This window comes from Rhinolophus ferrumequinum, chromosome 21 (genome assembly GCF_004115265.2).
Source record: "Rhinolophus ferrumequinum isolate MPI-CBG mRhiFer1 chromosome 21, mRhiFer1_v1.p, whole genome shotgun sequence".
Classification (NCBI taxonomy): Eukaryota; Metazoa; Chordata; class Mammalia; order Chiroptera; family Rhinolophidae; genus Rhinolophus; species Rhinolophus ferrumequinum.
The window spans coordinates 33,087,739-33,227,684 of NC_046304.1; the positions used below are offsets into that span (position 1 = coordinate 33,087,739).

Here is a 139,946-nt window from a genome sequence, read left to right on the forward strand (position 1 = left end):
TAAAGGAGCTAAGGCAGATAACATTGGTGGCACGTGCCTGGCTCACAGCTATTACTATACTACATTATGCTACCACATAGGCACTGGTGGTGGCAGAACCAATTAGAAAAGCCCAGGAAATGTTGTTGAGTAAAAAACACAGGGATGCTTATCCAAAGGTTAGTAATGATAATTTCTGGGTAGTAGAATTTTTCTTTCTTCTATATGGTTGAAAAAGAGAAAAAAGCATTATTTTTGAGCAGGAAAAAAAAAGAAAAACCCTTTGTTAAACAATATTACAAGTCACACCAAGAGTTATTAAAGCATTCATACCCTTTGACCTATCTCTTGGGAACCAACCTGAGGAAACATCTCAAATGAAGGAAGAAGCAGTAGCCATAAAAATAGGCACTGCAGAATTATTTATAATAGAGAAAAATGGGGAACCACTTAATGTGACTTACATGAGGGTAGTACTTATTAAATCAATCACTGATTGGAACATTGTGCAACAATTAAAATGAAAAAGATGATGACCATGTAACAACATGGAAAAATGTTTATGGCAGAATGAGAAGCAAAAAAGGCAGAATGCAAAATTAGATCTGTGCCAGCAGCACAACTGGGCAAAAATCCTGCATGCATTTGGACGAGAACTAGAAGGGAACATGGACAAATAAAAAGTTTAATTTGTTGGGGCCACTGATTATGGGTGATTTATTTCTTCTTCATTTAGAATTCTCTTTCTAAAATGTTGTTTGTGTGATTTACAAAAAAGAAAAAAAAGGCTTTAAAAATCCCTGCAGGAAAAAAAAAGGGGAGAAAGGAAAGAAAGACAGAAGGGAGATTTGGGATTCTCCCAGAAGTGGGGGGGGTCTGGATAAGAGAACTTCAGTGGCAACACACTGGCAAACTCTTGCAGTTTGGTCTTCTATGTGGGTGGCCCCAGAGGTTGTCGCCTTTGCTCTCTGACTTGAGTGATCAGATGGACAAAGTAGATGCCAGAGTTAGGGAGGCAGTAGATTGGCTGATGATAAAGCTGGGGTTAAGAGTGCCTTCAGATTGGAATCATCTGGAAAAATGGATCATGCTTGCTACTGTCAAGATTATAGAGAAATGGGGGCCGGCCCGGTGGCTCAGGCGGTTAGAGCTCCGTGTTCCTAACTCCGAAGGCTGCCGGTTCAATTCCCACATGGGCCAGTGGGCTCTCAACCACAAGGTTGCCAGTTCAACTCCTGGAGTCGCGCAAGGGATGGTGGGCAGCGCCCCCTGCAACTAGCAACTAGCAACGGCAACTGGACCTGGAGCTGAGCTGCGCCCTCCACAACTAAGACTGAAAGGACAACTTGAAGCTGAACCACACCCTCCACAACTAAGATTGAAAGGAGAACAACCTGACTTGGAAAAAAGTCCTGGAAGTACACACTGTTCCCCAATAAAGTCCTGTTCCTCTTCCCCAATAAAATCTTAAAAAAAAAAAAAAAAAAAAGATTACAGAGAAATGAGCACTAGTAACCTGGCAAGAGCATCAACGAGGCAGGCTTCCTGGAGGGCAGTTGGGCATTGTGTATCCAAACAAAGGATGTGAGTATCCTCAGTCAGCAATCCCATTTCTTGGGATTTATTCTAAACCTAAGGAAATAAGCCAGCGAGCACATAAAAATATTTATAAAAGATGTTCATCATAGAGTTTGTAAAAATCAGAATTAAACCCTCAGTTTCACCAAAAAGGAATCAGTCGCGTAAATTTTGCCATAACCAGGCAGTGGTGTACTATGAGGCTACACTAACAAACAAGGATGTACATATCAATTTGACATGAAAGGATGCCCACCACATTAGCTAGAACAAGAAGCCTCCAAAGAAAGATGTCTATTATCTCATTTTTTGTAAGATTGTGTATCTAAATACGTTCCTTTGTATCCAAGAACTTTTTGCTCCGATACACACCAGGATCGTTAACAGTGACTCATCCTTGAATGGTGGGATTACAAACTGGATCAGTCAGTGGAGTCTCAATTATGCTGCACTACTAAACAACCCGAAAATCTACGGTTTGTAACAATGAACACGAATGTCACACTCCTGCTCAAGTCACTGTGGTTGGCTGCTCCTCTGCCCACCTTCTTCTTCAGTCTAGGACCCACGCTGATGACACGATCTCTCTGTGAACACTGCAGGTCTCTTTGGCAGAGAGGGGAGACGGTGGACCACCCACTGGCTCTTCCAGTCAGTGTGAGCAAGTCTCACGGTCCTTCCCAGGTTTAAGAGGGCAGGGGCGGGGCACTCAAGGAAGGGTGGTAAACATTCTGAACAGTAATGCAACTGACCACACAAGTCATTTCATCCTTGCCTTAGTCTGTTCGGGCTGCTGTAACAAAAATACCATAGGCTGGGTGGCTTAGACAACAAATATTTATTTCTCACAGTCCTGGAGGCTGGGAAGTCCAAGTTCACGGTGCCAGCAGATTTGGTATCTGGTGAGAGGCTGCTTCCTGGCTGAGAGACGTCTGTCTTCCCTCCAAGTCCTCACGTGGTGGAAGGGTAGAGGGAGCTCCCTGAGGTCTCTTTTCGTAGGGCACTAATGCCATTCATGAGGGCTCCATCCTCATGACCTAATCACCCCCAAAAGCCCCACCTTGTGGATGAGGTTTCCACATATAAATTCTGGGGGGCACAAACATTCAGTCTGTAGCAATCCTATTATTTAAGGTCCTTTTCTTTGCAGAATGCAGGTCTGTCCCAGGAAGTGGATGGTGTCAGGGATGAGAGACACATGGGTTCTCACTGTCCGAGCCTCTTCTGGAGGGAAAATATAGACACCAAATCCGAGCTACCCAGCACCAGGCCAAAATGGCAGCTTCAAGCCTGAGGCAGAGAGGGGAGAGAGAGGTCAGGATTTTGCCTAATTTAAGAGATAGGTCAATTGACCTGGACCCACTGTAAGTATAATATGATGATGTAACAGACAGTTCTGGATGTTCAGAAGTGTTATACCAGCTCTGCTTCTTACTATTTATATGACTAGAGTCCAGTTAGAGGGCCTATTTGAACATCCCTGTATGTAACATGGAAATTATAATAGCTGCCCTGCCTACTTCATACTATTTGGTGGGGGTGGGGGTGGGGGACTCAGTCATAGGGCTTGATAATCGTCAGTGGTCTTGCACTCAGAAGGTTGGTCCTTCATGCTGTAACCACACACCCACACGTATTACATTTCCCCCAACTCCTCTCATCACCAAAGTAGCTTGTTCCCCCCTTTTAATTGTGTTCATGTGCTTCTCAGTAGGGCAGGTGAAAAATGACAATAAAAGTCTCACTATGAAGAAGCCCTTTGATAGATGAGCCATGGAAGGCCTAGACGCAGAGTGAAGGACCCCACTCCAGTTGGTCACGTCTGGAAGTAGCTGTGTCCCCATCGTTCCTCCTGACCCTAGCCTCCCAGGATGGAAGGCAGGCGATGACAGGGCTTCCCAAACTGGCCTGATTATTACAGCCATTTAGGAAGCATTTAAAAACTAGATTCCTGGGCTCTGCCTCCGGGAGATTCTGATTCACCTGAGGAGGGTGGGACCAGGCTGAGTCACAGAAGCTGATCCATGCCACCCCCACTTGGCCCTGGCTCCTGTCCAGGCTGTCTGCACAGGCCTCGTGAGGTGCCCCAGCAGGGAGGGCCTGGGCATCTCAGGTGGCACGAGCCCGGGCTGCTGGGAGAAACCTGAGTGGGCCCAGATTATCTGATGGTGCACCTGCTCCGGCCCCGTGCTCACTTCTTGAATATCAAGATCAGGAAGAGGCTCTCCCAGGCAGCACCGGTCACCCTGCAAACTGCCCTAGGGCCACAGGAGGTGGTAAGGAAAACGTGTTCCCCCTTTCTGCTCCCAGCCTCAGAACCAAACGCGCTGCAGGCTTCTACCGTCCGCCTGCACACCCTCACCGATAACCCTGAAATTTATCTCTTTACACATCTATCAACATGACAATGAGTTCCTCGAGGGCTGGAACAGGTCTTATTCCTCTCTGTGTGCCCGGCACAGAGCCTGGCACACCAGTAGTGCTTGCTAAATATTTCATGAATAAATGAGAGGTAGTAACACTTACCACGTTACCACAGGGTCACAGAAGGACTGATATTCACACCCACTAGTCACACGGGAAATGCACGTGCTCACCTCTGAGGGGTGGAGAACCCCATCGTTAGTCACCCAGCTAGCTAGAGGCTGAGCTTGGCATGCCCCGATTTGCAGCAGTACTGAATTACTTTTGGCATCACAGGACCCTTTGATTTGAAAATTTATGAAGCCTCCTCACAGCGAAACGCCTTTCTCTCACACACATATATACACGCACCCTGCATGTGATTTCTAGATTAAGAGTATCGGCCCTTCAAAAAGGGAAAGCTCCTTTTATATGGATGTTCAATTAATGAATATAGATGGAAAAATAAAGTCAGAAATTAATATTCTGCAATCGTCAGTCTAATCACTGATTCAGGCAAGGATCACTGATGGATGCTCAATCATTCGGTAAGTATTTGTCAGGGAACAGGAAGAAATCTCAGCTTAGACTTAGCCGCTTGCCCCCAAATCAGGATTCCGCAATCCAGGAAGGAGCCTGGACAGAGGACAGCACCATAGTCAAGGCAGGCTCCAGATGGTCTTATTAGGCTATTTAAATAAAACCAGGTCACCATTTCTGCAAGTAAAACGCCAGGGGAGAATTACCAGGCTTTGGGGGCTTTTCTGTATTCATCTCCTCTCCCCTTTCCCTGCTTGCTCCCCTCACCTTCACTCTCTCAAGGGAAAGGCTGAAGAGAAGAAGGGACTGGGAGAGAGGACTCGGCAGGGGTCTGTGAGGCTCCTGACAACCCAAACATATCCTGGTTGCCAAAAGAGAAGGGGCAAGGCTCGCTCTGATCTTTCCCACTGTTCTCAGAGTCCAGCTGTACTGGATATACACATGGGTCCATCAGCATTCTCCATCCCTTCTATGTCCTCTCCTGTATTACAGGGGCTGGAAGCCTGAGAGCTAGATTCCTTAGAATCTCTTGCCAGCCTAGATTTGCTTTAGAGGCCACTAGTGAGAGGCACTCACAGAAACCACTACTCCTTCTCTGGCAGTGGTGGGTACACTTGATGCCAGTTCCGAGGCCAGAAAGATCCTCCCGTTCACCTCACTAGCTGGTCTCCTGGGGATGCTATAATGACCAGGGCTGAAATGGCTCCTGCCAGGGGAGATGTCTGCAGTGTCAGCCCAGCCCCCAAGCCCACCTGGCACAGTGTCCCTCTGATACAGCAGCATCTGGTCATCCTTCTGGCACAGGGGAGAGGGCTCTCTGCTGCCAGACCTCTTGGAGTAGAGGTAGAAGGGTCAGCAACAGAGAGTCCAGCACAGCCAGACCCTCCCAGGAACAACGAAGACCCCTGCAAAACAAGAGGTCTGGATGCGACTGCCTCGTCTCACCATTTTCAATGCCCACCCTCCACCAGTGTCACCCAGAACCCACAGGCCCCTCCTTATTGGTCTTTCTCACTTCTCCTGGGTATGTGATCTATAGTCAGGGATCCGGAGGGCTCCTAACCACCCCCCACCCCCAACACACCTGTGATCCAGCCGCAACAGGCCCTGCTCCAACAATGTGTCCACCTCCTTGCTTGCTCCAAACACGTCCCAAAGGGTCAACTGGGGCTCAAACTGCTGCCAGTGCTGGGGAGACCGGAAGGGTCAGAGGCGCAGGGGCCACAGGGTGGATAGCTGCTGGGGCTCTTCTGGGCCATGTGTCTGGGGGTGTGGTGAGGGAGGGTTCACTCCAACGCAAGGATTTTAGCAACTAGGCCCAGGCCAGTAGGTCAGCAGGGAGGTAAGTACCTTCACTCCTATTCCATGTTCAAGTAAAAACCCAGTTCCCAGCCACGCCGGGTCTCCCTCCAATCCTTCTCCCAACCTCTCCCAGACTCAGCCAGGGCTTTATGGCCCTGACTTCATCCAGAGCAATTTTAAGTTTGATCGACCATCTATTGCATTTCCTACCTGCGCTTTCAGTGCTGCTTAAAAACATTTGAAAACCCTTAATCTAGTCTATTCCCTACAGCTGAGAAAACTGGAGTTCAGAGAGGTGAAAGGATGTGTGCCCAAGGTTGCAGTAGAATAGGGACGAGAGCCCAGGTTTCTGCAGTCCAAGTCTAGGGTTCTCACCCTTGCACCACAGTGCCCATCAGGTCTCGGCTGGATTAAAGCCCAACCTCCAGCTGCCAGCCCCAGAGGAATGGGAGGGATGTGTGTAAAGAAGGAGGAGTGAGGGAGACCGAAAATGCTGCTGCACAGCTGAGAAGTAGGAAGCAGTGTGCCACAGCCGCTGGACCCCTTACCTGGTGAGTGATCCCCACGTCTGTGCGTAGCCCCATAGCCAAAACTTCCTCCAGCCTAAAAGGAAAACCGTCAAAGGGTCTTAGAGAGGAGACCTGGCTTCTCCCAGTCTTTAAACCCTATGCTGGGATGCGTGTATGGGGGGCTAATGAGGATTGTGCACTAGGGGGGCAGAACAGGGCAGGAAATAAAGAGGTGAACATGGTGGTGGTTCTGGGGGTGCAAGGGAACCCCGGGTAAAGAGCCCTATGCCCTCAGATGCTCACAGCTCCAGCTTGCCCAGGGGGGTGCGCTTCCGGGTGCCATGACCATACAGCATCACCTCCTTCATCCAGATGTCAGGCTCCAGGGTCTGGATCCGAGCTTCCCGAACTTGGCCCCCGGCCCCCTGGGGCACAAATCGCCCATGGGCCCCTGACAACATCAATAACCACCCCCACTTTCATAGCAGCTAACATTCAGTGCTTGCCTGATGTTAACTCAGTGGTTCTCAAAGTGTGGTCCCTGGACCAACAGCCGAATTTCTCAGGCCCTACACCCAATCTGTCCAATCAGAAATTCTGGCGTTGGGGCCCAGGAATCTGAGTTTTCACAAGCCCTCCAGGTAATTCTGATGCACGCTAGAGACTGAGAACCACAGGGCCAGGCACTGTATCAAGCACCTTAAAATACACGCAATGGCTCTGAAGCATCCTTTTTTGGGCCACACTTTACATATGAGGAAACAGAGGCTTAGAGGTTAACAAGTGGCCCAGGATCACACAGCCATGATATTCCATTCCTGAATTATCTGTTCTATGGTTTACAGGGGACTCACCAGGCCCAATGCCAAGGTACTGACCGCATTGCCAGTAAGTCCAATTGTGGGTACTAAGCGCCCCCTGTGGGGAGGGAGGGTACAGTCAGTGCAGAGCAAAGAGGGTAGCCCCGTTTCTGTTCAGGTAAGAGGCACCTGGTTAGACTGTCCCACCTCCTCAGGCCTCAGAGCACCCAGCAGAGACCCTTCTCCCCACAGGATCACATTTCCCAGGTCATGCCCCAGCTTGCCCACTCTGCACTTTCTGTCACCAGCCCTAGGACTTACATTCCGGGCGAAGTTGGAGACCTCATACTGGCGGAAGCCAGCCTGCCCAAGCACTGCCCGTCCCTCCTGGTACATCTCAGCAGCGAGCTCAGGATCAGGGGCAGGAAGGACACCCTGTTGCACCTGGGTGAAGAGGGTAGTGCCCCGCTCCAGGGACAACTGGTAGAGGGAGACGTGATCGTCACAGTGGCGCAGCAGTTCCTTGAGCTGCCTGAGCCACGGCCCCACCTGCTGTGTCGGCAGCCCCAGCATCAGGTCCACAGATACACGCCCGGGAAAGAGGCGCCGCGCCTCTGCCAGTGTCTGCAGAGCATCACGGGCGGAGTGTGTCCGCCCCAGCAGCTGGAGCTCAGTGTCATCCAGGGACTGGGGAGAGAGGGTCCAGTGTAAGTGCACAGGCCAGCTCAGAGGGAAACAAAAACACCTGACGTTACTGGAGACACAGATACAGGCAAAAATGCAGAACAAGGCAGGGAGCTGGAAGGCAGATAGTCAAGCCAGTACCAAGAGTATCATTCCCGGAAGGGTCACTATGTGCCAAGCATTTTTATGTAATAGCTACTTCATTCTTATAAACCTCCAACATTGGCTCCATTTTACAGATGAGAAAACTGACGTTCAGAGATGCTAAGTAACTTGTCCAACGTCATACAATGGCAAAGTCAGACCTGGAATTTAGGACTATCTGACTCCAAAGCCAAGAGTCTTTTTACATTTCACTTTTTATTTTGAAGTATTTCAAACCTATAGAAAAGGTGAAAGAAAAATTCAATACACACCTTCATCTAGATTCACCAAGTAACATTTTGCCACATTTTCTCAGTCTCTCCATAAATATGCTCACATATATCATTAGGTTGAATCATTTGAGAGTAAGTCAAGACCAGCACTGTCCAAAACAACTTTCGGTGATGATGAAAATGTTCTATATCTGCACTGTCCAATACAGTAGGTACTAACCACGTGTGGCTATTCAAATTTTAAAACAATTAAATTGAAATAATCACATCCCAATTGTTTAATGGCATGTGGTCAGTGCAGATATAGAACAATTTTAGTAGACTATCGTAGCCACTGGCGACATGCTAGTGTGCATTTGCAAAGTGGTTATTTAAATTTAAGTAACTTAAACATTGTACCCTTTTACCTCTAAATACTTAACTGTGTATTTCCTAAGGACAAGGACATTTTTCTTACATAACCACAATCCAATTACAGAGTTCAGGAAATGTAACACTGATACAATGCCATTATTGACTACACAGTCATAGTCAAATTTGGTCAACAGTCCCAATAATGTTTACTGTAGTAATTTCCTCTTCCGGCCCCAATCCAGGATCCAATCAGGGGTCACACATTGCACTCAGCTATCATTGTCTCTTTAGTCTCCTTTAGTCTAGATCCTTAGTCTTTCTTTGTCTTTCATGACACTGACATTTTTGAAGACTACAAGCCAGTTGTGTTTCAAAATGTGTCTTTAATGAATAAGGTCTAGAAATCTGCTGTACGTCACGTACTTATAGTTAACAATACTGTCTGCACACTAAAAAAATCGCTAGATCTCATGTTATCTGTTCTCACCACACACACACAGTCTCTTAATTTAGGTTTTCCTGAGGGTTTTTCACACTTAGATTCAAGATATGTATGCACTTGGGGCTGGAATATCTCAAAAATGAAGGCTTCCTGTCTCCAGCCTCTCCAGTCACAAGGAATGACTCACAGCTTCCCTAAAACATGCACGGCTCTTCCACGTCCTCTGTCTTTTCCCCTCACACCTGGTGACCTCTTCCTCCTCATTAAACATTACCGCTCCAGGAAGAAATCCACGATTTCATCAGACTAAGATGCCCTGAAGTCTATATTCCGAAAGCCTTTTGTAAAGACCCCCTTTAACATGCTGCAATGATCTGACCACCTATTTGCCTCTTCCTGTGTCTCCAATCGTGTAACAAATCTTTTTTGAGCATCTGTTATGTGCCAGGCCCAAAGGTGGGTGCTTGGAATAATGTGATGAACAAAAAGGCATGCATGATCCCTGCCCCATAGATTAGTGCTCCAGCACAGAAGCAAACAATGACATAGTTACCGAAGTGTCATGATACACTTTTTAGTACCTACTGGGCCCTAGCACACAGAAGGAGCTCAGTAAATGTTTGCCCAATAAATGAATGTGACCAGAGGAGAGACACCACTGAAGGGCTGGGTGCTCAGGGATGGGGTGGGTAAGGTGGGTTACCTGGAGGCCAATGGACAACCTGTTGACTCCTGCTGCCCCGAATGCTGACAGCCTGGAGCCTGGGGCTGAAGTGGGGTTGGCCTCCAACGTGACTTCACAGTCTGCAGGCAGGTGGGTTGCTTGGGCCACTGCCTCCAGGATAGCAGCCACAGTGTGGGGGCTGGCTAGACTGGGGGTGCCCCCACCAAAGAACACAGACTCCACCCTGGCGAAAGAGGATGGAGAAGATGAGACCTGGGGGAGCACTCTGGGATGCCTGCACCTGTCCTATCCACTCCCCAAAGATCCACTTCCAGCCTCCAGTACCCACCGCCGCACCCCGCTGAGCCGCAGCAGTGTTTGCGCCTCAGTCACCAGGCAGCTCCGCAAGGCAGCCTCCTCCACACCACGCGGGATGTACTTGTTGAAGTTGCAGTAACTGCAGCGCTTCTCGCAGTAGGGCCACTGGGGGCAAGGGGAGTATAAACGGGACGAGAGGTGACCCCGGGCTGTCCTGACCAGTTCCAGGGTACAGTCGCACACCTCTCCCTGTCCATTCCAGGTCCATCTACAGTGGCTACGCCATCTAAGCCACACAACTCCCCAAGGCAGGTCGGACTAGGATTATTATGTCCATTCCACTAAGACAAAACAGGTTCAGAAGGGAAATAACATGGTCAAGGTCACCGAGCTGGTGACCCAGACATTTCCCGGCCAGGGAACCGGGTCTCATCCAAGATCTCGTCCGGGGACCGGGAAAGTCGGCAGGTGGGCTCACGCGTGACCAGTCATACGTGAGTCCCGGCCCGCGCAGTCAAGCCGGGCTCAGAGCTCTGCCTCCCCCTTCCCACTCACGTGGACGTAAAGCGCCGCGCGCTGGTTCCCGGGCTCAGGACTCCGGGATCTTCCAGCACCTTCCGCTCGGCGGCGCCTCTGGGCCACTTTGGCCGCTGCCGCCCAGGCGCGGGCCCGGAACCCCGGGAGTGCCATGGCGCGTCCTGCAGCCGGTCGCCCGGTGAGCGGGGCAGGATCGGAGCCCGAGACGCGCCCACAGGGCACAGCGTGCGCACAGTCGGACCGGTGGGCTGCCCGGGCGGAAGGAAGAGGGGCTGCGTGACCCAGTGCCACGTCCAACGAGGCGCGGAAAGAACCCGAGGCTTCGGGACTGCGGCGCCACCTGCCGGGCACCGATGCGCTCACCGCAGCCGCCTGCCCTTGGTTTCCTTGGAGGCCTGGAGATGGTTGTGCCGCGAGCTGCCCGCCTTTTGGCACCCTGTCCGGGGGAAGAGTCCCCTGACCCATCCAGGAATTCTTAATTCGTTCAGTGAATGCTTTCACATTTTATGTGCCTGCACAGAGCTGGGCGCTGGGGAAATCCAGATGCATAGGACTAGGTCACAGTATAAGGTGTATAAGATAGGAAGGAGGCAAACCAACAAAAGGAAACAGCCAATAGATATTAATTCAGCACCTGCTGGATACCAGGCCAGTAGGCTCTGTGATGTGGAGCAATCTTTTACAAGGGCGGTGGAATCAGTATGGGAGGAGAGGGCACTTAGGCTGAATGTTGAAGCAGCAGAAAACCCCAGGGAAAGCCTCTTGGCCTGGAGACTAGGAGGTCATCTCCTGGATCAGGCCAACCCTTCCCCTCACCCCCCCACACATCTGCTGGGAGGAGAGTCAGGGATGGTGTCTGCGGTAGGACACAGGATTCAGGGCCAGGGCTAGGAAAGCAGGCACCTAAACTGTCCCATGAAGTGGAAAGATCATGGGCTTTGGAGTCAGGCAGCTGGGTTCTAATTCCAGCTGTGTGACCCTTAGGCAAAACACCAAACTTCCCTGAGTTTCATTTCATCATTTGTGAAATGGGGCTCATGTCTCCTTGACAGTTGTTGGGAAGGTTTCAAGAGAATGTGTATCTGAAAGCACCTAGCATAATGCCTGGCACTCAGAGTATCCTAATCTTATGTTCAGTTTTCTAAAAAGTAAAGAGGACGCCACTGCTGCTGGGGGCAGACACATTGGGAGGTAAGGATTGCAAGCAGGAGAAGCTGTTTTCATTTCTTGGGTTAAGCTACAGCCTACTTTATCTGGCTCTGCCCATCGGGGAAGCCCATGTTCATCAATGAAAAAAAATATATATAAAAATTGGGTTGGTTGGGGAGGGGATGAAGGAAGTAGGGAGATGAGGGATGACGGCTAAAGAGTATAGAGTTTCTGTTTAAGGAGATGAAAATGGGTTTTTTTTGTATTGTTTTTATGAGGGCAAACTAGGGTTCTTTTTTATTCAAGGGGATGACATAGATACAATGAAAATGTTTTAAGTTGACTGAATGATGGTGGCATACATCTGCGTATATACTAAAAGCCAATGAATTGTACACGTAAATGGGTGAATTAGATGATATGTGAGTTATATTCGATAAAGCTCTTATAAATAAGAATACTTCTTGCTGGACTAATCTGGTGATGAGGTAAAAAAAAGTGAGTGTAGTCTGTAAAAAGTCTGGTGACAATGTGAAAAAGAAATGAGTATAGTCTTAAAACTCCTCACTCAATCCCTCTGGTATCTCAAAGGGATTGAGTGAGGAGTAAATTAATTAGATGATGCTAGCTAACACCGAAATGCTTAGCACCATTGTTGACAAGGAATAAGAGGTCTGAAAGTGCTAGTTTCCCTTTTGTGTCTTCCCTTCTCCATCCCATAGTAGCTGCCAAGACAGCAAGCCAGCAAGGGACCAGCCAAAGAAAACAGAGAAGTTCTTTATGCCAAATCACAAAGACAGACTGGGCAATGTGGGGGAAGGGCAGGGAGGGCCTGGGAGGTTCCCCCTCCTCTTTATTCACAGGTTTAGATGTCGTTCCATCTGCTCTCGAAGTTTGTATTTCTGGATCTAGAGGAAAGGAAAGAGAAAGGAATGAGAGCCAGGCTTGGGACCTCTGTCAGCTAGGGTGACCAACCGTCTTGGTTTGCCCGGGACTGAGGAAGTTCTTAGGATAAAGCTGGGAAAGTTTGGGGCAAACTAGGATGAATTGACCAGTTGGTCACCCTACTGCCAGATTCTTACCCATCACTAAGGGTGGCATAGGTAGGGCCACCTGGCCTTCTGCACCTGGACCCCAAGCTACCCTACCCTTCCCTAGTCTCCTCCACCTTGCATACCTTTCCTGAGATGGTGAGGGGGTAGTTGGTGACAAACACGACATATCGGGGAATCTTGAAGTGGGAGATCTGCGGACCAGAGTGAGATACAACATGAGGCTGGGTGGGCATCATATGGCTGGGGGAGGGAACAGTGGGCCGAGTGGTTGGCTGGGAGAGGGGTTTGAAAAACAGAGGCCTATCAGTTTGGGGTGAGTTGAGGCTCCTACCTTCCCTTTGCAGAAAGCCTTGATTTCCTCAGGTGTGGTCTCTTCCCCCTTCTTCAGCCGAATGCAGGCACAAACTTCCTCCCCCATCCGCTCGTCCTTCACTCCCACCACCTTCCAGAGTCACAGATAGATATCAAACATCACCATCCCCATCCATGTTTCCTGCTCATCTGGGCTTACCCGGACGGGGTGCCTCACCTGCACTTCTTGCACTTGCGGGTGCGTGTGAAAGAAGTCCTCAAGTTCTGCGGGGTAAATATTCTCACCACCCCGGATGATCATATCCGTGGAGCGGCCCACAATTTTGCAGAAGCCCTGCTCATCCATCATGGCGATGTCTCTGGAAGGAAAGGCTAGGAATGGCCTCTCGCCTCTGCCTCAGCTGGCCCGCTCACTCACTCATTCATCAAACATTTATTGAGCATCTACTATGTGTCTTGCACTGCTCTAAACTCTGGAGGATACAGCATGAATAAGATATTTCCTGGAACTTACGGTCTAGTGTGGGAGGCAGACAAACACAAAGCAACACTTATAACATTCTCTGTCTCTCAACATATCTATACATATGCTTTCCATGGCTGGCTTCTTTTCTCATTCAGGTCTCAGCTCAAACATTTCCACCTCAAGAGGGCGCTGACCATCCAGTCTAAGAAAAGATCCCCTCCCTATGACAGTCACTTTCTCTCCTCTGATCTTATTTCATTTCCTTCACTTTATCAATGTCTGAAATAATCTTGTTTGTATCTGTCTCCGTGCACCAGACATGTGGGAAGTAAGAGTAGGATCCTTCTCATCTTGCTTTCCACCGGACCATCGGTATCTAGAATAGTGGCACATCGCAGGTGCATAAGAACGTGTTGAATTAACAAATCAGTGACGGAATCTTGGCTCCAATTTTGCAGACACTGGTGTAGTGCTCTGTCCGAGCTCTCTCATCAGTACCGCATTGGATCCTTCCACGAGCTCTGTGCACTGACTATAATCATCCCCATTTTACACATTGTGGAAATTAAGTCTCTATGATATGAAGGGGCCATCCTGACACACATGTTCTCCCTCTTCTAGTTTAATGCTCCCCACTCAGCCTCAGGACCCCCAGCCTCCCCTCAGCAGCCAAAACCTCTGCCCTGCCCTGTCCTCTCACCCTGTCCGATACCACTTGTCCTGTCCAATTACTTCCTTAGTCTTCTGGGGCTCATTCCAGTAGCCCAGCATGACACAGTACCCTCGGATCCACAGCTCTCCGGGTGTATTCAGCTCTGCCAGTTTCCCCGTCTCCATGTTCATGATCTGGGCCTGAGACAGGGTAGCTTCAGGCTGGTGCCTCCCATGCTCTCACGTCAGGATGGGGGCCCTCAGGAACGGAGGGAACTTTGCCTTTTCTCCCCGCAATAATGAGGCCCCCTGGCTCTGCCCATTGCGATCCAGGGAAGGGAGACAACAGTCAGAGTGGCCCCATCACCAGACACCTGAGTTGGGCGTGCAAAAATAGGTGCGGCCCAGATCAGGGGTGCTGAGGCAGACTGGACAGGAGCTGCCACTGAGAAGGAGGCCTGTGGAAGGCCAGGCCGGCTGAAGAATTATAAACTGTGCAGAAGAAAAGGGAGTGTCTTCTTACTTCCCATTAAGCAGCAAATAGAGAAGCCAAAGAGGGTGGCGTGGCAGGGCCATGTGAACAGGAGAGGCAGCAGAGAGGCAGAGTCTGAAAGCCCAATGGAGAAATGAGCCACAGCAAACATGCAAGGAAGGCTTAGCTTCTATGTGCCTCAGTGTCTGCATCTGTGAAATGGGGAGAACTGCGCTGGCCCCTCTCTATCTCACAGGTGGGCATCCCACAGAGAGTGGCAGCGAGGCTGTCTGACACATGAGAGGGGGCTAATGTCACCACACACTCACTCCAGGGAGGAGGGCAAGAAAGATCCACACCAGGGTGGTGTCTGGCCCCAAGGGAAGCGCAAGGGCACAAAGGGGCAGGGGAAACTAGGTACAGGCTGGCATAAAGCACCAGTGCTGGAGCCGAAAAGGAGTGAGAGATGATCTGGGTCAGCCATGAAGTGCAAGGAATACCCACCCCAAAGGACAGGCTGCTTGGGAAATTCAGTGTTTATACTAAGCAAAAAGAGGAACTCTGCTGAAGTGAGGGTGGGGGGCCTATGGGAGAGAAAGAGCTCTGTAGGAAAAATCTCTGTGCTTTGACTCCTTTTTGAGGCTGTCCTGGCTGCCCTGAAACAGACAGTGGGGCTTGGCAAAAACACACCTCAGACAGGAAGGGAGGCTGCGGAGAAGTTCAGCTGGCTACTGCTCATGGCTGCTTCTCAGCTCTTCCTCTCAGGCCTCAGTCCACAGAGAAAGCCCCAGGCCAGGCCCAGAGCAGACTCTACTGTGGGGAAGGGTGGGATTCTCTGTGGGAGGGAGGTGGGACCTGGGAGTCGTAGTGTGGGGCTCACCTCTGTGTGAGGCACAATTCTGCCCACACTTTCTGCCTTCTGCTCCACAGTGTCCTCAGGAAAGTTCATGAAGGTCACAGGACTGTTCTCTGTCGTTCCATAAGCAACCTAGAGGGTCCAGAAAGGATGTTTGGAGGGAGCTGGGGGACTGCAGAGGGATGGGGTGAGCTACCCTGAGGGAATGGAAGGAACTCAGGGGAAAGCGGAAGGCAACTGAAAGGTGGGGAAAGAGGCACAGGTGTTAGAGATCAGGGGTCAGGAGCGGAGGTGCTGGGACATTGTGCCAACTAACTCAACTAACAGGGGCCCCAGATACGAAATAAAAGTAAGAGCAGAGCCTCTTCTAACCAGGGCTCTCTCAGTCTCTGTTTCCCTGGAGCAGCCACATCCCTCAGCCTGGGGCTCCCGGTGTTACCCACGCTCATACTTCTCTCTCCCATCTCCAAGCTGCCTTAGCCCCCCCCCCACTTCCTGATTTCACGCCACAACATCCCCTGCCCCTCCCTTCCAAGCCCAAGGTCCCATAAATTTGATGAGAAAGCCAGCCTGCCTTGGCCCAGCTGGGAGCCACACAGACACAACCCCCCACCCCCACCCCTACCCTGCCTCATCCACCAAAACTTGGGACAAATGCCTGGCCTTGGGATGGGGGCCCCCCAAGCTTTGGAGAGTTTCCTGTGAATTTTATTTCCATCAAAATAAAAATACAGCCAAAGCAAGGATTTTAAAAGCCCGTGGCACCCCCTGTCCCCCCTCCCCACTTCTAGTGGTTGGAACATCCTGAGCTACAGAAAACCAGAAACCAGTCTTAGGGGAGCCTAAGTACCATGAGGGAACATTCTAGGCCAAGTATGACCCTCATCTAGAGGCAATGGGGTGAAAGGGGCTTAGGAGAGGGGCAGGCCTCCACATCTGAGCACTAAGTGAGGGGAGAGGGACTAGCCACTCTGTATTCTAGGTCCCTTCCAATCATCAAAGACACCAGAACTTTGTCCACCATATTCCCCTCCTTCCCTCCCTGCCACCAATTTCCTCTGTGTCAGCTGGCATAGCTCAGGCACAATTGGGGTCTGACGAGACCTGGGGTCCAGTTCGTCCTCTACCCCCCAGCACAGATAACATTCCCGGCCAGGCAGCCCAGAGCGGAGACCCTAACTGCCCATCCTCCGCTTTCCACAGGAATCCAGACACAGTAGCTGGCAAATGGACACAGAGACCTGGTGGGCTGGGGCAGGGCTGCCCACAGGACCTGAGCTGTCCAGGGCTGGTCCCTTGTAGTCAGGACCCGGGCCCCCTCACCCGCCCTCACAGTCCTGGGGCCACTGCCCAGGTGTGTGGCCTCTGCCAAGTACATCTTGGCGCCACTCTGGCCGCCACCCTGAGAGACCCCTTAGGGGCAGGTCCTGACCACTGAGGGTGGTAATGAGGGGATGGGATATTTTAGGGAGATTAAAGGGGTGTGTGAGGGGGGGAAGGTGGGACTGTGCCTGTTCAGTTGCCCCGACTGTGCTTGTGGTCTTCAGGTGTGTTTGCAAGTGCTGTGGGTCACTCCCCACACACACCCCCACACACACTTTTCTGGTTAGTCTTCAGCCATGGAAAAAGGGGAGAGTGGATAGGGTGGGGTAGGAGCGCCCATCTCCTTGGGGCTGGCTGACTGTCTAGCCAGAAGGGGGAGCCCGACGCCAGGGCGGCTCGGCTCGCACGCTCCGCCGGCGCCGCACAAGAGCCCCATTAAAGCGCCGCCGGCTGGCCGACCGCGGCGAGACTCGCGTCCGGCTGTCCGGCCCCGCTTCCTCCCTCCCCGGGTCCAGGGCACCGGGCCCAGTGTATTATGGGGGGGGGGGGGGAGGCGGCATGGAGGCTCGAACTTGAGCAAACAAATACGTTCATGGAACGCCTCTCTCCCTGCGGCATAATCTCAGGACTCTAGACAGCCCCCCCCCAAAAAAAAAGTTAAAAAGGCATGGAGAAAGGAGCTAGGAGGTCTGGAGACAAGCAGGATCTGAGGGCAGGGGATGAGGTCGCGGGCCACAGTCCCTGCCCCGCGCAGTCACCAGCTGGAGGAGGGGCCCCCTCCCCTCCCGGTGGAGGGCGGGGGCCCATCTCCGGGCGGGAGGGAGTTAAGCCCGGTGGCCTCGATGCTCCACGTAGGAGCTGGCTTTGGCTGCCAGTTGTGGTCAGGGCCACCGTATAAATAGGGCGGGAGACCCGAGCGCCGAGGACTTCCCGCTGCCCTCACCCTGCAGTCGTCGCTGCCGCTGCCCCCAGCCCGGCCCCAGGCATCCTGGCCATGGCCCGCCAGATGCTCTTGCTCAGCCTCGGCCTCCTGGCCGGCCTGCTGCCGACGCTGGCCGCCTGCCCCCATAACTGCCACTGCCACGGCGATCTGCAGCACGTCATCTGCGACAAGGTGGGGCTGCAGAAGATCCCCAAGGTGTCAGAGAAGACCAAACTGCTCAACCTGCAGCGGAACAACTTCCCGGTGCTGGCTGCCAACTCATTTCGGGCCATGCCGAACCTCGTGTCCCTGCACCTGCAGCACTGTCAGATCCGCGAGGTGGCCTCCGGCGCCTTCCGTGGCCTTAAGCAGCTCATCTACCTGTACCTGTCCCACAACGACATCCGCGTGCTGCGCGCAGGTGCCTTTGACGACCTGACTGAGCTCACCTACCTCTATCTGGACCACAACAAGGTGACTGAGCTGCCCCGGGGGCTGCTCTCCCCACTGGTCAACCTCTTCATCCTGCAGCTCAACAACAACAAGATCCGTGAGCTGCGCGCCGGCGCCTTCCAAGGCGCCAAGGACCTGCGCTGGCTCTACCTGTCGGAGAACGCGCTCAGCTCCCTGCAGCCCGGCGCTCTGGACGATGTGGAGAACCTCGCCAAGTTCCACCTAGACAGGAACCAGCTGTCCAGCTACCCCTCGGCAGCTCTGAGCAAGCTGCGGGTGGTGGAGGAGCTGAAGCTGTCCCACAACCCCCTGAAGAGCATTCCCGACAATGCCTTCCAGTCTTTCGGAAGGTACCTGGAGACCCTCTGGCTGGACAACACCAACATGGAGAAGGTGAGGTCCTGGCTGCAGAGCTCTGCCCTGGCTCCTTCTCAGCCTGGAGGCCCAGGGATCCAGGGCCACAGCTGGGCACCATTCTGTCTCCCCTAAAATTGCCTCTGTCTCTCTGGCTATCTCCAAGGTGATGAGCTCTGCCCATCTTGTCACATCCCCACTCTAATCTCTGACCTTCTGCCCCTGTCCTTAGTCTCAGCCACTGCCCTCCTACCATTCCTATTTATAAACAGAGTTGGGGCTGTCCGGGCCCCACCAATGGCCCCTAGGAGGCATATCCAGTGCTCCCAAACCCCCTGCTGTGGGCGGCAGCCACCTCTTCCTGTTGGGCCTCTGCTGTTTTTTCCCCTGTCTCCAGTAAACCTACCACCCCATAAAGGAAGGTTTGTTTATTGAAGAGCGTTCCAGAGGAGCTGGGTGAATCAGGCCCACAAAGAGACCCTGTTCCTGGAGGGGGGCGTGCATGTCTGCTCTGGTGGCGTTGGGGGCTGGGGAGTGAGGGGGGAGCAAATGCCTGAGGAAGATCTCCCCCATGTCCCCCAGAGGCCCTGGCAGATGCCCCCTCCTCAGTCCATACACACATTCCACTGCATTCTTGGGTCTATTTCAACTGAGGGACCAGAGGCTCCCCCAGATTGCAGGCATGGTACCCATGAGCTCTGTGAAGGGGCAAAGGCAAGAGCCGCACACTATTGTCAACCTTTGGCACAGGTCCCAGGTGTCTCCCCACAGGGAAGACTGGCTGTGCCTCACTGTCCACCAGACCACTGACTACTCTTTGCCCACCCCAGTCACCCAGACCCATCTCCTGGCTGCAACCTCTTTCAGTCCTTCCTCCCTGTGATGCCCAGCACCTGGCCAGGGGGGGCTGCCTTGGGTCCGGGTGGAATCTCTCCTTGGGGCTAGAAAAATCTCTCTGGTACGGGGACTTCAGCCAGGAGGTTTGGGCAGAGATCAGGGCAAGGTGGGGGAGATGGTCATCAGAGCAATCCGGTTACCAGAGAACTTCACAGCCCACCCTGGCCATAAGCATGGAGACGAGGGCAGAATCCTACCTGGAAGGCAGCCAGCCTTTGTCTGCATGGATGGAGCCTGCCCACGCCTGCCCTTCTTCAGCCCGGCCCCATGATAGCTTAAGTCAGAATCCCCTGTGTTCCACCAGTGCCAGAGCAGCCCTTCAGTGGGCAGCAGAGCAGGGCAGCAGGGGCTGATTTGGGGTAGGGGAGGCCAGGCAGAATCTGTGACACCTGAGCCAAGAGTGGGCACCAATAGAACGTTTCCTCTGGAGCCGTCCAACCTGGAGGCTCCACCAAGGAGGCTCCACAAATAGCTTCTGGCAGGCAGTGAGGGAGCAGCAAGGACAGAGCTGGGGGATGTCCCAGGACCCTGGGGTTGTGGGGAGCCTGGGCCCACTGCCCATCCCACCAAACACTAACCAGCTTCACCATGTGCCAGCTTGGGCCTCTGGGGCCAAACTCTGGCTGCCTCCCCAGTCACGGTGCTTGTGCAGGGAGTATGGTGCCAGGGGCAGAGGAGCTGGGTGTGGTCCTACAGCTACTGTTCACTCCCTAGTATGACCCTGGGCAAGGGACTTAACTCCCCTCCCCCATCTGCATATTGGAAATAACACCAGCTATCTCAAAAGGTGGTCGTATGGATTAAATCATTGGAGACAACTTAGTCATGCTGTGACACTCCTCAAGGTACCACTGCTTATGTCTAGGGAAGAACCCTGCCCCTCTGGGCCCATAGAGCTGCGAGAGGCTGGACACTAGGGTTGGGGTGCTCACTCATGCCCACCTTGCCCCCAGTTCTCCGACGATGCCTTCCTGGGTGTGACCACGCTGAAACACGTCCATCTGGAGAACAACCGCCTGAACCAGCTGCCCTCCAACTTCCCCTTTGACAACCTGGAAACACTCACTCTCACCAACAACCCCTGGAAGTGTACCTGCCAGCTCCGGGGCCTCCGGAGGTGAGAGTACCCCCATGCCACCTCCCGAACCCACCTTCCTGTGACGCAGTGAAGACACCGCCCTGCAGTAAGACTTCCTGGGCATAGGTCCTAGATCTGCTACCTAATAGGTGTAGGACTTTGCAAAGTTCCCACGTTTGTGAAATGAAGATGACAATTGTAGACTATCCTGGAGCCAAGTCAATCCTGGCCTCGTGGCTCCTTGTCCCTTCTCCCAGCTTTCCCACGTCTCTTCCCCAACCCCAGCATCTCTCTGTCTCTTCAGGTGGCTGGAAGCCAAGACTTCCCGTCCTGATGCAACTTGTGCCTCACCCGCCAAGTTCAAGGGCCAGCACATCCGTGACACAGATGCCCTCCGCAGCTGCAAGTTCCCCACTAAGAGGTCCAAGAAAGCTGGCCGCCATTAAACAGGTGGGTGCAGGGCAGGCAGGTCCCCCATTCTCCTCTCTGGAGATTCTGGCAAGTGAACAGAGTGTCCCAGGGTACTGCTAGCATGTAGATCTTCCAGTTTTGCAGGGAGAGGAAGGGAGGGCTGGGGCTCCCTTCTAAAGGGGAAAACAATACTGCCCAGGCCTCTCACCATTCTCTCTCAGCATCATTTGGGTTTTTGGAGTCCTGACACTGATTCTTGCCTTACTGCAGGTCCTGACCCAGCTGGTCCTGGTGACTGGCCTCTGCCTTCTGCCGGAGAAACTACTGACCTTCCCACCTATGACCCCCACCTTCTTTCACAGCCTCTGCTGATGCACAGAGCTGTCCACACCTAGACACGTCCTGGCAGGGCGATTTGGGCACTCCAGCACCAACCCAGGTCCACTTGATGGAGAGGGCTCCATCACACCTGGCCCCTCTGCCTGGCTCCTCTCAGAAAAGCTGTTGCCAAGACCCCTAAGTCCTTCAGAACCAGAACTGGGTGGTCATCAGGATGGCCACCCTTCCAGAATCCTCCTTCCCTCTGCTTCTCTTTCCCTGCCATTTGGAAACAAACAGCAGATCCTTGCCCCACCCCTTGTGTCAAGAAAGGGTCTTAAGCCCGTACCCCACTCTGCCAGCTCCCATCAGCCAGGACGCTCTAACAGGACATCGGTGCTTTGCCGCGTATCCCCCCACCTGCATTTCCTCCCCAGATTTCTATAAATATATGTATGTATAATATTTACTCCCCGTTCCTTATCTCCATGACTTGACAGCTGCTGATGAGGTCAGATTGCATTTTCTCCCATCTGCTTGCTGGAAGGAGGGTGGGCCTAGAGGGTCATCCCTGTTCCCATCCACCGGTTCCCAGTCCGAGGCCTGGCCTGCGTCCCGTCCACAGCCCTAGCCCCAGCTACCACTCACCACCATTTCCTTCATGTTCAGCTTGTTGATGATGGCTCGGATCAGCTCTGGGGGTGCCGGGGACCCGGCAATCACACCTGAATCAGAGAGAGGGCTGACACAATCCCCCCCTTCTCCAGGCCCAGTGGACCCCTTTTGCCTGCAGCTCTTTCTAGGGAAGAACATTCATTTCTCTCGCCTGGTCCTGGACCTGTTCCTATACCTGGCAGCTGGCCTTGGGCTGGTGTCCTGGAATGTTTGGGATTTGCCTCCCTCCCACCCATATTTTTACAGTGACCTTCTTGCCCCCTACATAAAGGATTGGGTGTACACCGAGCTCACCCCGGCCAATCCTGGCTTGGCCACCCTTGGCCCCATCTTACCTCCACACAGGGTTGAGACGTCGTAATTGAAGAAGTCTGGCTGGTTCAAAATATCCACAAACATTGTGGGGGTGCCATACAGGAAGATGCCTCTGTATAAGAGGGGTAGCATCTCAGAATCAGGCTTGGAAGTGGAAGGGAACTCCCGCTTCTCAGCCACCCCACCTTGAACCTGCAGTAAGGGCCAAGGCCGCAACTGTGGGGAACAGGCGGGAGAAACTCTTTGGAGGAGGAGCTAGTGCCGTCCTTGGATCCCTCACTACCCTTTCCATTTCTCTTGGCTGGAGAGAGGAGACATCTTGGCGAGGGGTCAGGGCCCAGGAGTGAGGACTAGGAGAGTCTCATGAGCCTGCGGGTAGCTGCTCACTGATGCCCACCTCTCTCTGCTGACAGCCTCCAGCGCCTTCTTGCCATCAAAGATCGGAGAGGACAGGATGAGGGTGACACCGTGCATCATGCTTACCATTGTGCCCCCCACAGAACCCAGGCAGTGGTACAGGGGAGTGGGCAGGATTATCCGCAATTGTTCTGGCGTCTAGAGATGGAGGCAGGAGGCTGGGTCTATCCTGGAGCCAGAAGCCCCCGAAGCTAGTTCCTCTAGCCAGCAGGGGAAGCCCAGCAAGCCCGCCTCCCCACGCCTGCAGGGTGCCAGTAAGCCTGGGCCAGCACCTCCTTACCTTCAGGTGCAGTTTCAGGCGCTCCCCTATCATATTGGAATTGTTGACAATGTTGTAGTGGGAAAGGGTGGCCCCCTTGGGCCTGCCTGTCGTCCCCTGATAAGACAAGCAGGTGACACTTGGCTGCTTTCTTCCCATTTCCTTCCTGGCCTGGGCCTCTGCATGGAAGAGCACTGGACTGGGAGTCAGGAGACTGGGACTGTTGCCCAGATCCATTCATTCAATACGTATTCATAAAGGTTTACCACGTGCCTGCACAGTGCCAGGTGTTAGGATCCAGAAATATGGAAGATGAGTTCTGTCTTCATTCCACTCAGGAAGTGGCTGAGAGAACTCTGTGGCCCAGCAGCAGATACCCTTTCTGGGCCTCAATTTCCCTATCTGCTAAAGAGGGGGCAGGCTCTACTAGCTCTGACCAGTGGTGACACAGTACATCTGCCCCTGTGCTGGGGACAAGAAGGCCAGCGGATGGGGACACGTGACAAGGACACCAGTTGCTAATGGTTACCAGGGCAGACAGGACAGCTAGGGCCAGTCCCAGGAGAAGAGTGTTTGTACTCCCCACTTCCTGTGTCCTCATTCTCAGGGAAGTGTCACAGGGGCAGGCAGGGGTCAGCTTGACAGCCTGGGCTTAGGGCCTGGAGACCTCTGCCCTACCGAGGTGAACTGGATGTTGATGGCGTCATGGCAGGACAGGAACTGCTGAGTGTATCGGAGCTGGGCCAGATGCTGCTCTGTGCTGCCAGCCGCCACCACGTCATCAAGGAGCAGTGTCCCCGGCAGAGGGGTGTCCACCGAGATGACTGTGGTCAGCTCTGGGAGCCTGGGGGTCGGGATGATGGGGAGAGTCAGGGGCTGAGGGGGCCGGGATGCCGCACGATGGACCCTTCCCAACCTAGGACATCCCCACCTTTGACTCTTCAATGCCCCCGGCTGGGCCTTCTCCACCTCTGGACAGATTTGCTTCAGGATGTTGTAGTATTGCTGGGTCTTGAATTGCTCCGGGAAAACGAGGGCTTTGCAGCCCACCTGTGGAGGGGACCCCCTTCCACAGTCAGCAGGAAGCCCCCAGGCTGATGATCTTGCAGAGCCCACTTAATAGTTGCTCTCTCTCATACGCACACACCACTACTCTGACACACACGTGACCCTCCCTCTAACACACACACACCAGCTCACTCACACTGCCTCTGTGATGAATGCATGCACCACCCCCAACACATACACCAGCCTTGTGTCTGCCCAACTACCCCCTCCTCCTGCCCACCCACAGCCTAAACAATGACACACTCTGGGTATTACCCACCTCTACACGCCCTCCCCACCCCATCAGCTCTCTGTGACAACTGGAAGACCCCTGTGCCAGGCACCCACCTGGCCCCACCCCCGGAATGAGTCCTACCTTCTTGAGGGCATACTCCAGCTCTGTAGCCTGGTAGGCTGGGTTCACAGACACCTGATAGAGACAGCAAGGCTACGTCAGTGTCCTGGGCAGACCCTGTCCTCATCACCCCTCCACCCTCAGGAGGCACAGAAACAGTGTAGACAGAGGCAGCACCCTGCCCCTCCAGGCCTCCTTGGTGGCTTCAGGTGAAAATATTACCTGGTCTGAAACCAGCCAGACACGGGTTTCATTCTGGGGCTAAGGGGCCAAGTGGATTCCCCTGAATGATGCAAACCCCCCCGCCATGCCCACATACCCAACTGTGCCAGGCAAGCCCCTCCTCTCCTCACCAGAATGATGCCCGCTTGGGCTGTGGCCAGCTGCATGAGCACCCATGCGTAGGAGTTGGGCCCCCACATGCCCAGCCGGTCACCCTTGCAGAGGCCAATACTCAGGAGCCCAGATGCAGCTTTGTCCACCTGGTATAAACATACAGGGCACAAGGGGTAAGCTATGGGCAAGCAGGAAGGGGTTATGATGCCTATGTCAGCCCTTGGTCCAGGGGTTCACACCAGAACCATCTGGGAACAAGTGACAGGCCTCAGGAGATCTGGAGTGGGGCTTGGAATATGCAGAGTTAACAAGTGCCCGAGGAGTGACTGATGCAGGAGGCATCCGGGCCACCTCTGCCTCAGCCCTGCCCCCATCTCTGACATCCCCTGGGGTTCTCTGGCAGCCCCATCACCCTGCTCCACAGTCAGGTGCTGCCCTTGTGGCTCCACCCAGCCAGGACAGCCTGGGGGCTAGCACCTGCCCACGCTGAGGGGTCAAGGTCAGAACCCACCTCCTCCTTGAGCTGGGCAAAGGTCAACCTGACATTTTCATGGAGGATGACCAAAGCCTCTCGGTCCGGGAACTTCTGTGCTGTGGCATCCAGGCAACGCCCAACGGTCTTGTTGATAAGACGCAATTTGGTGCAGCCCTGGACATAGCTGAGGCCTCCGATGGGCAGGGTGGCGGTGCGTTCTACCTCTTTGGAACTGTAGAGAGAGTCACCAAGGTCTCAGCTGCATCAAGGCAGGCCTCCCTGGCCTACCCAGCTAGGAGGCAGGCTGCCTGCAATGTGTTAGGGAGCACTCCAGAAACTGTCGGAACCATGGCCATGGAACATAGGAGCTGCTTCATTCACCCTTGGGAAATCCAAACTTGGAAGCTGACTTCTTGTCGTCAGAGAGAAGATTCTTTTCCCCAGCCTACTCCTGAGTTTCCCCTCAGTGCCACTGGCCTGGAGCTTTGGTGCAAAAACACTGGAAAGGGAAACTGAGGCAAATCATGGTGCTTTGACTAAGCAGAGAGGTGGCCTAGGAGGGCTAGAAACGGCCTCATCCTACATACTGCACCATCCTGATAAAAAAAAAAAAAACCTGAGTAATTGTCAAAACCCACAGAATAGTCCAACACAAAAACTAAACCTTAATGTATACTATGGGCTATAGTCAATAATAATGTATCACTATCAGTGCACTAATTGTAACAAATGTACCACACTGATGCAAGATATTAATAATAGAGGAAACTGTGTCTGGGGTGGGATGGGTATATGGAAATCTATGTACCACCTGCTCAGTTATTCTGTAACCCTACGGTTATTCTGTAACTCTAAAACTGTACCAAAAAAGTTAAGTCTATTATTTAAAAAAGGAAAACCAAAAAAGGCGTCCAGAAGTCCAGGTAGCACACGCTAAAATTGGCATGTTCTCACTTGACCGCTCTGGGTAACAGCTGCTGGCTCCCAGCCAGGTCTAGGTGGGAGCGTAACAGGTCTCAGACCCTGTTTGCATCAGAAAGGGCATGCTCCAGGTTCCAGCCCTCCAGGCCACCTCCAGACCACCATTGGGGGGTGTGGGCCCTGAGGACTCAGTGCTCCTAGCGACTCAGTGTGCTGCAGCTGCTGTGCGAAAAGACCATGCCTATCTTTTGTTGATTGATCACTTAGGGCTTGTGTGGTAGAGTTTCTGGGAAGAACATGGTATGCAGGGCAGGGTGGGGAGCAAATTTGGGTTTCCCTGTAAATGGGAGAGGAGACGACTGCCATCTCACCGGTGGGTGTGGCACAATGTGGGCTGATTGGGAGGTGGCCCTGATTTGACTTGGGAGGTGGCCCTGATTTGACTCGGAAGCTGGAGCTGGGGAGCCCAGCATGAATCACATGGGGTGGGGACTGACTGCTGAAGCTCTATGGGGAGCAAGCAAGCACTAGGCTGGGGTTGGGGATCTGAGGTCTCATCCCAGGTGTGCTGCTGGCTGGGTGGGTGACTGCTGCAGACACCGTTGTTGTCCCATATTACATCTCCTCAGTGCATCTCTGGTTTCAGCTGCTGGGACAATTCCCTGGGGGGTCTGTCTGCTCAGGGACTTCCTCAAGCCTCCCCTTCTGCAGCTGGACAGTTCTGGTTGGCAGCTGTTCCTTCTCAGAGGTCCAAGTGGGTAAAACCCGGTTGCCTGGGGCAACAACTTCAATAATACAATCCATATTGGCTTCTCTTCCTGTCTTCTCTTCCCACTCCCTCACTTCTGCTTCCTAGGATCACAAATAAACCACCTGCACCCAAGTCCTTATTCTTGGGGAATCCAACTTAAGACACAGGATTTATCCTCTTTGGGGTCAGCTTCTCCACCTATAAAGTGTGGGGACTACATGAGTGGTTATTCTCAAGGGAATGTAATCTAAATTACCTGGACAATCTTCTCCAAGGGTTGTGGTGAGCCACCTAAGCCAGGTGGTTCCTGCAGGTGTGCTGGACAGAAAACAGCCAAGAATCACAGCTCTAAGTTTCTGTGAACTCCCACTCCCTACTGTCCACAGGTTGACAAACCTAAAGAACTGCTGAAGTGGTTCTCAGTGGTCGCCATGACACCCCTCAAGAGAGACTGTGTGCCCTAAATCCCTACCTCACAGGCATACTGTAGAAGGAGAGGAAAAGAGTGAAGAAATAAAATGGAGTCACACTAGTCAAGCTGCTAAATTACTAAAATCAAGTAGGCTAAGGAATGAGGAAATGATTCTATTCTTGCTTTAACTAGCCCAGGAACTTAAACTTTTGAACTTGTCAGTTGTGCACCAATGCCTAGAGATAGATGGATTCTATTACTTATATTATATTATATTATATTATATTATATTATATTATATTATATTATATTATATTATTTATATCATATCATATTTAAATACTATAGATAACCCTCTGGGGGAAAAGAAATAGCCGAACTCCACTTGTGACAATATGGATGAACCTGAAGGACATTATACTAAGTGAAATGAGGCAGGCACAGAAAGACAGTTATTGCATGATCTTACTTATATGTGGAATCTTAAAACATTAATTATTAATTAATGCCAGTTTGCGTTGGGTTTCTGTTGCTTATAACTAATGAATCCTAACTATACCTACGTTTTCCACATTCAGTGGCTAACCAGTGTCCTTGAACGCCTAGCAGGCCACCTCCACCTCCCACAGCCCAGCATCTGGATTAGGAGGCAGCAAAAAGCAAATCTCAGCCAGCTTAATGGTTTTGTTGTCAACAAAACATTAAAGGCGGGGGGTTCTGCCTCACAACAGTCATCCTCCTTCTCACAATGACCCAGAGTCCTATTTGGTTTGGAACATTGTTTTCTCCTCATTCACTATGGTTTTCGGAATAGATAGTGGCCTCTTGGAAAGTCTAGTTGGTAAATCAACAGGATGATTTACATGCCCCCCCAAAAAAAAATCCAGTTCGATTGTCATGTATATTATCTCTTTCATCTCTGATAGGTGCTGTGACAGAGACCCCCCCCCCAATAGCCCTTTCTTTCTGAATAATACATTCTCAAATGTTTAGCTGGCCACGTGGAATAGAGACCACATTTTCAAGCTTCCCCAGCAGGTGACTTGGCCCAACGGTGAAGTTCTGGCCAATGGGATTTAAAGAGAGGTACTGTGTACAACTTCTGAGAAGAATCCTCAAAGGAAAGTGCATCTTCTCTTTTCTTCTGGCCAGCTGGAATGCTGCCTGTGACAGGAAAAGAATGACAGCTATCTTGGACTACCTGGTGAGCTTGGACACCACAGAGCAGCAAGACAGAAGGGGGCTGGAGCCTGACAGCAGGATGCACCGTGACTCCTACAGACTGGCTGTCTTTCAGAAAAGGAAACTCCCATCTCCTTTAAGCCGTGGGGAGAGTGGGTTCTCTGATACACACTACAGTAATTGTAAAAAACACAGGACTCAAACAGACATTTTTTCCAAAGAAGATATATACAAATGGCCAGCAAGTGTGTGAAACGCAAACTAAAACCACAACGAGATGCCCTATACACCCACTAGGAAGGCTATCAACAAAAAAAAGACAAAAAAAAATAATAATAAATAACAAGTGTTGGCTAGCATGTGGAGAAATTGGAATCCTTGTGCATTACTGGACGGAATGTAAAACAGTGCAGCCACTATAGAAAACAGTTTGGAGGTTCTCCAAAATGTTAAACATAAAATAACCACATGACCCAGCAGTTTCACTCCTAGGTATTTACTCAAAAGAACTGAAAACAGGTGTTCAAACCAAGACTTGCCCACAAAGTTCCTAGCAGTACTATTCACAATAGCCAAAGGTATAAACAACCCAAATATTTGGCAATGGATGAGTGGATAAAGCAAATGTGGAATACCCATACAGCAGAATGTTATTTGGCCCTAAAAAGGGACAAAGTGTCGCTGAGGATGTGAGGAAAAGGAACTCTCATACACTGCCGGTGGAAATATAAATTGGTGCAGCCTCTAATATTTTCATACCAAAAAATAGTATGGGGTTTCCTCAAAAAGAACTCAAATAGCTAAAGTAAATATTTAGTGAAGCCTCAGCCACTTGCACGGTTATTGTAAAACACAAGGCCTCAGGTGGAACTGAAGCTATATAAATCAGCCATGTCCGGCTGTGAGGCAACTGGAGACAAAACACAGCCAAAAAATTTTAAATAGAGCTACCCTATGACCCAGCAATTTCTCTCCTGGGTATCTCCCCGAAAAATTTGAGAATACTTATTTGTAAAGATATATGTCCCCTTATGTTCATTATGGCATTATTCACAATAGCCAAGCTATAGAAACAATCTAAGTGTCCTTCCACCAATGATTGGATAAACATGATGTGGTACAAATACACAATGGAATACTACTCAGCCATAACAAGGATGAAATATTGCCATTTGTGACCACATGGGTAGATCTTGAGAATATCATGTTAAGTGAAATAAGTCAGATGGAAAAGGACAAAAACCATATGATTTCACTCACATGTGGGATATAAAACAAAAAGCAGCAAATGAACAAACAAAAGATTCGTAGACACGGACAACAGTATGGTGGTTACCAGAGGGGGAAAGGGATGGGGAAGGATGAAGAGGGAAAGGGGGTCAAAATATATGGTGACAAAAGGAGACTAGACTTTGGGTGGTGAGCACACAATGCAATATACAGATGATGTATTAGTGTTGCACACCTGAAACTTACATAATGTTCTTAACCAATGCTTCAAATAAATTTAATTTAAAAAAGAAATCATTTCCATTTTGAATGTGGAAGGATTTTCCTCTCTGAGAATTTCAGTGGGTATATAATTTATGTGCCTTCCGTACAGTTCATAAAATACTACAACTATTGGCTTAACCAATCCATTTCATACATGGATGGACGTTCTGCAGGTTCAAGAGCACAGAGCAGCTCATGATACTTTGCTCATTGTTTAGAATGCAGCTGGAAAACTGTTCTAGCAGGAAACTAAAATCCACCTGACAACTATTTACAATGTCACTTCCAAGAATGTCTATAGAGACTTTTAATGACAAGTCAGAAATGTATTGATTCTGATTTATGAAAAAGATGGGTACTCTCAATGGGGATGGGCAGAGATCGGTAAATACCCTGCCAGGTATGTGAACTGAAGGGAGAAGAATCATTGAGCAGCTTCTCTGTGATGTTGTCATGCAGGTTTTCGCTAGCAAATTGTTCAGGTACTTACTCCTGTCTTACAAATGGAAAAAAGTGAGACTGAGAAATTAAGTGACTTGTCCAAATGCCACAATAAAAGCTGATTAAAACAGCCTCATCGATTGGATCACAAACAGCTTTCCAGTAAAACAGACCAAGTGATCTTGACATATGGAATACAGTAATGACCAAATCTGCCACAAAGTCACAAAAAATAGAAGACAAATGGCCAGTAAGCATAGGAAAAGATGTCCATGTCCCAAATCAAAGCAAAACAGCCACAAGGCGTTTGTTCCCCAAGAGATCAGCATAAATGGAAAGTTCTGACATTATGATGTTTGCAACTTATTTTCAAATGGTGGCAAAAAGTGTGTGTGTGTGTGTGTGTGTGTGTGTGTGTGTGTGTGTGTGTGTTTGCAGAGAGAGAGGGTGGAGGCAGAGGGAGAGACCTACTCTCTGATCCTTTAGTAGCTGATATTTCAAACTTAATCTTTTTGGTTATTCATTTGGATTGTTATACCACTGGGTCCAAAAAGCTGTTATTCCAAAACTCATATATAGGTTGAATTACTTTTCCCCCCCCCTTTCTTCTGCCCACCCCCCCACTCTGGTTCAAGCCGTTGTTTCTCAGTCTAGTGTGTAGACTACAGCTCCCTGGCCCCTGCTGGTATTATGAGCCTTGCGCGCCCCCCGGCTGAGGCGGTTGGTTGGCCATTCACAGCAGCTCAGGGCAGCTCGCCAGCTGCCAGCCGCTAACGGTGGCTGCCGACCATTCATGCCGGCCACCGGCCGCTCCTGGCAGCACCCGGCAGCCCACAGCAGCCCAGCTCCAGGGAGAGCTGTTGGTCACAATCTTAGCTGTGGTGCAACTCACTGGCCCAGGTGGGAATCAAACCGGTGACCTTGGTGTTAGGAGCACAGCGCTCCAACCACCTGAGCCACCGGGTTGGCTGAAAAGTAATTCAATCTGTCTGATACTGTAATAAATAAAAAGTCACTAGGAGGAAAATATAACAAATCAGTAATTCTCTGCCCAAACCAAAGATTGCTGTTTCTCTAGAGGAGTTCACATTTAGTTTCAAAATTCCATAATAGGTATTCTTGTCAAAGACTGTTCATAGGCAAAACTGAACAGCAGTTTCAGCTAAATGAGAGTTCATCCTTGCCGCCGGAGCCGGTCTGTGCTGTCCTTGGCTTCATGTAATCAATAAGAGAGCTCATCTCCATAAGGATGGGGAGTACTCAGCAGAGAGCACACAGATTATAACGCTGCCCTCAATATTCCCTAAATAAAGCTCCCCAACCACAAAAGATCAGTCATTTCATCATAAAAACAAGAACAGTTGATAATACAGAATGTTGGCAATTATGTGGGGAAATAGGCCAGAGTGTAAATCAGTATAAGATTTTTAGAGAACATTAAGTATAGAAGCCAGGAAGCCTATGAAGCTGATGCTTCAGGACCCCTTGCCTCCCCCTACTGCTGGGAGTTCATGGGAATTGGAGAGGGGAGGCTGACTGCAAATCAGGAAGTATTTATAGGTCAGCTTTTCTGGCAAATTGCCTAAAAAGCTCTTATAAGAAAATAACCTGAATCTTCAAGGCCCAGCAATTTGTCACAAATTCTTTTCTTATTCTAAAGTAATACTCAATTTGCACTAAATTTGGTGTTTGTAATTTTGAGTTCTTTTTATAAAGAGGGCACCCCAAATTGTGTAAGCTTCAGAACCCCAAATCTGGATCTCCTCTGATTTAGTAGTATCTATTAACATTTGAATATGCATGCCCTTTGCTCAGCAATCCTACTTTTAGGGAATCTATCCAAAAAATACAAAACACTAGCAAATGCCTAAAGGTAGGAATAAGCACATTAATTGATGCTTAGCAAAGAAATGGAGGAAAAACTATTTCTATAAGTAGGGATTAGATAACTAAATGATAAGACATCTACACAATGGAACACTAGGCCATTAATCAAACTGAAGACACTATATATTTAATGATATGGAAAATGTCTTACATTTTAGGTGAAAAAGCACATTTCTGAATAATATGAGCTGACATTTATTGGTGAATCCTCATGCCAGCTCTCTTCTAAACACTCCACACACATGATCTCCTGTGATTTTCATAACAACTCTCTGACCAAGAAATGTACCCATTTTACAGATGAGGGAATGAGGCTCGAAGAAATGCAGGTAAGCAGCCAAGATGGGATCCAAACCCAGGACTGTCTTGTTTCCAAGACCTTAATACAAGAACTTTGTAGAGCCTTACAGCTTAAAAAGGGCTTCCATGTGTATCTCATACGATCCTCACATCAGTTCTGGACAATCTATAAAAAGGATTATTTCTTTCTATGGATGAAGAAGCAAGAGGTTCATTTTCTTAATGTTCCAACTCTGGTGGGTGGCAACCCTGGACCCCTTCTATGTGTCCCGCTCTTTACACTTCAGCCCATCCACAGCCTCCCCTGGGGGCCTTGTGGGGGTTAAAGCAGCAAACCTGAGGCTGATGGGTGCCTCTGAGTGCCACAGGCCTGTGGATAACCACCCCCACTTGGTATCCCACCTCTCAGCCTTCAAGCACATGCTGGCCCTTTTCCATGATTTACCTCTGGTAACTGATTCATACTCTTCACTGCCTCTGACCTTATTGTCCTGTTCTCACGGCTCCATCTCACCTCTCCTGGAACTAACCGTAATGACTTTGTGCCTTAACTGCACAGCCGCCTGGTTACGTTAATCTGGGAAGCCTTCTGCCCCAGTGTCAGTCCTGCCCAGTGCAGCTTGGCCTTCCAGCAGGAGATGGACAGAAAATATAGGCTGGCTGGTTCAGGGGATCTTATGTGCAATAGCTGTGGTATTCTGTGACATTCCAGGGATGATGACTAACTTCCAGGCTAGAGGCCTCTGTGGGCACCAAGGATCATACAATCCAGCCAGGGTCAGGCAGAGACCAGGCAGAGCTGGGCCCTGGAGGAGCCATGGGAGACATGGACAATCAGAAAACCTAAGCAAACAGGTCTGCAGGATCTACTTGGGGTAGAAGCTGCTTGTTTTGTCTCCTATTACATTTTTGCTGGGTGGAGGTGCTTAGGGCTGGGCCCAAAGGCTTGTGGGTAGCTTCTGTCCCTGCTGGAGGCTGGAATTACCCCACGTCCTGGGCAAGGTCACTTCATCCTTTTAGAAGCTAGCAGGAAGGGAGGGTGACTAGATGTGAGTGGCCTATGGAACTGCAGTAATATGCCCCAGGCTGAGGCTGACCACTTCTTCCTGGGCAAGGTGCCATGCCAGCCACCAGCAAAAAGTCTTTAGACACAAAATTTAAAGCAATAGCCTGCTTTGTTCCAAGTCTTGGACTGGCCTCTGCCCCTCCCCCCAGAGGCATATGATGCCAGGCTGGCCCCTAAGCCCTAAGAAAAACATAAATCAACAAAGCGAAAAGACAAGTAACTGCCTGGGTTTACTAATTTCGTTTTATATATAAGAGACAAAGGATTAGCATTCAGCCTGTATTTTAGGAAGAAAACAACAACAACAACAAACAGTAATCAGTAAGGACAAGAAACCTAACACAATAAGTGGGCAAAAAATATGAACAGGATATTCAAAGAAGACGTTTCAAAAGATGCCCAATCTCACTGGTAATCAGGGAAAAGTAAGTTCAAACCACAATGAGATATTCTTTCCCCCACCAGAGTGGCAAACACTTTAATGTCCAGCAATACTAAGTATCGGTGAAGATGTGAGGAAATGACAACTCTTGGTTGTTACGGGTGGTCACAATAACACAATCTCTCCAGGGCAATTTCTAGAGAAGCTGAAAATGTCAACTCTTTACCAGTACACAGCAACTGCACTGGTAGAGACATAGTCATGCAATAGACTATAGACATCAGGTAAAGAGAATAATCTAGATCTATAGGCGTCAACATAAATAGATTTCAAAAACATACTGTTGAGTGAAAAAGAAACATACTATGATACAATTTTTGCTAAAATTATAATATATCAGTATTATTTCTGGATACAAAAAATAGGCAAACTAAGTGCTTGACATGATTCTAAGTGCTTTACAAATGATAGACTATACTGTTTATGGATTCAAAAATATATTAAAAGCAAAACAAAGTACTCTGACACAGCACACATTAAATTTATGATAGTGGCTCTCTGGTGAAGGATGGATTGAAGGAGAATTATAAAAGGAACTTCAGCTTGATCGCTAATACCTAATTTCTTCTATTTATAATTTTCTGTAACAAGTCTGATCATATTTTCATTTGAAGTGGTAAGTATACAGGTGTTTTGTTATTTTTTAATAACAAATTAAATTTTAAATTTGTTACATTTTTTTCTCATATGAAATTTTTAAGAAGAAAAATACAAGAGGCTTGGTGGTCTCCTAAGAAAGGTACCTAAAACATTTAAAAGATGGAGTAACTTCCTGGCATGGACAAAAGGAGACCCACAGGACCTGTCCTGTGAAGGGACAGGACAAGACTAACATTTATGCAATGAAGAAGAGCCCCAATCTGTCCACAAAGGTCACGTGCTGCTGTCAGGCAAGCCTCAGGCCTCAGCCAACACACTGACTCTTATGAAACAACACAGTCCCAGCTAAATGTGCCAGTTCATCTTCTAGCTCATGGCAGACTACAGGTAGGCTCTCCTCTTCCCTCTCCCTCGCATGTCACCCTAATGTTCATTACCCAGTACACCATTCTTCCAGCGCATTCTACCACTCACTGACCTGTGGGGCCGCATCCTCTCAGGGGCAGGGGGCTGCTTTCCCTAAGCTGCACAAAGACCTGAGGCTGGTGGTTGACGTGTGAGTGACATGGAAGTAGAGATGGCAGATGTTTTAAAATAGTTGCAAACCACATATCTGACAACGGACTGGCATCTAGAATACATAAAGAATTCTGAAAACTCGACAGTAAGAAAACCAAACCATCCAACTAGAAAATGGACAAAAGACATGAAGAGAATTCCACTGAAAAGGAAGAACAGATGGCAAATAAGTACATGAAAAGATATTCAACGTCATTAACCATTAGGGAAATGCATATTGAAACCATAGTAAGAGATCACTATACACCTATCATAATGTCAGAAACAATAAATAGCAACGAAACCAAACGCTGGCAAGGATGTTGATCACTTATACGTTGTTGGTTAGAACGTAAAACGGTAGAGTCATTCTGGAAAACAGGCAGTTTCTCAAAAAACAAAATGTGCAACTACCATATGAATTTGCAATTGCACTTCTGGGCAATCATCCCAAAGAAATAATGAATTCTGTTCCCAGAGAAACAAAGACTTTATGTTTACACAAAAACCTACACACACAAGCTTATATCCGCCTCATTTGAAAAGAACTGGAAACAACCCAAATATCCTTCAGTGGGTTAAACCATCTATTCATCCATATCAAGGAATACTGTTTAGCAATAAAAAGAAAGGAACTATTGATACACAAAACAAACTGGATGAATCTCCAGAGAATTATGCTAAGTGAAAAAAAAAATCCCAAAAGGTTGCATACTATGATTCCATTAACATACGTCTTGAAATGACAAAACCATAAAAATGGAGACCAGATAACAGACTGTTAGAGGTTTAGGAGGGAGTAGAAATGGCCAAAAGTGGGTGTGGCTATAAAAGAAAAATCAGAAGGATCCCTGTGATGGAAATGTTCTGTTATCTTGTACTCCAGTTACTATTAGGGGAAACTGGATTAAGGGTATATGGGATGTTTCTATTATTTCTTACAACTGCATGGACATGTTCATATCTCAAAATAAAGAGTTTCACTTTAACAATAAGTCCTTAGATTATATGACATTTGAGATCACAAGGTGTAACTGGACTGCCCGGTTCAGTGGGCCCAGAAGCTACAGTGTCCCCACCATTCTCTGCTGGGTTAGCCTCTTGGCACATTTGTAAGAACTATTCTGGGGCCCCCACTTCTCAACTTGCCTTCTTGCTGCCATGCCCAAGAGGTGAAATATTGGGCATATAAGACCATGTCCTTTCCCCCATGGTTGTCAAGGAAAGCTAAACTGGATAATGTATAATAAATACTTTCATGAATTTTTGTCAGCGTTAATGGGTCGCTCCTCCCAAAAGCATCGCTTGGGCAAAAGAAGCCAGACACAAGTGTATGTGAACTCTGACAATTAAGTTTGTGAACTTGTTGCAACGATGTTGCTAACCTTTTTTGATATCAGAGGGATTATTCATTATGAATTTGCACCAACTGGACAAACAGTTAACCAAGTTCACTATTTGGAAGTGCTGAAAAGGCTGCGTGAAAAAGTTAGACGACCTGAACTTTTCGCCAATAATTCATGGCTCTTGCATCACGGCAACGCACCAGCTCACACAGCACTGTCTGTGAGGGAGTTTTTAGCCAGTAAACAAATAACTGTATTGGAACACCCTCCCTACTCACCTGATCTGACCCCCAAAGACTTCTTTCTTTACCCAAAGATAAAGGAAATATTGAAAGGAAGACATTTTGATGACATTCGGGACATCAAGGGTAATACGATGACAACTCTGATGGCCATTCCAGAAAAAGAGTTCCCAAATTGCTTTGAAGGGTGGACTGTAAGAGACTGTTAGCATGTGAACTGCTATCTTCAGGTCAGGGTTAACAGCCCCTAGCCTGAAACAACATAATTATAAAATTCCAGGATGTGGGCAGTTGCAGCATGGAGACTAGAAGTCCTGTAGCTTATCTTATACTCCTGGTCTCCTTGTCCTGTAGTAAATCTTATACTCTTTGAAACTATGTAAGTCCTGTAAGTTTATCTTGTACTCTCAGAAGCTATGGAAGGCCTTGAAAATGCTATATAACCCCTTGGCTTTAAGTGTTTGGGGTCCTTGTTAAAAACCCGCTGCGTCGGGCAGAGACTGGGACCCCAGCCGGCTGGTAATAAACCTCGCTGTGTGACTTGCATTATTGTGCGGGTTCTCTGTCTGTCTGAGGGGGACAATTCCGGACCTTAACAGGACTAGGTGCTGGCATCAGTGCATAGCTTCCCAAGGGGAGTACTTCAAAGGTGACCATAGTGATATTCGGCATTGAGGTATGTAGCACTTTTTCTAGGATGAGTTCGCAAATTTGATTGTCTGACTTCGTATACTCTAAGATTTAAGAATAGGCAAAATTAACCCACAGAAATTAGAAATCAGAACAGTGGTAGCCTCTGGTTGGAGAAGGGAATTGACTGGAAAGGGGCATGAAAAAAATTTCTAGAGCTACGCTGTCTATATGGTAGCCATTAGTCACATGTTGCTGTGGAACCCTTGAAATGTAGCTCGTCTGAATTGAAGTGTTCTGTAAGTGCTAAATACATATGATTTGGAAGATTTTATGAAAAAAATAGTGTAAAATATCTCATTAGCAATTTTTAAAAGACTGATTACATGCTGAAATGATATTTTGGCTATACTAAGATAAAGAAAATATATCATTAAAAGTAATGTCACACTGGGGAGATCACTTTGTAAGTTATATAAATGTATAACCACTAGGCTGTACAACTGAAACTAATATAACATTGAATAATTAAAAAACTAATTAATAAAATAATAAAATAATTTTAAAAATTAATGTCGCCTATTTCTTATTACTTTTTAAATACGGCTGCTAGAAATCTTAAAATTACATATGTGGCTCACATTATATTTCTATTGAATTTAGAGTGATAGACAAGGTCTACATCTTGGGGTGCCGAGTAATAGGTGTATACATTTATTAAAATTCATCGAACTGTTCATTAAGATTCATGCATTTTACTGTATTTAATTAAACCATAAAGCCCCGTGATCTTTTCACCACCCAACACATCTTCCCTGAATGTGTCTACAGTCTGCAAAGGTACAGACTACAAAGAACTCCCAAGTAGTAAGAGCCACCTTTAGCAAGGTATTCCACACTGGTGGAAGCTTCCATTTTTAGCATCATGAACAAAACCACTGGTATATCTGTGTTTGTGCTTATATAGAGAAAGTATGCAGGAAATTATTAAGTCCAGTAAACCCAAGAACACAGAGGACATTTCTGAAAGACTGAAATATTTGGGGCGGGGACACATTCATGCAGGGTTTCCTTTGGGCCACTTGTATGGGGCCCCAGGGAAAGAACACAGGGGTCAGGTGTGGGGGCTGATTTAGGACACTCAGTCCTTGATGGGATCACTAAGGTACATATAAGGTCTGGATCTTATCTGTGTGGGTCAAAACCCGTGATATTTTCTGTTCACTTGCAGAGGACTGGAGAGAGTCACAGAGTAACACTTCATATAAGTATCAAGGCTTCATACTTCAGCCACAGCCCTCTTGGATGCAGGGATCAGGTACAAAGTCCAGCCTCCTTAGGAATCACAGAATGTCTACAGAAATGTAGAGTGCTTCTTGTCCAAGTGGCCTATTTTACAAAGAAACCAAGGTCCAGAGAAGTTGAGTGACTTGCTTCATGCCATACTGAGTTAGAAGTGGCAGGACTGGGACTTGCTTTCCTGTCATCTGACTCCCAAACTGAGAAACACGAGCATGCCAACGAGGTTCAAAAAACATGCTTTGTAAGCTAGAAACACAGCTTGTTTATTTCTGACGGGAGGGGCACCTGGCAGGATTGTTGGTACCTGTCATTTATTAGCAGGATGCTCCGCTAGCAAGGCCTACTCAAGAGATGAAATAATATTCTATACTTTGGTTTGTTCAGCACATGATCAGAAAAAAAAAAAAAAATAGAAAGAAAAGAAAGAAAAAAAAATCAGCCCTTAATCCCAACATTCAGATAAACACAGGCCTGCCAACACATTCCAAGTAGCCCTACCTTTGTTTAGGCAGTTGCCCCCGCCTCCTCCCTTCCCCCACCCAGAGCCGTCTCCTTCCTCCTCTCCAGACAAGGTGATTAAAATGTGGACCTTGGAATCATTGTAGAAACCTGCAAATCATTGTTACACAAGCACTATCTGTATAATAGCTCATCACTGCGATGGGTTAAAGATCCCCTTGGTGCCAGGCTGTGGGTTAAGAATTTTCTTATGTGACCTCATTTAACCCTCACTACAGCACTACACTTGAGCAAAGTCAAGTTCAACTGCAGTCCCAAAGCTACTAAAAAGTGGTTCATTTGAATCCGGATCTGTCTGACTCTAAAGTTTCTGGCTGTAGATTGAATAAAGAAAGTAATTTTGGGGAGGTTAGGGAGGCTTCATACCCAGGATTCAAAACTGTTCAAGCACAAGCAAGATTTCATACAAGTCTATAGGCTTGATACTTCAAACTAAAATACAGCCCTGTGGTTGGAAAGTTCAGGCCTCTTTAGGAAGCCTTCCCTAATCCCATTTCCACCAATCAGATTCTCCCCTGCTTTGATTGACATCCTCCATGGCACAGTACCCTTCCTGCCTTGAATCGGTGGTCCACCGTCTTCCCCTGCAGATCCTTTTTAGGCAAAGAACTCAGTGAAAATAAGTTCATTCATCTTTGTATCCCCTACTGCATCTTCCCTAGTAGATTGCATACCTACCTTGCGCAAGGCAAGAAAGGATAACTAAAACCAATGTGTACCATTCACTGACTAAAATGTTCAAGTTTATATGTTCTATTGTTGTAATTAGACTGGAGGTTCCCCAGTGTTGAGTAGGGACATCATTACCAAATCACTTACTAATCATCTTTGTGGAATCATAAGAAGAGGCTATTTTTTGGTAACTATTACGGTTTCCACCCAAAACACTTCCTGGCTTAATACAATCCCCTCATATAGAGACAGCATTTTATAGTTTCCGATACTGGTCCCACCTAATGACAGCCATCTCCTTGGAGGGTGGCCCATGAAGACCACTTACCCGTCTGCCCCAGCCATTAGCATTGAGTCGCTGGAGCCCCAGCTCTCAGCATCACACCCAATTCTGAGGGACCTAAGCCACTGTTCTTTCTTACCCAGCTCCAAGAGCTCCCAACACGCCAGATGGATATAGCTATATAGCAGGTAGCTCCAGGCCAGCTTTAGAGATCTGGAGAAGCATGCTCATCTCAGGTTTATCAAGGAATCAGTATTGGATTGCTCCTTCCAAGGTTCCTTGAAGCCCCAGGCTAATCCATCGGCCTCCCTTGGGAAAGGGATATGTGGACAAAGGGAAGGAGTTGGTGGTTCAGATCTGGAGAGCAATAGACAGCTTCTTATTTCCTTCTGGGGGAAAAGGCTCTGGACAGCCCTGACTTTGATGGAGAAGGGAGTGTCCAGCAGATTCAAGTACTGGCCAGGAGAGAGAACCAGGTACAAGAAAGAGGCCACTGAGGAGGAGATCCTCTCCTACCTTCAGATCAGTTGGAATTCCTATCCAGAAACCATTTGAAAGTTCTCAGGGACAAGCTCTGCTCCAAGGGAAAGGCTAAGAAGAGTAAGCCTTTGCCAAGTAGGAAGCATTAACGACAACTGACCAGGGTCAGAGGTTAGGTAATGTGCCCAAGGTTATACAGCAAGTAGGTGGAGGGCCAAGGTTGTTGTAACCACAGCAGTCTGGCTTCAAAGTTCTTGTTCTTCCCTAACAGGCAAAACTGGGGATCTGATAAGTAACAAGCCTGGGGGATTGGGCAGCAGAAAAGTTGGGGACCAGATCAGGAAGAGCAAAGGACAGAAGTTGAGGAGCTTTGCACACTATTTGACTTGGAACACTGAGTCATGATTGCCTTGATTTATCTTTGCCGCCACTAGACTGCAAGTTTCTGGAGGACAGGGTCCTATGGTTTCCGTAACCACAGCTCCATATGCTTGATATGACATATGTGCTCAGGAATGTCTGTTGAATGCTTGAGACTTCTTGAGGGTTTCTGAAGAGGAAAGGAGGAGTAGAAGGGATAGGAAGGAATGAGGCCAAATGCTCAGGAGATCTTCTCTCTCTGGAAAAATAGTTCTTTTCATGACATAGAGTCAGAATTTCTCTGAGGCCTGGTATCCCTACCCTGAGGTTGCAGGCCTGTAGCAGGAGGGTGACCTGTTTTGTTTACACACGCAAAAAGTCAAAGGTCAGGAATGTTACCATGTGGCCAGAGGTGGCTTGATCAAGAAGCACGTACATTTTTGTGATTAACTTTCCTTACAGCCCTCACAGTCTAAGAAGGTACCCAGGAGTCCCGAGGTGGGGCCTGGAGCCTAGCGGGGAGTGATGGCAGAGCTTGCCTAGGGAAGCACTGGGAGATATTGAGGGACACAGCTATAATAGAAGAGAACCCAGGTCACTTCCCCAGAATGCCATCTACTGACCTGCCTTGAGGCCCGAAAATTAGGCACAGTGATCTTAAAGCAAGTTAAAACATTGCGATCTTGAAGTTCTAGCCAAAAGAGGAGTTTGCATCTCCCTCCATTTTTTTTTTTTTAAACCAAATAGTTCTCTCAGATGAGAAACCTCTTTAAGCTCCTCCTCCCTCTTCCATGCCCAGGCGCATACCCCATCTGGCGCCCTAAACCAGGTCCTGATACCAGACTTTGTACCTGGCCCAGCTGGTGGCTGGGGAGGCTCAGTGGTGCCCAGGCCTCCCCCCTGCTGGGCGCTAAAGATAACCACCACCACTGATGACCTCAGGGAGGGCCCAGCTCTGCTTAACACACTATCACATTTGCAATCACAGGATGGCAACATTCCTTATTATACTGCTATAGAGGCAGCAGGGCTACTGGGAACAGGAATCCTCCACCTGCCAGTCCCCATCTCTCCCTTTGCACTGAGGACAGAAGAAAACAGCCAAAACAGGCCTAGTAGGTAGCAAGGAACAAAAGCAGCATTTGTCAACAGCTAATGAGGAGAGGGGAGACTACTGAGTTTAGTGGTCTGGGGTGGGGAAGACTGGGCTGAAGATCCCCAAGTTTATCCCTGAAGGGGGTTCAGCTCATAGGCAGTGTCCTGGGGACAGAGACCAGGCCTGGCCCCTGGCCCTCCCCTTCAGGCTAGACTGCTAAAGGCCCACACTTCATAGCCGTCTGCATGCCCACGAATGTAAGAATATAGGGTCTCTGACCAGAATCCAGAGTCAGTGCAGGGCCACTGCAAGCCACCAGCCGAGCCCCCATCTGCGCTGCGTAGGCCAGAATTTCCTGTTGCCTAGATGCTAGATGCGGGGTACCTACTCCCCCGAGCGCCATCCAGAGGTTAAGCAGCTGCCGGCCTCCCAGCCCGAATGGGATCGGCCCCCAGCGCAACTCTGCAGGACCTTTCCGGAGGACCGGCCCGCCCCCTCTCTTTCCCGGGCCCGGTACCTGAGGGGACGGACGCCCTGCAACCTCGCTTCCAGCCAACCCGGAGAGAGGACGGCGCGGGCCCCTAGCACCCCCGGACTCCCGGCGGAAAGCCTCGCGAAACGCAGCATCCGGATGCAGACAGCCATGGCTCACTATGCCGGTGTCCCAGACGGAGGAAACTTTTAAAGTAAGCCGAGGCGGGGCGAGCGCGAAGCAGGCGGAGACGCGGGGAGGGTCGCCTCTGCCTATGGGGTGCGGAGGAGTTGGTCCGGCGGGGCGGGGCGAGGTGTGGAGTGGAGGAAGAGACTCCGCGCGGGGCCACATTCCCCTGCGGCCCGCCTCCTCCCACTCTCGAAGAATTGCCCTGGTTTCCCTCTGGAACTGAGGTCCGCGGCCGTAGCCCAAGGCAGGTCTCCCTCCCAACTACCAAGGACCTGGTTTTTGGGGCGCAAGAACTTGTTGATTTCGTAGAGGAGAACCAGCGAGGCGTAAATGCGGGGTGGGTGGTGAGGCCTGGATGGGTCTATTCCCCTTGGACGGTTTAGCCCGCGGGTCACGTGCTGTCGCCTCCCCTCCCTTCCAGGGTTGAGAGCCAGAGACCAAGGGAGCCGGCGCAAAGTGCCTGTCCCCAAGGCAAGCCAGCTGGGGTATAGGGCCCGCCGGGACTGGAGAGGACGCCGGGACAAAGAGTGCTGGGGGTGAGCGAGTCCCCGCCGAGGCCAGATGTCAGCTTCAGAAGGGAGGACAGTTAGTACCCTCATCTCCCACGAGGCAGCCACCCATCCCTCCCCCAGGGCCGTTGCCGTCACTCGCCCGCCTGTACAGTAAGGTGCCCTCAAGGATTGCAATTGGTGTCTCCCAGTCCCTCATCTGTTTGCCCCAGCACAGTTCCTGTGAGCTGTCCCAGGTGTAAATGGAAAACAATCTCACTCTCTTTCCAGCCCCTCTTTATGGTACCTTGAGGCCCGGGTGTGGCTGGCTACAGGACAGAGAGAAAGTGACAGCTCATCTCTGGTCCTGTCTGGGAAAGGTGGCACTGGGCACCAGAGTGGCACATGTGCCAGGTCCACACTGTCTTGAGCCTTGACCCTTCCTCCAGAGAAGGAGGAGAGCAATGGGGGAAAGTTCCTGGCAGGGTGACCTCCCTTCTCATGACCCAGAGGCAGTGATGAAAGCTGGGCCAGACAGGAGGAGCAGCTAAGAGTGGAGCCTGGCCTGAGAGGACTTTTGCCCTTATCTGGGAACTTTGGCTCTATTGAGGTCATGAGGAGACTATGCAGCTCTTCTTCATGATCTTGAGAGTGACCTCAGATCCCCCTGAAACCCTGGCTCCTGGGGAGGGTCTCCACACTTCAAATTGTGTAGGGATGGGGCAGGAAGGAAGACAGAGGAGCAGATAGATTATGAGGAGCTAGGCTTGCAAGGGCACACCTTCTTGATGAGACTAACTCACTGACTGATAGCCCAGCCCATGCATGTGGAGCACTGGCAAGTAACGCACTTCTAGGCTGTCAGCCTGACAGCCTGCCAGGTAGGCTCTGCCTCTAGCTTGTGGGGTGACCCTGGGTAAGTCGTTGCCCATCTCTGGGCCTGTGAAGTGAAAGATGAATACAGATCTGGGAGTCCCTTCCACTTTCCTTGCTAGTTTGAGGGTCAGTCCTGGGGGAAGAGAGTGATGAATTCCTCCTTGACTTTGCTCTAGCTTTGGCTTTCCACATACTGGATTTTCATGCCTTCCCAGACACCTGTGCCATGGAATCACAACTGCCAGTTTTATGATACCTTCCTCAAGCCTGATTTTTCAAGGATGTTATCTCTGGCCCCCTGCAAGGAAAATTACCCTGCAAGGAAAAGGCATGCCTTGGTATGTGTCTCTTTTTTTAATGGATGAAGAAACTGACATCCAGAGAGGTTCAGCTGCTTGCCCAAGGTCAATGTGGACACGGTGAGCACAGGCCAAGTCTCTGCCCATACTTGTTTTGTGGCTTTAGATAAGTCTTGGAGCTTCTCCAGCCTTAGTTCTCATCTTTAAGGTGGGATAAATAATACCAGCCTCCTGCAGAGCGTTGGGGTAAGTGATACGGGAGAGCTCCCTCACCACAAAAGTTTTAAGCCTCCCTCACTATAGAAATTTTTATTTTATTTTATTTTTTTGATTAAAGAAATTTTAAGTCTCCTTTTTCCTAGTTTCTTAGCTCCTTAGCCCCGGGCTTTGATTACTCTTCTAATCAGTTCTGAGTCCTAGGCTAAAGATTTCTCCTAGCCTGAATCTCAGGATGTTTCTCACCCCTGCCTCAGATAACTACTTAAAAGCCTGTTGTGGGGACAGAGCCAGGAGTGCAGTTTCCAGGCTCTCGCCCTCATATGGAAATGTGCTCACTCGGGTAATAAATGGCCATCGACTGTGATTGGATGGCTATCAGCTGTAACCAGTGAGCCATTGGCCACTAATATAACAGCTGTGGCTACACTAGCAGAAAATGGGGGCTAGCGAGAAGACGGTGGCTGAGCTAGCAAGCGCGGATTGCAGTTAGGACGGCGAGCGCGGGTTGCGGATTGCAGAGATGTGGACAGCAGGTTGCAGACAGTGTGGCTCCTGCTTCCTGTGTCTCCAACCCAGCTGCCAGAGAGACTATAGTGGTATGACTCCCCTACCTATGGCTCCGTGGGTGTTCCTTTTTGACTTCACCATATCCTGTGTTCTTATGTGAGGAGCGGGAGCTGAGACCCCGAAGGCTGCCCCGAATGACACCTGGGACTTCCCAACATCCCCCAAGCCATTCCGGACCTAACTCTTGGCCATCCCAGAAATCAAATAGGTTTTAACATTCCCCCAGGCCAGTATACTTGTTGATTGTAATCACTGAAGTCTGATGTTCTTTCCAACCCATTCTGGGCCCAGCTCTGGGACAGTTGACGCCACCTAAATAACTTGAATGGCCACAGGCTCTATAGCGCTGACAGATTTATTAATTAAAATCTATTTTCCCTCATTTAGGGGCTTTGGGGATGCAGAGGATACCCCAACAAGATTGCCAGTCCCAACCAAAGAAGCCAACATGGTCTTCCAGGTAGGTCCCGAGACCCTGTCCTCTCATCTGAGATCAGATAGGGCAAGAGTTCCGTGAATCCCCCAATAGGTAGGGACAGCTCGACACCCCTGCCCAGCAGGAAGCAGATACAGAAGAAAAGACCTCTGTCCCTCAACTTCCCATAGACACTTTATGAGGATCACATCTCTCAAGGGAATAAACAAGGCAGGCAGTTAGAGATAGGCATCTGGTCTCTACATTACCACCCAGAAGACTTCCCCTCTCTGTCTGAAACTTCCCTTTTCCGTTGTAAACAAATGGGTACAAGATACCCAACTAGATCAAACCGGCCACTCAAACCTGCGCAGTTCAAAAAAAGATGAGGTAATAGTCTCTTGTGAATCACAGGTTTCAATCAGGTGGTCCCACGATGGAAAGGAACAGCCCATTTGAGAGAAAAATATAAAAACCCCCAAGGCCTCATTAGTTGGCGCCCTTGAGCCACTCTCTACTATTCAGGTCCATATTTCTTTGAAGTGTACTATCTCTTCTAATAAACTACTCTTTCACCACTTTATTTCTGTGTCTCATTTCCTGGACATTGTGCCGAGAAGGAGAAGGTCTCACTCTCCAGTAACATAAGGGTGTGGCACAGAACTGGTACTTGACCAGTTTTCAGTGATTGTGAGTTTTTTTCTCCATCCTCTCCTTCCTCCTGTGTTGAGGACTTCCTCTGTGTTAGGTGTTGCAAACCTTTTTTAGGAGGAGGAATTATTTTCCATCTCTGCAAAACCTTGAGAGTCCTAGTAGGCACTGGTTCCGTGGAAGGGGAAGAGGATTGGGAGAAGGGATAGTGAAGATACCTGATGTGGAAGTCTCTGAGCCTGGGTATTGGATCATGTTCACCAGAATACTTGGGTCATTTTGAGGGAGTACTGAACAGGGCACGTGGGCCATCCAGGCCCTTCAACTTTCCTCCCTCTTCCTTCAACCAGCCCAGTTCCTCATAACTCCCTAAGGGGCTTTCTGCCTGCACCGAGCCTGTCTGCTGTGTGCTACATGTGACTCACATGGTTTATGGTCCCTATGATTTTGCTCATGCCATTGGCTACCCAGAGAAAGCATTTAGTCCCTCCCCTTTGCCAATATCCTCATCTGTGCTTCAAAACGGGCTCAAACTATAAACACCACTTAATTGATTTTTAAAATTCTTAGTATCAACTTATGAAAAGCGTTCAGAAGACTTAATCGCAGTTCGGAAACAATGTAAATGCTATGAACCTGGCGGTGGTTGAGAGGTAAAGGGGAGGAGATGGGGAGTAGAGGAAAATATTCTTGCTTTGTAAATCAAGGTGTCAAGAGATTCTGTCTACCAATTATAGAACATGAATTAAAGGAGTAAGTTTTTTAAAGTTACAAAGGCAACCAGTATATCTACAAAATAACAATAAAACTATTTAGAAGGACTTGGGGAAGAGAGATGAGAGTACAAATCCTTACCTATCAAACAGAAAATCAAGAAATGGCTGAATAAGTATTTGTTTAGAGGTAAATAACAGAAGAATATATAAAATGGAAATGGTTAAAATAGTTCAAAATGTTTCCTTTTGGACTTGAATAGACATTTTTTAAAGAAGACATGAATGGTCAATAAGCACAGGAAAAGATGCTCTATCACTAGTCACTAGGGAAATGCAAATCCAAAGCACAGTGAGATACCACCTTATACCCATTAGGATGGCTATTATCAAAAAAAAACAAACACTGGGCGCCCGGATGGCTCAGTTGGTTAGAGTGCGAGCTCTCAACAACAAGATTACTGGTTCAATTCCCTGGCTCAGCTGGTTAGCGAGTCTTAATAACAAGGTTGCTGGTTCAATTCCCACATGGGATGGTGGGCAGCGGCCCCTGAAACTAAAGATTGAAAACGGCAACTGGACTTGGAGCTGAGCTGCGCCCTCCACAACTAGATTGAAGAACAATGACTTGGAGCTGATGGGCACTGGAGAAACACACTGTTCCCCAATATTCCCCAATTAAAAAAAAAAAGAAAAGAAAAAACAAACAAAAAACAAAACAAATATTCATGAAGATGTAGAGAAATTGGAACCCTGGAGAAACACACTGTTCCCCAATATTCCCCAATTAAAAATAAATAAATAAATCCAAGAAAAACCAAACAAAAAACAGAAAACAAATGTTCATGAGGATGTAGAGAAATTGGAACCCTGGAGAAACACACTGTTTTCCAATATTCCCCAATTAAAAATAAATTAATTAATTTAAAAAAGAAAAAAACAAACAAACAAAAAACAAAACAAATATTCATGAGGATGTAGAGAAACTAGAACACTTGTGCACTTTTGGCAGGAATGTAAAATGGTGCAGCTGCTGTGAAAAATGGTATAGCAGTTCCTTAAAAAATTAAAAACAGAAATGAAAAATCATGATTCAGCAATTCCACTTTTGGGTATGTACACAAAAAAATTGAAACTAGGGACTCAAGCAGACATTTGTACACCAATTTTCGTAGCAGCATTATTCACAACAGCCAAAAGCAGAAACAACCCAGATGTTCATCAATAGATGAATAAACAAAATATGGTACTGTGTTTCCCTGAAAATAAGACCTAACCGGACAATCAGCTCTAATCCGTCTTTCTAATCTCTAATCCATCTAATATTATTATATTATACCAGGTCTTATATTAATTTTTGCATTAGAGCTGACTGTCTGGCTAGGTCTTATTTTCAGGGAAACATGGTATATACATACAATAGAATATTACTCAGCCTTATAAAGGAAGGAAATTCTGACACATGCTACAACAGGAATGAATCTTAAAGACAATAAGCTAAAGTGAAATAAGCCAGACACAAAAGAACAAATATTGTATGATTTCACTTATATGAGGCCCCTAAAGTAGTCAAATTCATAAAGACAGGAAGTAGAACGGTGGTCGCCAGGGGCTAGGCAGTGGAGGAATGGGGGAGTTGTATGTATATGGAGTTTTAGTTTGGGAAGATGAAAGTTCTGGAAATGGATGGTTGCACGACAATGTGAATGTACTTCATGCCACTGAACTGTACCCCTAAAAATTGTTAAAATGATAACTTTTATTTATGTCTCTTTTACCACATATAAAGAAAAAGATTCTTTTTAGAGCATGGGACTAAGAGGAGAGGTGGATCAGAGAACTGATGCTTTTTGTTAGAAAGCATTTATCTTGTACTATTTTCCTAAGACAGTGTACATGCTTTACCTTAATAAATTTTTTATTAACAGGTCAAGGGAGGCACCCTGACTAGCGTCGTTGATCATGTACAGGGACCAGTGTGTTTCGTGAGGTTTTCACTGTAAAACAGTGAGTGCAAAGGGGTTACATAGGCCTGCAGTCAGCCTCCAAGTCAGGTCTGGGAAGAATCCAGCTCTGCTGCTTTTTCTGTCAGTGACCTTGAGCAAATATCTTCTCTCTGATGTAATTTTCATAACTCTCTGTTGAAATCAACTATTTCCAAGTAGTATATGAAAAATGTTCCTTTTAAAGAATTTTCTTCCCTGTGTGAGAAGGGATCTGTCTAATAAGAAATGCAGCAATCATGAGGAGAGGTGGGAAAAAAGGAGACTGCTGGCAACCCCATAAAAAAGAGAGGAGAGGAGGATGAGAAAGGGAGTTTTTTAATTTTGAAAGAAGAGATGACCGTGACTTGGAACGTAATACGTATACTTTGCCAATTAGCTCCAATACCAAAACAAAACAAAACAGAGCAGAACAAACAAAACAAAAGAGTAGCCAATACCCCCACCCCCCAAAAAACCCCAAAGCTGTTAAAAATTCTTCTAAAAGTGGATGTTTCTGATTTTCAAACTGAAGTGAAAATAAGGAACTTGTTCTCAACTTCTGTGTAGAGTAAAATTATTTGATCACAGCTAATAATTGATGGCAGACACAGGAAGATGTAATCTAAAATGATTGGTATTTTCTTGCTGCCCCAAATTAAAAAACTAAGTAAGCTGCCATCCCAGCAGCTGCCAAAAGTTGTGAAAGCCTTGCTTTTATAAGAGAGTGTAGGGCAAAAATCGCTCTTTGGATGATGTCATTTTTAAGTTTTTGAGTCAAAATTAAAAGATAGTCAACTGTGAAGTCTTGGATAAGGACCCAGTGTCTTGGTAAATTAGACCAAATCTAATTTATTTTCCTGTCCTCATACATTTGGTTCAACAGACATTCATTGAGTGCTCACTTGACAGCAGGCGCAAAGCTGGGTGCTCAGGTCGTATGAATGAGATAGAAAGTCTGCCTTCCGGAAGCTCACTGTCTAGTGGAGAACCCCAACCCTGAGACTGATGATGGCATGCGGTGTGGCCAGTGCTGTAGGAGATGGTACACAGGCACCTTCCCGGCATGTCACAGGTCTCTTAGAGGTCTGAGCCAAGTCCTGAGAAATGAGCAGTGTATTAGTTTCCTACTACCACTGGAATAAATCACACAAATTTAGTGGCTTAAAACAGCAGTTTATTCTCTTACAGTTCTGAAGTCTGAAGTGAGTCTTGTGGGACTAAAATCAAAATATTGGCAGGTCTGGTTCCTTGTCGAGGCTCCCTGGGAAGAAGGTGTCCTTCTCTCTTCCAGCTCTAGTTTTCCTTGGCTTGTGGCCCCAGCACTCTCATCTCTGCCTTCATGGTCACATCGCCTCCTCCTCGTCTATGTCCAATCTCCCTCTGCCTTTCTCATAAGGATATTTGTGATTTCATTTAGGGCCCTCCTGGATAATCTTCTCCATTAATCCTTAATTTAATCACACGCTAAATTATTCAACCACTCCCCTTTTGATGGATTTGACTTTAAATGCACTATTAATTATACATTAAGGACTTGTATACATTTGTATCTGTTTCCAGACTCTCTTTGTTGTTCCATTGATACCTGCCTAAGACAATGCTAAACTGTTTTGGGTTTTATTGTAAGGTCTAACATCTAGTTGGGCAGAACGCTTGTAGCAATTTTTTTTTCAATTTCATGAAGTATTCTTGGCAATTCTTGTACATTTATTAATTAGATTTTCTATATGAATTAGATTTTTCACTCTGATATGCATTTTAAGATCATTTTTACCTAGTTCTAAAAACAAAATAGAAATCTTTGGGGGATTTCTAGGTGCAATTGCTTTAAATTTGAAATTTACTTTGGGAGGGCTGATTTACAGGAACATGATCTGGCTGCATGTGTAAATTTAAAGGAATCCATGTAAATAAGTAAATTACATAAAAAGATCATTTGCATTAAAAACTGCCTTGATGGCTCCAATCTTCAAGGGCTATCTGAGTCTGTCTTTATTTCAATCTACCTCTCTGGCTGTGACGACAAAAAACATTAACCCTTCCTAGCTACTCTTAGAAAGGTTGTTGACGCATGCTGCATAGTGCTATTTGGCTCCTTCTTATATGTGTCTCTCTGTGGGGCCTTGACACACTTTCCCATTTTATTATCCCCATTCCACAGAGGGAGAAACAAGTTAGGAGAGGTGGAAGGACTTGCCAGGATTGCATTGGAGTTAGCAGTCACAGTGTTGGCCTGACGCCCAAGAAGCAGCTGTGTCTTGTTTTTGTCCGGATCTTTGGCTTCTCAAGGGCTGTGGTACTTGTGTTATCTTTTGCAGCTCTCCAAAGAACCTCAACATCCAAGCACAAGATGGCATGTGATTTGGGGGCTGCAGCACAGTGCCAGTCTATCATTCCCAAGGAAAAAGCTGCCCATAAATGACAGGCTCCACTTTCTCATGAAGCCGTGGGTTTCCAGCCTTAGGAGTTTCAAAAATCTTTCTCAAAGTGAACAGCTGCTGTCAATTCCTCTCTCTGCTGTCCTGCTTCCCCGGGCTGTATCTCTGCCTGTCTGCACCTGACCCGTTCTTCAAAGCCCAACTTAAATGCCACCTCCTCTGTGGAGCCTTTTCTGATTTCTTCTTTCTTCCTAGGCTCCTCCTCCCTTCCTTGCTGGATATGAGCTACCTTCCTTGGAGTGCAGTCACTTACTTGCTGTGACTGTCTTTAATTAGTTAAACAGATGACCTCTCTGAGCATCAATTACTTCTTTTGTAAAACTGAAATAATATGTTCTTATGTGGCTGTTGTGAGTTAAGAGAAATAATACGTATATGTAAAACACAATCCTTGGACACAGAATGCGCTTACATATGTCAGTCTGATGTTATCACACTTAAACATATACCCTCACAGCCCTGCACATCCAACACACAGATTTTATCTATATGTGTTAGAGCCCTCAATCTTTCTACCTTACATAATAGTTATTTGTGTTGATCTAGGCTTGGGGGTGGGGGTAGGGAAAGTACGGTGTAATGAAAAGAAACAGAATTTGGAATCAAAAGGTTTGGGTCTGCCTCTCAACCAGCTATGTAACTGAGGACAAGGTACTTCTCCCTGAGTTTCTTCCTTCGTAAAAGGAGATACACGGTAAAATGCTCCTTGTAGTCTCTTCATGTACATTATCAAAATAAGATAACGGATGCCCAAGGACTTTAGAGATTGCCAAGTGCTAATGTCTTCTTACCCAATTGCCCTTGACTATTTCCCAGAAGCCCAGCACAGTGTCTCACTGGGGGCTGGAGGGATGTGCACAAGGATTTGTTTCACGAGTAGGCCATTGCACTGACTTCATTTGGCCTACACATTCCCCTCTGAGATAAGCCTTAATATCCCCATTTCAAAGATGAGCAAAGTGAGGTTTGGAATGGGTTAAGTGCTTCACTCATTCATTCAACAGACATCTGAATGAGCAACTACCATGCATCAGACACTCAGACACTGGGGATACAAGATAAAATCCCTGCCCCATCCCCCAGTCCAGAGCAGAGGGCAGACATAGAAATATAAGTATAACACAAGTCAGATTATGAATTATAGGTAACATTTATTGGGTATTTACTAAGTGCTATTCACTGTGGCAAGCTTTTCCTGTGTTTTACTCATTCAGTCCTCCCCAAACTCTATCAGCTAGGTACCATTATTATGCCTATTTCTCATGTATCCATAAATATGGCATGGTGATTGCTCAAGGTTTCATAAATAGCAAGAGGCAGAGCCAGGCTTAATACTCAATTGGTCTAGTACCAGAGGCCCCACCTTAGCCACCAAATTCTACCACCTCTGATAATAAGGTAGCACACAGGGCATATCAGATCCCCTGAGGGAGGAACCCCTACCTCAGTCTGGGGTTCACCATTGTCAAGGGAGATTTTATGAAGGACCAAGAATTAGCTAAGCAGAGGTGCTGGGAGAAGCCAGGGCCATTCCAGAGAGGGAAAGGTGAGGAGGCCACCTACTGAAGATCCACACAGCACCCAGGCAGGTACTGGGGCTTGTGAGGAGGCTGCAGAAGCCGGCAGGGATCAGTACAGAAAGGAGAGTGATCTACATCCTAGAGGTGGCTGGAGGTTTGAAGGGTTTTAAGTGGAGGAGAGAGTTGGCTAGATTTTTAGAAATGTCACGTGGGCAACTGGGTAGAGGTGGATAGGAGGAAGAGAGACTCAGAATAATCCCAAGCACCAGTTGATGGCAGCCTGGGGCGGGGGTGACTGGGTGAGGAGAAGATAAGAGAGATTCAGAGGTTAAGTTTTCTGGATGAAGATTTGGGGATTGTTAACTAGAGGACAGGAAGCAATTTTGAAGGACTCACAGTTTCGACTCCTAACCCAGGGGAATGAGGGTGATCTCATGAGGTCAGTTTTGGATGCTGTGGGGACAGAGTCCCAGAGAGCAGTTTCCAGGCTTTTGGCCTCACATGGAAAGGTGCTGCCTCGGGTAGTGGATGGCCACCAGCTGTGACCAGTCAGCCATTGACCACTGATACAACAAACGTGGCTGAGCTAGCCAGCGCAGATTGCAGTTAGCAAGGGGTTGGTTGGTTGGCCGAGAAGTGGATGGCGGATTGCAGCTAGCAAGTGCAGTTAGCAAGCTGACTGTGGATTGCAGATAGTGTGGAGCCTGCTTCCTGTATCTCCAACTCAGCCGCCAGCGAGACTATAGTGGTATAAACGCCATGGCTCCGTTGGCGTTCCTTTTTGGCCTCACCATATCCTGCGTTCTTGAGCGGGGAGTGGGACCAGAGACCCTGTATGACAGATGCAACTCAGGTCTTCTGGCCCCCAATTCCGTGCCCGGTAGCCTCTTGGCACTGCAGCGACGATGCCCGGGGGAGTGCCCCTTATGTCACTAGGGAACCGCAGCTGCCCCGCTAGCAACCGAACTTGGAGCTTTGAACTCCACCCCTCTGGTGTTGGCAACGACTGCAGCGCGCAATCCTCGGCGCCAGAGGGCGCTCCGACACCTGCTGGGGCCGCTCTGGCCCAGCCCGTCTCAGTGGCCGCGGAAGGTGACGTGGACACGGAAGTGGTCGTCGTCGCGGCGGCACCGGTGGGAGCTGGGCGCGGGGCTCCGAGTGCGGCCGTCGGGCGGACGGGCGGGGACGGTCTCGCACCTGCGGCGGCGGAGGACGAAGGTGTTGTCGGTTGGGTGCGAGTCCGCTGAGCCCACGAGCGGCTTCTCAGGCCTTCTCCTGCCCGTCGGAGCCCCGGAGCTGGGACCTGTTTAGCCGGCGTCACCATGACCAAGGCCGGTAGCAAGGGCGGGAACCTCCGCGACAAGCTGGACGGCAACGAGCTAGACCTGAGCCTCAGCGACCTGAATGAGGTCCCGGTCAAGGAGCTGGTCAGTACAGTCCCGCGAGGCCCAGGCGCCCACCGGCCACTGGCGCTAGCCCTTGCGTCGGCCACCTTCTTTCCCCGTACCTTAGTTTACACGTCTTAAAATAAGGTGGGGAGAGTGGGACTAAGTCCCTGGGGAGGCCTTGTCCGGCCCCAGTGTGCTTCCTGGGATGTACACGTGTCATTTTGGCACAGTTCCAGAAGATGGGGGAACTGCTTGACCGGCCATGGGATTTGTACGGGTCAAGAGAGAATCTCCCCACCCTCCATTTGGGGGGCTTTCACAGCGCTCAGCTGCATGCCCGACCCCAAGTAGGTCCCCAGGGAGCGGTTGCTGGATGCTTCGGAGAATGAATGAACAAATGAATGAATGACTAGGTCTGAGAAGTAGGCCTCCAGGTAGACCGGGGTGTGGCCCAGAACCGGCGTTTTCTAGGAAGCTGGCAAACCTAGGTGACCGCTCCATCCCTGAGGCGTCGTTCTTGAAGAAGGTGAAGTCTTACTGCTTAGTTGGCAAGGTCTCTTGCCTACTGGTCTGAAACTGGCAGGAATCCCACGCCACTGAGGCCCACCCTCCTAACCCCCCTACTCCCACACTCCCACCCCAGAAACTGAGGCCTGAGGCCCCTGGGAGATTACACAACTAGTTGTTGCCGAAGTGGAGTAAAGTCCTACATCCTTGCTTTTCCCACCTGGTTTCCCACCCAGGCCTTCACCCTCCCTGCTGGCCTTACTTTGGATGACGTGCCCTTTCCTCGTTTCCTTTGGCACTTGGCCCAGTCTTCCCTCCTCCTTGGTTGTATAGTATGGAGGTTAGCGAGGGATTCCCAGTTCATATCTCAGCTCTGTTGCTTAATAGCTGAGTGCCCTTGGCAAGCTAGTTAACCTTTATGCCTATATTTCCGCATTGGATGAAATAGTGGATGATAATAGTTCCCATCTTACAGGGTTGTGAGGATTCAATAAGATTGTAATGTAAAATACTTGGCGGGTAGCAAATGCTGAAGCGTGTAGTTATTATCATGGCGTTCTTCCCACTGTAATATCTAAAACGTTTTTAGGTGGACAAAGTTCATTCTTGGGAATGTCTGACAGTTGGCAAGTGTAGGTTGGCCCTGTGTCCTTAAATGAATATTTGGCTTCTTCTCCACCCCAGGAAGATGGCCAGCCTTGTTTCCTCCCAGCCTTAGGACTGCTGTCTGAAGCCGTGTACTTCAGGCATCTGGTCAGTACAGTATTGCCCCTGTGGAAAAAGAAGGGGCAGTCTGGCTGAGCCTCTCCAGCCCTGAACCCCAGGGGGAAATGGAGATGGGCAGTGAGGGCCTTGTTTTCACTCTGATACTCACTCATTTACTCATTCATGAATGAATGAATCTGCAAACGTGTGTATAAAGTGCCTGGAAAGCCTGAACTGGGGAATATGGAAATCGCAGAGCTATGTTAAAAACAGTCCCTGCCCTAAAATCTAAAACAGAGGGGTGCTGGAGAAAACATTAGAAGGCAGAATTTCTAAGAAAGTCTTGGATGTTCTGCAGCCAAATCCCTCCTCGTTGCATTCTTCCCTAGGTTGGGTTGACTGGCTCATTTTGTCTTCTATCCCTAGGCACATTATACTTGAGTGCTTTTTATTTATTTATTTATTTTTAAAGTCTTTTCCTAATAATGGGAGCTAGAAAATGCTTCCTTAGCAGATGCCACTGAATCGTTCCGTGTGTTGGTTTGACATTTTGTTCTCATTCTCTTTCCTAGGCTGCCCTCCCAAAAGCCACCATATTGGATCTGTCCTGCAATAAACTGAATACTCTACCGGTAAGATTGGCAAGCAAGCACAATTCCTTCTAGAGCCCTGATGCTTCTCCTTCCTGTTTGGGGGAGGTGTGTTATAAGGCATAATTTCAGAATAGGTCTGCAAGCAGGCTTCAGCTAAGTCTGAGTGTGTTGGGGGTGGAGTGGGGTAGAGTTGGGTGGTCTCAGTGGGATGGAAAGCAAGATAGGGGCCTCATTCTTTAGAAGAGTGAGAAAGGCCACAGAAAACTCAAGTCAGTAGGATGCTGGCTGAGTCACTAACTAGTCTCATCTTTTTTTCTGCCTTATTTTATTACTTTGCAAAATAGTACCTCTCTATTGTATAGAGGAGACTGGAAACCTTCGGAAATGGCTCTCATTTCAGGGATAAGCTGTTTATCAACCTCCTTGTACATAGTTTGCTGGGGAACAGGAAAAGTGTGGTTTTATAGGACTATTATATCATAATCCTCCTAATATTTAATTACTTGAGATACGTTTTTTGTTCAACACATCCAATCTATGGTCAAATCCTTTTGATTTTTCTTGCACAACTTCTCCCAATCCGCCTGTTGCTTCACCTGTGTTGGTGCTGGTGTCATTCAGCCCCCTCATACTCTCCTGGGTAATGGCTGCTCTCTCCTCCATAGCATAGCAGTGCTCCTTCATTGTCAGGCTTGAGTTTGTTGTCATTGTTGCCTTTCCCATCCATTACTCAGGCCAAGTCACTCCTTGCCATTCTCTACTGGACTTTGGATTAAGGATTGAGTCTCAGAAGTTGGCAGTTTCTTCGCTGGATCATTAGTCCATTCCCCTCTCAGTATTCTCCTGGACCTCATTCATTGTAGTATCTTGTTGCAGCTCATCAAGAACCATTTCTAACGCTGAAAAAGGCATTTGAGATCCCACTTTTTCTAGGAAGTATTTTGTGTCTAGTTAAAGAAGGGCAGCAATTTCTTGCAGCCTGACACCTGCTGTATACTTTGTCAGACAGTCAGTCACTCAGCAACCCCAAGTGCACTTTTCAGTCTGTTTGTTCAGTTGTCTTGACTTCATCTGCAGGGCCGGTCCACTGGCATTTACAAGTCCCCGAGAACACATACAGTGCTTCATTAGTGGAGGTTGAAGCATCACTTCAGATGGGTACTGAGCAAAGACTTAATGACAAGAGGGATGTTTTCAAGGGTGCTGAAGAAGAGCCAAGATATGAGTAGGATGGACCCCAGCCCACTCAGGCATTCAGAGAACACTCATGGAGTACCTGTGCTAAGTACTGTGCGAGGTGCTGCAAAGAACAAAGGAGAATTACACTGGGGACTCAAGGGACACTTGATAGTAGGGAAATGGATGGTCTCACTATGTTTTGACAGCTCCTGTGAAAGGTGAATATAGGTTGCTGTGGGAGTACAGAATGGGTCCCTCATCACTCTAGTAGCAATGTGGAAGGTGAGTTGGAGGGAGAACTGAGGGTGAAGGAACCCACACTTACTTTGTGCCTACTTTGTGCTCAGCCTTTTGCATACACATCGCACTACTTAACCACCAGGCGTGATGCTTGTTATGTCCATTTTCATATGAGGTAGAATAGCTGGTAAGAAGTAGAGTCAGGATTTCCACATAGGTGCCTCTGCCTTGAGGGCTTCTGGACTGTTCCATCAAAGTGTGTGAGCCCAAGATGTAAGTGTTCTGTCTTTGGGTCCTAGACGGAGTTCTGTGGCCTCACACACCTGGTGAAGCTGGACCTGAGTAAGAACAAACTGCAGCAGTTGCCGGCTGACTTTGGCCGTCTGGTCAACCTCCAGCACCTAGATCTTCTCAACAACAGGCTGGTCACCCTGCCTGTCAGCTTCGCTCAGCTCAAGGTAATGATTCATGAACCAGTGTTTCATAGCCAGGTGTAGCAAAGGGCTCAGGGACTGAGGGACCGTGGTTTTGAGAAAGGCTGACCGAAATATGACCTTGTTGGTGTTGCTAAATGGCTTTCCCTGCAGCTGGGACACAGGGGCTCTCTTCCTGCTCATTTTGTTCCACTTTGAGGGACTCTGTGTGTGAACTCAGGCTTGGTCAATTTTTCTGCCCCATCTCTTTAGAGCCTGAAGTGGCTGGACCTGAAGGATAACCCCCTGGATCCTGTCCTGGCCAAAGTGGCAGGGGATTGCTTGGATGAGAAGCAGTGTAAACAGTGTGCCAACAAGGTAAGCATGAAGCTCCCCGAGGTCTCCTTTACATACTCCCCTGGGACTTACCTCTGCCTCTTGTTTTCCCTCGCAGCACCCATAGATGTGTGTTGATGAAAGCACTAAGATCTCAGTGACATAGGTCTACCATGAGCCTGGCAAGCATAGGGACCTTTGTTTCTGTGTTTACTTTACAAGTAGTGGAATAATACTGTCTACTCTACTGCAGGACTTCTTAAGAAACCAGGACCTCTCACGATCCAACATTTCACTGTCAACTGTTGTTTGAATGGGACAAGAGGATTAGGGGCTGTGGACTCTCTGACTCTTAGTTATTGTAGGAATTTTGATATTAAAGGTGTTGTTAATTTTTGTGAGTTTATAGCTATAAACAGACACATCCTTTGCAGATCTGGCATTTGACTTGTGAAGTCATCTTACATAGTGAGGAAATAAAGTCTGCATGGAAGGCAAACATTGCTAATAACCTTGAAGACGCCTTACATTGCTCTTAAGAACAGCATGTACCCATCTCTCAAAAACTCCAACTGTAGTTATTTTATCCCCCTCTAGCTTTAGAACAGATTGCTGCTGCTGCTGCAGCTGAACCCAGATGCCTTACGTGGCTATGTTTAGGGGACATGGTGGACAAAAAGGACTTAACTTTAAATGCTAGAATAAATGTAAGTGAAATGTGTGTATAATGGGTCTATATACAGAATCTCAAGAGTAATGGCCTTATTAGTAGCTGAGGGCTTCTTAGATAGTGTCACCATCTGTGTCACCCATTGTTACAAGAATCCAAGAACAAAGTCAAGGCAACCATGTAACCAAGGCAACAGTTTGCCCTTAGGTGAGAACAGTACAGGTGATCAATGAAATCCTGTTTTGAAAACTTGGTGCTTTAGGAGTGATGTCAGTTCCGGAAGACGAACAGTAGCTACCACTTACTACTCTCCCTTTGTCCTGCATGCTTTACGTGTTTCATCTCATAATCCTCATAACCCTGGGAAGTAGGTATTACTTCATATCTCTGACATGAGAAACCCTCCTTGTGCACATGCCTTTCATTTATCCATTTATTCATTCAACAAATAATATGTTGAACCATATGGAATTGCTGATGTTCTACTATTTTTTACCTATAAAAGTAATTCTTGTTGCGTCTAAAGGTCTTTAGTACTCACACATATCATCTAGAGAGAGCACTGTGGATGTGGTAACTAACGCCGTGCTCCCCGGCTCTGCTGCCCTAGAGCTGTCTCCTGCAGGGCACCTTTAGGCATTGTAGGGAGTGGCGTGCAGCAGTCGCAATGAAGTCACTTGCCTTCAGGAGTTACTTTAGGGCTCACCAGCTCTGGCCTTGTGGATGCAGGGGTTAGTCCTAGTAACTGATCAGCCTGGTACATAATAAAGCACCTTTTAAAAATAATTTGTTAGGGACGGCCTATTAGCTCAGTTGGTTAGAGCGCAGTGCTCATAATACCCAGGTTGCTGGTTCGATTCCCACATGGGCCAGTGAGCGGCACCCTCCACAACTAGATTGAAAACAACAACTTGACTTGGAGCTGATGGGTCCTGGAAAAACATGTTGTTCCCCAATTAAAAACTAATAATAATTTAAAAAAAAATAATTTGTTCAGTAGTATACATCAAGTGCCTCCTATATGTTGTGGGCTGGGATTAGGTAGACAAAAATCCACCCTCCAGGGGTTCACAGTCTAGACTAGAGGGGTCTCCCATTTCTGAACTTGCTGTGTTTTCACATAATTAACTCCTGCTGTATTGTGGCCAAGGTAAAAAGAGACATCTCTTAAACCTCCCAGCTCTTTATTTAGCCAGCTGTATACCCCCTAAAACCAACTGAATGGTTGGTGCTTATTTGAAATTCAGAGTTCAGAGTGACACAGGGACATTGAACTTGGGCTGCCAGTCTCCATCTGCTGACCTTCCGCCAGATCCTGCAACTCCTTGTTGAGCAGCCATTTTTTCAGGAAGCTTGACTCCCTCTCGAGAGGTGCCAGCAGGTTCAACTCCTGGGTTACTCAGGACAGGGTTCCTTGTGGCTTCAAACCAAGCTCTTAGAGGGAGCTGCTTTTGTAGGCCTTCTGCTAGGCTCCTCCTATCATGAGTGTGTGCATGTCTGAAGTTTTCACAAAGTAAAATAATTACGTTTGAGTATATGTCTGTCCTAAAGGGTGTCTAGTGTGGTAATGCAACAGACAATTTGCTGTTGTAGTTTAGAATAGTTTAGGTTTTCCTGTCTTGTTAATGCAGTAAAGAAGATGGAGTAAAAAAAACAGCAGTATTTATGAAGCACATATAATGCCAGGAACTGTGTTAGGCAGCCAGTACAAGTTATGTAATTCAATCTTTGCAACAAGCCAGAGAAGTCTTACCTCCGTTTTCCAGATGAGAAAATCGGCTCTGAAATTCAGGTTAAGTCACTTGCTGAAGTGACAGTGTTAGCAAGTAAGTGGTAGAGTCAGGATTGTTGGACTCCAAGCTTACACTCCCTCCTACACCCAAGGAGTACCAGCTTCTAAAAAATACAAACAAACCTAAAAAAAAGTCTTGACCTGCTCCCCTAACCATGCCCACGGTGAGAATCTCTGTGGCTGTTTTTGTCAGAGGTCAACCATTACTGAGCTGACGAGGATTCGAGGGGCTCATGGCGCCAGTGCGTCATGTGGTGTTTGGGCAGAATGGCTCCTTCCCTTTCTCCTGGAGCTCTCCTCCCTCTGCACAAGGTGTAAGTGGAATCAGCTACGGTCTGGGAACTCAGAAGACCTGTACTCCTAGCTGTGCTGCTTTCTAGCCCTGTGACACGGACAAATCACCTGATCAGAGTCTCAATTTTCTTCCTTTTGAAATGCGAATCCAGTCAGTTGTTCATCAAACCGTGCATTGAGTGGCTGTAATTAGCTAAGCTCTGTGCTCACCTACAGACAGGACAATAGCCCCTATCTTAGGAAACGCACAGTCTTATAATTGAGCTATATAAGGAAACTCCCCAGGACTGGGAGGAGAACCTGAGGTAGCCAAAGGAGGGAGGTCAGAGAAACGTCTTGGAGGAAGTGCTATCCCTGCTCATCACAGACTTGCTGGGAGAAGTGTATGAAATCGTGCACGTGGAGCCACTGTAAATGGCAGGATTTTTACACACACTAGTTGGCATTGTGTTCACAAACCTTTTTCCTGATCGCTGTCGTGAACTGGGCTCGTGTGCCTCTTCTGTAACAGCTTCAGCAGTAAGTTAGGGTACAAAGAGGATTAACTCGTTAACCTCTGCACTGCTTCCGGGGCCGGTGGTGATCTGGGATCCTGAGAAGAGCAGTCTCTTGAGACTCCCCTGAGCAAATGTGCAGCTGTGAAGACTTCTTACTGCGTGGAGTAGTTCAGCGCCCTCCTCTGCCTTTGCAGGTGTTACAGCACATGAAGGCCATGCAGGCGGATCAGGAGCGAGAGAAGCAGCGGCGGCTGGAAGTGGAACGAGGTAGGTAGCCATCCCTCGTCATCTTCCAGCCCTTCCTTATCCCGCAGCTGGTTCTCATGCTTCAGGAGCTGGAATCCCGTGGAGGAGTTGTGAAGAGAAGTGGGCAGCAGTGTGGCAGACGGTATCACCTTTGTCTGACGAATCTCTCCAGTCCTGGCTTCTCCACCGAGCTCCAGAGTCGTGTTCAACTGCTTGTCTTGTCTCCTTGGGTTAATAGGCATCTCAAATTAAGCATGGTTAAAACAGATTCCTTCAGCCCCTCGCAGTCCCTCAAATAGGAAAGTGCCATCCGTGCAGTCATTCATGCTGGAAAGAGGGACGCTATCCATGATTCCTTTCTTCTGTTAGTCTCTATCCAGTCTGCCAGCACATCCTGTATGGGACATTCTCCACCACCAGGGCCACCAGTGTATTCACGCCTCCATTCACCTCCTGACGTAATGCCCTGTCTCCATACATGTGCCCTCTGCAGTCATTTCTCTACACAGCAGCGTAGAGGGGAGATCTTTTTAAAACATAAATCAAGTATGCTGCTATTTGCTTACAACCCTGTAATGCTTCCAATTGAACTTAGAACGAAATTCACCCTCAGTGACATGGCTGACAAAGCCTGCCTTAGCCCGAGACCGTACGCGTCTCCGGCCTTGTTCCACACACAGCCACATCAGCCTCTGCTGTGGCTTGAACACACCCAGCGCAGTCGCACTTCGGGGCTTTGCTTGGTTTCCTTTCCTCAGGTTTTTCTGTGGCTGCCTTCATGTAATCCGTCATGTCTTTGTTCAAATGATGCCTTAGGTTAACCATTACCCTTTCAGAACCAGCCAAACCAGAATAGCCGTGCCAGCTATCATTCCCATCACATGCTCTGTTATTTCTTTTATGGCACACATCACTGTCTTCTTTATTATTTGTTCACTTTATTGTGTGTCTCCTTCTCTAGAAAGTAGATGACTCGGGTACTAGAAGCTGGCTTGTCTTCACTGCTGTATCTTGAGCACTTAGAACAAGGCCTGGCACACATAGGCACTCTGTTGCCTGGCTGGCTGACTCCTGAGCCCCTTATTGGAGGACTCCTGTGGTTAGAGGAGGGACGTATGTGACAGTGATTACAAGCAGTCCTTGAGATCAGGACTCTCGAGTTACGACCGTCCCTTAGACATGTGCACGGCTATTTGCTACTGTGATGCCCATGTTTACTCTGACCTCTGCTGCTCTCACTTCTTGACGACACATGTTCTCTTGAGGCTGAGTGTAGTGTGTTCTTGGCATTCTCAGTGCCCAGCTGGAACTTGGAGCTTGTTTGTTCATCGAGAGACAGTGGAAAGCTACAGTAATTATAGCTACTATTCAGCTACATATGGTTCAAATAGGCTTTTAAGCCCTAAAAGGACATTTAACCACCATTTGTGTCATTCTGGCTTTGGAAAAATGTACTTCAGATTTCCAAATAACTAATTTGGAAATGCATTTTTAGAACCCAATAATTTGTAAGTTGGGTACCACATGTAAACATCCTTGAGCTGTGAAGTAAATTGGAATGTGTTGCAGAGATTCCTGAGTTAAGTCTACACATTACAAACGATTAGTCTTGCTTTTTCAGGACAACATTTCCATCATCTCTAACCATAAACCTTCGTGCTCACTTTCTCCTTACTTGCCCTCCGCGTGCCACATTCCTTTCCTCAGCTTGCGGAGATGGGAATCTCATGGTCTCAGCACCGCCATTGTTTCTTTGACTGAGCTGTGTGAGGCTGTCAATGGCTGTGCCTCTGAATCAGACCTACTTAGAGAGGGGCACCGGACTCCTCACCACCCGTGCCTTTCTTATGCGCCTCTAGTTACCTCGTCCTCCTCTCTCTGCTGCTTGTGGCTAGGAGCCCATTAAGAAGAATCCATTCAGCAAACCTTGAGAAGCAGCTTATTGTATTTTAGGGAGGGCAGAAAGACATGTTTCCTACGAGTATGTGGCACAGGAAAAAGGAGGCTGAATCCATACTTCTAATTACTTGGGAAAGCACCCTGGAAGGTGTGTGGGAGAGAAGCCATTTTGGGGTCTGTCTTCTTGTAGAGGCTGAGAAGAAGCGGGAGGCCAAGCAACGAGCTAAGGAGGCTCAGGAGCGGGAACTGCGGAAGCGGGAGAAGGCAGAAGAGAAGGAGCGCCGGAGAAAGGAGTACGATGCCCTCAAAGCATCCAAGCGGGAGCAGGAGAAGAAACCTAAGAAGGAAACAAATCAGGCCCCGAGTAAGTTTTCCCTCAGTTGTAAGCTTCCGGCAGTGTTCAGGCATGGGTGAGTGAGCAAGCTTGCACCCCTCGTCAGATACAGTGTCCCCTAAGGCCTGGGAGTACCTTGGAGGGGTTGCTCACAGGAAATGTGGGGTTCTGCTGGGAGCAAGTGCCCAGTGGGCTTGTTTCCTCAGAGCCGCATGCTTCTGTGCAGGTGTTCTGGTCAGACGCGGCTGAGAGCATTCCCAGAACAGCCAGTTGCACTTTTTCTAAGACTTAAGATTCTGAAATCACTGAGAAAGGCCAAGGCTGCATGTGGTCCAATGACTCTTAAATGTCCCTGACATTATTAGTGAAGAACACTGGCCGTGTTTGGAGTGCATGGTGCCGTCTCAGTAAAGCCAGCGCTGCCTGTGGTTTTCTTCCCAATTTGGAGCTGATCACTCTTTCTGCCTGAACACCAGGGGAATCACTTGGCCTGTGTTCAGGGAAGCCTATTACATAAAAAGCACGTTAGTGTTTGCCTGAGTATGTCCAGTGAAATTGTGTTGTGATGTGGCTCCATGTATGTGGGAAGTTCTTTACCCTCTGGGCCAAAACCAAGCCCCTGAGGAAGAGGCACCTGAGAGGGAAGGGGCTCTGGAGGGAGGTGGAGGCCGGTGGCCCATCTGCTCACCTTCTCTGGCCTTGAGCAAGTCGCCTAACCTCACCATCATACCTCCTCACAGGGTAGTGATAGGATTGAGAAAACCTGTGTGATAGGATCGTGCAGTTCTTGGCATGTGGGTGCTCAGTCAAGCTTTTTAAAATTTTGCCTAAAAAAAATCTCAAAACCAAAATTTTTTTTTTTTATAAATGTAATATATGTGTTCATTGCGGAGAATTTAAAAGTTCTCTCTCTACACATACACACACACACCAAAAATTGGCAGTGACCTCTAAAATCTCCCCTTCTGAGCAGTAATCACTGTTAACAATATGGTGTATTACCTTCCAGGCTTTCTATGTATCTTATATAATGACGGCAACAATATTCATAAATGTCAAAGCCGTTTCCCCAAACGGGCAGCACGCTATCCATGCTTGATGCCCCCTGATAAGCCCCACTCCGGATCCCGAAGGGCCTGGATCATTGTCGTTACTGAGGAGAACTTAGGACCCTGGGGACTGTGTGGGCCACGTGAGATGTCCAGAATGAGTTCCAGTTTCCAATGTCCTCCTTTGAGATCCAACGAGAAGGCGTTTATATTGCAGTCTCCGCAGAGCCAAGTTTTAAAGAGCTCAAATATTCTTAAAATAGTTTTGTCTCCAGGGCCAGGGGAGTTTTCACTAGAGGAGAGGAGTGTGAGTGGAGAGTACCAGCATCGGGGGGAGAGTGTGGGTCTCCTCAAACTGACTGAACTTTGTCTACTGTGACTGTCCCTCCAGAATCTAAGTCTGGCTCTCGGCCCCGTAAGCCGCCGCCCCGGAAACACACCCGGTCCTGGGCTGTGCTGAAGCTGCTGCTGCTGCTGCTGCTGTGTGTGGCTGGCGGGCTGGTGGTTTGCCGGGTGACAGAGCTGCAGCAGCAGCCCCTCTGCACCAGTGTGAACACCATCTACGACAATGCGGTCCGGGGTCTGCGCAGCCACCACATCCTCCAGTGGGTCCTGCAGACCGATTCCCAGCAGTGAGCTTGTCCTCAACACCTGCTGCCTCCCAGCCTTGGAGCTTGGATTCCTATGGAATTGGGTTCTGCTGGACACAACCTCTTTAGGGTCAGACCTACCTGCCATCATCAAATGGCTGCTGATTGGTACTTGAGACCTCGTTTGTAGGACTTCTTTGTTCCTTAGTCAGGGTTCCCTGGTGGAATAAGAAGTAGGAGGTGGGGAGAGGAACAAACCTGCATGCCTAAAGGAATAGGCTTGGGGGTGGGGAGAGGAACAAGCATAGCCTTTTCTAGTTGTTATACAAAGCTGTGCAAAGGCAAGGCTCATTTCTACTAAATGGTCAGCTGTTCACAACATTTATACTTTTGTATGTCACAAACCCTTTCTTTCATTCCTTCCTGGGTAGCCAGGGCAGATCAGGAGGCAGTGTGTTATTGGGGACTAGGGGAGCACCATACTCAGCAAATCTAGCCTGAATTGGGGGGAGGGGCATACCTATTTTCTTAAGGACCTCAGACATTCATTTTAATGACCATACAAAATCTCAGGCTCTGAAAGGGACTTCAGGACCATCCAGTCCAATAGGACACTCGCAGATGAGGAGGCCTTCCATGACTTGCTTATGGTCGGTCTCCCAGCTAGTTTGAGGCAGAGCTGGACTCCCACTCCGGTATCTTTCCTTCCCATCATTTTGCCTTATGTCCTGAGAGAACAGAACGCACAACAGAATTGAGTCTCTCTCAGCTGGAGTGTGAAATCTTTCATGTAGACAGATCCATGACCCACAAACAGAAATCTCATAGCCATGAGGGTCTTGGGCAGCTCCTGAGGAGTCCTGCCCCAGCTTATGTGGCTTCCGTAAAACCGGGATGGCCCAGGCTCCTTGCCTCGATTTTAGAGCATTAACTTCCCAACTGCCAATAAACAAGGCAGACCCTTGCAGAGCCACACTGTGACAGCTCTGTTAGTAGTTGGTGTGACTACCTCAAAGACATCCTGCAAACTCAAGTATCACAGACTGAGGTTTAGAATTATTTGATTCTAGACCTAGGATTATACCCTATGCAGTGAAGGGAAACAAGTAGCATCATGGCATTTAAAAACGGTGCAGGAACTGCAGTGACTGGGGCAAATAAGGGCAGGACTGCCATTCTGTCTGCCAGAGTAAGCATTTTCTTGCTCAAGTGGCCTCCTCTGCTTCATCTTTTCACAACAGCTGAATGAAGGGATTAGAAACGGCCATGTCATGGTGCTTATTCACTGAAATCGCCCGATTGCAAGCTCCTTGCCTCTCCCCCAGAAGAGCAAGAACCTGTCATGGTTCAGAGATAAAGAGGATGGGGTCCAACTTTTTTAGCTATAGTGGCCCAGTTGGGTAGGACTGCCATGCGTAACTGTCCTGATACTGGAAGAAATGACTTCTCCCCCAAGGATAGCGCTGCTGCAGAGGCCCACACCTCACTCAGAATCACTACATATTCCTTTAGTCTTCCTCTAAGCTCCAGAGCCATTGGTACAAATGCTTTATTGAAATTAAACACATAATATATAAAATGAGATGAGAATACAGAAATCGGCATAGTGATCAGACCCCTGGCTGGCTGAGGCAGCCTCAGTGGGTCGGAGGGAAGCTGGAGCACATCTAGCCTTGTAAAGCCAACCCACCGAGGGTAGTTCACTCATGATCTCAAGATTTGATGCTGAGGTTCTTTTGGATTTCTACAATGATTAAATACGTGTCTGAGTGGTCTGTCTGTGCTCCTTTGTGTTTTGAGGGCTGGCTGGGGCAGGGGTAGGGGTGGATTGTGCATGGCAGTTGCTTTCTGCCAGGAGAGGAACACTGAATGCTGGTGAAGGTAAATGCAAGTATCTCAGCCAACTGACAGGGAGACTTTTCACAAATAACACCGAGGAAAGAGTCTGTTGTGGGCCTGACCCAGGCTTGCTTCCAATCTCTTCACTGTAATCACGTTCCCAGGTGGGTGAGGTGGGAATGTCCAGCTTTTTATCCTGTCCGTGAAGGCTAGCCATCAGTCTACACTGTCTAAAGAGAGATCTGGCTGCAGAGTAGTCATCTGAAGGTAGATACGCCGGGACAGCTGTGGTCCAACACGGCGGGAGGTGGATGTCACACCTTCCCCACGGCGCACCTGTATGTCTGCAAGCAAATTCTGGCGTTCTTGCTCCGAAAAACACCGCCTATAAGCCTGAAAGTGGTAAACGTTCTCTTAATACCATACCATCCATGGTCATCCCTCATCCATGAACAAGGAGGTGGTAAAGTTGGGTTGGGGGATTAAAACCCGTCCTCCCACCCTGGGTCAGTGTTAACAACTCGGATTTAGCAGAACTGCACTGTTGACCTCTAAGGAATTCTTGGGCTCTCACCAATGCTGTCCGTGAAAACCATCTGGGAGACCCACCAAAGCCACAGGGCACTGGGCAATGGCCCTGGATCAGCATACCTGGACCAGGAGCTGCGGGGAGGGATAGGTGGCCACAACAGCACTGGCCATTTCCAGGCTGACTCGGTTCAGCTGCTGAATCTGTCTCCTCCAGACCTGAGCAAGTCCCCTACCAGCACGGTCCACCTTCATCCCTCTAGCCCAGTCACTCTCGAGGCAGAAGGAGAAGCTAGTTTGATCTCGGAGCTTCCTGCAAACAGCACAAAGAGCTGAGTCACTGGTTACTCTCCTGCACCTGTCCTCTTAACTGGGAACTTAAAAACCCTCCCTCCAGTGACCTCAAAAGGTGGGCACAGTGTTATAATCTGGCCTATTTGAGTGCTCACTTTGACCCCAAGCAGTGCTAGTTGCTGATTCCCTTAAAAATGACATTAGTCCTTTTCACTAAAAGAGAAGGTACCAGAAAAATACCAGAATATTTTATGTTGAATTGGGTTGTATCGACCAGAGAGGTAGTGCACAGGGCCAAACACCCCAGATTGGCTATCAGGCTGTGGAGTCTAATTCTGGTTCTAACTTGGTAGGAGCTTGGATAAGTCAGTCTCTTCAGGCCGCAGTTCCCTCAGGTATAAAATGAGGCACTGAGACTGAATTGTTTTTGAGGTCTTATTAATTTTAAATTCTGACTGAAGATTCCTTAAGCTAAATAAGCTAAAGGTTTTATTTTATGAGGACTTATCACATTGTGACTTGACCTGTAATGAAATGAATCCCAGTAGTTTGGCCTACTGGTGACCCAGCCTGTGGAACACAAACACATAAGCTAAGGCAGAACATCTGAAAGGGATTGGGCTTGAGGGCTCGTCCCAAGAATCCCCAGCGTGAGGTCTGCTCCTGCTTCAAGCTTGAAGACAATGGACTGACAGCAAAGTTCAGGGGAAAGGGACATCTTTGGGTACCAGAACCACTGTAAATCACAAGACCCAGCAGTGGAGCTGGCACTTGCCAGGGCACTCACTTGAAGGGTGCCTCAGCCACAGCCTTTGTGAACATGCACGTGAAGTCGGCCAGCTCTTTCCAGCTCTGCACAATCCGAGCCTGGGCATGTGTGTGTAGTTGCAGATCCACCAATGCCTAAAACCCAAAGGCAGACGGACTGGAAGGGTGGAGAGCCTACTCTGAAGTTCTCCCCTCACTGTTCACCGAGGCTATATCCCAGCCCCCTTGGCTGTTTGGCCCCTGCTCTCTACTCAGTACTAAAGTACTGAGTACTCAGTACTCAGAGTGGGTACCAAACCTGCTTCAGGCAACAGGATGTTTTTACCTCCTCCATGTCAACCCTGGACACCACGGGTCCTTTGTTGGCCTCTGGCGGTCTCTGCTTCTTTTTCTCCTTGGCCTGTTCTCTGTTTGCCAGTCTCTGTTTCCTTCTCCTTGGAGTTTTCGGAGCACTGGAGCAGGGGAGAAAATCAAAGAAGGGGGCAGCTCCAGCTGAGCTGAGGCAGACGCAAGAAGACTGAATGAGAGCTTCCCACAGGGGTTGGCAGGGACACTCTGGCAGAGGGACTCAGATCCAGGATGAATAAATTCACCCCTATTGGCCCAAGCGCTGCCCCTTTTGATGCTAAGTCTCAAGGACAAATCCAAACCTGAAGCATTTCTCTTGATCCATAATCGCCAGTGACAGAGCCTTCCCTGCTGTCCTTGCTGTGATGTCGGTTACAAAGCTCCGAAGTGTTTCCTTCCCTTTCTCAGTGCTGCCCAGACTTCCCTGCATGAAGGGGCAGAAGCTGCATTAATACTTGCTCTCCAAAGCCAGCCCCCTGACCCATGCCTCGGCACCCACCCCTTTGGCTCTGCCTACCTGCTTGAAGTTGTAGATCATGGACACAAACGCCTCTGTCAGGAGCAGCACCAAGACCAGCGGCTCCTCCACCCAGCTCTCCTCTCCATCCTGTTAAAGGACCCGGAACCCAGCAGAAGGAGGCAGGTGAGCAGGTGCTTAGCACCTGCGAGAGAGACGCAGGCCTTCTGGGTGAAGAAACTCACGCCATCAGCCTAGTCCATTTTGCATTATTCTTTTTCTTCTGGAATGAAGTCATGGTGGCAAGAAATAATACCCCATGATCTTGTCCCTGCCCAGTCCTCAACTGTTCAGCCTTGGTGGATTGCATCTCAGGGGCAGTGAATGAGAAAGGAACATTAGCGAGTTGAAATCGGCTGAGAAAAGTATGAGATCTAAACAAGAGACGAAAAAATCTTAATGTTTCATTTATAAACTCGTGAAAACGTGGGGTGGAGTATTTTGGATTCGCAGATAAGAGGAGTGCAAGATACAGAATCTGGAGTAACCTGTGGAGCCCAGGCTGGGAGGAACATGTGCTGTGTGCCTACTATGTGCTCAGTGCTTGGTTATCTCATTTAGTCCCCAGAACGGGGTGGGGGTGGTGGTGGACTGAAAGGGACATAACAGTGTCCTCCTTTTATACACGAGGCACAAAGAGATGAAATAATTTGCCCAGATTCATAGCAATAAAGCCATGAGGCTGAGATTCAAACAAGCCAACCCATTCCCAAAGCCCAGTTAGCGAGAACTAGGACTCCTGTGCAGATTATCTCCCCTCTGCCCCACGGATCCACTGTCCACCCTTCCCCACTCTGCTCTCTGCCCAAGGAGGGTGGTCTCTGCAGGCCACATCACAATGTCCGCATGCCCTCTGGCTGGGTATGGCCAGTGGGGATCCCAGCAGGAGATGGGAGGGAGGGAGGGAAAGAGAATTCAGGTATTTCTTTCCCTGGTGCCCCCTCCAATGGCATCACCTAGGGTTTGCTACACTCTGCTATTGGCGGTAAAGCTTCTCTCAAGGCGGGCCTATGTTTTTCTCTCCTTCCGGATTCTGGCAACCACTTCCTCCCCTCATCCCTTCTGGCCTAGGCATGGTAACAGTTTTGCCAGTGGTTCTCAACCAGGGTGATTTTTTCCCCATGAGGAACATTTGCAATATCTGGAGACATTTTGGACTGTCACGACCGGGAGGGTTGCTAATAGCATTTAGTGGGTAGGTGCCAGAGACGCTGCTGAACATTCTACAATGCACAGGACAGCCCAGAACAGAGAATTATCCAACCTGAAATGGCAACAGTACCTGAAGTGGAAAAACCCTGAAGACTGTGTTTTCCCTTGTAGTTTCTTTGTACCGTGCCCACACCTTGGAAAACAGTCCCTTTATTAAATCCTCCTCAAATTATCCTAAGTTGAGTGGGGCCCGGACATATACATTAGGAGGAGGTGGGGGAGTGGAGACATAGCCAGAAAACCCCTACCTCAGCCATCCCGGCCCTTCTCCTCCAGGTGATGCTGCACGGCACGGCCTGCGCCTCAATGACACAGCAGCACTCCATGGCCTGCAGCGCTCCCAGGAGCTGGCCCCCACCTTCCGTCTGTAAAAGCACTGCAACAGATGGGAAAGGGGCAGTCAGTGGGCGGCCCAGAAAACGGACCGCAGCACGGGGTGAAGGCAGGTGCAAGGACCTGGATCCAGGAGCACGACGATGTGTTTTAGGCACTCCTCCGGCCTCTGGGCTTCCAGCCTGTTAACCAGCGCCGCGGCCTTCTTCCTTTCCTGTTGTCTCGGGGCGCCTTCCTTCTGGCTTGCTCGTCCCCACAGCTGGCATCCCTGAGAGCCTCTCCTCTGGACCTTCGGATTATGCTTGGTTCTCTTCTGAGGCAGGGGGATGTCAGCATTTGTTTTGGTTCCTGTCAAGCTGTTGCTCTGGCCAGGGCAGGGAGCTTGGTCGCCTGGCAGCTGATGGCATCGATTGTCTGCCACAGGGTCCTTGTTATTTGATGCACACCTCTCTGTGGTGTCATGGACGGGAACATCAGGAATCTTTGGAAAGGGCTGCGTTTTCCACTCACACGATGCTCCTTCATTATTCTGATGATCCCAAACTCTCTTAACTGGGAAGCTAGAGGCCTCAGGGTTCAGCTGCTTGTGCGTCAAAAACTTACATGTGAGCCTCTCAGCCAGGGGAATAAGTTCCTCCTCATCCTCACTTGCACTGCTTAGCACTCTGACTGGCTGTGTTTGTGTAACAGTTTCAGCTGTGTCTGGGACACGTGGTGGATCGTTCAGCGTTGGAGATGGAGGACAAGAGGATTCAGAATCTGAGGCGTCAACCACTACAATCTCGCTCTTTGTTGAAGATGGTTCCTTCTTGAGAAAGGCAAATACTGGCAGCAACTCAGAATCACTCTCACTGGATTCCAGTGAGAGGGAGGATTTCTTTAGAGCCATCAATACGTACCATCAAATTAATTCCCTAAAAAAGAAAGAAAGATGAGACACAGACTGTAGCGTTCAATTCAGTCCACTAGTTGTGTTCTGTGGCCAGGCTTTATGGAGATAAACATGGCACAGAGAAAGAGAAGTAGGACATGGCCCCAACACATTCAGTATGGAACTCAGAACAGCTATACCTGTGGTCTAACAGGAACCCTCCTCAACTACTTTCCAGGTCAAGATAAGATAGAAGCGAAGTGGGGGTTACTAATACAAAATATTAATAGGGTAGTAACAAGACTCCCCTCTTCCCCCCATTGATCTTTGCTTTTGAAATGGAGATGACAAGAGTCATCCTTTTTGAAAAAATTGAGATATTCACATACCATAAAATTCATCCTTTTAAAGTGTACAGTTCATTGGTTCTTTGTATATTCACAAGGCTGTGACACCATCACTACTATCTAATTCCAGAATATTTTCATCACCCCAAAAAGGAATCCCAAAGCCATTAAGCAATCCCTGTCCATTTTCGCCTCCCCCCAGGCCTTAGCAACCACAAATCTACTTGTCTCTGTAGATTTGCCTATTCCAGATATTTAATATAAATGGAATGATACAATATGTGGTCTTTTGTGACTGGCTTCTTTCACTTAAAATAATGTTTTCAAGGTCCATTTGTGTTATAGCATCTTTCAATACTTCATTGTTTTTTGTGGCTGAATAATGTTCCGCTGTATAGATTTGCTATTTTGTTTACCCTTTTATCACTTGACGGCCATTTGGTTTGTTTCCTTTTGACTATTCTGAATAATGCTGCCATTGAACATTCATGTACAAGTTTTTGTGTGGACATGTTTTCAATTCTCTTGCCTATATGCTAGGAGTGCAACTGCTGGGTAGGGTGCAAGAGTCATTCTTTGAACAAATATTTACTGTCACTGTGGGTGTGACCCAGGATGTGCCATGTAACCTTTCTAGGCCTCGCTTTCTCCTTTAGTAAAACAGAGATAACAACACCTACTTTATAGGGTTGTGAGAAGTAAAAGAAATGCATCTACAGCCCTTAGTACAGTATCTGGCACACAGTAGGAGCTCTGCAAACTAAGCTGAAGGACTAGGGAGGGATCTCATCTGTGCCCTCGCTGGGCCTCGGTAGACTCTTGCCAAATGAGGGAGTGGGACAGGCACGTCCGCCAGTTCGTCCTCACCCCGCAGCAAAGGCACCGGACACGCAGGCCACCAAGCCCCCGAGGAGCGGTACTCAGGAGGGAAGCTCTGCCCACACCCGCGCCCACACTTGCACCGGGGTCGCTCGCTCACCTGCAACTTTTCCCGCTCCTCTTTCAACTGCCACGCATGACCTGGAAGTAGATCGCCCGGCAGCGGAAGCAGAAGCTGTCTCAGACCGGAAGTGAGTGTACGGCAAATATGGCGTTGGGGGCGCTGGTGCTGAGGACGCGGGCAGCTGGTAACGGGACGCTGTGGCGTTGCGGGGAGGGGGGTGGAGGAGGAGTGGAGACGTTGCAGGGAGCTTGGGGCTGGAGTGGAGGCTGCTCCCTGTGGAGGACCCTGGGTGCGGGACGTGGGGGACAGTGTGCGGCGCCCACGAGGTTTGACGGATGGCTGTCGCTGATCACGTGACACATGTAGGGCGCCGATCCCTGGATGGTTGGTCGAGGAACACGTGTCCTTCCCGTGCTTGGCGTGCAAGTATAGCTCCCCTAGCGGTTGATGAAGTAGGCTCGCCGCTTCCCCTGTCTGGGTTTGTTTGGATGATTCTTGCATCTATAAGAATGGGTTACTAACTGGCACACTGGAGCTGAAAAGTGAGTCTGTTCCTTCAACAGATTGAGATTTCACTTTGTGCCAGACCCTTTGACGATCTCTAGACCCTGAACGGCTCTTTCTAGTGGATAAGCCAATAAATGAGCACATAAATAAAATGGTTATACATTGTGACAAGTGCTGTGAAAGAAAGCAAGTGTGTGTGTGTGTGTGTGTGTGTGTGTGTGTGTCTTTTTTTAGATTGGATGGTCAGGGAAGCCTGGGGTGAGATGGGGCGGGGGGGGGGGGGGGGGGAGGTAACATCTAAATTAAGACCTGAAGGACAACAGGAAGCTTAGCCCTGTAAAAGTGAGGGACAAGAGAGTGACTTGACTCAATTTTAAATTTCGAGAAGCAAACTGTTGCTCTTATATGAATTTAAAGGGTGGGGGTGCGAGGTAGTAGTGGAAATGAGGAAACCAGATGGGAAGCTGGAATAGCAGCCCTCGTGAGGTGATTTAGCCAAGATGTTAGTAGTGTTAGTGAACTCGGAGACAAATGCATGGATTTGAGATCTGTTTTGGAAATAGAATCCACAGAGCTTGCTGGTGAACTGGATATGTGAAGTGAGCAAAGGGAAGGGATCTGCAGTGACTCCTTGATTTCTGCCTGAGCAACTGCAGATGTGGTAGCATCGCTTACTTTGAGGAGAAGGCTGGGGAGTAGGGTGAAGGGCAAAGATTTGTGAATGAGGTAACGTAGGTAAGGCAAAAGCCTGGTTCCTGAGTTGAATAAAGGTGAGTGAATGAACGAATGACTAGATGTTTAAAGGTTGCTAGACCCTTGTGCTGGGCATTTAACATGTTCTGTCTCTAAGTCCTTATCTCTGGCCCTTTACCCCAGCTAGTCTGTTATTAAAATGTCAGAAACCTAGGCTTTAGGACTCTGAACTTACAGGCTCCAGAGACCCACACGGCTTCTCTGAAGACCCTGGCATGACCCTGATTACCCATGGCTGTGTCTGGAGACCCGAAGGCAAGGACTGCCATCCCTGGGCATGTCATATAGCAAGGGGCTTCCATCTTAGTATGAATAGTAGGTCACTTTCCTTTTTTAAATAAATGCCCTTGAGCACTTTGGAATGAGTATAAAGAGGTTAGATTAACAAGGGCAGGGTTTCAGTCTTCTTGGTCGGACCTGTGCTCGGTGGGCTTGCTAAAGAAAGGGGCCAGCCTTCTAAAATGGCCAGGAGCCTGTGGGAAAAGAGAAGTTGCCCTTTTGTTTACAAGTATCTGGCGTGCCGTGGATGGGTGGATGGCTAAAAAAGTGGTGGGTGAGGCCAAAGCGGGCGCCTCTCTCTGGGTGTCCTGTTGGTGGGCTCTGTGGTCTGGCCCCTCCACAGTGCAAGGAGCCTGAGGGCATGCATGATGGTGAGTGATGTTGAAACAGGCAGCTCTGCGGTGTCCTCTTGCTGGCTTCTGTTTCTGTGGTGTTTGTTTCTCCTCAACAGGACTGAATGTGTCAGGACCTAGGGCACATGGTGTTCTTTTTTATTTTCCATTAATATTTCACTGCCCCACTCCCCATCCCCTGGCCACACACACATCTCATGCAGTGCTAACACCCTGGACAATACAAGGAATGACTTGTCCCCTGCCGTGGAAGAAGGCCAAGGACTTCATACACTCCCTGAAAACCAACACAGTCAAACAGCATTTCTGCTCACATACCTTCCTCACCTCCCCTGCCACTGCCCCCTGCCACCGTGCAGCTTAGCAAATGGCCTATTGGGGTCTGATTGGGCAGCTCTGTGTCTGGACAACATTTCTGTTCTCTCTGCAGTGACGGCCCTGCTGAGCCCCCCTCAGGCTGCAGCTCTTGCCGTCAGATATGCATCCAAGAAGACAGGTGGCAGCTCCAAAAACCTTGGTGGAAAGTCACCAGGCAAACGCTTTGGCCTCAAGAAAATGGAGGGTACGGATGTGCTTCGGCTTTCATTTCCTAACTGTACCCTACCCTCTGCCCTTGGCATTTCTTTGAAGGGCAGGAAAGCCATTTAAGTGCCTGTGCTCTGTGCTTAGCTTACCAGAGCATTTAGCTCCAGGTTAAAGAGGCAGATAAGACCTGAGGCGGGGTGGGGGCCTGAGGGGGGGTGGGAGACCTGAGGAAGCGCAAATAGTGTGAACCGTGGGCATGCAACTGGAGAGAGCAGGGGGCTGCTTGTGTCAGACCATCTGGGAGTTGATTTTACCCAGGGGCAGGCTTGGAGGTTGGTGTGCCGCCTTTGGACCGGGACAGCGAGGGTCATCGTGTTTTCTTAGCAGTTTCCTGTGCTGCCCCATGACTGGGGCCTGGGGTCAGTGCACTTGTGGACTTCTCTTCTAGGTCACTATGTTCATGCTGGCAACATCATTGCGACTCAGCGCCACTTCCGCTGGCACCCAGGTGCCCATGTGAGTTGTTCTGTGCCCCCTCACCCATTTCTAGGACCACCTCTCCATGCTTCTAAGCACAGTAATAAAAAAGAAGTTACATTTATTGGGTGCTGACCAAATGCCAAGCATTAGCCTGGCTCTCTTGAGTCTCTTTCTAACCCCCAGTTTTTTGGGGAAAAGATGCCTAGTGATTTATCTTTTGAATCTTGAGAAACTAATTGCAATTTACTCATTTTGCTTTATTTCTAAGAATTCCTCCTTTACATAAAGTTGTTGTTAGATGGCTGAGAAGTAGCTTGAATTTAATACAATAGACTTGAGTGTGTACATCAGAAATTAGTTCCATCCCAGGCAGGAATTTCAGCTCAGCAAGTTGGAATTACTGTCTGAAGTAGGCAAGTTCTTTGTTAACTCAGGTCTATGCTGTACTCTTCACATCATTTTAAATATTAGTTTAGTTTCCTTTGTAATCGATCCCCCAACACCCCACCCCTTTTTGGGCAATTGTAGTAGGAACAGAAACAGATCATAACCTATAATAATTTCAGAAATGCTAACCTGTATGTGAATTGATTGTGTTAGAGTAGCTTCCTCTTTTAGAACTTGAGACGTGGGCTATGTGGCTGTGTTAACTCTTGGGACTCGCTAAAATTATAATGACAACAATAATAAAAGCTAACATGTTTTGAGCGAGGCAGTATTTTTGATAGTCTAAACTCTTTATGATTGTTAACTCATTTAATCCTTGAGGTGACCCTCCCTTTATAGTAGTTCACATTCTACCCCTTTTGCAGCTGAAAAAACGGAGACAGTGATGTAAAGTAGCTTGTCCAGATCACACAATAGTTAAGGAGTAATGCTGGGATTTGAACCAGGCATCCTGGCTCCAGAGTCCATTCTTTTAATCAGAGAAATATTGACTAATGCTGGACTGCCTGCGTAAAAATCGCCACACATTCAATCTCAGGTTTTAAAAGAAAAAAAGCTAAAATATATACAGTTAAAAAAACTGTATATACAACACACAGTTTGTTTGATCTCCTTGCTCGTCTAAAAAGCAGAGTTAGAAATAGTACCTACTAAACAGGGTGAGAATTAAATGAGTTGGTGGATGTAAAAGGGCTTTGTTATTATATATTCGTATTATAACAGGGCTTGGAACAGAGCTTACGGTGAGCGCTAAGTATTATGTAATATCGTTGTTTTATTAGCATACACGTTATCTGTATAGCTTTAGTCTGTACTTTCCTTAGAGCCTAAACTTGATGGATCACTATATAAATGAAAATGTATGTCAAACTTGTGTTTAATATGACACCCCAGTGTTTTTAAAATCTAAATGAAGCAAGCTTCCAGGGGCAGTGAGTAGGGGCGTTTTCTCAGGCCTGGTTTGGGGAACTGTCTGGTGTGGCTTCTGGCCACACACGGGTTCAGGTGACAGCCCTTGGGGACTGAGCAACCAACCGGATTGGTGGTGGTTTTCTTTTCCTCCTCTGTCATGGAGTCAGTAAAGAGCAGGCAAGGCAGTATCGAGCAATGGGAAAGGGAATCCGAGATGGGGCTCTCTGACTCCTCCCCTTTGGTCCCAGGACCTGACTTCTTGTGAGAAGTCTGTCCTGCAGCCACAGGACGGACCACCTGGGCTTTCCCTGCCGCTGAGCAGGTCTGTGTGTTGCAGGTGGGGCTGGGGAAGAAGAAGTATCTGTACGCTCTGGAGGAGGGCGTCGTCCGCTTCACTAAAGAGGTCTACGTGCCCAACCCCAGCAACTCGGAGGCTGTGGATCTGGTCACCAGGCTGCCCAAGGGTGCTGTGCTCTACAAGACGTTTGTCCACGTGGTTCCTGCCAAGCCTGAGGGCTCCTTCAAGCTGGTAGCTATGCTTTGAGCTCCTGGTGGAGGCCACTGGACAGAGACTGGAGTCCAGGTACCAGGAGCAGGTGGTACCAGAAGTCAGGGGTCCTGCTTGCTGACGACTGCAGGAGGCTCTGAAGTGACTGGCGGGGAAACCCTTTGGGAGATCTGACCTGGGGCCAAAAATAAAGTGAGCTGGAGTCGTGAGTCTCTGCTGTTTGGGGACAAACCTGGAAGGAGCCGCTTACTGATTTGTTGGTCTTTCTGCATGTTCTCTAGTGCTCACCAAGAAGGAACGAGGTCTGTCAGAGTGACGAAATGACAAGAGGAGACACGGAGGAGGGGATTGCTTTAGCACCATCCCCCAGAGGGGAAGGCACGGGACAGCTGGTGTTTAAGGGCATCACTGCTGTTTCCCCTCCTGGATCCTACAGAACTTGGGCTGGGCCCTGGGAGGAGTAGGTGGGAAGGGCCAACAGAGAAAGCACTGGGTCATACTCCTTTCCTGGAGCCATATTTGTAGGGAGCTGGGGCAGCAGCCCCAGAAATGACCACGTGGCGGACCCCTCCCTGCCTCTGCAGGTCCAGAGCAGAGAGGTCCCATCTGCCCTGGAATACTGAGGTCCTTCCAATGATGGGCAGAGTGGGTGACAAATGGGCTTCTTCCCGCTCAGCTGGAGAGAGACACAAGCTCACATTCTTTTGTGGTTCTTGGTTTATCTCAAACCATAAGCAGCAGCAAAAAATCTGGCTTCAGGAATACTCAGTCTGGGTCTAGACTGGGCTGGGGCAGGCCTTCGTTGTCATCTGACCCAAGACCTTTAGAGGCTTGGCTTCCAGTGAAAGGGCCAGGAAAGAAGTCTCAGTTGGCGCCGATGGTTGTCCTGACCATTGGAGGTAGGCGGTGTTGGCTGTAGCCCCAGGGGGCCTGTAGAGTCCAGTGGCTTCCTGCCAAGACTCTCCTCTGCCTTGAACTTGTCACCTTGTTCTCATGAGCACACGTTCCCGCCTTCCAGCAGGTCCTTGGCGAAGGTGACCCTGGGTTTGTTGAGGTTCACTTTGGCTTCCTTCTCATGAGGTCTCATGTACCAAGGCCCAGCTGGGGGAGACTGGGGGCATCACCACAGGCTCAGCAGTGTCCCTGCCAGTCCCCTGGAGAAGTGGGAAGGGGCAGGATAGAGGAGGTTGTTTCCTCCTACACCGTGGTGTTTCCCTGGGAAGGGCAGGTGGCTGCTTCCTGGGGCGGGCGAACAGAGCCATGATTTGGTGGTGCAGGCAGTGACCTTAGGGCATCCTCAGAGCTCAGTGACATCTGGAGGGGTGGGAGAGCAAAGGCATTAGATACACACACATGCCCTTTCTTTGGACTGCGGCTTTCTGTGTCTCTTCTCCCCCAGTGACAGTCCTTCCTGGGAACAAGTTGAATCCTAGAGCTGCTGGCTCCATGGAAACCCTTTTGTGGGAGCCTGTCCTGAGTCCTAAGGGCCCACCTCCCTGGGCTGGGTCTGCCATCTTTCCCTGTACTCGAAAGGGTAGTATAGGGTCTCCAGCCAAATTCTGGGGCTCTTCATCAGTGGCCCTTTTCCTTGTTTTGGCCCAATGCTCTAATTGGGCATCGTGTGTAAAAGACTAACAAGAAGAAAAGTTCTCCAGGGCACCCAAGGCTGGAGGAGCTGAACATTCACCTCTGCAGGCCCAGAGCCTGAAGCGCTGTGCAGTCAGCTGGTGAATCTGCTGCTGCTGCAGGTCCTTTTTTTCCTGAACACTCAATAGCTGGGCAGGCAAGACGGCTGCTCCAGGGGCAGCGGGTAGCTGCTGGGCAGCCCCACGTAATACCTCACCCGCCCCGGCCCGCCCCGCCCCACAGGTAGCCCTGTAACCAAGAAAAGCCAAGGGAGCCAGGCAGTCCCACACAGCCTTCTCCAGCTTCCAGCTGGACCCTCTTCTCCAAAGGGAGCCTAAGGTTGGGGTGCTACATGGCCCTCCTCTCCAAAAGTCTCTTCACCCCATCCTTCCTCTTGCCACACTAGGCCCCTGGTCTGGATTCTGGCTCTTGGCACACATGTCTCCTCCCATTCCCAGGTGGCAACCCCAAGGGTCCTTCACCTGCATCCCCCAGGACTCTCAGCACCTTTCCACTGTCTAGACCTCAGTGGGGTGTCTCATGGTGCTGACCGAGAGAGGGGGCCAATCCTGGGGATCGTGAAGGATGTCTCGAAGTGAAACTCAGGATTTAGGGTCAGCAAGCAAGAGAGCAGAGCCCAAACTTCTGTCCTCATGCCCCTCTCCCCATACTTTTAGTTCTCTCCGCTGAGCCCGAGGATCAAAGCTCAGATCCCCAGCATCTGAAATGCACTCAGGTGGTAAGAGCTTCTGCTCCTTTCTGGCCACTAGCTCATCCTCTCACAATCTGGCAGCCAGCTCTGATGACGGGTGGAGGGAGAGTCCAAGAAAACCTCCTGTCCTGCTCCATCCCCTTGTCTGGTGCTGAGGTGGGAGGTCAGAGCCCAAGGAGGCTGCAGGTCAGAAGGTTTATTTTGCTTTCTGTACCCAGGATGCCATATGGTGCCCCGTCCCTGGGGAGAGGACTGACAGTACTGGAGTCGCCTCCTCCCTCCCCACCGAAGCCAGGGCTCTGGGGGCTGGAGGGGGGGCCTCCAGTTTCTCTGACCTAGGAAAAGACCCTTGTCTTCAGCAGCAGCTCCCCGCACGGGCCTGCTTAACAGTGGCCAGTGAGGAGGCTTTCTACACTGCTGCCCTGCCCGGCCTGGAGGTTGCCGTCCAGAGAGAAGATTCCAAAGGCCCCTCCACCTGAATGGAAGGCAGGTGCCCTTTTGTTGGCATTGGGGGAGGGGGTGTGGAGAGAAGGGATTGCTTACGTATTGGCTGGGTTTCCGGAAGAAGTGGCAGGAGCAGAGCACCTGGCAGCATTGGGACTCACACTGGTACAGCAGCAGCAGCAGCAGCGGCAGGGAGGAAACTACCCTCCCCCCGCCAGAGGCAGAGGCAGAGGCAGGGCTTCAGCCTGGACCCGGCCGACATGGGCCCATCTCACCTCCCAGATTGGGATTCAGCCCCAGAAGTTGGGTAGGAATGACCTGGCTGTGTCTAGAACCAGCTTGACATGCAGGGGAAACTGAGGTGCAGGCGGCTCCCTCTCTTGCTGCATCCACTCCCTGTGACATTTGTGATGGAGAGCAGAGTAGCTTTGCCCTGTCTCTTCAGCCCAGGGAAGGAGAGGGACAGACTTAGGAAGGGGAAGGACCTCGTGGCAGGGGCAGACGCTCTTAGAAACAGGACCTGAGGAGGCAGGGGAGAGCTCAAGATGCTGAACTGGACTCCTGGTGCCAGCCCCTCTTCCACTGTCTTAGACTGTGCCATCACTGAACTTAGTGCCAACAGAAGAGGGATCTCAGCAGAAACCAACACCAGGCAGCGTTCTTCCCAGTGGCTGGCTCTAGGTGACCCTATGGATGAAGAGGCTGGGCTTCTGGCCTATGGTGACGGGGTATCTGCCCCAACCACAGGACTCGGAACAGCAGTAGATACTCACCAGCGACCACAACTATGGCTAGGAGGCTGCTGTCCGTGGTGACCTCTGCACATGGAGCAGCAGCGGCCGGGGTGCCAAGAAAGGCCAGCTTCAGCGACCTTGAGGACAGTCAGCAGGGTCACAGAACGGGTTCTCTCCCCCACACTCCCAACCCCCTATCCGAGGCCACCTCCCAACTCAGGAACCCAGGCCCAGAGGAGCAACTTTATTCAAAGTCGGGGCATCTGTGAGCAGCTCTCCAGCTTCTCGGCTTCTGCCCATTTGTCCTGGCCCATGGCATACCATGACCTGGTGGCCCCTAGATGGCATTCCCCTCTGCAGACCTGGCAGCCACGAGGGTCCCTCTGGAACCTTCAGGAGAAGGGGTTGGTGGGAACAGGCTTGGCTCCTGCTGAACCAGACAGCCAGCCAGGGGAGGAGCTCCAGCTCATCCAGTTCTCTTCCCTTCTTAGTCACAGGTCCCCTCCAGCCCGACACTGCCCCCTCTACTTCCCATTGGCCCAAATAATTGGGCTCTGGGTGCCAATTGGCTGTCCTCTGGTCTTGGCTGCCACCTCTCATGGAACCAAGATGCCATGGTTACTCTGGAAACCAGGCAGAAGGGCCACAAAATACAAAAGCCTTACTGCCCTAGCTGTCCCTCTCCTTCCAAAGGAATTGTGCAGCTCTGGGGCCCCAACCTGCCCCAACCAGCTCCCCACACCCACCCCACGCCCAGCCTGGCCAGAATCCTGATCTTGACCCCAGAGGCCCAGCCAGGGGAGAATTTCAAAGAAGCCTCAAAAAACCCAAGCCTCTAGGCTGAGTTAACCCTACAGAAGGATGGGAACACAGTTGGCAAAGCACCTGCACTCAACACTTGCCTCAGTGACCTGGGCAGGGGAGAGGATAGGAGCAGAGGGCCTCCATGCCAAGCTTGCCCTCTGAACCCGTCAGGAGTCGTGGAGCCTGGTCCCTGGTCTGCAGTGCTTCTCACTCATGGGTCCGAGATGTGCAGCCCGAGCAGTAGGTGTGGGGCTGGACTTGTCGTTGTCGAGGGCCTGCAAATTCAAAGTGGCCTGGGGCAGCTTTGAACCCATACCATTATTGGGTTTCCACCTGAGACCAATGAACTCAGAACCCTCAGTCAGGATCAGGATCCAGTGGCTAAAAGTGCAAATGCAAAGTGTTCTCAGCAGGTGACGAGAATGAGGAAGACCTGGTGTGCCATGGTGGGCGTGGTCGGGGCTGAGCCAGAGTGCCTGTGCCGCCCAAGTTCAAAAAAACTGAAAAGCATTGTGCTAACCTAACAATAGCATAGCCACAGCCCACACTGAAGCTGTAGGCTGGTCTGTCAGTGCTTAGCCAGCAGTCTAAATGTTCTGTTTACTGCCTGGGTCTAAAGTGCTGAACCTGGTTATTCATTTTTCTTTTACTTGCCTAAGCGTTGATGAAAACAAAAATTCCAGAGAACCAGAGTAGAGTTTCCGACGTTCACTAAAATAGGAGCCCCCAAAAACAGTCGTCTTAGCCCCTGAACCCAAACAGTTTTCTTGGAGTTCTTGTAAGCTCTTTCCTGGGTCCCTGACCTTAGGAGAGCAGAATGGAGTGCCAGGGACACGGAGGCCTGCTCCGTCTGAAGCCTGCTGCCACCACCTAACAGCTAGGACTTTGGGCTCATCGTTTCAGTTTGCTGATGTGCTGAATGAAGAGAAGTATCTGTCTCAAAGGGTTGTGAGGATTAAATGAGGTACTGCATGCAGGGTCAGCTCAGCAGCTAAACAGAAAACCCCAATGCTGTTAGTGGTGCTCAAGGGTGCCCTCTCCTGGCAACCAGGAAAACTTGACATGTGGCAGCGTGGACAGGAACTGAGCCCTTTGTTCTGCAAGCTGAGTTGACCAGGCCAACGTGACTGGCTGATTAAGGTTTGAGAACCTTTCACCCTCCCACCTGAAGTAAGGTGTGAAGGACTAACACGGAGCCTTAGCTGACAGTGGCAGGAGAGTCAGAGGGGAAAGGGAGTGGCCAGGGAGCCAAGACACTCCTGCTCCTGCCCCTAAAGGGACAAGCTCCAAAGGTAACCAGCAGGCCGTGGCTGGGATCACCTCCATTCTTGAGAGTGCTCCACAACTCAGGGACGGGCGGCAAGCACAGTGAGGAGGGTTCCTGGGATGGGCCCTGGGGACTCCCAAGGCCGAGCAGCTAACATCTGCCTTTGCCTGGCAGCCGGGGAGGAAGTGCCGGGTCAGGACTCTCAAGAACTGAACTGGTTCTCCTGCTGGCCTACTGGGTAGCAATGAAGAAGTCTCTGAGCCTCTGTGGGTCTCTTTGCCCCATAGAAAAAGACAGAGCTGGATTAGATACGTTCTTCCATCCCTTCTAGTTCTTGGATGGATTCTAAACTGAAGCCACTCTTGGGAATGAGACCTCCACCTCGTGGCTGCCAAAGTCCCAGCCAAGGCTTAGGAGAAGGCCCAACAGGGATGGCTCCCAGCACCCAGGAGGAAAAACACGGAGGCCGAGCTTAGAGAGATAGAGATATATTTCTTCTGTTGCATATTTCAGACTTCACACTGAGCTTCAGGCACAATGCTGCTCCAAGTTCTTCTGAGAGCCCTGACAGAATCTTCTTCCCACACTGCTCAGGAGGGCTCGCCCCTGCTGCAGTTCTGGGTACCTGGGAGACTCTGCATTGGTCTCAGTAGGCCCTGGTGCCCTGCCTTTCCCATCAAGGGACAGGGTATGCTGGAAAGCCCTAGAGCCAGCCCCACCCCCTCTTCGGTCCCCTGGCTACAAGAGGAGAGGCTGTCCCACTAGAGTCCTGCTCTACAGTGCTCCCCCAAATCACGTGTTCTTGGCCTCAGAGCCTGGCATGGCACTTACAGAGACTCAGCCATGAGCACCACAGGCCCAGGCCGGGGCACGAGGCCCTAGAGAGTGAGGCAGCCTCCTCCAGGGCAACGGCAGATGGGCTCGTCACGGCCCTGCTCCCCGGAGCCATGGCCCACTTCCTGGGGCTGCTCCGAGCCCTATTGCACATCTTTTGTTTCCAGTTCCTCTCCCCACCACCCATTTTCCTTTAAAAAAGAAAGAAAACAAAACTAGAGGGGAAGGTTTGGAAGAGCGGGGCGAGGAAGCTAGAGCCCTTCTCCCCACGTTGCTGCCACCCTCTGGTCCCCAGCGGAGCCAGTAGCAGTAGTAAACACTATGTCCACCTTCCCTGCCGTCTTGCGGGTTCTTGATGGCTGATGCGGGCGTGCTGCCTGGGCCGCTGGTGCTTGCCTGTGGGTGGGGGGACACCCCTCCGTTGTCTGTAAGGTGCGGTTCCCCGGGTCCTCCGGAGGTGCTGGCTGGGGCCCTGCTACCTGAGTCGCCCGTCTGTTTTGACAGGCCCCAGCTCCGATTTGGGGTCGGGGAACAGAGAGCTCCAGCTGGTCAGTCTGCAGAGCTCCAGGGAGGGGCAGGTGGAGGAGCCCATGGCACACAGTCCAGCCACGGACCAGAAGCTGCTCAGTTCCCTGTCTGTCCAGGCCTCAAGTTCAGGGCCCGTGAGCTCTGCGTGCAGCCGGGCGGCCTCCTCTGCAGGCTCTGGCTGAGGCAGGTTCAGGATGCCGCTTAGGCCCTGGAAACTCTGTTCCATATACTCGTTGTGGGGGGGCCCGGCATGCAGCCAGCTGGCATCATCTGGGGGTCAGAGCAGGCAGTCAGCATACCCTGCCCAACTGATCCCATAAAGGCCAGACCCTAGGAGTCAGGTCTGGGCACCCCAGTTCCTGTCCCAACTCGTCCACTGAGTTACATCTTTCTGAGTGACCTGTGATCTCGGACTAATTGACAGAATTTTCTGTGCCTATAAAACCATTAGTTTTATAAAATCAAGACACTAATCCCATAATTCCCCATTTGAGGATTAAGGAAAACAGTGGGTTCAAGGCACTTTAGAAAATAAGGTAACTTTCCCGTAATGGTCTGGTTTGTGTCACCCACGCCCACCTCCAGTGATTCCCAGAGCCCTCCAGTTATGGGGTCCTGTTTGCTTCGCCCAGCCTTCCTCCCAGCCTTCTGCATTTTATTCCCCTCCACCCTCTGTTCCCCTCACACACCAGACACCTGCCAACTTGTTTCCTCCGCTTAGGATACCCTTCTCTGTCTATAAAAATCCAGCTCATTCAAGGTTCTGCTCCAATACCCGCCTGCTGTAAAGCAGGCCGTCATTCTTCCCGTCTCCTCCATCAGGCTGAGTCCTGGGAGAGCAGGGGTGCAGCTACTTCTCTGGATTTGCCATAGCTCTCTCAGTACCCCAGCCTCCTCTGGGTTACCCCGTCTGACCCACCTTCTCTGTGATAGGATGTGGCCAGAAGAAGGCAACATCTAGCTACCTACTGAGCACCCACTGCATACCAGCCTCTTTTACCCACATATTCGGCCTGAATGTCTCCCAAGGGCTAGTTACTTACATTAGGCCCCCTTTCGGGACCCTGCAGCCTACGCCTGTGCTTAGAGTCTGCTCCTGCTCCCTTAGCATCAGCCAGGTGGGTGGAGGGCCATGTGACCTTGCCCACCCAGCCACACAATGGACTAGGATGGCCAATCAGATTTGCTCTCCCAGGAATGTGGGACTTAAGAGACCTAGAGGCCCTCGTCAGTCTCTGTTGCACTGAGAGGACATGTCTCATGTATCGAGAAGCTAGAGCCTGAGACTGACAGAGAGGACAGGGTGAGGGGCAACATGGCCCCAGAGAGTGAAAAAGCACCTCTGGTTCCCAGCAAGACCTTAGACATTTCCTAGGTTCTATGGGACAGAGCCCTTTCATTCTTCCACTAACTTCCCCTTTTTCATTTGAGCTAGTTTAAGTGGATTTGTGTTCCACGCATCCAGAAGGTATCCAATAGTTGTATTACTCCTACTTTACATGTAATAAAACTGAGACTCAGGAAGGTCAAGTAACTTGCCAAGGATCAAAGCCCAAGGAAAGCATCAGAGCTACGTTCCAAAGCCAAGTGTGCCTTGCTTCCCTTTCTACCATACCACATGCGGGGCCCTGGGACGCTAAGCGGTAGAAATCAAGTTCCCAACCTCCCCCTTCTCCTACGCTAGGGATGGGGGTCGGCTCTGATGGTCAGCTTCTTGGGGTCACCTGCCTGCCAAATCCCATTCTGTCTGGCTTCTGGGCATCCTGTGGGAACGAAATCCTTACCTTTCCTGAGAGGTAGTTTGCGGTTGAAGGTCAAGGGCAGCACGAGGAAGCGGGTCTCACCCAGGGGTTCCCAGAACTGAAGCAATCGAACAGTCCAGGCCCCTGGTCGCAGGGGCCGGCTCAGTGGGGGCTTGTACTGCGTGACCTCAGTTTCCGCGTCTACCACGATGTCATAAGAGGTGGCCACCACATAGGTGGGATCAATCCACACCACGGTGGCTGTGAGGTTGGGGCCCCGGGCCCAGCGCTGCATGGCCACAGGCTCATCCAGTGGCCCCAGCAGCCCCCCAAAGTTCCGGAAAAGACGCTCTTTGGGGTCCCACTCGGTGCCAACCTGTAGGAAGGGAGGTAGCTGGGCAGGAGCCTGGGGGGAAGTCCTCTCTACCCTGATGCTGCCTCTAATTCACTGTGCGACCTTGAGCTAGTCAGTCTTCTTCTGGGCCTCAGTTTCCCCATGTGCAAAATGAAGGTCTCAGACTAGGATATCTTTAATATTTGTCCCAGCCCTGAGATTCATTCTAGCCTTCCGTTTGACCTGCTCTGTAGTGGTGGGGGCAGGAAGGCAGAGATGAGGTTCAAAGTCCTGCCCCGAGACCATCCCCAAACGAAGTCAAGGCCTCTGAGAAAGAAACCGAGGAGAAACTCAAAATCCTAACCTATGTCCTGAATGGAATGTCCAAGTCCCTCTAGACTATCCCTGTAGTTTAGAAGCTGGGGTTGCTTTGTAGTGGAATTACAGTCCCTTCCCTGCTCACTGCATGTCCTGTGTTCCTGTGTGCACCCCAAGTGAGAGGTGCTCCTCCATGTGTGCATGTGGGGGTGACACAGGCATGTACACGGGGCACCGCCAAGGCTGCCGTCACTGGGAGAGAAGAGCCCATGAATCCAGTCCCTAAAGGCCTAACCCACTCCTTACCCCTCCCTTAGTGACCCTTTCTTCCCACTACCCTGAGTCTTGCTGGGGATCAGGAGAAAGCAAGGGGAGGGCCTGTCCCACCTCCAAACTCTGGAGCCGGCTGGCCTGGTCACTGCGCCCCAACAGCTTCAGGGACCCCTGGGGCATCAGCCACATCTCAAGCGTCTCTGTCGGCCCCTGGGCTGAGGGCTGCACCGCCTGCGTCACCAGGTAGCCCTGGAAATGGTCGTCATAGAAATACAGGTGCACGCTGGACGGCAAGCCCCTGGGCTCAAACCTAAGGTTCCAGCAGGGAAAAAGGGAGATGCCATCAGCACACCCACCTTGGGCTGGAATCCCCAGGAGGGGTCTCTGGGGAGTCCCATCCCCAAGTACTTCCTTTGCCCCAAATCTCACACCCACAGTACCTTACGTGCCTGGCTCTTACTGTCTGTTTTATTTGCATTCCCCCCCTGCCTCCGACTGGGAACTCCCTGGGGGCAGGGGCTGTCTCTTTCTGATGGCCCCCCCACCATCACCACACCCTGAGGGTCTGCAGTATGTCAGAAGGAGGTCTCACCTGCAGAGTGGGGAGGCCGGCGGAGACGCAGTAGTGGAGGCATGGCGCAGGCTGAGGCGGGCAAAGGCGGTGTAAGCAGTGAGCATGACATCACTGAGCCCACTGGGGCCATCGGCCACGTCGTAGGTGTTCTCCCAGTAGGCCTTGAGGGCTGGCGTGCTAGGAGGGTAGCTGCCATAAAGGTGGAAGTCCAGGATTTCCAGAACCTCCTGGTTCACAGTTGACTCAAACTTCCGGGCGAAGAAGGTGGGTCTGGAGACTTGCTGGAGAGGGAGAGGCCAGGAGAATGAAGGGATCTGGAGGTCCCAGAGAGCACGGCAGGGAGAGGCCCCTCCCAGCACTGCCCACAGAGCAGTCTCCAGGGCTTTTCTTGCTGCCACTGCAGCCCGAGAGCCCTGAGGGCTGCTCCAGGTGAAGGCCCCAGATTCTCTGACCCACCCTGAATCCTTTACTGACTCATGAAAGGCCAGGGGAGGCCCTAGCAAGGGCAGCGACGGGGTCATGGGGAAGCACCTGCAACCGTAGGAAGTCCTGCGGCTTGAAGTCGTTGGGGGAGCAGCCGCACCAGTCCACGATATGCTTGTACTGGCACTTGCAGCCCAGCTTGCGGTTCCAGTTGGTGACCCGAAGGTTGTTGTCCACGAGGCTCGCGCAGGCCGGGCTGTTCTCCAGCACCGTATGGAAGAAGGACTGCAGGTGGCAGGGCAGGGAGGAGGGTGAGCCATGGGCACCCCAGCATGCCCTTGCCCGGCCCGGTGAGGGCTTGCTCACCCACCTCGGCCGGGAGCAGCGTGTAGGTGTAGAACTGGCGCAGCTGGGCCACGAGCGGGTCATCTGTGTAGACAACATACTCCACGAAGCTGCGCGTCAGCACAAACCAGTCGGAGCCGCCGTCCACCACGATGCCTGCCGGGATCTGCCGCTCGCCCAGGCGCCACATGTGCGAGTCACACTCATGGAAGAGCCGGTCCAGGCCTTGTTTCTTGATGAACCTGTGGGGAGCAGACCAGCTACGGCTGAGGGTCACGCAGGGTGGGGTCCCGGCTCTCCCATCTGCATAGGAACCAGCACTCCTCTATCAGTGACTGGTTTGGATGCTTCACAACCCAGGGCCGGGGCCTGGAGCCCCCTGTGTGGGAGGGGTTGTGATGAGACCCCAGGGTCTGGGCCTCCTACCCCACCCCCTCACCTGGAATTGTCCCTGCCATGCGACTTGAGGAAATTTTTGTCCCGGTTCTTGGACAGGAAAGCCACCAGCTCTTCATTGGTCCTGGAGAGGGAATGGGGTGTGGGTAGCGTGTGTGAGGGGTTACTCAGTCACTGGCCCAGAGTGGGCTCCCTCTAGCACACTTCGCCTCACCCTTTGGCCTCCTGGCTTCCTGGTTTGTGCTCTGGAGGGGAGGACACCTGAGGCCCCCGAGGAAGACCAGCCCCACCTCCTGCACCTCTTGCTGTCCGACCCAGCGTCCCATACACACCTCTGGCTCCTCCTCCTCCCTGGCTCTTTCACTCTCAATCCTCACATCATCTTTCACCAACTCCTCCCCTAAAACATGGCTGGGGCCAAGGGACCATGTCTGGGCTGTGTGGGTCCCAGAATGAGGCCTTCGGGAGAGGAAGGAGTCTATGAGGACCCTGCAAACCCGAGTGCCTAGATGGGCCCCCTGCCATCTGGAGGGTTCGGAGCACCACCCCACACCTGGTTGGGTAGTCGGTGGCGCTGAGGTTGATGAAGAAGTCCCAGGCCCAGCCAGGCACCTCCAGCAGGTCCTGCATGCTCCGAAGATACATCCTCAGCAGGCTGGCCCCGCCCCAGATGGTGACCATGCGCCAGGGTGTCACCCGCACATTGTCATAGTGCCGGGCTAGGTCCACTACCTCCCGGTGCAGGTAGTTGGAGCGCTGCGGGGAGGGGGCAGAGGAGGAGATACTCAGTAGCCGAAGGTGGACCCTCAGCATTACAACCTCCCCCCCCACCCCAAACATGGGACACAGTACAAGTGACATGGAATGGAGAGAGCACAGGGCAGGGCCATGTCACCTGTGCTGGCTGCTCCCCCATTCTAGGTCTGTTTCCCTAACTCTGGGCCATCTGAGCAGGTCAGAAACCCTGCCTGTCTGTGGCCTTCTGGGCTTCTGCCCAGACCCCCTTGGTCTCCCCGTGACAGTACCTTGTCCACGTGGATATAAAAGAAGTGCTGCTCATGGTAGACGGCCTTGATGAGACGCTTCAGCTGGCGGATGGCACGGCCATGAACCACCAGCATGTAGGCGATTCGTACTGGGGGGCCATCCACAGGCTGCTGGGCCCGGACCTCGTCCCACTGGATGCCGGGGCTCATCTTCCCTGAGAGTGGAAAATGGGCATCAGGGAGGGCCCTTCCCAGGTCAAAGGGTGAAGGTCAGATGCGAAGAGGGGGCTGCCTGCCTTCCAAAGGAAGAATCCTAGACGTGGAGCTCAACACTCCTGGCTCCCAGCTCTACCTCTGCCACTCAGCGCACTTATTTTCAACTAGGCAAGGGAGGTGGGCCCCTTGGAGTTTTTTTCCTCTGAGAAACGGGGGTGGGATCCCTCATGTCACCTCCTGCGATTGCCACCTCTCCACCCATGCCTGTCTCTTACCAGCCAGCTGGCAGTGCCTGGGCACAGCTTTGGGCATGAGGCTCCCGGCCTGGTGCAGGCATACCACGTTGGCGATCTCCTGCTGGCACTGCTTGGAGCTGGCCCGGGCCAGTGCAGATAGCGCGTCCTTGCCCACAATCTCGCACTTGGGGGTGAAGCCATTGTCCGTGGGCTGGGGGGCGCCCTCCACACTTCCTGTGTCACCATGTGGTGGGAAGCCAGCCGCCCCAACCAGTGACTCCCCGGCTGCCGCCCCACTCAGGTTCTGGCGGCCAGGGGCGTCTGGGGGTGGGGCGGGTGGGACCCGCCTGCTGGCTCTGTGCCGGCTGGTTACTGCCCGCACCACCTTGGCCACGGGCACGCCAGGGCTCTCTGCACGGCCCCGCCAGCGCCCATGCCTTCTGCTGGCGCTGCCCCGCCGTCCAGCTGAACTATCTGTGTCCTTGGAGCCCTCGCCCGGGTCCAGCGGCCGTGGCTTCCTCTGCCTTCCTTTCTGTAAAAGACAGGCAGACACAGGTCACTGGGACAGTCACTTTCCTCCTGCTCTTGAGCCCCTGCCACACTTTACCTAGAGAAGTTCTGTTCACCTGAGGACTCTGCACAAATAGTGTATCTGATGGGAGCTCTCCCCAACCAGCTGGCTGAGAAGCACTGTCCTCCCTCCATGGCCCCATCACACCCACCTCCCCTTATTAATTATACAGATCGCGGGGCACTGTGTCTCCTTTGTGCTTTGGACTCAGTACCAAATTGTTTTCAGCAGATGTGAAAAATGAATGTCCACATGTCACAAGAAAAGGGCACGGAGACCCTGCAGAGGACACAAGAGTGTCCATCCAGCACTCCCACCCCACCCTGGTTGGGAAGAGACAGAAGGAAAGCATTCTGCCACCCACAGCATTTCCACGTGGCAGCACCACTGAAGCCACAAAGGAGAGAAGGGGACTTGTCTGGTGGGGAGGATAGAGGTGAAACCTGAGAACCCAATATTGGTTGGGTGCTCTGGGGAGCCAAGAGCAAGACAGAGTCAGAGTGCAAGATTTTTAGTGGATGAAATGGGGCGCCGGAGTCAGCAGGCAGCTTTCAGACTGCCAAGCAGGCCTGTGCAAGTAGAGGAGGGAGGAAGAGCTTCAGATACAGTACAACTCGGGGAGAGCCTCGGCCAACTAACGGAGACTCCAGTGCAAAGATGGCCTGTAGACGTGAGCCCTGGTACCACTGCCACACGAGCACTGGCTGGGTTGTCCGGGAAGTGCCCAGCCAGGCCTAGAAGGCTGAGGCAGAGCCTGAAGGCACCAGCAGCTGAAGGCTGGCAACTAACCACGTATCAAAGCAGGTTCTCTCGAAGGGAAATGTGGGCCTTCACAGCTGCCACACCCTGCGTCCTGGTTCCTGCTGCCTCTTGTCAAACACTGGCACTTCCCTAGGTGGCCAGGTCACACTTGAAAGGCATATATACCCACCCTCTTCCCCAGCTCTCTCAGTCCTCCTCCCTTGACCCCCCCTTCCCCGCCTGACCAAATCCACCCAACCTTCAAGTCCCCTAGCTCCAAGTCCCTTCGTGGGAAGCCACTCCATTTGCCCCAGAGTGGGAATGTCCTTTAGCAGACTGAACTCCTGGGGGAGAGACTGTCACGTCAGCCCTATCTGCCCAGTGCCCAGTGGAGTAGCTGGCACACGGGATGTCTGATTGGTGTCTGGTGGATGAGATGTGGAAGGGACAGAGGAGCACAAGGCCCTTATGTGACTACATAAGTCACAGGAGTCCCCAGGGCTCCACACCTAGCACGGCCGCTCCCCAGCAGTCACCTGCCTTCTTTGAGCATGTTCCCTCAGCTGTAAAATACAGGAGGGAAGTGTGTCACATGAGGAAATGCAGGTAGAAAGAGCTGTCGCTGTCAGCGGTTCCCGTTCCTTTCTCGCCATTCTTGTCAATCCACTCCACAAGGGCCACAGGTTCTTTCTGGCCTGGCCTTTCAGCAGCAGGACGGCCCGGACCTCAGCCTCTTCTTGAAGCACCCTCCGCACCTAGTTTCCAGGATTCCCCTCCCGGTGTTTCCACTGCCTTGTGGCCACTCATCAGCATTTTTGGTTAAGCCTTCCTTACCTCCTAAGGCTACCCTGGGTCTTGCCTTGTCCTGGCTCTACAGGTGATCTGCTTCAGTCTCTAACTCCAGCCACTCCCAGCTTTCTCCATCTGGCTGGGATTGCTCCCTTGAGCCTTCAAGCGTTTAACCGCCCGCCCCCTTGACATCTCCCTTGCTAGCCCTCTCAAGCCCACAAGCCCAAAAGTGAACTCCTGGCTTTCCTTCCTAACCTGCTCCTACATCAGTCCTCACCATCGCAGCTAATGGCAACTCGATCCTTCAAGTTGCTCAGGCCAAAACCTTTTGGGAGTCATCTTTTGACTCATTCCCTCACATCCCACGTTCAATCCATCATCAGTAAATCCTGTTGGAGTTACCTTCACACTACAGCCAGAATTGGATGACTTCTCACCGCCTCCATCACTGTCACCCCTGCCTGTCCCCTGCACCTGGAATGCTCTTCCCCGGATGTCCCTACAGCTCATTCGTGACTCCTTCAATTCGGTGCTCAGATGGCATCTTCTCAATAAGGCTCACCGTGACACTGCATTTAGAACGCCAGCCCTCCCTCATCCGCAGCTTTAATTTCCCCGTAGCACTTACTGCCTTCTCTCATCCTACAATGTATTTATGTTGTGTTATTCTGGGTCTCTCCCCTTACAAGAACGTAAGCTCCATGAGGACAAGGCTTTTTGGTTTTTCAGGGGGTTTTTTTGTTTTTTTTTTTAAGTTTTGATAAGTTTATTTGAGCCAAAACTGAAGACAATTGCTGAGAAGCAAGATCTCAAATGTCCAGATTTTTGTTGGTTTGTTCACTGATATATTCCAAGAGCCCAGAAGAATGTCTGACAATGGTAGACATTCAATAAGTACTTGTTGAATGAATGAATGAATGAATATAAAGCTCTTGGCATAGGCTCATCATTCAATAAATGCTGCCGTCCCTATTCTTATTACTGGAAGGGGAGTAGGAACCAGTCAAATGTGAAATCAGGAGAGGGCCGAAGGCCCTCAGACACGTTGGACTCTGTTGGGTTGAGTTTTCTCTGTCCCTCACCTCCCTAAGAACTTCCTTCACTTTCTCACCTGTCAGAACACGGCAGGCACCTCACGTCAGGCTGTCAGCCACCGTAGGGCCATAGCCCCACCCCTCCACCCTAGTACCCATGCCCTCTGTGCCTGGCACCCAGCCACCCCTCTGATCTCTTGAGAGACATCCAGGGAAGCTGGGCGTGTCTATCCCCATTTGAGAAGAGACACCTGCAATGGGGAGGGCAGGGTGGGGAGGAGGCAGCAGACTCCATTTTTGCCCATGTTGGAGAGGACACTCTGGACTGGGCAGCTCCCAGGAAAGGTGAATGTAGCTCCACTGGTGATGTCTGATCTGGCCACACAGCCAGCAGAGGAAGACATTCCCAAGCTTCGGTGGATAGAGATGGCAGAGGAGCTGTGGGCTTTCAGGTGGAAGCCAGTATAAGTGAGTCAGGAAGCTGGTCAGGAGAGCAGGGTCTGGGGCACAGGGCCAGGCTGGCTGCGGTGGGGGACAGGATGTGGGAGGAGACGGGCCTGTTGGTGTCCTGCACTGCAGCAGGGAGCTGGCTGACCCTGAGAAGGACAATCCCAGAGGAGGCTGGGGAACCAAGAGGCAGCCGTGAGGAATGGGTGATGGGGGAGGGTCCTCGGTGGGCAGCCAGCCCTCAGCCCTGCCCCCTCCCAGGTATGTTCATATGGGCAACGGAGAGCCCCACGTTTGTGCCCCTGGAGGAGCTGCCCTCAGTAGTCCCCGAGGTCAGGATCCCCTCTGATTACTGAGGGTGAGGACTGGCCCTCTGACCTCTGGTCTGGATGTGTTCTGGTCTCCGAGGTCCCCTCCTCCCCACTGAGGAGGCATGTGAAGTCCTATGTCACTTCTGGCCCTGCAGCTCCTCCGAGGAGTCCTCTGAGCCGAGGAGACAGAACACAGAACCACACCCCACCTCCTTCGGACTTCTCAGACTGCCTTTAAAGTAAACGGTGAGACGGTGCTTGTGAGAGCTTTGAAAATGACAGAGTGGCTCTCTGGATGTTAATGACTGGTCTGCACTCCAGCCCCCTCCGCAGATGGGTAGAGTGCATCTTAAATGTATCTCTGATCCCATCACTACACAACCCCCTTAGGTAATCTCCCACTGCACTTAGAATAAAACCCTCGCCCCCCCACTGTGGATCGAGGATGTGCCTTGGATTAACTCTTGAACCTTTTTCCAGGGAACACACAACACCCTCCTTTCCGTTCCTCAAAGGAACGCAGCTGAGCCCATTCTCCTCAGGGCCTTCTGCCGAAATTCTGCCCACCTCTTCCCCAGGCGGGCTGGCTCCTTCAGCTCACACACTACTTCCTGCAGAAGCCTTCACCGACCACCTGACCTAAACCAGACCCCTTGTAACTCTACTGAGTTTCCTTTACGCTGTCTCTCCCTGCAGACTGTCTGCCCATGAGGGTTGAGACCCTATTTTATTTCCTTCTGTATCCCCAGTATTAGCACAGTGCCTGGTACCAAGTAGGACTTAATAAATATGTGTTGACTGAATGAATGGATCTCTATTCCCAGTGTGTAGTGCTGAGACGATAATACGCGTTATTTACTGACGGCTTAGCATGTGCCAGGAGTTCCTGCAAATACTTCCCGGTCATCGTTTTCATTTAATCTTTACAATCACCCAACAAGAGAGGTGCTATTATTGTCCCCGCCATGAGGGGGGATACTGAAGAGGACACAGAAAGCGGTCAGGTGATTTGCCAGTGGTCACACTGCTACTTAGTAGCAGTGCCGGAACAGGACATGAAGGTGAAGTGGGGCGGTCCAACCTCAGCGCCCACCTTCCTAAGCACTGTTCTGCTGCCTAGCAACCCTGAGGTCTGGTGAGGTGGCTGCTGAGGTGGTCTAAGCACTGATGGCTGCTTGGATTACACAATCTTTAGGTCATCAGGAATTATTTTCCATTCCAGTCCAGGGATTCCCCTATCAGCTTCTGTCAGGAGGAAGTGGGAAGATGGGATCCCAACCACTCTATTGCCCCAGTTCTCCACCCCAGGCTGTGGGCAGGGATCTTGAAGCCTGGACAATCTCTCTGCCCATCCGGAGTCTAGGGCCATTTGTTTCTCAGAAGCCTCAAATGTTTTGCCATGTCCCTCCCCAGAGGTCACTAGCCTCTGCTCACATACTCCAGGGTCGTACTCCCTAAATGCTCTGGCAGCCCATGACATCTTAGACTGTCTCATCTGCCCAAAGAGTCTTCTTACACTGAACCTGAAGCACTCTCTTCCTCCTACTTATTGGTCCACGCAGACCAAGCTCACTCCCTTCAGATGTCACAGAGCCATCCTCTCACACCCCCACCCTCAGCTCCTTTAGGAGTTATAGTCTCACGTGACTATGTTCCAGCTCCCCTCACCACCCTAGCCTCTTGGTTCTCCCAAAAAAGGCAAGGGCAGCTCTCCCAGTCTCCACACCAGGCCTTCCAGACTGCCTAGACGCAGGAAGGGGAAGTGGGCATTAGGGTTCCCTTGGCCTTCACCCTGCCAGGTGGAGAGCTGGGAGAGGATATGACAAGCAAAGCATCTGACTCAGAACCCTAGAGGCACCAGAACCCAGGAGGTGGGGTGGGCGCAGGGAAGCCTGCCTCTGGCCCACAGCTTAGGGCCAGGGTTTGGCCTATCCTTCCCCACTTTCCAGGATGGCCTCAGACCCCACTGGACCCTTCCTGATCACACTGGGGAGGACATATCTGGGCCTCCAGCTGAACCCTCGATCAGCCAAGAGTGACTAAGACCCTCAGGGGCAGGGACCTGGGGACTGAGCAGGACGGGCTCCGCACCAGCTCCAGGGCCTGGGGCTCTGCTAAACCAGCTGCTGCTGTCCCCATTCCCTCAGAGTCAGAGGAGGACCCTCTCCCCAATTTCCTAATGTTCTGAGGCCAACTCACCGGCTTACTTCCCCTTACCATCTCCTCTTGAAGACCCATGCAGGTTCTTCAGTCACCTGGAGTGGCTTGGCTGAGGAAGCCACGCCTCAGGGACACTCCAGGTCTTTCCCTCGGGGTCACTCCCTGTTCCCTCAGTTGGCGGACTGTGTTCCATCCCCGAGGCTCCACTTCCCCACCGGCTGCCGCCGATCAGGAGCAGCTGGACGCAGACGCCCAGGGTCCTTCCGCCCACAGAGCGCACACCCCCGCCCCCTCCCAACTTCAGAAAGTTTGGCCTGGGGCTCCCCTCCCCGAAGCAGGTTCAGGCCCAGCCCCACCTCCTGGCCCCGCTCTCCGCGCCTGACCTTCATTGCTCCCGGAGCCGGAGACCACCCCACCAAGAGCAGCTTCTGCTGCTCCGGTCCCCTGCCCGCCCGCGGCCCGGGCCTCCGGGTCACGCACCGGCCCAGCGCGCAGTCCCCGAGACTCGTCTGGGAAGAAGGGGCGCCAGGGGTCGGACGCCCATCTCCAAGAGGCTGCCCGCGCCCCGCAAGCACGCGGCCCACGCCCCACTTCCCCAGCTGGGGCCGCCCGCAGCCCCGCCAGGACCCCGCGCGCCCCCGTGACCGGCCTGCCCGCCTGCTCGCCCAGCCGTCAGAGCACCTCGCCCGGCTCTTCCTCCTCCAGGCCGCTGAAGCTCCACACTACCAGGCCCTGCAGCAGCAGGATGGCCAGCGCTGTGGCGATCGCCAGTTTGTAGCGCCGCACCAGCTTCTGCACCCGCGCGCTCGCCACCATCTTCCTGCCCTGGACGCGGGGCGCGCGCCCAGCCCTGCAACCCGGCCGCGGGCGCGCGCAGGGGCGCGGGCCGAGTCGGCTCCCCCTGCGGGAGGCGGGCCGGGCGCGCGCGGGGCCGGGGGCGGGGCCGGGGCGGGGCCCATGGGCCTGAATCGCCGCGCCCCGCAGGCCAGGGGCGGGGCCTAGATCCTCGGAGCCGCCCGCGGGGAGGCGGTGGGCGTGGGGCGAGGCGTCAGCCTCCAGTGCCCCGACCGTTCGGGGCAGCGCCTACCCTGTCTCGGCCGGTACCCCAGCTTCTGCGTGTGCTCACCTCCTCCTGGACGGCAAACACATGGCTCCACGGTGCGGTGAGGTCTGCGGCCTGACCTCTCTCCTGCCCACCGCCTGGTGTTTGGGGTGGGGGAGGAACTCAGCCCCTCGCGGATAAGCCCTCGGCCCCAAGGGTGCACAGAGAATGCCAGAGCTCCCAGAAACGCCGATTTGGGAGAGACTGTATAAGTGCCACAGCCCCTGCTTTTGTCGCGACTCTGGAGACAACACCTATGGGGCAAAGTCTAACCCTCCTGACTGGCCGCAGAGGCCCTCACAAAGCCTCATTTCCTTTCTCCTAGTTCCTCTCATGTGAGGATCCTCTCAGGTCCCTATTAGAGCAGTGGTTATCAAATTCTAGGATGCGTCAGAATCACCTGGAAGACTTTATAAAACATTGCTGGGTTCCACCCCCAGAGTTTTTGCTTTGGTAGGTTGGGAGTGGGGCCTGAGAATTAGAATTTTCAGCAAGTACCCAGGTGTGTGTGTGTATATATATATATATATATATATATATATATATATATATATATATATATATATATATATATTTTAAAGATTTATTGGGGAATATTGGGGAACAATTTGTATCTCCAGGGCTCATCAAAGTATTGTTGATGCTGCTTTTCTAGGACCACACTTGGAGAACCACTCGACCTTTGCATATGCTATTCCCTTTGCCAAGTCCTAGCAGGTGTTCCCACCCCGACCCATCCACTCCCCCATGCCCTCCATCCCCCAGCCCCCTGCCTTCCTTACTAATGGCATTCTCCTTAAGTGCTTCCCCAGTGTTCAGTAGAGCACTGATCACGTATCTCGTTGTGATTTCCCCAGGATCATGCCTTATTCACTGCTGAATCCTTAGCCTGGCATTGGGCACCCAGGAATGCTCAATAAATGTTCTGAAAGAAAGGGCAGGTGAAGTCCAACTTCCTGTGTAATCAGCCGACCCCAACGATGTTTGAGAGCCTGTCATGTTCAAGTTCAGCATCGACAAGATCTGAACACCTGCAGCCCTCCCCTGAACCTGGCAGGTAGGAGGAGGAGAAGAAGGAAAGCAGTGCCCACCAAAAGCAAGGTGCACAGACAGCCAGGGGAATCCAAGCTGCGTGAGAAGGAAGTGATAAAAAGCAACACCAAGATTGAAGATTTAAAATGAAGACTTTAAGAACCACTACAAAGAGGTCGGGGTGGGGGTTGGGAGAATGGTTTTAAAAAAAAAAAAAGGTTTGAAAGCAATGATAAAGGGGATTGGAAGTTGCCAGGAGAAGGAATTCTAAACTGTGATGAGTACAGGAGATCCAGTTATTTGATGGCACTTAAATAAAACCTCCTTTAATGTCTCCTGCCCCTTTGGTATTTGTAATCATTCCATTCTTCAGTTTTTGTTAAATGGGAGGATTGTAAACAATGTTTCAGACGACAGTTTGGCTACTTAAGAGAACCTACGCTTCAAGGATTTTGGAAAACATCAGTTGACATGCCAGCAATTGATATGTTAATTAAATATCGATCTTCTGTGCTCATTAAATCAAGTCTCCTAGGGACCGCTACCTGCCAATACCCCCGCCCCCATGAAAGTAGCTTTGTTTCCCACTGATTATATAAATAATATATACTCATTATATAACATTTAAGACATAGAAAAAAATATAAAAAAGGAAGTCACCTGCAATCCCACCCCACGAGATAATCATCAATATTCTGGTGACCATCCTTTCCCCATCTCTACATGTGCACTTACTTTTGCACCAATGAGGTCACATTACACACATGGTGTTCAAATAGAGAAACTTATTTTTAAGTATTTCCCATTCCCCGTCATGTTAACAGCCTGGCTAGCTTGCTTGTTTCCTTCCTTCCTAACTTCTTTCCACCTTTCTCTGTAACAATTCACACACACACACACACACACACACACACACACAGATTTTTTTGGGGGGGAGTATGAGTATCATTCTATTTAAAAAGTAGAATCGTATTAACATACACTACCTTGCATCTTGCTTTTCTTCCTTAACCATGAATACATAGTAAGTATTCTCCCAAGTTGGATGGTGCACGTCTAACTCATTTTTTTTTCTTAATTTATTGGGGTGACAATTGTTAGTAAAATTACATAGATTTCAGGTGTGCAATTCTGTATCACATCATCCATAAATCACACTGTGTGTTCACCACCCAGAGTCAGCTCCCCTTCCATCACCATACATTTGATCCCCCTCACCCTCATCCCCCACCCCCCAACCCCCTTACCCTCTGGTAACCACCAAATTACGTTCCCCAGATTAATTTTCAAACCCGTGGCCATTAACTCATTTTTTAATGGCTGCATAATATTCTACTCCCTTCTTGAATGGGCATTCACTTGGTTTCCAGTTTTGCCACTACCACAAGGCCATAGTAAACATGGTTCTACCCACATTGCTATGAACCGATGCCTTTATTTCTATGGTAGAGTTTCCCAGAAATGGGATTACTGGGGAGAAGAGCAGGTTTTAATAGTTTACTGCCAGATTGCTTTCCCAAAATGCTGTGACAATTCACATTTCCAAGAGCTACGTTTGAGAGTATTGTTTTCCTACATCCTTTCCATCAGCAGGTGTTATCGCTGTTTTTAATTTTTGCTCATCTGATAGGTGAGACGTGACCTCCTTGGTTTTTTAATTTGCAGTTTCTCTGCTGAGGAGTGTCTGTTAATGGGTTTCTCGACTGAATCGGCTCCTACCAGAACTGCCTCTTCACCATCTTCCCGAGTTTATCTACTGCTATTGCATTATTTGTCTCTTTCTTATCAATTTTAAGAGTTTTTCGTCCTTTTAAAATTTGTCTCAACTTATCACTGCGCTTTGACTTAAGACTTTACTCAATTTTTTAACATTTTTTGGAATAAATATTTTCCTCTTGTTTTATGGTTTCTCATTCGTTTAGTAGATCTCTGGATCTTGGGTGAGGTACATAGTCTCATATATTTTCTCCTACAATTTTTGTTTTACAATTTTACATTTAAGTCTGTAATCTATCTGGAATTTATTTTTGTATACGGTATGAAGTAGGTATGATGTGGAAGTCTTTATACAGCATTCATCCCCAGTTACTCTATCAGTATCCATTTAGATTTAATGGTTTAAAACAAATTTGTTCTTGAGGTATAACGTGAATAGATTGATTTAGATTTGACCACATAAAATCCAAGGTTCATTGCTCCTCACTATTCAGTTTCCCCGTAATTTTCACTGTGATTTTCCCCCTTTCATTGTAGTAAGTATTGAAAATACAAAATGGCTCCTCAGAAAATCAGAACAGAAAGCATTTTTTTTTTTCCAGTTTTAAGTGGGCTGCTTTGTATGATACATCCTTTCTCTAAGGTATTGTCTTTAAAGTCTTAGCTTTAAGAGCTACTTTATGAGGCATGGATGCTAAATGTTTTCAAATGCATTTTCAGCAGCTAGAGTTCAAACTTGGCTCTGGACCAGAGGACATGGAGGCCTCCTGCAGTAAAGCCCCAAGTCTGTGTCTCCAAGCATCTCCCAGGCTCTGCCTTCTTGCCTTTACCTGGTTTCTGCTTCTTGTCCAGTTTCTTGGAGTGACACTTCACTGGGCTGTCACCTAGGCCTGGTGCTGACTTCACCCCTAGATGCTACCTTTGGGACACCCTCTGCCAGCCTACACCCAACCCAGCTCTGGATCCCAGGGCCTCTGTTTGTCAGGAAGTTCCAACATCTACTGAAATGATCATATGGGTTGTTCTAATGGGACCTATTGAGATGATGGATTATTTAAAAAATAATTTTCATATATTAAAACATTTGTGCCACCCTTAGAGTAACTGTATTTGGTCATAGATTTTTTTTTTAATGTAGTGTAGGTTGAATTGGACGTGCTAGTATTTTATTTAGAATTTTTACATCTATGTTTATAAAGAGATGGAACTATACCACAGGCTGCACACTGATGACTCATGGGACTTGTTTATTTGACCAGCCCAGAGGTTCAAAGTGATTTTGAATTCCTAGTGAAGGGGTACACACTCTCCAGTTCCTGCAGCTCCCACTATTCCCTGTCATTTCTCACCCAGTCAACTTCATACATTTATATTACTTCCTGGCTCTGATAGACACTTGTGTTTGCAAACTCTGGTCTATAGTTTTCTTTGCTCTTTTTTTTTTTTTTTGTACCCTTGAGAATTAGAGTTATAACAGTTTACAATCCAAATTGAGGGCATTCTTTCTTAATGCTGTGTTTTGAAATATCAACAATAGACACTGCTGCTCCTTCAACATTAGAAAAAGCTTTGCCAGCAAAAGCATCTAACCCTGGAGTTAATTTTTTTGGAAACTTCTTTTCTTTCTCCCCTCTTGGTTATTGGTCTGTTCAGAATTGTGTGCTTCTTTTTTGGGTCAATATTGAAATTTATGAATCTTTTTCTGGAGAAGAATTTAAATACTTGTCCACATCTCTCTTATTTTTCTTTCTCAGTTATTTTGTTTATATTGTGTGTCAACACTATGAATTGTTCCAGAAACAAAAGGGTCATATCTTGTTTATTTTTCTATTTAGCCAGCTAAGAGCCCTTAGGCAGTATTAGCTTTCTCTTTGGTCCTCTGAGTTGTCTAAAAAGCCTGTGGTTGGCGGGTGAAGCTAGCTCATAAAGGGGGGCAGTTGGGCTTCCAAATGGACTGCAGAGAACACTGGGGGTGGAACATTCTGCTCCTGCAAATCATCTGACTACCACATGGGGTCAGTATAGGAAGCTTGTGCATGATTAGAAGTTGCCCAGATGGGCTTTTACTAGTCTCGTCCACATCCCTGCCCAACCCACTAATTTCAGACAAAATGCCCATTACTTGAACTCCCAGTGTTTCAGTCTCAGTGCTCAGCTCTTTCACCCCCAAATTCTATTTGCTAGTGTATTTCCACTGTGAGAAGTTGAAACTCCATCCCCAAGTGACTTAAATGCTAAGGAAAGGAAGGTTGCTACACCCTCTATGCTCCAAACACATAACAATGAGAGAAAAAGTTTTAAAAGGCGTTAATAAGACCTAAACAAGCAAAACAAACAAACAAAAAAAAAAAAAAAAAAAAAACAGGATAAACTTCTCAGTGGACTAGAAAGAGAACTGAAAAGCAAAGTGGTGAGTAGGGCCAAAGCCAAGGGCTCATGGGGGTAGTGGGAGCTAAAGTGTTGCACATGGAACAGAGGTTAGAGCCAGACTCTCTGGCTGAATCCAGGGACTGGAGTGAAGCCCCCTCATTTGTGAAAGAAGGCTGAAAAAATGGCAACTGACCAGCTCTCAGGAGCTATGGCCAAACTGGGACTGAAGGAAGCAACAGAGTAAAGACAGCCTCACAATCAAGAACTGGGTCAAGGCATTTTCTAACCTTGTGACTAGGTCTGCAAGACCCCCAAATCAGTGAAGAGCACAAGTTCACAGCTGCCATCACAAGACCAGTTCTGGACTAGGGCACAGTGGATGCAACCACAAAACTTAATCCACCAGACAAGAAAGGAGAAAGAGAAAAACAGAGCACAATGCAAAAGCAAAAACTCTCAGCCATACTGAGGCTGTAATCCAAAATTCTAAAGCACATGAAGAAATCAAGTGCTAAAAAAAATGACCAACCAACTCAACAACTGAGATACAAACTCACATTTGAAATTAATTTTTTTGGTCTATTCTGATAAACACTTGAAAGTAAGGAAGCTCAAAGAGATAAATGAAGACATCGTTTGACAAACAAGAAATTCTGAAACAATGGAGATGAAAGTGAAATGAGCATATAAACACTATATGTAAACACTAATATAAACACTATATGTAAACACTAATGTAAACACTATATGTATTGCTGCAAGAAGCATCCTACTTCATATATCTTTAGACACCGCTGTCTTTATTTTTGTATGATAGATTCCTAAGAGTGAGATGAATATGTACATTTCAATTTTAAAAAGATATTGCCAAACGACTGCAAAAAAGATCCTAGCAATTCACATTTTTTTGAGAATATATGAAAGTGTTCTTTTCCTTAAACCTCTAAGTAGGTGCTTCAAGCTGGATTGTTTTTCTCATTCTTGAGTTTTTGCATCTTACTTTTCCTATGTCCTAACAGACATTTTTAAGTGATTTGTTCAAGAGTACTTGAGAGGGATTATTTTGTTAAACATCATCCACACCTGACAAGGCCTTTTTGTTGCCTTCATCCATGAATGACAACATGGCTTTTCCTTTAAGTTTTTCTAGATCAGTGCATTGCAAAATGCAAGTGACAACCCACTTAATTTAATTAAAGATTGTGCGTGCATTAAAAAAAATTAGTGATATAGACAAGAATAGAAAATATTAAAGTGCATTGAATGTAATAACGAAAATGATTACATCATGCCCGAAGATCTAAGTAAGAGGGAGATTTAAATTTTTGTATCCTTGGTACTGTTTAAATACATATAAATGGGTTACAAAGTAAACTATAATTATTTCTAACAATGAGTTGAAGTAAAAAAAAATGGACATTTACTTCTCTAGATGTTATAAGAAGTCTGAAATCATTTTAATTTTAGGTTATTTGTTCTTTTTCCTATTGCCTGTAAAATCCTTATTTATCACCTCTCCCTCCCTCCAATTTGAGCTTGTTTTAAAAATTACAAAGAAATAAATGTGCATGGTGTTTTTTAAAAAACAACAGAACAAAGGATATAAAGAAAAGTAAAATCTCTTTCCCCTTTCAGTTCAGGTTTCGTGTGTGTGTATGTGTGTGTGTTACAGACATTTTAACTCCTTTTACTTTGAGAATTCCATTATACTGTGTCTAAATGTGGTCCTCTTTTCATCAACATTGCTTGGTACTCAGAAGAATACACATGTACTCTCAGTTTCCAACCGTGTACCAGACAAGTTTTCTCCTTCCATGTCCTTGGTTACTGCTTTTGCTGTATCTATTCTTTTCTCTTCGGAATTCCTATTATTCCCAGGTTATAACCCCTGTGCCTGACCACCTGCTTTTTTCCTTTTCGTCTTTTTATCGTTTTTACCCTTGACCATGCTAATTTTATTTTCTCCCATGTCTTGTCTGCTATTTACAGCCAGCGTCATGGGTTTTAACCCAGCTATTGTGGTTTTTGTCTCCCTGTTACACTTTCTGCTCTCAGACTTCTGCCTCTTTATTACGATCTTTTCTAGTTTTTAGATCTTTTCCAGAGCCCACTGTAATCTTATTGTGAATTCGAATCAGATATTCAGATGAAAACAAAAACAAAAACTTGTGTTGCAGTAAATCTACCCCCCTACCCCCCACAGCGGCAGCTTCCTCAGAAGATTCAGGGGACGTTTAGCTTTTGAGCTGTAGCATCTTTCCAGAGGAAAGCCTAAGTCAGCCCAGGGTGGCTGTTGGGGTAGAATCTTTATTTCCCTGATTTCATTTTTCTATGTGGGGGTGAGATTGAGGGTGGTGCCGACTTAGGCCACAGAAATATTAATACTCACGGCCTCTCTGTCGCCCACTTCTCAGAGGAATGTCTTGTCTGATCTATGAATGTGGCTCAGCTCCTCAGAGTGTTTTCTGGGCTGCTTTTTGCCTGGCAATAATTGGCTCGGCACTATAGGGGCAGTGTATCAGGGGCTGATGGCAAACTCTGTGTAGTTCAAGAACCACTAGGGAGGCTATTTGTCTAAGGAACTAAAGTCACATTCTCTAGTTCCCTTTGTCAGTGATAAACCTGACATGTTCATCTCCAGTTGCCCAATTCCTGTGACCTATTTCTCAAATGACCCTGCACTTAGTGGGGGAAGGAAAGGAAACCATGTTTTGCTGATCCAACAACGACTCAAGTCAAGAAGGAAGGGAGCCACGTACAGTGAGAGGCGGTAAACATTCCTGCCCGAATCTATTTCAGTCATTCAGGTTCAGACCAACGGACTCGAAGAAAATTGACAGAGAACACAGCAGAGAACAATCACTTCAGGCATCATCCACAGCCCAGGAGGAGTGGGAGAAAGCAGGAGCGCGCAGCCACTGCTGGGAGACTTAGTGCCTCCTCCATGGATGAAATTTAGAAGAAAAAAAAAATGGAATTGTATGATTTTTAAATTCTCAAGAAGACATGATCATCGCAAATAAGTTACTAAAAGGTTTGGGGGAATTCCTGGCAGGATGGTGGCTGCACGTCTGCTTCATGGAAGCGACAGCTGCTTCTCAGGGCTTCTTGCTGGCTGTGTACAGTTGTGACCAGCCAGGCACCCAGAGTGCACTTGGTGTGATATGAAAGCTGCAGGTATGCAGAGGTGGGAGGGAAGCTTACGGGTGCTCTCCCACCCCATCCTACCCTTGCCTGCTGAGTGAAGGGGGCTCTCCTTGGGTGGGCCGAAATCCTGGCCAGGGCCTTCCCCCGGTGTAATCTGAAACCGGCCCCTCGGTAGGTGGAGGGCAGAGAGAGACCGAAGAAAGAGGCAGCCCACTCCAGATTGGTAGGTGGCAGGTTTAATAAGCAACAGACCTTACTTACGAGGCTTATCACCACATTATTATCTCAAGGGTGTGTCTCTGGCACCTTCTGGCAGTGGGGAAGGCAAGGAAAGCACACATTCCAAAGACAGGGAGGGGGTGGGGAGCCTCTGATTGCCTGGGGCCAGCTTGCTGATCAAACCAGCAGTGGCGTCTTTTATTTTTTTATCACATCTTCCTTTTTTTTTTAAAGTTACAGTGTTAAATGTTTATCAAGTTAAATTTCTACAGCTTTTGTCTCATCTTCTTGATGACCATCTCCATCACCTGGGTAGCCAGTGTGTCCTACTTTGTCCGGAATATGCGACCCCTATCTGCCTTCTCTCATGGATGTCTTCTGTTTGGTCCTACAGGGTGCGGTCTGGCAGAAGGTCCTCAAGTTTCCTTGCTGTGGATGGCTAGTTTCTGGTACTCATGCAAGTCTTCCCCTGTTTCTGATGGCCATTTTGGGGGTGTTTTATTGGGATAGGAGGGAGGGTAGGCCGAACACAAGATCCAGAGAGTAGGGTCTATGCCATGGTCCTGCCAGGAATTCCCAGCTAAGGTTTGCTCATTTAGTCACAATTCTTATGTCTACTTGAATATTTGAAAACAAGAAAACTCATGTTCTTCCTACTCAACATTCTACATTCCAGGCTTTTAGGATCATTTCTTTCCCCCAAGTACATGATACAGTTTTCTGATGATTAAAGGCTAAAGACAGGCTTCTTCTGCCTGAAAATAGTGTCAGATGGGAGACACAGGCCTGGATAACCTCTGACCCGCTCACCAGCTATTGCCTGGTGAGTACTACCTCGTCTTTAAATGCAGCTGAAAGTACCCCCTCAGTCCCCCTCCTCCTGGACTTCTCTCCAGGCAGAAATAACCACGTGAGTCCCCCACACTCCCCCTGCACTTACCCACCTCCCACCAGTGTGCTTTCAGGCATTGCTTGGGCACGTGTTCTACTCTGGCTCTATTGAGGTTTTAAAAGGTTTCCTCCTCCCCTTTGATTTCTGATTGTGAAAACACTTAAAGAAATCATCTTCCATGCTTTTAACATTTAAAAATTATCATAGAGAGGCTAAAACAGCTGGAGCCATTCCCAGTTAATCAAGCCTCCCTGGGTGTTTGCGCAGCAGAGGAGATAACGCAGGTGAAAAGCACTTGGCAGACAGGAAGGCCCAGGCAGTGCTGCAGTGGGGTGTCATGGGGGGCCTGGAGGCCTTTTGAAACCCCCTGGATATCTGTGTGTTGTTCAACACTCAAGGATCAGGAGTGCCAAGGCTCTGAAAAAGCTCACACAGGCCTGACCCTGTCTTCACTTTGAAGGACTGAAAAGAAACTGGCTGTATTTGGCAGGGCTGAGTTTCGACCAGGCCACTGATGCCGTTGCAGACTGGTCTTCAATCCTAAGTGTTCATCTCGAGGCAAAGTCCTGATGGTGGGGAATTCTGTCAGGGTTGGCTAAGGACTAGACTGTACCCTTGTGTGTGTGTGTGTGGGGGGGTGTGTGTTCCTGATGGGGGCTGACAGTTCCACCAGCAGACAGGCTGGGAAGAGCTGGGTCCCTATAGAATACCAGGGCCTCAGAGGTGGACCTAAAGCTGGGAGGAGGGAAACCTCTCCCCTCTCTGGGACTCCAAGTAGGGAGGATATTCAACATTCAACATCCAGTGGATTTTAATTGAGCACCTACCATGTGCCAGGCACATTGTAAGCATGGGGATACAGTGGTAAGCGGAACAAAGTCCTTGCACGGGGCTTGCAGTCTACTGAAGAGAGATGATAAATAAATAAGAGAGCAAATATGAATGAGTAAGAGTGATTCAGATAGTGACAGATGATGTTATGAGGACCATGAAACAGGCTGACGTGACAGCGAGGGGCTGGGTGGCTATTGTAGAACCGGAGCGCACCTGCCTTGTGCCCATTCTGCAGGTCCAGGCTGAGGCCAGGGCATGCTGATAACCTGACTATGACAACAGAGTCCTCACATAGCTGGGTGTCCTGGCTGAGCCTCGCTGAGCTATAGGATTGGGGGACTGGGGAGCCTGAGGGTTCTCTTTGTCTGACACAGCAGCATGGGCTTTTGTGCCAAAGAAGGAAGCAGGAGTATTTCTTGGATTCATTCATCTTTTTCCATTCATTCTACAAAATTTCTTGAACACCTACTATGTACTAGGCATGTTCTGGGCACTAAACAGACAACGGTGAATAAAATGGACAAAAAACCCCTGCCCTCAGGAAGCTTACATTCGTGTATATATGTGTACATGCGCACACACCCACACACATGCGCACACACCCACACAATAGCACAGAGGAAAATCCAGGAGGGGAGGAAGTGAGAAGAGAGGGAACGCAGTGGCCCATGCCTCCCAGCCCCGCCTGAGGAACTGGTTTAGAACCTGGATGGAGACGGTGCAAGGCCAGAGGCTGAAGGGTGGGGGAGATTAAACACCCCTTTGCCCCTTTGAAGTCCAGGCACAGGAGGATGCTGTATGGAGCTGCGGAGGGGCCATTCTCCCTCTGTTCCTCCACCTCCGGTCTCCACAGAACTCGGCAGCTTTCACAGCCTAAGGGCCCTGAGTGCCACCAGCAAAAACCCAGCGAGTGGCCCAGTAGCATCAGGAGAAGCCTCCGTCACTGCACGGTGCCAGAAGCAGTGGCCCTGCTGGGCCTGTCTTTGAGGAGGCATGTGGGCAGTGGCTGACTGGGGAGAAGGCTCAGACAGGGAAGATTGTCCTTGGGAGCAGAGAGGCAACCTTTGCAGAGAGGCTGGGGAAGGTGTGGCCCGAGGTCCTGCAGGCCAGAGCAAAGAGCTTTTGTGATTTGGGCATTAATGACAGTGTGGCCTCATTTGTACCCACAGGCTTAGGCCAGAGGCCTGGTGGACTGAGAGATGTGGGTGCCCCTTTAAGCCAACTTTCTCTAAACACTTGTTAATAGTAGATGGAGGAACAGATAATAAAATCTGTACATACATTCCTTTATACTAAACCTGAGGGATTTATTGCATGTCTTTGTTGCATGTTCTTTTCTGAGCCCTTCAGGCGATTTATTGGGAGGCATATTAAGCTGTTTAAATATTAGACAATAAAATAAATCTCTCCTTCTGGGTCAGCAGTCTTCCCCTTGTGTGACTTCGTTTCATAATTTCAGCTGACTGCAGCTGCCGTCTTCAGGGAAGCATATCAGAGCTGCTGGCTGGTTTTAGAGTTGGTGCCGTGCCCATGGCTACACCTCCTGATTTTCAGGCTGGTGGAAATACTCAACAGAAATTGTTTGGGGCTGATGAGCAGTATTATGAAATTTGCACCCAAAGGCATTGCCCACTCTGGCAACAGTGGGGGTAATTCACATCTTGCTCCTTATATAAGAAGTCACTTGTAAAAACCTGAGTTAAACCTGCAGCACCACCTTTCTGATTAACACCAAGGATGGTCTCCTGGCAACTGCCATGCTGGCCTTCCTCTTAATCTGGCTCTACCAAAAGACATTTGGGTTCTAGTCAGAAGGAATTTGTGCTGGTTTAAGCTAGAGGTAAGTATAACACTTCAGATTTGAAAGGATGAGAAGGTAAAACCTTATTATTAGACAACCTACAGTACAGCCAGAGCCTGCAGAATGGTATAGAATAATTGACTCCTTTTTCAAATGAACCCAACCCAGTGGGCACCCAAAAGCTCCCTCTCTTGTTTCTCCTCGTTCTCTTCCTCTCCCCATGCCCCTACCTCCAACCAGTCTCTGGGTCATTTTATCCCTTTGCTTCCCTGTTCTAGGCTCCCAAACAAATGGTTCTGGTTTTTCTCTCAATGAAAGTTGAGGTGGTTTGCATATGAGGGAGGTTTTAGTTACCTCTCAGTGAAACATTCACCAGTCAAACAATTATTTCTCTTACTAAAATAGGTCATTTCCTGCAGCATAACTTCACTGGGTTAGTCTGCTAACAAAGCGTCTGTCCCTTCTGGTACCAAAGTATTTTCTTCTATATTCTAGCTTGACCGGGAGCCTAAGGATGGAGGAGGGGCAAGGGCACTTCCTTGGAGGGTAGGAAGAGAAAATCTGTACCTGCTACACAAGGAGACACTGCTGAATGATTGCAACTGTCCTAACGAAAAACAAGTTGCCCGAGAGGTAACGAACATCCTATTTGAAAATGTTCAAATGGAGGATGGATAATTACCTCTTCAGTGAGAACTGGCTGAAATGATCTCTCAACTCCATCTTAGAAGTAAGAATCTAGGGAAATTTTTCTTGGCTACTTGTTCTCAAAGTAAACTTGTCACTGTCGTTTGGCATCTGCTGTTTCTGCCTCCCAGCGCCCTTTATCCCTTCTCTCTGGCCTGGATGGTTCTCATGGATCACATTAACATGTAACACAAAATGTTCACACTTCGTGCCCATTCCCATGGGTCCATCCACAGTCCTTTTCTGCAGAAGTTGTCATGCAGGGGACCCTGCTCGGTCTCTGCTCCCGCTCCCCACATAAGAACGCAGGATATGGTGAGGCCAAAAAGGGACACCCACGGAGCCATAGGTAGGGCAGTCATACTACTATATTCTCACTGGCGGCATCCGCCTCTCTGTAATCTGCTTTTGCTAGCTCAGCCACCATCTTCTTGCTAGCCCCCATTTGCTGCTAGCGTAGCCACAGCAGTTATATTAGAGGCCAATAGCTCACTGGTTACAGCTGACGGCCAACTAGCCACAGCTGATGGCCATGCAATCACAGCTGATAGCCATTTACTACCTGAGCCAGCACCTTTCCATGTGAGGCCGAGAGCCTGGAAACTGCACTCCTGGCTCTGTCCCCACAGATGTCCTTTTTCCTAGTCTTGAAATGTTTCTTCTTGTGGGTCCCTGACCAACCGGCCAAGCCATTGCCACTCCCCCTGAGTCCATAAACATTTTTACTTCAGATTACTTCTCTGTACACAAAGCAAATGACCAGAGGTGCCACCTGGGAGAGGATTCTCCTCCCTGTTCTTTCCCCATCCCAATAGAGCTATGGTTTAGCAGTAGTCTATTTGTGGTCACCCACATACCAAGCCAACTCAGCCATGAACGAAACTTTCATAAGCTGGTTATCAGTCCCCCACCCTTCACCCCAAGGTGGCTATAGATGGGGAACTAAATGGGAGAAATTACGGAGACTATCCTTTAGGTCTTTGAGGAGGGCACTAATCTCTGCCATTCCCTCAGGATGAGATGTGGCTTTTGGTTGGCTGTGGTGGGAGGCATTTCAGAGGCTTCCATTTCTCCCGCCTCACTATGGTGGCCCTTACCCCACAGACCAAGGAACCAAGGAGAGGATTCTGTCAACTCTCAGCTATGGCTATTCTAGTTATATATTGCGAGACCAGGAAAATGACTACCAGGTGGGTCCGTGGACCTAGAGGCTCCACTGTCAAGCTGGTCCTGGGTTGGGACTACACTTATTACCTGACCCCGTATGTCCCCACTCTAACAAAGGGCCATGACGATGCTTCAGGTCCCTGGGGTATCAGTGTCAGCTTGAACTTTGTGTCCAACAGCTCTCAAAATGTCTGCGTCGTCCTCTTGCTCCAGTGTATGATTACTCAAGTAATCAACCAAGTTCTTCCTTCGGAAGGGCTCGGGAACCTTACCCTATGCATGAGCCAGGTGATGCAGGGTCCTTCTTTATTCAGTAGGTTCTAGGTCTTACCTTAGGCTGGAAATTGGTCAAGAGATTATGACTTTTTAATGGGATGGCTGATTTGTTTTTTAAAGGTAAGCAATGCTCTTTCTGGCTGCCCATCTGTCTTGCCTCTAGGAATACTATGTCCTATTAACTGTTTCCATGGCTCTCTGAGAGTCAGGCCCTCTGGCTGCTTGCTTCTCTGACTTCGCTGCTCATTATGAGAATCGTGGCCACTTTCTGACAGTTAGGTGTACCACCTGGCCTCTATATGCTAGGCTTCTCTTATCCCCATTACCACGTTTCCCTGAAAAGAAGACCTACCCGGAAAATAAGCCCTAGCATGATTTTGCAGGATGCTCGTAACATAAAACAAGCCCTAATGTGTCTTTTGGAGCAAAAATTAATATAAGATCCAGTCTTATTTTGGGGGAAATACGGGAGGGCTTATTTTATATTACGAGCATCCTGCAAAATCATGCTAGGGCTTATTTTCCGGGTAGGTCTTCTTTTCAGGGAAACGCGGTACTATCATCATCTCCCACCCTCAGGCCTGGCGTGAAGAGGATATAAGCAACAATGAACGCTCACTGATGTAGGTGATCCCTCCTTCTACTACCTGCCACAGCAGTTTGGGTTTTTCTACTTCATTAAGTTTGGGTCATTGCTCTTTCCAGGCTTCTGAGAGCCATCCTAGCACCGTCTCCTTGTCAGGGAGTGAAGTCCTGTGTCACAGGAGACTGCTCCCCTATTAATAAATTCTCTCTCATCACACTTTATGTTCTGTCCCCTTGGTCTTCAACCTTAGGATCCAGTCTCAGATCTCCTTTCCCGACTCCTGCCAGACATGTTGGCAAGTTCTTGAGCTCCATCAGGGGATAGTACAGGCTTATTCCTTCCTTAGCAGCCGGCCCAGCACTTCCCCGGCTTGGGTTAGTTGTGACTTTACTCTAGTTCCTTGTCGGCTGGTCAGGAGAAGGGTGCCTACTGTCTTGCAAAGTAGAGGACCCTGCGTCATCTTCCCGGAAAAGGGAGCTTTAAACCTTAACAAGGAGGGAGGGGGCACTTCTGCAGGTGCAGAGGGTTCAGTGGAGACAGGAGACTCAAGCCTTTCCAGGGCATTGACCCGATGCTCGCATCCTGTCTGAGTCCTGATCCTTCTCTGTCATGGAATGATCTTGACAGAGCAGACTTATCTTGGCTGAGAATTTGACTTTCTCTGGAAGTCCATTACTCCTTTTTTTTCCTGGTGTCAGTTTTCATATTTTTACAGTGGGCCACAGAGAGGGCCTCCTCCCAGCTCACGGTTTCTTCAGCCCCTCCAAGCTTGGGCCCTGGGGGTCCTGGGGGCCGCTGGGCAGGTCGGGCACGTTCCCATCATCTTGGAGGGGCACTGGGAAGGGGAGGGTGTGGCCTGGATGATTGCGATGGCCCACTTGGTGTAGGTGCTGAGTGGGGTCAGAAGTATAGTGAGGGCCCCAGTGCCGAAGGATAAGGCCAGCACCGGCCCAGGCATTCGGGCAGTCCTGGAGGGGTGGGCGAGGAGAACGTCTTGTCTCTGCTTCAGCTGCTCCATTCTTCTTACAGTTAAGTCCCAGACCCGATCCTCAGCGTTTTCTGCTCTCCAGCTGCAGACAATGAAACTCTCTCTTTACATGCTGCCCAGGAGACTTCACATTTTGCCTTAAATTGATGATGAAGGACCCTCAAATATTCATCGTCTTTCTTTAAACATTGATAACTCCCCCTATGTGATTCTGCAGCCCTTCCAGTCTTGCGTCCCTCAAACCTCTCAAATGCCTGAGAACTGGCCTCCACCAGTGTCTTCCCACCCATCAGTCTCTCATCCCAGTACCTCCCTGTGAAAGTTTTAACAGTTGCACCACTTCAGCTTGCCAGCAGGTGTTAGTGCTCCACCCGCCAGCTCCAAACTCCTGTTTTTAGAGTTTGCTCCCTAAAATCACTCCGAGCCCCAACTGTCACAGGTCTGGGCCTCTGGAAACAGATTCTGTGGTGGAGATTTCCGACCCAGAAATGTATTGGGGAGTGATCTTGGAAATGGTAGTAGTGATGTTGGAAGACAGTAAGAGGGTAAATGAAGCAGGACGAGCAGAGGGAAAAGATGAACAGGGACGCAGTGGTACCAGAGGCCTCAGCTGGCCCTACGGGGAGCTCTGCAGTGAGGGGGCCCTTTAGAGTTGTCCCAGATAGAGGCGAGAGAACCCCGACTTTGTACCCGTGCACTGACAAGTTGTTAGGAGGCCACATAACCTTGGGCGAGGCAGAGGATAGTGTTTGGATGGGAATAAATCAAGCCTGAGCGTTTACTAATATGAAACAATGCCTGGAGAAATCAGCTGTGAGCCCTCAACAACCAATCCTCCCTACAGCTGGGGAATGAGAGCTGCGGCCCTAAAGGGGACAGAGAGGTGGTACTCTCAGTGTGCACGACCCTGAGGAAGAGGACCCAACAGAGGTCAGAGAGGAGCAGCAGAAAGACACCAGGTTCTTGGTGGCATCCTTTCAGCTGCTGGATGAAACCTTGCCTGAAGCCACATTTCCTTTGTACTTTTCATTTAAGCCTGCAAGCAAATTCTCCTCTAGCCAGGTGCGTTGGGCTTTCTATCACCGGCAACATAAAGATTACCCGTGATCTATGAATCCAAGGACAAACATTAATGGTCTATTGCCTTTTTAAAAATCAGAAGCTAACGTTAAATTTGTGAATTGGAAAATTTATTAGTAAAAAGAGTTTCTGTATAAATTAATGATTTTTTTTTTTTTTGGACTGCAATGCTACCTGACTTTGGAGTGGGAATTGCTTACAGAAATATTTACAAGCTTATACTGCAGTATAATTGGTGCTTGTTTGAGCACTTCATTAATATTTAATTTTGCTTCATTTCTTGAACTAATTTATTGGCACATTTTCAGCATTCCACGGAGAGACTTAACATACATCACATTAATAATAAATGGCAGCTTTTTATATTTCTCTTCTGAGCTATCATTTAAAGATAATTTTCTATGACAGGGCATTCTAAATGTACTACGGAAGATAAGACTTGCTTAACGTCTGCTTCAGCGACCAATAGGAAATACAATGTGATTTTAATTAGATGCATGTCTTGGATTTTGACACAGTGCTTTCTGTGATTAACTCTTGTGAAGCGTACCTCTTCGTAAAGTGTTTTCAGCCACCCATGACAAAACAGGCGTGCTCAGACAAGTACTTGAAACTAAAATGAAACTATAGAAGCAAGGTCACCCGATGAAGCAAGAAATGTCCTTGTGGGAACTGGGGCAGGACAAGTTTGTCAGAGTAGCAAGGACCTAACTTCTTCAGGTGGTCAATATTTCTGTTGTCAGGCTATCATGCCCCATCCATCTCCTGAAAAAAACCACGATATTAACTCTTTCAACAAGTCACATTTGTCAGTAAGTAATTCAAAAGTTTTATGTGGAAGAGAGAAAATATGATAAACCACTGAAGCATATCTTTAAATGCATGTCAAATTAAGAATTAACCCACAGAATTTCAAAACTAATAAACCTTAAAATAGTTTAAAATTTTAAAAAACGTTTTTAACAAAGCACATGGATATTAAAAATAAATGCAAAAATGACCCCCTTACCTTGCAATGCTTCAACAACAGTCAAGATTCTTTTGATTGAAAATGACAGAAATCCAGCATAAAGGGCAATGTGGATTAAAATAACTAGAAATGTTTGTTTTGTTACCAAGTAAGACGGGGAATTTTTCCTCCCTTCCCCCATATTTTATTCCCACTTCCAAGGGGACCCTCCAGGGCTGGGGTAACTATTGGTTTGTGAGCCCATCAGCCTTCTCCTGGTAATAGCATTCTTTTCTTCTGCAGCAGATGCACCCAACTCCCTGTAGTCCTGGTGGGGGTGCTGTCAATCATACTGCCCGGCCCACTCCTGCAACTAGGGCGGGCATATGACTCAGACTGGACATCCTCCTGAGCCCAGTGATTGTTCTAAGAGGTGGACATGTGAAAAAGACGGGCCAATCAGAGGCCTTCCCTTGGAAGGCCTAAAGGCTGGTCCTGGTAAGTGGGGTTTCCTGAGCAATGTGATGGGAAGTGGAGTGTGCAGGATTGTGATTAGAGCCCAGAGAGAAGCCAAACCATTCCACAAAAGGAAGGAAGCAACGGAGGGAGGTCCAGGGGAAAGTCAGGACCAAGGAAGCAGAACTGGTGGCCTGAACACTACCAGGGCCTGCCTGGGGAGGGTCAGAGGAGAATCCTGGAGACCCCCCAGCGCGGGACTGGGAAGAAGCCATGGTGGAAGAAGATCTGAAGAGTTTGCTCTGGAGCAAGTGAGTGACGTAAACACCTCCTGCTCCATTTTCTCTACAAAATATTCAGTAAAATCCACATTGCTCACTAATGCCAGAGAATGCAAGATTGTCATGGGGCAACAACAGAGACGACATCCAAGGACAGCTAACATTGACGCAGTAACCTCCAACACTCACACAATAAGAACAGAAGGCTCCTTCCTTCACATTCGAAATCTCATTCACTTGAAAACTATGGCCAAGACCATATTTAAAAGGGATGTTTTCACTGTTATGATTGAACATGGTTCTGGAAGTTCTATCCTTTGCCCTGAAGGAGGGTGACACAGTTGGCAGAGTTGGGAAGCCTCAAGCCCCAGCCCCTTCTGGGGAGGGTCTGCCTTTCGTTTTCATGCTTGTACCCACCAGGGAGACTAGTGGGAAGGGCACTGGCACAAGTTAATCTGAACATTATTGGGCAAAATTATCACCACTGGTTCCATCATTTTGACTTATTCTACTTTTCTCCTTCCCTTGGGGGCTTACAGAAGAGTATTTCTGTGGGAATCAATAAAGCCTGAGCATTTACTCATATGAAACATTAGATAGAACAGTCTGGTTTTAATCTAGAGGGGGCTAGAATAGAAGGGTTTGGCCACTAAGCTCTGCCCCTGAACGGGGACCAGGAGGAAGGTGCACTTGTGAGCCTTCCCCTCTGAGACTTGGGCGAGAGGCAGGAGGCCATGGCACGTGGCCATCTTGGTAGGGCTGACCCCTGAAGCAATTTGTGCTAACTGGGTCTCCAGAGGAGTGGCTTGGGCCATATCCGTTCTGTGGTGTCCCAGCACCTGGCTCAGGACTGCAGAGTGATGCCTAGTAAATTAAAATCCACTATACGAGGCGTGACCTAAAAATTCAGTGACTGTTTAAATTTAAAAAAAATATTGCAGTAAAAGACACATTGCCATTAATCCCCCTCAAAATATCCCCCCCCCCACTTTGAATACACTTATCCCATCGTTCTTGCCACTTTCTGAAGCAGTTCTGGAAGTCCTCTTTCGTGAGTGTCTTTACTTCATCCTCCATCATGACAACACTCCGTGTCACACATCGCTTCTGGTACAGCAATTGCTGTCAAATAAAGACGTTACAGTGTGTCCTCATCCACCTTATTCACCGGATCTGGCACTGTGTGACTTCTGGCTCTTCCCCAAAGTCAAAATGACCACGAAAGGTAAATATTTTGAATCGATTCAGGACATCGAGGCAGACACGACAGTCCAACTAAAGATACTCACGAAAGAGGACTTGCAGAACTGCTTCAGAAAGTGGCAACAATGATGGGATAAGTGTGTTCCAAGTGAGGGAGGAGTATTTTGAGGGGGATTCATGACAATGTGTCTTTTACTGTAATAATTTTTTTTTTAATTTAAACATTCACCATATTTTATTTTTTTTATCACACCTCATATCTATCATGTGTCTCCTAGAAGGACACAAAGCCCCAGTTGCAGCCAGCCATGCATAAGAAAATAGCCATGTGCGTCAACAAAACCAGTTCACCCTGGATGAGCCCAAAACTACCCAATCGGCAGCCTCTGTATTGGATGCTGATGGACCCACCAAGTGAAACCCTCTCTCCTTGGGAAGGTTGAAGGTGAGAAGCAGAGAGACAAGAAGAGCGTGCTTCGGAAGGCTGTGAGCGACCTGGGAAGGGGTCTAGACCCCAGCCTCTGCTTTCCTATTCTGACAATGGCTGCTACACAGCGCCCACCATATTTCTTACATTTGTGGAGTCACAACTGCTCCTGCAGCCAGAAAGAGTGGAACCCACACATCCCATGGTCTCTCAGCCCCTCTCAAAAGAAGGCAGCAGCTTAGCTTGGCAGGGCTCGTCTTAGGAGCCTCTCGAGCTCCAAGGGCTCACTGGGCTTGCTTCTAAATGTGCACCCACCATCTGTTGGATGATTCACGCCTGGCTGGATGCAAAGCTGGGGCTCCATTTGGGTCTTTGGACTTGAATTCATTCCAAAATCAAAGGTGTCAAGTTTAGTGGCCTTAAAATTCTAGAATCCTTTTGGGAAATAAGAACCTTGTACAATCCCTTGACATGTCTTACTGTTTTCATAAAAATGGGAAGAAGATTCTGAGAAGCCCCTGAGATGACTCCTTTTCCCTGCGGACAGAGGCCCCTCTGGACTAGAGACTGGGCACTCGTGGTCAGGTGGTGCTCACACGCTCACTCATCCCTTCCTGGACCAGCTTTCTTCCCTCCTTCCTCCCTCTTTTCATTCCCTCCCATTCCGATTTTCAACTTCTGATGCATAAATTTGCGTTAATCATAATATGCTGTAGTTCACGGCACTCCAGCATCTGTAGTCCACACAGGGCCCCTCTCGTTTGTAATATTCTCTTTTATCCACATCCCCCTTCGCTGTTCTCCACCCCTTCCCCACCATAGGCAAAGATTCGAGTGAGTGAATCTTTTGTTTGTAGGTGTTCTTATAAAGAGAGAAGTGCTGTTTTATATTTCGTTTTCTGTATATGCATACATTTTAAATGTTCACCAATGGGTTTGGGTTGTATTTCTCATCCTGATTCTCATTTGTCCCGCTTGGTGCTACGTTTCTGAGATCTGTCCATGTGGCTCTGTGTGCGTCTAACCCATTGCTTCTAACCCTGCAAAGCTCTCCTCTAGGCTCTCTCCACTTGCCCCTGAGACCCGCTTTTCACCATGGTCTGTGCTCTGGGAAGCTGAACTCTATGGACTGTGTCTACCTGCTTCCTTTTCCCTTCCACCTTCCAGTTGGGTTTGGCCTTTGGAAGGTGCCATCAGGAGATCACAGGGTGAGGTCACATGTGTATCTGACCTGTGGGGCTGGGGAAGCAGTGGCTGCATTCCTCTACCAACGGCCAAAGGCCACAGCTCAAGCCCAGAGGCCTCCCTGCCCTCGTCCCTTCAGGCACACAGGCTTCGCTGTCCCTTGTCAGTATCTTGAGTGCTGCCCACACCTCGCACGTGATTCCAGCGTTGAGCTCGCCTCAGCCACCCTGTTGAACCAGCACCCTGCTTGATTCTGCATGTACTCGCCGCCTGTGTTCCTCTTTGCTCGCCCAGCGGTGGACTTCTGCATCGCCTCCAATTCCTTGCCACCACAAAGGTCTCTGGAATAGACCTCCTCACTCTTTCTTTTCGCCGCTGGTCCTTTGCTTTCCGATTTCAGTGCATTCCCCTAGCTCCTGAAGCTGGAACAGCGAGCATAGCAGTTCTTCCCTGTCTTTCTGAGCTGTTAACACAGCAGTTCTTAACCTGGGGGTGATTTCACCCCCAGAGGACATTTGGCAACGTCTGGAGACATTTTTGGTGGTCACGATTAGAAGTGAGGTGCTAGGGATATTGTAAATAAATTTCCTCCCATGCACAGGACAGCCCCCCCACAACAAAGAATTGTCTGGTCCCGGAAGATCCAGGATGACAGAATGGTCCTGGCGATGTAATGGCCAGCGCGGGGAGTAGTCGATACGATTGTGATAGCGTGGTGCAGTGTCAGAGGGGTGCTGGACTTGTCGTGGTGATCGCTTCTTTAGGTATATAAGTGTTGAATAACTATGGTGTACCCCTGAAACTAATATAATATTGAATGTTAGCTATATTTTAATAAAAATCTTTAAAAAACAAGAAAAAGAATTATCTGTTCTAGAATGTCAGTAGTGCCGAGGTTAAGAAAATCTGAGGTAACACAACCCCACTTTAGACATTAACTTAATCTTTCCTTGGGGTATTATTTGTTCTGGGGGCCATAGTGGGACAGTCCCTCCCATCTTGGCACTTCCTCGTGAAAGGAGCTTTGTAGGATTCACCTCCTGGCCTCTCTCCATCCTCTCTCTCACTCCCCTCGAAGGAGGAGGTGGCACCCAGGGGAAATGCACCATTCATTGGTTTAGTTCCTCCAGACCCTACCCTAAGGTGGTCGGCTCCGCCCCTTGCTGGGGAGGACCGTGTCCAGCACTGCCTATGATGGGGCTGGGGGGGGGGAGTCGGCCTGATTCTGGGGTGCAGTATTAGGAAATCGTTGTCGCTTACCTCCACATGTGTTCCCCCAGCTGCCACAGTAACAAAACTAATGTTTTCGGGACCATCTGCCTAACCTCTGTGCCAATCTCTCATGTGGGTCATTCAGAACTGGGGGAGGGAGGGTGGTGGAGCGTAATTTAGTGGGACCCTTCAAATCCCAACCGCTGCTTTCATGTGGCTGGAGCTCCCCTCTCTGCTGCAGGCCAGTCCAGGCAAACACCCAGCAGGCTCATGGGATTGTGGGCACTGGCCCTCTGTTAGGGCCTGAGGATTCTTCCTGCGTACGTGGTAATGGAAAACGTCACTTAGTTGGGTTTAGATGGAGAGGAAGAGTATGGGCTCATTATCTGATGAGTGTAGGTGGAGCTGAGCACTGGGGCTCAGGGGCTGTGGTGGGAGACCAGTGGAGGGGACCAGTGGCTGTCCTCCCATAGCCTGACTTCTCTCTTCTGTGTGGACCAGACTGTCCGGCAAGCCCTTCCAGTGGCCACCAGCAGCAACCAGACTCTGCATTGCAAGTTCAAACCCTACTGAAAATAGCGGTTTTGTCCAGCATCCCCAGTGGTGTCTGATTCTGTGACCTCGGACACCTCTGTCGCCTGAACCAATGATTGACGTCTGGGGAGTGCAGTTTTCTGGTCACATGCCCCTCCCCTAGGGCTGGTGGTGGAGGCCCTCAGGACCATGAAGGCTGACAGAGGGGAAGGGATGGATCCCCAAATGAAAATAGGGGCTGGGGCTGGAAGAAGAAGGGAATGGATACTAGGGAGGGTGACCCTAGGGTCCCATGGGTCTGCTTCTTCTCCCGACCTCCTACTAACTGGCTGTGTGACTGACCAAGTTACTTAGCTTCCCTGGGCTTCCTGTTTCCTTTTCCTTAAAATGAGAATACTAACAGTGCCGATCTCAGAGCTTTGCTATGAGCACTATTTGAAATAATACATATAAAATACTTAGCATGATGTCTTGGACATAGCACATGTTTAAAAATGGTAGACATTATGAATATCTTCTAGGCCCTGCTTCTGGTGGTTCTCTGAGGGTGGGTAGCTGGGCGAGAGAGGACCGAGAACATGTGTTGTCACTGTTGGGCAGAGAGAACTTCAAGAACACCCAGAGTAGAAAGGTTGACATTACTTTTTATGTCATTTAGGCATAAAATGAGGTCCTGATGCCATTAAAAGGATATTAAAAGAGAGGTTCCGGATGCAGCATAGAGTTAATAGGTACCTCACTTCAAAGTTCGGTGTTTGACCAAGACATGTACGTGGTGACATGATTCCTAAGAATGTATATAAAAGAGTAGGAAGCTGGACAAGAAAGGCCTTTTAGAGAAAGCTTTAGTGTGCCAGGAGTCCGCTCTCCCTCCCTGCTCACTCCCCCACCCCAGGAGGTGTGTGGGGGGTGCCTGCCCCTTGCCTCAAGCTCAGTGACCCACTGCTTTGAAGGCTTAGTTGGTGGACCCAGGGCACCTGACTCCTGGAAGGAAGATCTAAAGGGCTGAGTGAGTTGAGATGGCAGCTCCCAGGGTTTGCTGGGGAAAAGGCAGGGTGAGTGCTTCACATGGATCAGATGAAAGTGCTGAATGCAGAGTCACAGAAGTCCAGTCCAGGAGGGCCTCCTGGAGGGGCACACACACCTGGCAGAGAGAAGCTCCAAGTAAAGCCAGAGGTCCAGGGCTGCAAAGGAGATGCATTTGCCTCATTGAGGGAGCTGATCGGAACCCAAAGTATCTCCCCCACACTCAGCCCAGACACTGAGATGGGTGTGAAAGAACAAAAAAGGGGTTCTATGGAAAGTAACCTCACACGGTGATCTGATCACAAATTCCTAACTGGCAGGTCATGGTGAGTCTATAACTTCTCCTCCTCCTCCTCCTCCTTCTTCTTTTCTCCTTCTTCTCCTCTCCTTCTCCTTCTCCTTCTCTTCTTCTTCATTAGTTTCAGGTGTACAAAACAATGTACTAGTTAGCCATTTACACCCCTCACAAAGTCTTATCTCCCTCCCCCAAGGTACTACCCCTCTGACGTCGTATATAGCTGTTACAATTCCATTGACTCTATTCCCTATGCTGTACTCCGCATCTTGTGACCATATGTAATTAAATTATGGTTGACATCCATTGTTATTCAGCTTCAACCTCAGGTGTACAGTACAGTGGTCAGGCATCTACACCGTCCCTGAAGTGGTCTCCTAATAAGAGTGGAAATCAGTATGGAGTTACCTCAAAAAACTGGAACGGAACTACCTTATGACCCAGCAATTCCACTCTTAGGTATCTATCCAGAGAAACCTAAGACACTAATTCAAAAAATTTTTTGCACGCCTATGTTTATTGCAGCACTATTCACAGTAGCCAAGACGTGGAAACAACCAAAATGACCAAAATGCCCATCGGTAGATGACTGGATTAAGAAATTGTGGTACGTATATACAATGGAGTATTACGCAGCCATAAAGAAGAATGAAATCTTAACCATTTGCAATAATATGGATGGACCTAGAGAACAGTACGCTAAGTGAAATAAGTCAGACAGAGAGACAAATACCATATGATCTCACTTATATGTGGAATCTAAAGAATAGAATAAATGAACAAACTGATCATAAATAGTCTCAGAGATATAGAGAAAAACTGAGGGTTGCTAGATGGGAGAGGGGTGGGGATGAGGGAGCAGGTGAGGGGATTAGAAAGTACAAATTGGTAACCACAAGATGGCCACAGGGATACGAAAGATAGTTTGGGGAATATAATCAATAACTTCTTTACTAAAAGGCTTGTCTTTGCCTTAAGCACACCCTGTCCATTGTTTCTGTGCATCTAGGTTAATACACCTTTGAAACGTGTCTTTTCAGATCCCTCCTTTTAAAGCCTATAAGAGAGCACGGAATCTGAACTATCCTGTAACGCATTCACCATCTTGCTTTCTCCCACTTTCATGTCATCTTCCTTACCATTCCCTCCTTAATCTCCAATGCTTAAAAGAAACTGCAAACTGTTCTTTGTGATTCTCAGAAGCATTTATCTCAGTCTGTTGAGATCTTGCTCCCAGGTGGATCCTTTATGTGGCTCAAATTCATTTTTATAAAAATTCTCTGTAGGTTTGGACGTTCTTATAAGGGAAACCACATGTGGCTCTGCATTAACTGGTCATAGCTATCCACTGCCTTCGTGAGTGTCCCTCTACTTTGCTGGCACTGTCCTGCCCAAGGAAATATTTCGATTGTTCATTACAAAAATTTCCAGAAGGACCTATCAGTACCTCAGTGGGAAGGAGCCACCATTTCTGCCCTAAGATCTTTACATGCCAAGGCTCAAAATCCTAGCCTGCTGACTCCACCAATCCCGGGCTGTTGTATCTCGATTCTTCCCCAGTCTGAATCGACACCCTGCCTCGGCCCCCCACCCCACCCCCAGGCCTGCTTTAAACTAGTTTACAATTCTCAATACATTCTGATCTTACCCTTTCCTTCCTTCTCGGAGACACTGCCAAGCTTTGTGAGGTGGTGATCTACTTTTGGTGACCTGGTAACTGAGGTGGTGACCTGGTCGTGGGGACCTGGTGACCACAGTGAGCAATAAGCTCAGCTTTCTCTTATCAACAGGTTGTGTTGGTAATGTTTGGGGAGCCAGCCTTTGACCCGAAGGTGGGAAATTCCCCTAGGTGGGGAGGGGATTGAATCCCACCCGCAAAGAACCCTTGTAAGTGCTGGCAGGACGGTCGAGGGGGTCGTCTTAAAATATATCCCAGGTCCAGAGAGCACTGAGGCTGGGTCAGCATGACAGCACCAGAGAAGTCAGAGCCTTCCTGCTCCCTTTCCTTCACCTATGCCCTTGAGCTGCACCCTTGGACGGGTCCAAAACCTCTCCCAGAAGAAATGGAGAAGAGGGAAGGGCTTCGTGGGGTGGCATGTCTGGAAGTAGAAGCTGAGGCAGAGTTTGGCCTGCAGGACATTTCTTAGGGAAATATGTCAGGGTATAAACCTGAATAACGAATGGGGAGGGAGCAAGAGTCGGTGGAGGGGCCAGGCGAAATGTGTCTTTCAGGGGGCCTATGGCTGTCCTCCGACCCCCTCCTCCTTCGGTCATTGGCTGTGAGGACGTGCTCCTGGTGAGGCAGCAGTCCAGTGAGGCAAACCCTAGACAATAGCACTCCCACAGCTGGACAGCCAGTCCTTGCTCCAGGCAGGCAGAAGTCAACGGCCCTGCCTCTCTCTAGACACAGGTTTCTCCCCGGTACAGGCCCCAGCTTAGAGAGAGGTCTCCTTGAAAGGAAGATCAATGTTTCCGCTGTTTTGCAATTTAGACCTTTTAATGACTAATGTGACACTGTTTCATGACTTGAAAGGACTAGAGTTGCCAGGGGTTTTGCCTGGGTTTTTGGCCAAGATGGGAAGAACTAGCCGGTAGGTTTGAGAAGCAGTGGGAGAACACAATAAAGCTGCTTTAGAATTATTGTTCCTCAGGGGTCCTGCTTGTTCAGCTTAACAGGAACAGTTAAATGTATCTCTGTGGCAAGTGGGAGGCCCCAGCGTGGAAACCTACCAGTGCCCTGGGAGATAACACACTGGAGTCAGCCCCACCAGGTCCTCCCTACACGACAACACAATTGCCATTTATTTAACAGAGATTAAGTAAGGGAAATGCACCCTTAACTAGAAAAGGTCTAAAAGGCAGGAGGGACTGGTAAGAACCTGGCTTTGTATTTGTGTAGCTGGAGGCAACCTTCCTAGGTTAAGATAAAACCCCCAAACAAAGAGAAAGGGTGTCATCTGCTCAGCAAGATTGAGGGGCCCTTTGGAGAGAAATCACTAAGTGCGGGACACCATTGAGAGTTTCCCTGGTGTAGGACAAGCCCTGAGTACTGTCCTTGTTGGATACTTACATTCCTCCTTCACAGTTAGTTAGTGTGAGTTGGATTTCTGTTGCTTTCAACCAGAGGGGACTCGGGCAGGTGGATGAGCTGAATGGAATCCGTCCAGGACCCCCTGAGGTGGGACGGGGGTAACTATCTCCCAGGAGAGTATTAGGGGCCATCACAGTGACGTCTTTTACATTCCTAAGGGGTCCGCCCCATTGCCACTTGGAAGTAAGGTGCCAAATATTTCCTGGCCTCTTTCGAGGTTGTCAGTGAAGAACGATTTTGACTGGCTTACTGGAATGGTGGGTGGACATGGGGAAGGGACACAATATAGCTTCTACTTTCCAGAAGAAAGTGGAGGGGGAAAAAATCACTTAAATCTAAAATCTTCCTTTAAAAAAAAAACTATTCAGAATAGGTGGGTCACGGGATTTTTAGAGCAGTGAAACTATTCTGTATGATACCGTAATGGTAGGTCCATGTCATCATACATTTGTCCAAAGCCATAGAATGTACAACACAAATAGTCAACCCTAATGTAAACTATAGATTTTACTTAATAATAAGCATCGATATTAGCTCAGTTGTAACAAATATACCACACCAATGCAAGATATTAACAATAGGGAAGCTGTGGGTGTGGGGATAATGGGGGTGGGGGATGGGAACTTCCTGTACTTCGTAGTCAATGTTTCTGTAAAACTAAAACTGCTCTAAAAAGCGGTCTATTAACTAAAGCAAAACAAAACAAATCTATTACTACAAGTTCACATTTCTAGTCTCTCCCTGTTAAAAATCACAGCGCATGACTACATCTGTATTTTCTGCAAAGAAAACCATTCAACACACAGAAAAAAATGAGGTAAGCCCCAATTCTATCACTATTAAAATCAGTTATATATACACGAGCTTTAACTGACAGAGACCTTCCCAGATTTACAGGTTAAGGAGCTTCCAAAGTTTGCACAAGTGCTTATTTTCACAATTTCAACAATTATTTATCTTAGAAAAATACCAGAGTCTTGGACAAACAAGCCATATCAAGAGCTCGGAGAAATGAATTCACCTACATGTTCCCGTCTCTGTCTCCTTCCACAAGACACCATTCTTTGCCAAATAAGTCCTGATTCCAACTTGGAAGTGGAGAAGTTTATAAACACACATAGACAGGCAGACACACAAACGCTTCCTGCAACCATACAGTTCACCAGTTAATGAGTCTAAGGTGCTTCCTGCCATTCCCAGATCTCTACCCGAGTGGCTTCACCCCACTCTTTTCCCCATTTGTCTCCAGTCCACATTGCAGGGCCCCCTCCTCCAGGCAGGCAGCAGGGATCCAAGAAGAGTTCTTTTGTCAGCGTGCCTGTGCCTCTCACAGCCTGATTGGTGACTTGTCCTGTGTCCTCCTGGGGGAGTCTCCTGCTCCCAGCCATCACACAGCCCAAACTCCATCAGCCTTTCTTGCATGTAACATTTTGTTCTAACAGCCACTGTTTCAGCTCTGTCCATACCTGGCTAGCTGGTCATTCATACCTGCCATTCATTTGGGGCCCTCACAGTTCTGCTGCTGCTAAAATAGCCCTCTTCCAGCTCTGGGCAGAGGGGGCTACTTGGCTTATAAGAAAGGTCTGAACAGCTGCATCACCGTTTCCCCAAGAAGTTCGTCCTTTTTAGAACCTCTACTGTTCGGCCCCTGCCCCAGGTATCACGTATTGAGGTCCCAGTGCTGCCTCACGTGTGCCCGCGCCTAGCCCACAGATACCTTCCCTCCACCAAGGTCCAGGAGACCATAGGGCATCTTGGTTCCCCTCATGGGCTCTAGGGCCAGGCAGCCTGGGTCCTGTTTCCAGGTGTAGCTGAGTGACCTTGGACAAATCACAGAACCTCTCTGAGCCTCGCGTTCTGATCTCTAAGGTAAGGGATAAGAGCCACACCTGCCATCTAAGGTTAAGGAACGAGCTTGCTGGACAAGGCCTGGCTCCTGCCAACAACTGGCAGTGATAGTTATGCCATTAGAATCTGACTTGTCCCCAGCAGGCGGTGAGAGGCTCCCCTCCCAATGTCACCTTGCTGGGCTGAGGGCTGCACCTTCATTGACATTCCCACCCCGTTAGCTTAAACACTGTACTCTGCCCTGCAATTTCGGTGCTTTACAGGTGTCTTTCTGAACCCAAAAGGCTGCCTCTTCGCACAGTCAAAATGGGCCAGCCCGCCAGGGCGCCACAGAGGCCTGTAGATGGGCTTCATCGGGGACAACTGCGGTGTTGTACCCATGTTTTGCCCTTGTTCTCATGGCAGGGATGCGGGGAGGCATGGTAGCACCGCAGCTGTCTCGTCCTGTCCTCTGCGGACACTGAGGCTGAGCTCAGACCCTCAAGAACATGGCCACACCTCTCCATTGGTCACACCCTCTCCTTGCCCCACCGGTGCGTTTTGAATGACAGAGCAGGTGGTTGCAGCCTCTTTTGGAACTTAAAAAAGACCACCTGAACACGTCCCACCTTGGGCACTTCACAGCTATGGCTCCCTCTGTCTCAGACTTCTCCCAGACACATTTAGGCATGTGTGTGTGTGCACGTGCACACGCACACAAACACACACACACACACACACACTCACAGCCTGGACGTAATAAAACTACTCCATCCTTCAATTCCTACCTAAAAAGCCAGTGTCTGGCAAATAGTTGGCTCTGACCTGCTTTCCTTTGACATGTCCTGGGGTGTCAATATTTTCCTGACCTGTTAGGAAGGTGGTGAGTATCATGAGGAAAACGGTAGGCTAAGAATCCCACGCCCACGCTGCCGCTGTACCTGGTCTTGCCCGCTTATGTAACTCCCTCAGTTTCCATCAAGGTCATCAACTTCCTGTTCCCTCTACTCTGAATTCCTCACACTGGGGTCCTTGCCCGGCACCTGCTCTCCTTCTAAAACCTCTGGAATTTTCTGTACATAAGGCAACAGAAAAATCCCCAAAGAAAGACAGACTGATGTGACTACATCAACATGTAAAACTTCTGAAGTTTAAAGAATCAATGAACAAAGGTAAAAGCAAACTACAACCCAGGGAAAACATTTGCTCTAACATGAGGGATGAAAGATAGTATGTTCAACAAATATTTATTCAGGGCCTACCCTTCACTGGGCACTGGGAAAAGGAAACGAAGGCTGGAGTAGTTTATTTAGTGTCGTGTGTTCACATGCGCACTCATGTACATGCGTGAGGTGAAAGTGACTGGGTGGAGTGCCATCAGAGGGAACCGTACCTGTGAAGAACTCCACGGGGATAGAGTTTGGCACACAGGAGGGCCTGAGAGAAGGATGGCGTGTTTGGACGACAAAGAACAAGGTGGAGAGGGGCCATCAGCAGGGGCCGGGCCTGTCGTCCTTTTCTTGTTCTATACTTTATTCTAAGAGCCATGGGAAACCACAGGTAGATTTGAATCAGGGGCAACAGGGTTGAATTTGCCTTTTTCTAAGCTCATGCTGGCTGGTAAATGGGTGCGTGGTTGAAAGGAGGGTAAGGATAGATGACGGGGAGGCCTGATAGGACAAATGGCTCTTGTGATGTCAAGCGAGAGATGATGATGGCTTAGTGTAGGAGGGGACACAGATGACCGCACCTAGTCAATAGGTTGACTGTGATGTTGTGAAAGACTCTGAGCCAGAATCACCTGTCTAAGCCACTCCCAGTTTCTGACCCTCAGAAACAGATAATAAATATTTGGTGTTTTTTTTTTTTGAATTGCTAAGTTTCAGGATAATTTGTGATGCAGTGATAGGTAACTAATATGCTCAGGACCATTATTTTACTCAGTTTTTTTATTTAGCAAATGTTTATTGAGCAACTACTATTTCAAAAGAGAAATTATCCATAAGAATCTTAAAAAGCAAAGGCTACAAGATAATGTGAAGAACACAATCTGATTTTTGTGAAAATGTGTGTGTGCACACATAGGAAATGTTTAGAAAGATATTTAGACATCACAAAGTTGATTGTTTTCAGCTCTAAATTTTCCCATGTTGTCTGAATTTCTTTACAGTGAGAATTTGTAGAACCTTTCTAAGCAGGAAAAAACAACGTTGTGATTTTTCACTTGGGGAAATACTGTAAAAGCATCTTAATGAGCCTTCCTGGGGAAAGTTGAAAGTCAGTGTGTTCAAAATCAGTGCTTCACAAGCTCTGACACACATACCAATTTCCTGGGGATCTGTTAAAATGCTGGGCCTGATTCAGTAGGTTTTCAGGATGCCTGAGATCCTGCATTTTTCTAACGCGCTCCCAACGGAGATCGTTGGTCCAAGGACTACACTACGAGTAGCCAGGCTGTAAAGCAACCCTGCATTTAGAGCTCAGGGCCCGGGTTCAAATCCTAACTCTGTCCCTAAGGTGTAGTTCAGCCTTGGGAAAAACACCCAACTGCCGTGGTCTTGGTTTCCTCTTTTGTTGAAGGAGGTGAGACTAGATGTGTCATGGTTGGAACTCCCTCTTTTGATACTGAGCCTACTCAGGGTGCTAAAATTGGCCTGGAAACCAGCTTTACACATCATACCACCTGCCTCTTCACGGGCGGTGCACTGCTTTCCTCTCAGCAGGTAAATCCATGTCTCCTAGTCAACCAGAAGGGGTCTGAGTGAGTCCTTGCTGTTCCGCCTTCCATGGGTCTCTGTCCCTTCGTGTCCCCGCACTCCCTCTTCTCTCCAGGTGATGGCAGCAGAGGAAAAGGAGTCTCTGAGGGGTGGCCTCCTGCCAACTAGGGTGACAAGTGGGCATTTGTAAATGTTTTTTCATGTCCTTTCGAATGGTTACAAGATAAACCGAGCCAGTTCAAATTCATATTTTTATTTGTTTAGGATTTAGGCTCCAGTCCCACCTCACCCTCCAAGAAGGTTTGAAGCATTATATAAAATGGGAGAATTCCAAATTAAAATTAGAACAGAAACCATGCAGAGCTTTTACTGGCACCTGAGCTGAACCTCAGGTTCGAAAGTTAGTCTTGAGTTTCAAGGCAAGTGAGGTCCAAGGAGAAGGGTATGGACATTCAGGGTCAGGAAAGGTGGGGCGACCGCGTGAGGAGCTGGCCTGGGCACCAGGCTTGCTGTGGGCTGGAGGTTTATTCTTGCATTCTAGCTGCACCATCCTGGGGGTTATTACCCCATTTTACATACGTGAAAACAGATTCAGTGAGGCCAGCACGGTGGCCACTGTCTATCAGCTTAAATGGCAGAGCTGGGACCTGTTCCCTACATCTCTCTGTCTCCCTTGGGTGACACGATTTTCATTCTCTGGCCCAGCTGCCATACCCCTCCTTGCAGAGAGGCTTTTTTTTCTTTCCTTGAGATGAAACCCATCAGAGTGTAAAGTGACCTGGGACCACAAAGGGCACTGGTTTCCAGGACTGTTGTTCAGGCCCAGACTGTGTCACAGATCGGTATGCGCTAAACCACATGGAAGGCAGAGGAAAACAGGAAACGTTGAATCCACGGAGACTGAGAGAAACTAGTTCAGTTCTATTGTTTTGTCACAATTTCCTCCACGGCAGCCACACTGGCCTCCTTGGCATTCCTCCAGCCCACCAGACGCGCTCCTACCTTTGAGCTTTGCACCTGGTCTTCCCTAGAAGGTATTTCCGTGACATCATCAAAGCTCATTTAATTGCCTCCTTAAGGCTATGCTCAAATGACTTTTCAAGGGGCCTACCCAGACCGCCTTATTTACAGTTGAATTGAATCTGCTCCACAGCCCTCATCCGCCTTATTTTTCCCTAATTCTTCCATAGCGTTCATCGTCACTTTCTAGCATACTATTATTTATTTATGTATTATGCTTCTTGATTTATATGCTTACTATTTATTATTACATTGAATAACAGTCCATTGAATATTAAATTATTATTATTATGTGTATTGTCTTGCCGCCGCGAAGGCAGGGCTTTTTGTTTGTTCACTGTTGGATCCACAGAGCCTAAAATAGTGACTGCCCCAATGTAAGCACTCGAGAATGAATGAATGAATGAATGAATGAATACATGGGTTACCCTGATGATTACATGTCAAACACATACTGGACCTATGAGGAAAATATTACTCAACAGACAAGTGACTTACATGTGAAATGACATGTGGACATCCAGCGGACATGTGGAGGACATGAGACCCCACATGGCACACACTGAACCAGAACATGACAGAGCCTTGAAAGGAATGTGCAGTGCATGTATAGACACATGTAAACCAAGTGACAGGATGTAACAGACATGAGCTGGGAATGCGACAGCACGGGCTGATTGCACTGAGGGACATGACAGATCAGGCAGTACAGGTGGCAAGCACGTGGAGAGGGAGACTTGTCACAACCTTGTAGGGATGCTATTGCCTGGACCTCCTAGGTCTTCTTCATTATAATGCAGAGGTCTCTTTGCATAAACGGAAACCCCTCTCAAACAAACTTTTTTGTTTTTCCTAAAAAAACTTTTTAGGAAACTTTTGCCTTTCCTAAAAAAAAAAAAAAAAAAAAAAGCAGAATTTTTTTTCCAGAAATATCCTTATGCCTTTCCCCAGAGTTCAGAGATACTTAATTTTCATTATTATTAGTTTTCCTGGGTCCCTCTAGCCATCTGGTGAAGTCTGCAGAGACTTTCTCAGAATAATGCATCAATGTACTTTAAATATATAAACTAAAAGACATTGGAGCAAAGGAAACAAACTATTTTAAAAGGCAATCCTCAAAATATTGGGGAAAATTGTGATAAAATAATGCACATGCTTCCTTAGAAAAATACTAAATAATGAGGTGTAGCAGTGAGTCTAATAACTGAATTTTAATATAGTTATAAGTGATACTTCAAGATACTTGCAATGACTGTAGGGTGATAAACAACACCTGGGGTTTCTATGTGACAAACCCAGAGGTACTGCTATACTAACATTGCCATGGCTTGTTGCCTACCTTCATAATAAAGAAATGTCAAACTTCAGTTAGAGGATTGTGAACATCAAAATGTAATGCCTTTCCCATTTCAGTTCACAGACTCCCTGAATTCTGTCCAGGAAGCTATTGGAGGTTCATGGACCTCCAGCCACACCACAGAACTGCAGGCAGCTTTAAAAAATGGTCCCTCCTGGTTGCAGAAATTCAGCCTTAAGACTCTTTTCTATCAAGGAGGTAGATGCCCAAATCTTAGTGAAGAGGAGCAGCGGACTGGCAAGGCTCGATTTGGGTTGGATTGGGAAGGAGAAAGAAACAGACGGTCTCCACCTGTCAGGCATTTTGTCACCTGCTCATGGGCTGTCTGGACACTGCTCGTTGCAAGAGGACAGAGCCAGCCTGGGGTGTCCTACCCTTCGTGGCCAGGATTGGAAAGGGCCCCCAAGTGGAGACTGAGCTGGCGTCCTCCTGAGCCTTGTAGGTCTAGTCCAGAGGGCCTGGTGGACCTGACACCAAATAGGAACTGAAAAGGAAGGAAGCCCCAAAGGGGAGCGTGGTCTGCCACACAGGTTGTGTCTCTGAGGAACCTGGTTGGGACAGATCGTTGTCATTGAAGAGTCCTGACAGCGTGCTAAAAACTCTTGAAATTAAACTCATCTGATTCTCATGGCTTATTCTTAGGATTCTAAAGGCTCCTTCTCCCCAACTGAGACTGGGGAGTCCTGATGTTTCCCAGGTAAAGGAGAGCCAAGGAATAGATCCAATTCAGGCGTGAGTGGCAGATACATGGAAATTAGACCTGATGTCAGTACATCCTGGATTTTCTAGGATAGTTCTGATCTCAAAGGTTCTGTGCCCTTATAGGAATATATGTCCCAATTTTGAGCCTGGGTCATAGAGTAACCAAACACATGGGTCAGGTTAATGTTTTGGAGATGGGGGGACATTTTTTGCTATTTGAAAACTTTTGTTAGGGTTTCTGAATTGCACGAGTTGTTCCAGAATCAGGCAGAATTGCTATGAGAGAGACTATTACTATTCAGATTAGAAAAAGCATCTTGAGGAACATGTCTGTTCATAGAAGGCAAGACCACAGAGGGATGGAAAGTCTTCGATAAAAAGAGTTAAAATGCTCTTCAGAGTGGGCTGCAGGCTAGAGTTTGGGGTTCTTCTGGGAACACAAGGAGAGGAAGAGAAACCCAGCTGTAGGCAGGGCCTGAGGAAACACCAGGTGAGGTACGTGTACCTGAGGAGGGAGGGCTGCCACCTTGCGGTCAGGGATGATTATTACACATCACTTATGTGTTTGTGACGTAACCCTCTGGGCAGGTTCTGCAGAGGGTGGGGCTTGGGGCTACTCAGGAGTTGCCCTCTGCCCTGAGAACCTACCAAAGTATTGTTTAGGGTGGAGGATCTGAGGGTACCAGACGAGAATGAGACGGGAGATGGCAGTGCTGTGGCTTCTTGGGTCCCCCCGGGCTCCTGGATGGTAGCCAAGGGGTTCTGCCTGTCCTGGGTAAGGTTCTTCTACGTCCTAGGGTTCACCAAGCTATTTGTCCCCCAGCCACTTCTTCCTGAAACTTTGTCATAATTGCCTCACAGGGTTATAAAAAGCTGCTTTTCATGAGGCAGGTCCCTGGGATCCATCTAATGCTGTGGTTCTGGAGACAAGTTCTTGCTTGGCATTTCCAGTCCAGGCTGTTGAGTCATCTATTTAGAAGTGACCACTCTGTTACCTGCATATGTCACGTGGCCCAGGAGGAACCCAAACTCCTGCAGACTTGCCTCTCTGTTACCCCAAACCTTCAAGGAAAGTCAGAAACATACAACTTTGTCAGCAGTGCTTGGGAGGTGGGAAACAGGGAGGAGGGCTGTATCCAAGGTGGGGTGAGGGAACAGGAGGAAATCATCAGCTGCAGGACCCTTAACTGCACAACTATGCAGAAAGGGCATCTGGACCCCCCTTTGAGCCATCTTATTTTATAATAAAGGTAAAGGTGACCTCAGTAGGCTTGGGGATCCATGGGCAGCTGACACTTGAGTGGGTCTCTAATCTCCCTTTAGCCCTGGTCAGGAGGATATTTATTGGCTCAGTTTAATCTGAATCCTGCATGAGAGTTTTGCAAAGGGGTGAAGATCCCTTGATCCTGTCTTCCTTGTGTGAGAGCTCAGCCACAAATAGTATGGTGTCCTTTTGGTTTTTACCTCTAACAAGTCTGACTTTGTTCTTCCCATTCTCAATTTCCAGTGCCAACCCCCCATGTCCCAGGTCTCCAGTTACGTTTTGATGGTCTTCTATTTTTATCCTTCCCCTTTGTTTTGTAGATAGGAGGACATATGGATGCACTCCCGCCAGCTAAGGACTCTGGAAATCTCTGACAGGCTTTGGACATGTCACATGGCATTGCAGTAGCAGCAGCTATGCAGGAACACCTGGGAGCTACAATCAGGAAACTTGAGATTTAATTCTAGCTAAACCACTCACTATCCTCACAGCCTTAAGGAGGACATAGCCTTTCTCAGAATCTGTTTCTGCATCTGTAAAGTGAGGGAGTTTGTCTAGTATGCTGTCCTGGGCTCTTTTGTTGCAAGTGACAATAAACCAACTCACACTGTCTTGAGTAAAATAGGGGATGTATTAGCTTTTGGTTGCCAAAACAGGGTGGAGTAGCCAGGCTATGGGAAAGGCAGCTGGTCCTCAGGAACAAATGGAGTCAGACACTTGATGGTCATCAGTACTTTCTCTCTGTCTCCTGTCTTCATTTTCCTCTGATTATTGGCTTCTTTCCTTCTCACTCACCCAGGTGTCGTCATGTAGTGTCTAGCATGGGCCCCAGTGGCTCCAGGCTCTCCATCTAACAGCCTTGCTACCTGAGTAATGTAGAGAATAGATAGACTCACTGAGTTCCTCATCCAGAATTCTCATGGAAGGACTCTGATTGGCCCACATTTGATCAGTGCCCACCCCTGAACCAGTCAACTCTGGCCAGAGAGGCAGAGCCACTTTGTGAAAAATGGCTGCACCCCACTCCCACAGCCATTATGTGGATGGGAGGTGGAAAGCAGGTAGAGACAGTTCCAAGAAAACTCAGGGGGCTGGGCATATGGGAAGATGTGCAGTATAACAAATTTGGAGTTTAATTGTTGGTGAAAGTTCTGCTATTGCTATGTCAAATCGTGAAATTGTCTTCTTGCACTTCTGATCAAAGTTCTTAACATCCTTTGTTCTGAGAAAGTGTTGGCAGGGAACTGAAGCAAGTTTTTGAATAAATTGTTGGTCAAATCTCAGCTAATACAACTGAATTTTCTCAAACAAATATAATTAAAATATAACCCTGCTTAGAGGATTCTGGGAAGATGATGGAATAAGAAGCACCAGGAATCTGTCTGCCCACCTAGACAACAATTGCACTGGCAGAATCTGTCTGTTATAACTATTTTGGAACTCTGGAGTCTATTAAAGGCTTGCAACTTCCAGGGAAAGGTTTGGACAGTAAATTGCAGTTAATTTCAGCTCTTACCCATTCCCCACCCACAGCCAGGTGGCAAGCAGCTGTGCACATGTTCCTGGAGTAGCTTGCACACAGCTTACTGGGACCAGAGTGGACAAAAAGGATGTTGTCCTCCAAATATCAGGGATCTGTGCTCTGATTGCTGCTTCTGTTCTCAGAGGTGCAGACAAAGAGGAAGGGAGCCATTATTGTTACCTTCTTCCCTGATCCTTGAAGTGACTTTCAGGGGATTTAAAGGGTTAGTACCCCTTTCCCACTTTGTCATTTTTCTTTTTTTTCCCTTTTGAGAGACAGAAATTAAAAACTAGGACATTCAAAAGCAACTGCATATACAGGGAAAATAAGAAGAGACCACACATGCTCAAGGAAAGACACAGACTCAGGAAAGACCTGAGAAGACCTTAAGTTTACACCTCAGTCTGATTCTTGGCACATAAACAGCCTATACTAATCAAAAAAACAAAATAATAACAAAAAATAGCAAACTTTGGGGAGGGGAAGAATCTGATTTCCAGAGTTAACACATTATTAGATTCAAATATGCAGTTTTCAACAAAATAATCACAAGGAATACAAAGAAACAGGAAAGTATGGCCCATTCAAAGGGGAAAAAATAAACAGAAACTGTTCGTGAAAAAGACCTACTAGACAGATCTGGGCAGATCTACTAGACAAAGACTTTAAGACAATTGTCTTAAAGATGCTCAAAGAACTAAGGAAAATGTGGAGAAAATCAAGAAAATTAGATGTAAACACAATGGAAATATCAATAAATAGACAGAAAACCTAAAAAGAAACCAAAATTAAATTATAGAACTGAAAACTACAATAATTGAAATGAAAATTTCACTAAAGGGATTCAAAGACAGATTTGAGCAGGTGGAAGAAAGAATCAGTGAGCTTAAAGACAGGACAATGGAAATTATCAAGTCTGAGGAAAAGAAAGAAAAAGATTGAATAAAAGTGAATAGAGCATACACATTATGCTGTTGTTGTTGGGTAGAGTGTTCCCTATATTTCTGTTAGATCTAGTTGGTTTATTGTGTTGTTTAAGTCCTGTTTCCTTATTTATCAATAGCATACACGTTATTCTCAAGTGTATATGGGAAATCATCCAGGATAGACCATTTGTTATTAATGAATTACAAATTAAGTCTCAATTGATTTCAAAAGACAGGTAACATACAAAGTATCTTTTCCAACTACAATGAAATAAAGTTAGAAATCAATAACAGAAATAAACTGGATAATTCAGAAATTTGTGGGAATTAAACAACAGATTCTTAAACAACCAATGGATCAAAGAAGATATCACAAGAGAAATTAGAAAATACTTAGAGATGAATGAAAATGAAAACACAACATATAAAAACTTATGGCATGCAGCAAAAGGAGTGGTAAGGGAGAAATTTATAGCTAAAAACACATTAAAAAGCAAGAAAGATCTCAAATTAACAACCTAATTTTACAACTTAAGGAACTAGAAAAATAAGAACAAATTTAGTTAAAAGCTAGCAGAAGGAAGGAAATAATAAAGATTAGAGCAGAGGTAAATTAAATAGAGAACAGAAAAACAATTGAAAAATATCAATGAAATAAAAATTTGGCTCTTTGAAAAGATAAACAAAATTGACAAATATTTAACTAGATGGACTAAGAAAATAAGAGAGAAGATTCAAATTATTAAAATTGGAAATGGAAGTGGGAACATTATTACCAGTTCCACAGAAATAAAAGGATTATAAGAGAGTGCTATGAACAATTATATGCTGACAGATTGGATAACCTCGAGGAAATGGACAAATTCCCCAAAACACAAAACTTACCAAGACTAAATCATGAAGAAATAGAAATTTTGAATAGACTTATGACTAATAAGGAAATTGAATCAGTAAATAAAAATCTACTGACAGAAGCCCTGGGCTTGATGGTTTCATTGGTGAATTCCACGAAATATTTCAACAAGAACAATACCAATCCTCAAAATTTTTCAAAACACTGAAGAGGAGGGAACACTTCCTAAGTCATTCTAAGAAACCAGCATTACCCTGATATCAAAGCAGACAGACACTACAAGAAAACTACAAACGAGTATCTCTTATGAACATTGATGCAAAAATCCGCATCGAAATACTAGCCAACCAAAATAGAGCAGCATATCAGAAGGATTATACACAACGACAAAGTGGGATTTATTCCAGGAAAACAAGGATGCTTCAACATACAAACATCAATTAATGTAACACATCACATTAAAAGAATGAAGAGAAAAAAATATACGATTATCTTTATTGATGCTGAAAAAGAATTTGACAAAATTCAAAACACTTTCACGATAAAACCACTCAACAAACTAGGAAAGAAGGAAACTACCTCACTACAATAAAAGCTATGTATTAAAAACCCACAGGGAATCATTAGATTCTATGGTAAAAGACTGAAACTTTTCCTCTAAGATCAGGAATAAGGCAAGGATGCCTGCTTTTGCCATTTTTATTCAATGGAGTACTGTAAGTTCCAACCAGAGCAAGTAGGCAAGAAACAGAAATAAAAGACACACAAACTGGAAAAAAAGAAGTAAAATTATTTGTTTGCAGGTGATATAATCTTACATATAGAAAACCCTAAAGATTCCACACCCACAAAAACAACTGTTAGAATCAATAAATGAATTCAGTAACATAGCAAGACACAAGTCAACCTACTAAAATTAATTACATTCCTTCATACACAATGAACAATCTGAAAAGGAAACTCTGAAAATAATTTCATTTACAATAGTATCAAAAAGAATAGTTAGGAATTTACCAAGGAGGTAAAAGGCTGGTACAATGAAAACTACAAAACATGGCAGAGAGAAATTAATGAAGACAAAATAAATGCAAACACATCCCATGTTCATGTTCATGGATTGGAAGCCTCGATATTGTTAAGATGTTACCACTACTGAACGTGATCTACAGATTCAATGCAATCCCTATTGAAATGCCAATGATGTTTTTTGCAGAAATAGAAAAACTCATCTTAAAATTCATATGGAATCTCAAGGTACTCCAAATAGCCAAAACAATCTTGAAAAAGAAGATCAAAGCTGGAGGACTCACTCTTCCTGATTTCAAAACTTATTACAAAGCCATAATAATCAAAACAGTGTGATATTGACATAAAGACAGACACATAGACCAATGGAATAGAAGAGAGAGCCCAGAAATCAACCCTTGCTTATATGGTCAAATGATTTTTGACAAGGGATCCAAGACCATTCAATGGGTGGAAAGGACAGTCTTTCAACAGATGATGCTAGGAAAACTGGATGTCCACATGCAAAAGAATGAAGTAGACTCTTACTTAACATTATGTACAAAAATGAACTTTAAATGGATCGAAGACCTAAATGTAAGGCTTAAAACTATAAAACTCTTAGAAGTAAACATAGGGCAAAAGCTTCATGACATTGGATTTGACAATGATTTCTTGGATATGACAGCAAAGGTATAAGCAACAACAAAAAATAAACAAAATAAACTTCAGGAAAATTTAAAAATTTTGTGCATAAAAAGACAATATCAATAAAGTCAAAAGGCAACCCACTGGATGGGAGAAAATATTTGCAAATTCTGTATCTGACAAAGGATTAATATCCAGAATATATAGAAAGCTCCTAAAACTCAGCAACAAAAAAGCAAACATGATTGCCCAAAGGACCTAAACTGACATTTCTCCAAAGAAGATATACAATTGGCCAATAATCGCATG

General features: G+C 48.6%; 7 protein-coding genes and 1 long non-coding RNA gene across 10 annotated transcripts; 4 read left to right on the top strand and 4 right to left on the bottom strand.

Annotated features, from left to right (window-relative positions):
• Positions 1–2,376: 2,376 nt before the first annotated feature.
• On the bottom strand, positions 2,377–12,247 carry RSAD1 (radical S-adenosyl methionine domain containing 1). Of its 2 annotated transcripts, none has more exons than XM_033089648.1 (10): positions 10,506–12,247; positions 9,982–10,115; positions 9,672–9,876; positions 7,433–7,798; positions 7,166–7,229; positions 6,615–6,762; positions 6,351–6,405; positions 5,585–5,688; positions 5,253–5,331; positions 2,377–2,847 (listed from the first exon to the last, which is right to left on the bottom strand). In XM_033089648.1, the coding sequence occupies exons 1-10, from the start codon at positions 10,950–10,952 to the stop codon at positions 2,842–2,844; spliced, it is 1,608 nt and encodes a 535-aa protein (XP_032945539.1). In that variant the 5' UTR covers positions 10,953–12,247; the 3' UTR covers positions 2,377–2,841. The 2 variants fall into 2 exon arrangements, with proteins under 2 accessions (XP_032945539.1, XP_032945538.1); XM_033089647.1 differs by having other exon boundaries at positions 5,253–5,405.
• Positions 12,248–12,397: 150 nt separating this feature from the next.
• Positions 12,398–42,837, bottom strand: ACSF2 (acyl-CoA synthetase family member 2). The gene is made up of 16 exons (XM_033089646.1): positions 42,585–42,837; positions 25,120–25,315; positions 24,626–24,754; positions 24,294–24,347; positions 23,802–23,920; positions 23,549–23,714; positions 22,892–22,987; positions 22,592–22,749; positions 22,215–22,306; positions 21,853–21,929; positions 15,473–15,580; positions 14,170–14,321; positions 13,221–13,362; positions 13,023–13,133; positions 12,814–12,882; positions 12,398–12,544 (listed from the first exon to the last, which is right to left on the bottom strand). Exons 1-16 carry the CDS (start codon positions 42,710–42,712, stop codon positions 12,494–12,496), a joined length of 1,848 nt encoding a protein of 615 aa, XP_032945537.1. The 5' UTR covers positions 42,713–42,837; the 3' UTR covers positions 12,398–12,493.
• CHAD (chondroadherin) lies at positions 17,587–21,669 on the top strand. The gene is made up of 4 exons (XM_033089649.1): positions 17,587–18,539; positions 20,351–20,514; positions 20,780–20,925; positions 21,157–21,669. Exons 1-3 carry the CDS (start codon positions 17,766–17,768, stop codon positions 20,919–20,921), a joined length of 1,080 nt encoding a protein of 359 aa, XP_032945540.1. The 5' UTR covers positions 17,587–17,765; the 3' UTR covers positions 20,922–20,925; positions 21,157–21,669.
• LOC117013019 (uncharacterized) lies at positions 42,628–45,716 on the top strand. The gene is made up of 3 exons (XR_004421260.1): positions 42,628–42,753; positions 43,150–44,511; positions 45,565–45,716. It is a non-coding gene; the product is annotated as an uncharacterized LOC117013019 (long non-coding RNA).
• An 8,257-nt stretch (positions 45,717–53,973) lies between these two features.
• Positions 53,974–67,406, top strand: LRRC59 (leucine rich repeat containing 59). The gene is made up of 7 exons (XM_033090216.1): positions 53,974–54,326; positions 56,072–56,131; positions 57,811–57,969; positions 58,198–58,302; positions 61,708–61,780; positions 63,849–64,022; positions 65,433–67,406. Exons 1-7 carry the CDS (start codon positions 54,222–54,224, stop codon positions 65,675–65,677), a joined length of 921 nt encoding a protein of 306 aa, XP_032946107.1. The 5' UTR covers positions 53,974–54,221; the 3' UTR covers positions 65,678–67,406.
• A 193-nt stretch (positions 67,407–67,599) lies between these two features.
• On the bottom strand, positions 67,600–73,784 carry EME1 (essential meiotic structure-specific endonuclease 1). The gene is made up of 9 exons (XM_033090215.1): positions 73,668–73,784; positions 71,594–72,384; positions 71,386–71,513; positions 69,926–70,015; positions 69,711–69,832; positions 69,386–69,512; positions 69,080–69,195; positions 68,122–68,311; positions 67,600–67,863 (listed from the first exon to the last, which is right to left on the bottom strand). The coding sequence occupies exons 2-9, from the start codon at positions 72,357–72,359 to the stop codon at positions 67,687–67,689; spliced, it is 1,716 nt and encodes a 571-aa protein (XP_032946106.1). The 5' UTR covers positions 72,360–72,384; positions 73,668–73,784; the 3' UTR covers positions 67,600–67,686.
• Positions 73,755–78,504, top strand: MRPL27 (mitochondrial ribosomal protein L27). 2 transcript variants are annotated; one of them, XM_033090217.1, is made up of 4 exons: positions 73,755–73,815; positions 75,954–76,085; positions 76,497–76,564; positions 78,225–78,504. In XM_033090217.1, the coding sequence occupies exons 1-4, from the start codon at positions 73,776–73,778 to the stop codon at positions 78,429–78,431; spliced, it is 447 nt and encodes a 148-aa protein (XP_032946108.1). In that variant the 5' UTR covers positions 73,755–73,775; the 3' UTR covers positions 78,432–78,504. The 2 variants fall into 2 exon arrangements, with proteins under 2 accessions (XP_032946108.1, XP_032946109.1); XM_033090218.1 differs by lacking the exon at positions 73,755–73,815 and adding an exon at positions 73,969–74,173.
• A 5,950-nt stretch (positions 78,505–84,454) lies between these two features.
• Positions 84,455–98,149, bottom strand: XYLT2 (xylosyltransferase 2). Its single transcript, XM_033090750.1, has 11 exons — positions 97,922–98,149; positions 91,227–91,719; positions 90,775–90,950; positions 90,303–90,505; positions 89,793–89,873; positions 89,379–89,595; positions 89,117–89,293; positions 88,604–88,866; positions 88,126–88,321; positions 87,129–87,462; positions 84,455–85,614 (listed from the first exon to the last, which is right to left on the bottom strand). The coding sequence occupies exons 1-11, from the start codon at positions 98,054–98,056 to the stop codon at positions 85,292–85,294; spliced, it is 2,598 nt and encodes an 865-aa protein (XP_032946641.1). The 5' UTR covers positions 98,057–98,149; the 3' UTR covers positions 84,455–85,291.
• Positions 98,150–139,946: the final 41,797 nt, after the last annotated feature.

Coding starts and splice junctions, on each gene's coding strand:
- RSAD1 (XM_033089647.1), bottom strand. CDS start 10,952: ATGGGTCAGGGGACTCTTCCCCCGGACAGGGTGCCAAAAGGCGGGCAG. Junction 7,799..9,671: donor GGTTGTCCATTGGCCTCCAG/GTAACCCACCTT, acceptor CTCTCTCCCCAG/TCCCTGGATGACACTGAGCT. Junction 6,406..6,614: donor CCCCTGGGCAAGCTGGAGCT/GTGAGCATCTGA, acceptor TTTTCCTTTTAG/GCTGGAGGAAGTTTTGGCTA.
- CHAD (XM_033089649.1), top strand. CDS start 17,766: ATGGCCCGCCAGATGCTCTTGCTCAGCCTCGGCCTCCTGGCCGGCCTG. Junction 18,540..20,350: donor ACAACACCAACATGGAGAAG/GTGAGGTCCTGG, acceptor CCTTGCCCCCAG/TTCTCCGACGATGCCTTCCT. Junction 20,515..20,779: donor CAGCTCCGGGGCCTCCGGAG/GTGAGAGTACCC, acceptor CTGTCTCTTCAG/GTGGCTGGAAGCCAAGACTT.
- ACSF2 (XM_033089646.1), bottom strand. CDS start 42,712: ATGGCTGTCTGCATCCGGATGCTGCGTTTCGCGAGGCTTTCCGCCGGG. Junction 14,322..15,472: donor GAATTGTGCCTCACACAGAG/GTGAGCCCCACA, acceptor ACCCTGTCTCAG/GCCCAGATCATGAACATGGA. Junction 13,363..14,169: donor GACAAGTGGTATCGGACAGG/GTGAGAGGACAG, acceptor CTTTCCTTCCAG/AGACATCGCCATGATGGATG.
- LRRC59 (XM_033090216.1), top strand. CDS start 54,222: ATGACCAAGGCCGGTAGCAAGGGCGGGAACCTCCGCGACAAGCTGGAC. Junction 57,970..58,197: donor TCAGCTTCGCTCAGCTCAAG/GTAATGATTCAT, acceptor CCATCTCTTTAG/AGCCTGAAGTGGCTGGACCT. Junction 58,303..61,707: donor GTAAACAGTGTGCCAACAAG/GTAAGCATGAAG, acceptor CTGCCTTTGCAG/GTGTTACAGCACATGAAGGC.
- EME1 (XM_033090215.1), bottom strand. CDS start 72,359: ATGGCTCTAAAGAAATCCTCCCTCTCACTGGAATCCAGTGAGAGTGAT. Junction 70,016..71,385: donor GAAGGGCCGGGATGGCTGAG/GTAGGGGTTTTC, acceptor GTCCTTTAACAG/GATGGAGAGGAGAGCTGGGT. Junction 69,196..69,385: donor CCAGGGTTGACATGGAGGAG/GTAAAAACATCC, acceptor TTTGGGTTTTAG/GCATTGGTGGATCTGCAACT.
- MRPL27 (XM_033090217.1), top strand. CDS start 73,776: ATGGCGTTGGGGGCGCTGGTGCTGAGGACGCGGGCAGCTG. Junction 73,816..75,953: donor GCTGAGGACGCGGGCAGCTG/GTAACGGGACGC, acceptor TTCTCTCTGCAG/TGACGGCCCTGCTGAGCCCC. Junction 76,565..78,224: donor GCTGGCACCCAGGTGCCCAT/GTGAGTTGTTCT, acceptor TGTGTGTTGCAG/GTGGGGCTGGGGAAGAAGAA.
- XYLT2 (XM_033090750.1), bottom strand. CDS start 98,056: ATGGTGGCGAGCGCGCGGGTGCAGAAGCTGGTGCGGCGCTACAAACTG. Junction 90,506..90,774: donor TTTATATCCACGTGGACAAG/GTACTGTCACGG, acceptor CCCTCCCCGCAG/CGCTCCAACTACCTGCACCG. Junction 88,867..89,116: donor AGGACTTCCTACGGTTGCAG/GTGCTTCCCCAT, acceptor CTCCCTCTCCAG/CAAGTCTCCAGACCCACCTT.